Source organism: Fistularia commersonii, chromosome 30, assembly GCF_037954325.1.
Source record: "Fistularia commersonii isolate RoL2024-O1a breed Wild chromosome 30, RoL_Fcom_v1.0, whole genome shotgun sequence".
Classification (NCBI taxonomy): Eukaryota; Metazoa; Chordata; class Actinopteri; order Syngnathiformes; family Fistulariidae; genus Fistularia; species Fistularia commersonii.
The window spans coordinates 11,812,283-11,956,461 of record NC_141313.1 but is presented as its reverse complement, the minus strand read 5'-3'; the positions used below and the strand labels follow the sequence as shown (position 1 = coordinate 11,956,461).

Below are 144,179 nucleotides of genomic sequence, written 5' to 3'. Positions count from 1 at the left end.
TCTCTCTTTTTTTGCAGCGTGGCCGGCGTGGGCCGCTCGATGGAGGGGTCGCATGAAGATTCCTCGCCATTGATTAAAAGGAGAAACGCAGTCACACGGCAACAAGGCCGTTGTTCGGTGGCATCCAAGGGTATTTCTTTTTTCTTATTCTAAGGAAGGCGTCCTGTGACTGCAGTCAGTGCAACACCCAAATACATTTTCTGACTGATTTATAGCAAAGCTGTCCAATAATTTGGATTTCCAGCTTCAGTCTCCAAGGGGTTATATCGAACCCCTGTTGACTCTGCGACCATTAATGAATGAATGAGTCCTTTTTAGTTGTAGTCCAGGTGCCCTGTTGTGAATGGAGGGGCTGTTTTTACATTTTCTTTTCCATCCCCAATCCTGTATTTCAGCCAGATTGAGCCTGGGCATGTTGCACTAACAAAGGTACATCATTTTGTAGTTCAGGTAAGTGGCATCAGAATGGAGGTTACTGGTTTAGTTTTATTTGGCTGAAGTGACATACACACCACACCTGCTTATTTTCCCTCAGAACCTTATTTAATATGAAAAATTGATCTGTATGTATTGGCAGATCTGTGAAAGCATGTAATGGAATCACGTAAATGTGTCGCCAGCTTAAATTGCATCGGCTGTCTTCGCTTCTTCCCCCGGACCTGGTTGACCAAGCGGGGCATTTTGACTCCTACTGAACTGCTGAATGCCGCGCCACTCGCATCAGCACCTCGATAAAAATAACACGGCCATAAGTTCTCCGAAATACAATGAATAGCTCTGGCTTTTTAAAATGATTTATAGCTTGGTGTGTTTTCCTTTTGCCTCTGTCACCAAATCACTGGACCAACAATGTGCGTCAAAAAAAAATTACACATTTAAATAAAATGCTGTTTCATGCAAGTCCTCTTTATTTTACATATTTATAATTGATTTTTTTAATTAAAAAAAGGACTAGCAATTTTTTTACAAATTTGAATTAAATGGTGTTAAATGCAAGCCTTCTTTATTTGATTATACACATATATACTGGTAGATTTATATATATGCCTTTTGGTGTAGCCTGCCTTTATACCAAACAAATGATACAACAGGAAGATCTAATGCTTGTGTGTGTGCGTGTGCGCATGTGTGTGTGTGTGTGTGTGTGTGTGTGTGTGTGTGTGTGTGTGTGTGTGACTGAAGGTCAAATTTCCTTCAGATGGGCAGTCAGTTAGCTATCAGAATATATAATATAAAACAGGCCCACATTTATGTTGCTGCCGCCATCAGCGCACACGGCGAACAAAGATTGGAAATGAACGCATCCGGATGAATCGCTGAAAAGGCTTCATGCCACGATGAGGCCGGCATCACGCCGCTTTCGCCCACCGCTTCCCTAATGAATCCCATTGACAAATAAAGGGCACAGTCGGGAGATAGCAATTTTCCCAACTTAAGAATCAATAACACACTTGCCCACGTATATGCCGAGTGGACATGGGCAGGATCAGCTCTTTAGCCTTTCAGCCATGGATGTAGAGCGTCCCAGCCCCCCCTCATCCTCCGTCCTCCACCACCAGCCCTACAGCGTGAAATCCAGGGGCTGTAAGGCTGGATGTGACTTCTTGGTCTAAAGCCAAGGAGGGAATTGCCTTGGTGGCTGTGAGCCAAACACAGCACACTCCCCCCTTTTATCTGCCCCTCACCATCAAGCCGCTGCAGCCCCTTCCTCCTGGTGCATAAGCAATATTTCCACCGTCGTCCTCCCAAAGCCTCCCGAGAGATTTATCTGGCTGTTGAAGGAGAAAATGAATATTTTACAGTTCACTTGGCTGATCAATTACCTACAAGCTGTTGCTGTATTTTGTGGCTGGTCGGAGAGAGCGCTTGCCGGCACTGACAGAGAGGTCCATGGGGAGGCTTCCTCTCTCCCACAACAATACCCAAATTAAAGCACAAAGGAGCTCTCAATTGGCGGGTCTCTGCCGAGTCTCTTCACCTTAAATGCGTGCGGCCGGGAATTGTTGTTCATCAAACAAAGCATTAGGGTGGCAATTAGCGCTGGCTAATTCCTGGAATTTATAGAAACACAGGGTTGATTAGATGAAGAGGTGCTCCTTGATTCAAGGACAATGTGAATAATTGTGGAGTGATTTCATCAGTGTCCATTCTTTAAGGTGGAGTTAGAAGACTCACCTTTAAGAACGCAGTTAAGTGTGTTTCTGGATGTTTGTGGACCCACAGCTTCCACGGAAAATCCCCCTGGCCTCATTCATTCATTCATTTTGTCTAGTCCCAGATATAACATTGGGTGCCAGCTGAACCTCCTGCATGTGTTTGGATTGTGAGATGAACCTGGAGATTCCTGAGGAACCCCACGCAGACACAGAGAGAACATGGAGACTCCAACCAGGAAGGAGCACTATGGGAATCCAACCAGATCTTCTGGCTGGGAGGCAGAACCTCCAACCACTCTCTCTATATGCGGCCCTGGTCGATTCTTTTCTTTCTGTCATCCCTCTGTGTTAAGTAGTGCCAGTTCATGGCCGCTCACCAGTTCAGAAGATGAACTTCTTTGACGCCTAATGTGAGTGAATTAGCTGAGGTTTAAACGTTCACCCATCCAGGCACCAGAAGCAAACTGGGTTTCTCCCCATTAACCAGATGCTTAGTGGACATCAAATTGGTTGTCTTGTACTTCATGCTCATAGCGCAGATGTTTTTGGTTGTTTCGTTTTTTTTGTGCGCATCACGCTCAAGCAGCTTATTTCTTCTTCTTCTTCGGCCTGACCGTCTTCTGCGTGAACCTGGTTCCCCTGTGCACCTGGTGTGATGGCGTCACCCCTTGTTTTAGGATGTCATTGCAAGACCTCAGTTGAATATGTTGCTGGGAGTGACTCGTATCATAGCTTCTGTGTTGTAGGGGCAGCTATATTTGGTGTTCCAACCTGGAGGATCATATAAACAATTTTGATCAAACCTTTCTTACAAATTTCCAGCGGTTGTAGTCAAGTATATAGCTATTAAGTACAAATTTGTGTGTGCGTTGTGCAGTCTGATAGGTCCAGGAAAATCCCTTGGGGTAAAAGTGCCCAAAGGTGTTCTTGATAGCCCTGCAGTCCCAGCTGCCAGTGGTGGACACCACACTGTGGTGGGGTCCAAAATCTGGGATGTGAAGCAAGGGACCACACTCGTATGCTCCAGCTTGCACCTCCAGAGCAGACACTATGGAAAAGTAATCCTAATCCAACATCCTCCAGGTTGGACGGGGATCTGTGTCAGGGTGAAGATCACCACATCACCCTATCCAATGCAAGGTTGATTTGCTGAAGGGCAAAGGAGGGGCCAAATAAGGGTGGACTGGAAGTTCATATCTGATGGTGCAAGCTTCAGATCCTCTTCTGAGGAAGACATTTGCATGACAGACGTAGGGTGGAAGACCTTTGTTGATAATCCTCCTTGTTTCAGTCCAGGCCCTCTGCTTCTTTCACATCATCCTCGGGGATCTTTTGAAATGTAGACTCTCTGTCACCGAGCCCACAAACTAATAAAAGGAACGAGTGCTGAAACTTTAAAAGATAAGAGTGTTGGATATTCTTTACGGCTTTGGAAATTGCGCTCGGATTTGGACACCATTAACGGATGGCTGCTTCTGAGGAGGAAAGGCTGAGAGAGGATGCAGTTTTTTTTGTTTATTTTGTACCACCCGAGGAAAGTGGATGATTATCGGTCATTCGTCTCCGGTAGAGCAGCAGCTGCTTCCTAAAGATAAAAGAATAAACAAACATTATATTTGGTGTAAAGATTACCGTAATATTTATTGTGAAGCAGCAGAAGCAAAATAAAAGCAGCGACAAATGTCTTCCATCTAACGTTTGCGTCATAAAGCAGAGGACATGGATATGTTTACAGTATGAGTGTCCATTACACTAAATTAAATCTGCATTTCATGCACTCACTACTGAAATTTCCGGACTATTGAGAGCACACGAATACAAGCCACACCGGCTAAGAATAACAAAATAAATCTATGTGTGCATATATAGGCCGCATTTGTCTATAAGCCACAGGTGTAACATGAGATATTTACAGAGAAATATTTCTTTACTTTTAATTTGATACATACCCATAACATCCACAAATACGTACTTTGTACTGATCAGTGCCTGCCACACGGATGCTGAAAAAGATGAATAGTGAATGAGACAAGGAAAAGTCCATCCATCCATCCATCCATCCGTTTTTTTATCCCCACTTTGTCCTACTCCAGCTGATCGCTACCTTCATCTTCCTCCTGCACACTATTAGTGTCTTAAAGTCTTCGGTGTCAGAACTGAACAGCCACATAATTTCATTGTAATTTCATTGGTCTGATTTGACGAGGCTAAATATTTTGGCAGCGTGAAGCTCGTTAGCCTAAAAAAATCCATAAATAAGCCGCATCATTGTTCAAGCCACAATGTTCAAAGTGTGAGAAAAAAGTACCGTCTTACAGTCCAGAAATAACTGTATGTCTCATATTTATATTGTTTAGTATGCATGGTACTGCTGTACTTATGCTCCTGCATAGAGTCCAGATGGTAACCAGGATCTCTGTGTGGCCTTTGCAGGTCTTCTTCCTCCCATCGACCGAAGAAGCGTCTGACTGGACGACTTCAGGGTTGTGGATGAGAGCGTGAATAGTTGTGAATGAATGAAAATACTCTTATGTCTTTGTTCCCTCTGCATTCTGTAGTTACCATCCTGTTATTTCAAAATTATTCCATTAACAAAGATTACATTCTGGTATGAGCCAGAATGGAAGGAAAGGCAGAGGAGATGGAGGTGAAGAGCAGCCATAGTGTCTGTTTTGGAGATACTGAGGAGGAGGCAGAGCTGGGGGGAGCACAAGTGGAGACATGGAGGACGGAGAGGATCAGGAAGGAGTCCATCAGAGGGACAACATGTTAGATGTTCTTGAGATGGTTTGGACATGGACAGAGGAGGGATGGAGAAGATCAGGGTGAAGCTGGCAGGCAGGAGGTCAAGAGAGGGGGTTTATGGATGGTGGGGAAGAGGTGAGTTGGTATGAGCGGAGCAAGTTAGAAGGAGGCAGGTGATTGGCCGTGGAGACCCTCAAGGAAGCAGCTCAAAGGAGAAGAAGATGTACCAAAGTCATTTGCCTGTAAAACATCAAGACCTGTTTAGAAAGTGATGTTTTATTGTTGATATTCTGTTGGTTTGCTGTGATTGTGACGTAACAACAATCTGTACGTGGTGTTAAACTGTCTTCTCTTCAATGTACAATTGATATCCATCCGTTTCATGTCCTTCAAACATGAAACTTAAAGTCTTTGTTGGTTATAAAGGGACAGCACTTGATATCCAAATAGACCTCTATGCTTTTTCATCTCCTTTTTCTGGTGCGATTACCCTTTTACTGACGAGTCAATTCATGTTTTTTTCCTGACATGACATTGATTCCGGAAGTTGGTGGTTGTTTCAGAACAAGGTGTTTCATATAAGCTCCTTTATGACAAAATCCAAATGGGGTTCGGTGAAGTTACAAATATCATAATTACTTAAACAAGCCAGATTACGTCATGGCTGTTTTTGCTTTGGATGAATTCCAGACAGGAATTTTGTATTTTTACTAATATGACATACAGTCTATTCTCCATGTTTCGCCATCGGCCTTTTAAACCTGATATCAAACGCTTTATATGGACTCAAGACATTATTCAACTGACAGGGAACTATTCCCCCAATAGCAACATTTGAGAGATTTAATACAGGGGCAGAAGCTTCAAGAGGACCTCCTTCTGAGGTCTTGTGGGAGCGTTGCCCTGCGTTGGGATGATGATTGCCCTCCAAGGGCCAAATACACTGTGATTATGACCCAATCAAGGATATTTGTCCGGCCATCATGTCTCCTAATTACAGGAGAGACAGGAAACTTCCTCTCTTCAGCGCTGGACCACTACTCTTTGGGCAACTGCAGATGCGTAACTTGCCAAATCCACCCACTCCCTCATCCGCTGTGAGATCATTCACAAGATCCCATATATTTAGTCCAGAACACAGGAGACAATGTACAGGAAGATGCTGCTGGTGTCTCAGATATTCAGCTTCATCGCACCAATCTAAAGAGCTCCTTGGAAGAGTGGAACAACACCTTCAAGGCCTCTTTCCAGAGGGTTCCCATGTCTGTTGATTTGAAAAGAAGGGGATGGTCACCACACACCCAAGAGAGGGAAGAAATTGTACTGCCCAGCTTTTAAGAACACCGCTTATCGTCTTTACTTGTTTGTGTTTTATCCCCCTTGAAAATAGTTGCCATCGCCACGCCTCATCTTCAATTGGACACAAGCGGCACGGCCTCTGACGTGATGAAACGAACAAGTGTTGGAAAACGACCAATCAGTAGAATTGGGGAGGGCTCTGGAGGGATAATGGTCTTATCGCATAGATGAAGGAGGCAGCCGCCCGGGGATCATGTTATCACGGTCTCCGAAAAATGGGGGTAGCAGAAAAAGAGGGAATCAGTCAAGCGGAGCAAGTCTAAGTGGAGAAAATCCACCCAAACTGTCGATATGTTCAACTTTACAGGAAGGAAGGACATTAAAAAACCATGTTGGACTTTTTTTTATTTTTTTATCAAAAATTGCCTGTGTGCACCCCGGCATCACCAGATATATTTTCTGTCCCCATGACACAGCTGTCCATTGATGATAAGGTCAGCACTGAAATTCCACCTCTGCCGACCTCGCTGACAAAGGTGCCATTGAATACTTTATCTCCACACAAGAATTTGGATCTGAAGGATCCTCGGCACATTTCTGCTCCTAATTGCCGATGCAGATGGGGCTGACGTGACCAACGGAGCCACTGCAGGCCTCAGCAGGCCTCCGAGCATCGTTCTCAGTGTGAGGGGAGCCTTAAGATACATTGTCTATGGAGGTTCACAACCATCCAGGTCATGGTGAGTTCTTCTCCAATTCTTCTCGTTGTGACAACTGGACTTGAATTTCTTCACTTGAAGACGTTTCAGCCCTCATCCCAGAGACTTCTTCAGGTCTAATGACCTGTGGGAAGTTTCCAGAGTTGTGGGCGGGTCTGGGTTATGGTGCTTTGTTATTGAAGAGGTGATGTACAGAAAGTAGGCCTAATGCTATGCTAATGGGGGTGCCGTTCACTTGGGACAAATGAGCAACTTGTGGGGATTACCTGGATTGGAAAGTGAAAAGATAAAGCTAGACAAAGGGTTGAAACCTGTTGGATCACATGGACTAAGGACTAAGGTGGAAGTTACCGGGGGCTGAGTCTGCTGGTGGCTCTTTCCTGGTTGTTTGGAGGGTGCAGAAGCTCCTGCTCCGTCTTGTTGTTGATCCCAGTACAGCGTACCGGGATCAGGGGATGAGGGCTGACATGTCTTCAATTGAAGAAATTTGTGTCAACAAAAATTTAGAGATGGGCAGATTTTCCCAATTTTCAAAGCCATAGCAGACATATCAGGGACAGTGGTCCGAGAGATAAAGCTAAAGTGGAATTTTTGGACATTCTCTCAAAGTATCCAAAGATATATACTCCTTTTACTTCGATGGAAATCGGACCTCTCCCCACCATCTGCTTGGGTCTTGTCTGCCCACCGAGTACCCACGTATCAACGTCTTTCCGTATTCTCCATCTCAGCTCTGCTCCTGTCAGCTCCACTGTTGCTATCAGGTGAATTGAAGGTGTGGGCTTTGTCTATTTTGAGATGGCGGTATCTTTTCAAGCCTGCGAATCGCTCACTGTGGGGGAAAATGCAAGAGTGCTAAGAAGCTCATCTAGCTTCTACGGTGAGGCACAAGACACAGCTGGTTGTTCAAATAACACCAGTCCCTAGGACCCTTTCATGATCTGCCCCCCGATGGCAAAAGAATTTCCCCCTCTTTGTGAGTGGCCACACGATGGAAGGCTCATTATTACTTTGTTGGCTGTGCCGTTGAAGCGTGCTCCGGGAGCTGGTTCTGACTGCCTGTCTTAGCTCAATCCTGGCTGTCGGCTTGTCGTCAGGACGCAAGATCGCTAACCCTACACTTGTCCCTTTTTGGCCTTACTCTGCACCCAAGCATTGTATTTCTTTTGAATTTGAGTAAAGCAGTGTCGGTAGTTGGTGTGAGAGAGGAGGATACAGAGAATAGGTTTAGATGGAGAAAGTTGATTTGCTGTGGCGACCCCTGACGGAAAAAGCTGAAATGAGAAGAAGTGTTCCTCCAAGTGCAGGCAGATATAATGACTGTTTTCCAAATCTTCTTGTCGTGACAACTGGACTTGAATTTCTTCGCTTGAAGACGTTTCAGCCCTCATCCCAGAGGCTTTTTCAGAACTGAAGCCCACCATAGATGTAGTTCCTGCCCATCAATTCTGCCATTTGCATAACCAACCACTATAACCTGGACCCACCCAAAACCCTGGCAGCTATATTTGGAAACTCCCCATAGGTCATTGGGTCTGAAGAAACCTCAGGGATGAGGGCTGAAACGTCTCAAAGAGCAGAAATCCAAGTCCAGTCACCACAAGACCCAGACAGATGGTGGGGAGATATCTAATATCCATCAAAGTAAAAGGAGTATGTATGCTTGGATACTTTTGAGAAAATGTTCAAAAATACCACCCCAGAGTTAAGCTCTTGGCTCGGACCAGTGTCGGTCGTAATGAGACCCCTGATATGTCTTCTAAAATCAATGCTTCTCTAAATTCTAGTTGAAATCTTCTTGTTATGGCAAGTGGACTTGAATTTCTTCACTTGAAGACATTTCAAACCTCATCCCAGAGGCTTCTTCAGTTCCAATGACCTGTGGGGAGTTTGAGTTTGTGAACCCAGTTGTTCGCTGTATTGGAATCAACAAAAAGATGGACCATGACCTTCTGCACCCTCAAAACAAGCAGGAATGCTCCACCACCAGAACCAGCTTCCAGTAACTTCCACCTGAGCCTTAATCCATGTGATCCAGCAGGTTTCACTCCTTTGCCTCAACCTTTTAACATTCCAATCCAGGTAATCCCCAAAAGCTGCTCATTTGTCCCCAACAAACAACACCACTACTAGCATAGCATTAGCCCTAGTTCTGCTCATCAACTCTGCCATTTGCATAACAAGCCATCATAACCAAGACCTGCACACAACCCTGGCAATTACATTGGAAAACTCCCCACAGGTCATTAGAACTGAAGAAGCCTCTGGGATGAGGGCTGAAACGTCTTCTAGTTAAGAAATTCAAGTCCAGTGGCCACGATAAGAAGATTTTGACCAAACTCACCATGCCCTGGATGACTGAGAACATCCAGAGACAAGATACAATGACTCCTTTCACTTTGGAAAATGTAAAAGGCTGGTCGGTGGTGGAAGGATACTTTTGTTCAGTCTGCATGGAAGGGTGTGAGGTTGGTCATCAAAAACCTTTGGGAATCTTTGGTGGCGTGTTCAGAAGTTTCCACGAAGAGCCTTTTTTTTGCAAGAAGGGGATTTAAAGAGCCAACATATTTATTTGAAGATCGCCCTGAGGTTTTTTTTTTAAACAACACCAGAAAATTGCTTCTCCAACCCGTGATGCAGCTGTTTACCCTAGTGCAGTTTGCATCAGCATAAAGAGGATCAGGCCTTTGATGTCTGTGCTGTGTGAAAAATTATACCAATTTAGGGTGGTCCTAGGCTTCTCCAAGAACATCATCCAGAAGGACAAAGCTGTTTTGATCTGTCGGAAACAGCGCCGGCAGCAAAGTCAGGCGGCACTTTTTGTCTATCTCTTGTGTTTCAGCTGCGAAGAACAGAGAAGTCTCATGTACATCGTTCACACTATCACCCAGTGAGTCCATGCGCTTCCAACTGTTTTACCCTAAGAAAGGATATCTTGGGGGAGACAGGTTCAGGTGGTCCGAAATCCTAAAAAGGAAGAGGAAGACTCCCAAAGCAACCATTTATGTTCCCCTTATGATAACCGAGCGGACATGGTGATCGGACTTCAACTTATCCAGGTCCTAGTCTTGTGCAGTTCCTTGAAGGGAATTACGTGCCATTGATAGTGAAAGATAGCCTCTGAGTATCTCGCTGTTGAGCGCACCAAGATACTCAACAAATAATGCACCTCTTTGTTTCTCTGTATTGTTTTACATTTGCTGACTAGAGACATCTATGTTAAGCACCTCCAGGTGGACCTTTTGCAGGAGTGTTTGTAGTCATGGGGCAAAAGTACATGCTAGGTTTTAGAAGGGGTTGGCCTTTCGGTAATCATGGACAATCAGTTAATCCTTACGCCCCATAGCTGGGGGGTGACAGACGATTTTTCCCCGTAGATGTTACATGCATGTCATGGATATGCATGATGCCAACATAACTCTTATTTTGTCTATCAACCTGTGATACTGGAGTTCATCTCATCTGAAGGGTTTTAACCCGGCTCTTGGGTTTCCCAGGAGGGAGTACAACACTATCCTTTGCAGTCTGGCATGCCATAGGTGCAACTTCCTGAGTACATAATCGAGTTATTGCAAGCAAACCGTCACCATTTGCATGAGTGTTCGTGGGAGTAACAGTTTGCTCAAGAGTCTTTGACTTAGCAGTTGTTCTGGTTGGTAGAGGTGAATGAGAGGGGTTTGAAATTTTTTCTGAAGCAGAGTGAAGGCTTTCAGGTGAGCCTTTCCGAGTGAAACCATCAAATAAATCTGAATCTTTTGGACAAACCTCCCCGGACGCCAGTTGATCTCTAAAAGTCTTGATTTCCAATCCTTCAATAGCAGATCTCGTTCTGCGAGCTCCTGATCAGCAAGGATCCGATAGCATCACAGCCCTTGTCCTTGACAGTGAGGGAAATGCGATTTTACCTGTTTTTTTTCCCCTTTTTTCATTTTTAAAATTGTTGCATTGAACCCCTATTTGGACATTTGAGTACATGCCTCGGAGCAGGGAACGGTGAACGTGCATCTCATTTGTGTTCTGGACTCTCCGAGTCCGCTGCCGATGCTTGTATGGCTGGTTGCTCCTGTCTCTTCACACTCCTTCCAACCCTTTGAATGCTCGTTTCATGAAATTAGACACGTCTTCGGCAACAGCAAGCTTCCCCGTCCTGCACAGTGAGACTGAAAAACTCGGACCGAGCGTCATTTTTATTTGACTTCAAGCAGCAACAGCGGGCGGTGGGCTGGATGGAGGTCGAAGAGTTCGCCTTTTAGAGGATGAAAATAATTTTCTGTATCGAGATGGATTGGATTGCTGCTAAAGGAATTGGCCGCTGAGGAATTTTTCATCTGTGCTATGCCTCGACAACTTCTACCGGAACGGAGGGGTGGATTTGATTTAATTTGTCGGCAGCTTCCCGTAATTCTACCTGAACTGTATCACAAGGATTCACCCATGTAAAAATGTCACGCTTGTCCTTGCCTGGTCTGAGCTCCTCACTTCCTGTGACCTCTGACGAAAGGGCTCCTGCCGGCAGACACTCAGGCTGGAACCTCCAGCAGGATACACTCATGGGATGGTTAGGATCCTTTGCACATAACAGGAGGTTGAAGTATCTATCCATACATAGGCTAGGAGGAGGGGACATTATCAGAAGTTAGTAGTAGGGCTGGCAGCTGCTGGCAGCTCTCAAATCAGAGCTGGAGTAAAGGTGGAACTTCTATCTCCTCTTAGATGTTTAAAAATGGAGTCTCAAAGGTGGAAAGAGGCTGCTCCCTTCAGGGGTCTCCACAGCCAATCATCTGCCTCCATCACCCTCTCCTCTCACACCAAATGCCTTCCTGTGCTCTTTCCCTCCATCCATAAACTTCTCAGAACTTCCTTGAGAACCTTAGCATCCTTCTACCCAGATCTCCACCATCCCTCCTCTGCCCATGTCCAAACCATCTCACTTTATTTACAGAACATCTAGCATGTGCTGTCCCTCCTCATTCCCGGAGAGAAACCAACACATCGTCATCTCTGCCACCTCCAGCTCTGAAGGCTTCTCCAAGGGACCACTGAACCAGACAAGATAGCTGCTTTACCCCCCTCTCCACCAAGTTTCCTTTCATTCTTGCGATAAAGCAAAACAACATCAAACTAAAGGTATGAGTTCCTATTTGAAAACTTTCCAGTCAGCAATGTGAGGAGGACAACGGTGACATGCTGAAGGGGTTGGAACCTGGAAGTGTCACCATGTTGATGACGGATGAAGTCTCCTAAATACGTCTCTGTTGAGGGAGTCAATCCTTGTGTCCTGGATAGAATAAATTAAATCTGACTTTATTTTGGATATAATAACATAATCCGGATTGTGGAAATCGCCAGATTACATTGAAAATCATCGCTCGGCAGAGCGATTGAACCTTTCAGTCGTGCAAGAAGTTGACCGAACCAGAGATTATCACAACAGATATTGAAAAAAGTAATTTGGGCATTGTGAGTTTTCGACGCGTGGCACTGCAACAAAGGTTTCGTAATACTCAATCTTCATTCCAAACGGACTGCATCCATGATCGCAAAGATTAGGCAACAAGTATTTGATCAAAGCAGTCTGGAGGATCTCGCCGACTGTTTTGCTCTTGCGAAGGAGCAGCATTTTGTGCTCTCCAACGCGTCCCGCCGAGAAATTATCTCCATTATCGTCGGTCCTTTTATCCGTCCAAGCTAAGAGAATGCATCCCATCGAAAGCACATCAACTCATTTGTGGAATGTTGGAAAATTAATTTCAATCCAGTCCCGCTGACAGTGATGAAGCGCCTTCTCTAATTATACTGCTGCCAGGGTGGGGATGTGGGACAAAGCTTGGCATGACAGATTTAATTAATTCAGAAATATTTCCCATTTCAGCTATATCTTTTGTATCTTAAGGATTCAGTGTGCGGGCAGCTGTTGCCTTGATACTCCATGCTGACTCCGTCCTTACAAAGCAGTCTGCCGCTGTGAGGCAACACACTAAAACACAGGCATAGCATTTACAGTGCATCTTCTGTGCTCTATTAATTGTGCCTTCTTCAAACACCTCCCTCCCCTCCCCTCGCTTCTGCTACTCCTTTGTCCCGCTTCTAGCCACTTAAACAATGGCCCAATATGTGCCACTCCTTGTTAAGTCTAAATTAGATTAGAAGAGTGTATTATTGCTGAAATTATCTCATCTTTGTCTAAAATTGAAAGGCGGACGTTCATTTGGAGCCAGTATCTTTACGGCTGTCCCACCTGCAACACGGCTGATGTCTATGTTCTGTCCTGTGTCTTGAACAATGTCAGTCCTGCAAGCTTTTAATAGCCTACTTTGCGCAAACGTTTTCATTGGCAATGCAAGAAATCCTTCCTGCCTCATGTCTCCGTTGGAGAGCACTGTTAAAGTTTTCCACTGGGACTCAAGACGGAGGAGAAATGATCATTGGACAGCGGTTGCCATTAATGGTGAGGATGAGAGGTTAGAGGAGGTTGCAAAGTAAGACAAAAGCTGAATCCAAGACCCAAGACAAGTTCTCCAAACTTATTTCCAAGAATGGTCGAAATTCATCATCACAATAGAATCTCGGTTATAAATTCGGGACTGTCCACTTGCCGTTCACCATCTCTGTTGTTGCTTTCTTTTGTTTGTTCTCTCCCTGTCTGTCCTGCAAAACTGCCAAACAACCACTCAGTTACTCTATGCGCAAAGGTTCCTCTCTGCGGGCTCAGGTCCCATGTCCTTGCAGTATTTTATCTACAACTGGTCTTTAATTATGTGTCACCCTCCAGTAGAGGTCCTGTCTCATAGTCGCCCTGATTCCAACCCCATCAATGAGTAAGAGGACCGGGTATTCAGTCAAAATGTATGCTAAACATTCAACTTTTCCCTTTAAGAAAATGTTTGTGACATTTGGAGCCAATCCAGCCAGGTCCAGTCTGCAATGGACCGATCCTGTAATCGCAGGGCTGACATGTCCACACACAAGGAAGAAGAAGAAGAAGAAATTGTCACATTCAGGTCTACATAGAGCACAACATCAGCAAAATTTGATCACTGCATTTAACCCATCACGGATGAACCATGAGCAGAAGGCAGCTAAGGAACAGCAGCAGGGGAGCAGTTAGGGGTTCAGTGTCTTGCGCAACAATACTTCAGCAGGCTAGGAGGAACCAGCAAATAAACCAGGAATGTTCAGTTCCAAGGACGACCGCTCTAACCCCCTGTTGCATGTTTCTCAGCAGGAGTCAGTGGAGAGCACAAAATGCCGCTCCTTCACAGCTTTGGTCAAATGCCCTAACCCTTGCCTAACCTTTGCGATCATGAATGCAGTCCATGTGGAATGAAGATTGGGGATTACTTAACTTTTGTTGCAGATAAACACCCATCATTACTTCTCACATTCACACCTTTTGGCCAATGCAGTCTGGACAAAGTGCTTGATCTGGGTCCATAGGGTTGTTAGCTCCCTGTCTAGGGCTGTGAGACCAAACAAAAGGTTGGAACAAAAGTATGCAGACAAAAGTTGCAGAATTATCGGGTGTATTTATTAAGAGTAAAAACAAAGTTAAAAAGCGTAACATCTTTGGCTCCTAGAGTGGATCACTCCCAAGATCCCTGATGATTCCCCGGGAATTATGTCTCGGCCAGTATTAAGGGGCCAACATCCTGGCCGGGACCGTTAGGGGACTGCGGCCAATTACTAAAAATGTTCTCAGCTGCTTGGAACTACCTCCAACATATAAAAAGGGAAAACAGTGCCACAAAAGAAAACCCCAAAAAAACACACAATGACCCCTAGGGACAAAACAAGGGGAAAGACATGTGAGATATGTGGGTAGAGTCTGCACAGAAGGATCAGTCAATGCCAACCAGGAACCTTCTTGATGTTCTAACAAGCTGTCACTGACAGAGGCAGTCTGAGGTAGCAGGTGCTTCTTCTGACAAAGACGGGGTTACTAGTGGTTTGGATTTGGACGTCAATGGACATTCAAGAACAGGACAAGCTCTTTCCTCACAGTACTTCACTTTGCAGCAGCAGCATGACATGCATTCTGTAGAAAAGCTTCAGGAAATGATTTGATGTCGAATAGCAAAGAGCTGCATGCAAAGTCAAGGTCTTCGGACACCAAGGACCCAAACAACTTGCTGATGTTTGGTTTCAGAGGCCGGATGAAGAACAGCCTCTCTGCACATATAACAGGGAGATATGAAAATGCCGTGATCTCCCCTGCTTGACCTAGCTGAGTATAAGAGGCTTGGGACCCAAACATCTCACGTCTCATTAAGACAAATGAAGTGCACACAGTGTAAATTGCACTTTTCTCTCTTCTATTTTTTCTCACACACATGCTGGTCTTTCACAAAATGAACCGCAGACTTTGTTTCCTATATTTAGAATCACTATAAGTATCCAGTAGTTTATTAAAATGAAATAAATGAAAAGGTATCAACACCCATGTTTCACATTGTGTAGAAAATTTGATGTGTGATGATGTGTACTATGAGACCACACTGCCATCTATTGATTATGGGCAGCTTTGTCTGGCTGTGATTTCAGAGTAAGATCTGTATGAGAAGGGTCAGAGATGAAGATGTCGAGGTTCTCTTTGGGATTAACCAGGATGGATAGGATCGGGAATGCGTCCATCAGCGGGATAGCACATTCTATCCATTAGCATGATGTTCTATGTTCTGGACATAGACTGAGATGGTTGGGTCAATGGAATTAGAGTGCCAGGCAGGAGGTCAAGAGGAAGACCAAAAAGATGATTTATGGACATAGTGAGAGAGGATATGAAGTTAGTTGGTGTAAGAGAGGAGGATGAGGAGAATAGGGTTGGATGAAAAAGGTGGATTCACTGTGGAGACACCTTAAGGGAAAAGCCCAAAGGAGAAGAAGAAGGTCTGTTATTACATTATACTACATTACAGTCATTTGGCAGACGCTTTAATCCAAAGCGACTTACAAAAAGTGCAATTCAGTCACTGAAGATTCAAAGCACAAGTAGTCAGAAGTCAGAAGTGACCACTCAACCAAATAGCCATCTCAGAACCATATACATACATACATTTTTTTTTCGGGGGGTCTAGAGCCCAAGTGCAATTTGTAGGGTAGCGCTTGGTGAAGAGGTATGATTTCAGCTCACGGCAAAAGATAAGCAGCGACCCTGCTGTTCTGACCTTTTTCAGGAGTTCGTTCCACCACTGAGAAGCCAAGACCAAGAACAGTCGAGACCGGTTCAAATGGCAGCCAGGGGCTCTGAGTGATGGGGTGGACAGTCGCCCAGAGGTGGCAGATTGGAGGGGACAGGTAGGGACATGTGGCTTGACCATATCCTGGAGATAAGACGGGGCTGTCCCATTCACTGCCCGGTAGGCGAGCACTAGGGTCTTGAACTTGATGCGGGCGGCTACCTGGAAGGGGAGTTGTGTGGGAGAATTTGGGACGGTTGAAAACCAGGCGGGCTGCCGCTTTCTGAATAAGCTCCAGAGGCCTGATGATCACCCCTGGGGCACCCGCAAGGAGGGAGTTGCAGTGGTCCAAACAAGAGATTTCCAGAGCTGAGAATGACAGTTGTTTGTCTAGGACCACACTCAGGTTTCTCGCAGTTGTGGTTGGTCTTACCACGATGTTGTCGATGGGGATGGCCAGGTCTCTGTGCGGACAACCTTTCCCAGGGAGAAAGAGCAGCTCAGTCTTGTCTAGGTCTCTGTGAGAAGGTTGTGATTGTATTCGTGGATGCGATAACACAGGGTGCATCTTTTGTAGATGTGAAATCTGATGGTCGCTCTTCATCTGTTTCTGCTGTGCATCATCCATACCTCAGGGTGCCAAGCAAGTTTCACAAGTTCGGAGACCACTTTCACACTTTTGAAGACCAGGGTTGATGGTTGATGCCACTTGGTGAGATATGGTGTGCTCACATTGCGGCGGCTGTAGATGTAGCAGTCACACCGGAGTGCTTCTTGAAAAACATCTACTGCTTCCATACCGTGAATGGTCAGTGCATCCTGGCCGTGAAGGTTCTCAATCCTCTTCTTCTGGACACCTCTAAAGGTGGTGACGTAATTTGGTTTTGCGTCTTGAAGACCTTCTTCAACCAAACTTCTGCTCATTAAGAAAACCAACCCTTCCAGTTTGGACTGTCCCCAACCCAAGCAACTAGAGGTGGAACATCTTCAAGCAGAGGACCAGGTACCACCATAAGATTTGACCAGGACCCGGATGATTGAGAACCTTGAGAATCTTTCACCTCTCATCTGAGAGGCTCCTTCAATTCTAATCGACTGCATCTGGTATGGGACCTTGGCCTCATCTGAGGGAGTTGTTGTGCAGAAAGTCAGTTGAAAGAGGTCTTCAAGGAGAGCACGAAGTCCAGTTGCTGAGTTGATTTGACAACAATTATGATTGTTTTCCAAGTAGAAAACCTGACCGGCCAACAGCACAAAGATCTTCGGTTCCTTTAGGGAGTCTGCCTCCATCTGACCCGCTTCTCTCACACCCACCAACTTCATCCATCAATCTCCAGACCGAAGGACAAAGACTCTTGTGCTGAATTCTAGCTGTGGACCATGTTAAAGATGCAGATAAACACAGCAGCTGCAGGTGCAAGGAAATAACAGACTGCATCCTCCTCATGCAAAGATGACAACCTTTGCATCCAGGCTGCGTCTGCATCAAGGATTTGAGGGATTTCTCCTGACATGAACATCTTACACACGCTCCTGGTGTATATCCGCCGCACTTCATGTGATGTTCTTCTCAGACGCCAAATGGCCAAGTCAATGTGTTGGAGACAAATCTGATGCCGAGAGGGAAAAAAAAAAACTCCTCTCGCTTCTTTTTGGGCTCCAAGAAGTACCTTTAACATTTGAGGATAAGAGCGGTTTGATGTTTATTTATGTGACACATCATTGCCAGCTGAGCCTCAGCTATTGTCTAAGCGCAATTATTGAGCGTTGAAAGACACGTCTGCTGCCATTACAATGACAAATCTCCAAACTTAAGGAAAACGCAAAAATTTAAAGTGCCTTCATGAATAGGGCGGAGGAAAAAAAAGAAAAAAATCAAAGCAGTAAAACGAGAAATGTTACCACCATGCAGAAAATGTGCACATTTTATGTGTGCTAGTTAATTATGCCACTTCAGAGAAGCTTGTGAAAGGATAAGGAAAGCGGCATAAATTTAGCTGTAATCCAGGCAGGCAGAACTCATTTACAGGGATGGTCTTATCTGGCCACTGCAGCTTTCTCACAAAATTAACCTTGGATATTTGGTCCCAATTGAGCCAGCATTTGATTCTCTCCCCCCCTCTTTTCTCTCCCTCTCTCCCCTCCTGTTCTGCCACTCTCTTTACCCCCTCAACTCAAACACTGTCCATATATATATATATACATATATGCTTTCTCTTGCATGTTCTTGAGAAAATCTAATGAACACAGAAAATGATAATGATAATTATTATAATTAAACAATAACAATGCATTTTAACTGCAGTGGTAAAGCACTTGTGTGCACTTTTGGATCCTTTTTTGTTTCTGTCGCCTTTTCGTACTCTTCTAATCTTCCATTCAGATGTACCGCATGGATTAGCCTCCCTCCGCTGCTGACCAGCACACCTGAAACTGGGATCATCATTCATTCATTCATTCATTCATTCATTCATTCATTCATTCATTTATTCATTATCTGCGAGAGGGTCCCCAGCTGTCATTGGTCAAGAGGTTCACCCTGTACCAGCCAATCACAGGGCCACATATAGACCATATTGAGACCGTTCAGCCTCTCATTCACATATCTGTAAAATGTTGGGTCCCGACTGAAATCCTGCTTATGTTTGGACTGTGGGAGGAACCCGGAGAACCCCACGCGGACATGTGGAGAACATGGAGACTACCAGCTGGAAGGAATTGAACCAGGAACCTTCTCGCTGGGAGGAGGAAGCTGTAGCCACTGCACGGCCACTCCTGGTCTGAGCCTCAACCATACGGCTCTCGTCCCTCCATCTCTGTGGTGGATCGTCATTTCTCCCGTTCACCGTCGGATTGACATTACAGTGTCACATTTTGCAGATCCGTCCTTCAGCTCCCTCCCGGATCCCACGGTGAGACAGGGTGACTTATTAAACCCACCGTGATTCAAAAAAGCTGCTCCGTCTTTAACCACCGCAACAAGCCAGCAGTTGATTGTCCCCACAAAATCCCGTTCAGCGCATCCGACCCTCGGGTTCAACTCCCAGCCCAACTGGAACGCAGAATCAAATCCTTGAGGCATCTGTGGGACGTCAGCGTTGCAAACCAAATAAATAACAATAATGATTCCGATAAACCACGGTTATTACACCCTCCATTTCTGTCACGAAGACATTTCCCCATTGAACACCCCGCGTGGGTCAAGCAGAGCTGAGCTATAGAGTGTTTCCAGCAAAAACACTCGGACACTGGTACCTTTCATGATTTAAAGTGAGTGTTATAAGGGGAGGACGTTTGGACGAGAGTAAACGGTTGCATGTCACGATATGGAGGGTGAACGTAGCCCCAGTTGTGTATCTCTATCAGAATGTGACAGCAAATGTGTCCAAAGCCATCATGGAGCTTCAGCCAGCAAACGTTGGTTTGCAGAGACACTGAAGTAAAAGTTAAGTTCAAGTTAAAGTCAGATTTATTGTAAATGTTGCCACATGTCCTGGACTTACAGAGGAATGAAGAAGAAGCGTCTCACCATCCTACGGTGACATGAAATGAACAAAATAATAATAATAATAACAGAGTGCACATTAGCACTGTTACATTAAACTATGAGGTGTGAAGTATAAAGTACATGTAGATACACACTAATATTTAATGGCAGGAGAGAGTAGCAGCGGAGGGCCTATGTCGGGGCATCAGTAAAAAGTACCTTAATGGTATACGGTGCAAAAGCAGCATGATGTTTTTCTCAGTACAAAGTAGCAGCGCTGCAAAAAAATTTGATGCGTTTCGATATATTATTATCGGAATACTAAGGCTTGAAATCTCTGAAATCTCAGGACTCATATTTTTCAACGGCCATTCCAACGTGAAAGATTGAAGGTGCAGATGATCTTCATCTGCAAAGTTTGCTAGCTCATAACTGAATGTGAATTTCAATATCGTGATCAAAATGCAGTGTTTTGATCACATGGCTGCAGGAAAACTGTGGAAGCCATGTTTTTTTTTCATTCTCACACTTCAACACGCGTGCACATGTAAATGTGTGATCATTAAAATGCAGAATTTGCCATCCCTTGTGTTGATTCTCAGCAAAGGGTCATTGTTGTGACTGCTCCAATGGCCTCCTTGGAGCCAGAACTTCCAGATCCGGCAGAAATGACCATCTTTTTCTGAAACGGCTGGTCAAGTAACGACAGCCGTGCGTCTTGGTTCCGGAGCTGGCTGACGCGATCACACAGCATTCCTCATCTACACACACAAGCCCAGGTTGCAGGGAGGGTCAGTGGAGCGTCCATAAGCATTCAAGATAGTACCTGTCGTCTCGCCATCATTAGTGGCCTTTATCGCTATAATTGAGTCCTGCAAGAGACAGACGAAGCCGCCGCACTAAAAATTATTGAGCTGTCATTTATTCTGCGGTGAAGTGTTTTCCCTCCTGATTCCAAGGCGGTAATCTCCTATGAGGGGGCCCTGAATGCAGCAGCTAATGAGCCCCCCTCCTTTTTTTCCCATTCCTTCTTTTTTTTACCCCATTTCTTAATCCCGGCTGGCGGTCTCACATCATTTTGGCACAGAGTCACTCCAAGATGGATGCTCCTGACGGTGTCACCTGTCCCCATCTGTTACGCTAATGTGCCTGTCGCTTGAAGCCAGCAGAAAACATAAATCAGCCCCTTCTGCCGTTTGCTGAAGGGACACCTCCTAATGTATGTATATCCCTGCCTCAGATTCATTCAGTGCGCTGGGAACATATGCTAATCAAGTCTGCATGTCAATGAGGCATGATGTTTTAAAGTCAGACAAAAATATTAAAATACCCCCCTTTTTTTAAAAAAAAAGACTTCCTGCGCTCTCACAGGTGTGATTGCACCTGCAAAGTTTCGTTACTCTATCAGATAAACATAAATGTTCTTACTTTCCTTTCTTGTCATGCCGACAGGCTGCTGCAAAATGCCGACTGCGGATTTAACATCTGACACCTTTCAGTTCAGCAGCACAGTGATCCTAATACAACGCCTGAGAGGCAGATTTGAGAGAAGAAGCTAGCAGTTGCTGCAATTTAGACCATCACTTGGGCCAATCAGAGCCTCCAATGAACCTCCTGCATGGATTTGAAGTGGAACATGGAGACCCCGCACAGAAAGGCCTCCTTTCGGAATCCAACTGGCAACCTTCTTGCTATGAGACGGCAGTGCTAACAGCCTTTTATCAGAGTTTAGCATAACAGAAGATGTGATTGCCAAGAGAATCAGTGATTTATTGTTGTGCAAAGGATGTTCTCTCACGCACACGTACACACACAAATTTATTCCGATCTTTGCGCTCCGACCTGTAGAAGATATACGCTATATGGCCAAAAATATTCTCTCATCTGCCTTGACCCGCATATGAGCTTAAGTGACATCCCATTCCTAATCCACAGGGCTCAATAAGACAACCCTTTGCAGCTGTAACAGCTTCAGCTCTTCTGGGAAGGCTGTCTACAAGATTCAGGAGTGTGTTTATGGGCATTTTTGACCATTCCTTTAGACGCTTATTTGTGGGGTCACACACTGATGCTGGACGAGAAGGCCTGGCTCTCAGTCTCTGACCTGATTGATCCCAAAGGTGTTCTATGGGGTTGAGGTCAGGACTCTGTGCAGGCCGGTCATAATCATCCACACCACACACGCTTTATGGACCTTGCTGTCTGCACTGGTGCACATTCATGTTGGAATGGAAGCACCAAACTGTTCCCACAAAGTTGGGAGCATAGAATTCCAAAATGTCTTGGTATGCTGGCGCTTTCAGAAGTCCTTTCACTAGAACTAAGGGGCCAAGCCCAGATCCTGAACTCCCCCCTCCACCTAACTTCACACTTGGCATAAAGCCGTCAGACAGGTACCATTCTCCTGGTGACCACCAAACCCAGACTCATCCATCAAATTGACAGATGGAGAAGCGGGATTCGTGATTTGTCACTCCAGAAAACACGCCTTCACTGCTGTAGACTCCAGTGGTAGCATGCTTTACACCACTGCATCCAATGCTTTGCATTGTACTTGCTGATCTGTGGCTTGGATGCAGCTGCTCGGCCATGGAGGCCCATTCTATGAAGCTCTCTGCAGACTGTTCTTGAGATTAATATATAGGCCACATGGAGTTTGAAGGTCTGTAGAGATTGACTGCAGAAAGTTGATGACCTCTTCGCACTATGCGCCTCAGCATCTGCTGACCCCGTTTCTACAGTTTACACGGCCTACCATTTTGTGACTGAGTTGCTGCCATTCCCAAACACTTCCATGGTCTTAGAATACAGTGGACAGTTGACTGTGGAAGATTCAGGAGCAAGGAAATTTCACGACTGGATTTGTTGCACAGGATGCATCCTGTCACAGTTCCAAGCTGGAATACACTGAGTTCCTGAGAGTGATCCATTCCTTCACAAATGTTTATACAAACAATCTGCATGCCTAGGTGCTTGATTTAATACATCTGTGGCCATGGAAGTGATTGGAACACTTGATTCCCATTATTTGGATGGGTGAGCCATTACTTTTAGCCACATAGTCTTTCTGGCGGCTGGGATTTCTTCCATCTCTGCCTCTGATGGTTCCGACAAGGCTTCGATGGCCCGTCCCGCAGCAGATGATCAATACTGAGATGGCGTGAGACAGAGCAACAAAGTGGGAGGTTTTGATTCCATGTCACTAGTTCTCTGGAGGGAATTTTCCTCTCTCATCGGACCGAAATGACGTAAAAATAAATCGCGAGACAATTAAGTTTACTCTTGTTTTCCCCTGTTTTTATCAGGGTTGCACAGTCTGAGGGAAGTTCAGCAGCAGCACGCCTGTGCTGCCAGCCGCAGCTCTCCACAGCCTTTGTTTATCTCGCTTTTCAATTAACCTCCGCGATTTAACTCCCATCATAAAAGCGATGCATGTTTGCTCGAAAGAACAAATAAAATGCTCCTTTTTCCTCTCCAGTATGCTTTCCACGCCCCCGCTGCCCCTCGGCCCCCCTCTCTTCCCTGGGATGTGGTGCTCTTCAGGCCATGATGCTAAGCTTCATAGTGCCTTGCAGGGTTTTAGCCGGCATGAGACTGGATGTGTCAAATTAAAGAGGTGAAAATCTGTGGCATGCAGGGAAAGCTTTAGAGATATGGCAATTCGGTGATAACTTCTTCTTCCCTGCACTGTCCCTTTGCGGGGGTGGGGGCTGCGAGAGAGCATGGACTATCTTTCCTGTACATCTCATCCGCTGAGCAACTTATCGGGCCCGCAATGCATGTTTGCCTGTTCCAGTGTCCTCGTTGCTGCTGAAAAAGGTCCTTGGGAATGGCTTCACAGCCGGGCTGTTCCCTCTCTGAGTATAAAAAAATGCAAGCATACATAAGGCAGTGCATAAGTGCTGTACAAGGAACCTGGAGAACCCCAAGGAACTGTGGAGAAAAGCCTTCCCACCCCCTCCATGGAGCGGGGGAGCACTGCACATCATGAAGGACTCCATACAGCCCGCACAGACTGCTTCAAATGCCCTTGTCAGGCAGGCGGTTTAGGAGCATTCAGAGAAAAAACAGGCTCAGAAACAGCTGCTTCTCAGAAGCTGTAGGACTGCTGAATTCTCACACACACACACACACATACACACACACACACACACACACTCTATCGACTTGCACGACAGACACTTTAAACAATCAAAGTGTAATATTTGACTGTTGTAGCTGCAATTATAATACAAAGTACAGTGTAGACTTACTTTATTTGTAAATGCCATCAAAATTATCACATCTGTATTTTGCGGAAATTCACTTTTTAGTGGCTAGAAAAGTAGAAAGGTGATAATTTTTTGATGGTATTTAGAGATTTAGTAACCCTCAACAGACCTCACTCAACACTTTACAAACCTCCCTGCGCATACGCCAACGCATTCTGCTTTACTGCCATGATTTTTCTTCAGAAAAAGCCCTTCTTCAGAAAAAGCAACTGCTGCCTCTTGCAACATATTTTGCAGGGCTTTTGCAGCGTTTGCTGCAGCGTTTGCTTTAAGTCATTCAAGCATGAGACCAGTCTCTTCGATTTCTTCCTCTTCTTGTTCCTTCTCTATCTCTTCCTTTCCCTCTTCCTCTTCCTCTTCCTCTTCCTCTTCCTCTTCCTCTTCCTCTTCCTCTTCCTCTTCCTCTTCCTCTTCTTCTTCCTCTTCCTCTTCCTCTTCCTCTTCCTCTTCCTCTTCCTCTTCCTCTTCCTCTTCTTCTTCCTCTTCCTCTTCCTCTTCCTCTTCCTCGGTGGCAGACTTCTTCTTCTCGGTGAGGTCCTCGTCTGTCAACGGATCCGAATGAAAGTCTGTTAAGCCATTGATGTTGTCAGGAGTCAGAATTTTATAAAATGAATTTTTGTTTAATTTTTCTATATTTTTTACTGTTTTTTTCTTCTTAGAATAGAATATGGCCATTCATCGTGAAAAAAATTCAAATACAGCAAAAAAAAAACTCTAAAGGAAGGATAAATCGCGAGAACCAAATTACAAAAAAAATCTTTGAAGTAGCAAGGGCGTGAAAGCCGAAGCGCGAAATAGTGAGGGTCAGCCGTACCTCCTTGCTTCATGTGTGAATTTAGTGTTAACAGGGCTAATTCTTGTCCAAATCTTGTCGTGACAAATGAACTCAGAACTTCAGAACTGAAGAAGTCTCTTGAATCGGGGGGAAACATCTTCAAGTGAAGAAATTCAAGTCCAGTTGCCAAGACAAGAATATTTCGACGAGAATTTATTTCACCATGACCTGGATGACTGTGAACCTCCACAGAAATCTAACAGGGCTAATTTCAGCCTTCACTACACTGTCATTCTTACTTATTTATATTTTTTTGAAGTGAAGAAACAGGTTTAAGCAGGTTTGAAGGGGTGGAGAAAAGTGTCGGGGGTACGTTGAGATAGAAGACTATCAGCCAGAATGAAAGGAAAGGTGGAGGAGACAGTGGTGAGACCAGCAATGCTGTATGGTCTACAATTAGTGACAATGACCAAAGACAAGAAGCAGAGCTGGCGATCACAGAGCTATAGATGTCGAGGTTCTCTTTAGGAGTAACCGGGATGGATTGGATCAGGAATGAGTCCATCAGAGACACAGAACATGCTCGATGTTCTGGACATAGACATCGATGGGTTATATACAGAGGAGGAATATTGAATTTATTGGACAGATGCTGGAATTGGAGGTCTAGAAGAAGACCAAAGAGCTGATTTGTGCGCGTAGTGAGAAAGGATATGAAGGTAGTTAGAGTGAGAGAGAAGGATACAAAGATTAGGGTTAGATGGAGAAGGTGGATTTGCTGTGGAGACCCCTGGGAAAAGCCCAAAGGAGAAGAAGAAGTCTGTCACGTGCAAATCAGCGGCCAGTTTTGCAAATCAAATCCAGTATCATCTTCTGGCTGTGGCTCCTGACAATGAATGTATTATCCTAAGCCAAGACACACACAAACAACATTTGCCCCTCCCAGTCCGCTGCACTGAGGGGGAAGAGCGTTGATGAAAGCCGCGCCCCCGTGGTTATGGATAATCCAGGCACAATGTGGCGAATGGTGTCCCGCCCCAAGAAGCCCAGCTGTTGCTTATTTCAGCAAAAATGGTTGGCGGGCGGCCGAGCGGAGCCGACCCACTGAAAGGGCCCCGCTCGTGCACATTGATCTGACCCCAGCGTGATAAATCTGGTGGTTGGTGATGGAGAGCGGGAAGACTCCGGCTCCATGCTGGGAGGATTAAACGCCGGGATCCGCTCAAATCGGGACTGCAGCTCCGGCAGCTTTTAACCCTTCTCTTGGTCACGTGACCACGGTCCTGACCTCCAGCCGCTCCTCCGGGGGACAAGCAGTGTGAAAAAATGATTTCAAAACTTTTTGTATACATGTATAAATGTGTGTGTGTGTATGTGTGTGTGTGTGTGTGTTTCTGTGTATGATCATATACCATTTTATATACCATAAAGTAACATCTTCTGGGTCATTTATTTTTTAATATAACCTGAACAACATACCTGTGTTTTAGTGTGTTTTTTGGAGTTACACACACTGATATACACATGTATGTACTTAATATACGTGTGTTCACATGTGTGTATCTGTGCATACACGCACATTAATGTAAGTAAATAGACATTAATGCCCATTTGAAGTTTTCATTTATATTTAAGTAATTTAAGCCAGTTATATGATGTTTTCATGTTTTCTAACATTCTATCGTTTACTTAATATCATAAAGTCACATTTTATCAAAGGTATATAGATACTGTATATGCATATATATGTATATGTGTATTTGTGTATGAATGTGTGTATATGTACATGTCTGAATGAGTAAGATAAGATAAGATAAGATAAGATAAGATAAGATAAGATAAGATAAGATAAGATAAGATAAGATAAGATAAGGTTCAAACCCTTGCTTTAGCATCTTGCTCTCCTTTAGACCTCAATCCCGTAACCTGGCGCCAGCAGAAATATCTACTGCTGGCTTCGAACCATCTCGCGAGTGTGAACCTTCTACTGCATCAAACCGACATGTGTGCTGGAAGCAGATGTTGTGTGTGGCAAGTGCGGTGAGTGTGCATGTGTTTGCTGTCCCTGCTTAGTGTGAATGGTAGCGGGTGAACCTGCCGCTGCTTTATGGGAACCTGCTACTGGGTGTTAACCAGCACCGCAGTGCCAGCCTGCAGCTGAGTGTGAGCCCGCTGCTTCTGAATGCCAACCTGCTGTGTGTGTGTGTGTGTGTGTGTGTGTGTGTGTGTGTGTGTGTGTGTGTGTGTGTGTGTGTGTGTGTGTGTGTGCTTGCTGCCTCCGAAGAGTGTACACCTGCTGCTGTTGTACGTGAACCTACTACCATGCACTGCAAACCTGCTGTTTGGTGCTGATCTGCTGTGTAGGATCAACTTGCTGAAAGAAATCAGGAGAACCTGGAAGCAATCTGTGTAGATGTAAGAGACGAGGGAAGAAGGTTCTGTCCATGAGTAAGTTCAACCTTGAAATACCTAAGGAGGCCGTAAAGTGTCCGGGCAGAGGGCATGATCTAAACTCTACCCTTCAAAGAGTTGTTCTGAATATACATGTTGGAAACATTAACCCCACAAGGATTGAATGAGGAATTTGATATTACAAATGGTCTATAGTTGTGTCCGCTGAGTGTCCATCTGGGATGTCCATTCCATTTATATTTATTTACATATTTTCTGTCCGTATTAGTTTGCTCTGTTCGTCTAATTCCGCTTCCCATATATATATACTCTATATTTTATATTTTATGCTGAAGCCCTGCATTCAACGATGATTTTAGTCCCCGTATCTGTACATATGTGTAAAAAGTAGTTTTTTCAGGTCAGCTCTCAAAAATGGTGAAGACAATGCTGTAATGTTAAATTGCCAATATGACATGACATATCGAGCAAGGGAAAAAAAAAAGCAGGGAATCAATCACATGATCGTTCTCTCTATAAATGGCAGCACAATAACATGATTGTTAACACACATCTCCCGTAGGAATCTGAGGAAGACCCTGTGTTTGCTCGAAATGAGATGCAAGAATAAGTTTTTTGTTTTACATAATTATATTTCTTTTTGGAGCATTTTTGGTGTACAGATTTTTTTCTAACTCTGCTCTGTCATGAATGACCAAGACTGAGGTCCAGGGGGAAACCAAGGTTACTCAAATGAATAGATCCCAGCTGAAGTCCCGCATACACAGCAGGGTTTATGGGGTGAAAACCTCAGTTACTTTCTGTTACATTTGCCTAAAGCATCTCGACCTTTGTTTCCATGGAAACCAGGGAAACACACAAAGGCGGCAGTTGATCGCCATGTGTGGGCAGGTGGACCATGACAACAACGGTTGACTCCGGTGTACGGCTCCCAGTCTACATTCTCTCTGAGTTTTCCCGCATTGTAGCTCAGGATCAGGATTGTTGCAGGTCCACAAAAATGGTGTGAAAGTTCTGTTGTATTTTTCATTTGACATGTTGAAATCGACATGGTTGTCAATGGATGTGGTTCAGTCGACGGAGCAGGTTTCCATCCAATCAGAGGGTCGGTGGCTCCATCCCCGGATTCGTTGTTCCCGACAGCCTGGTTAGCCACTCTGCGGCCTCGGTGTGTGAGTGTGTGAAAGCTCTCTGCTTGCATCAGGTCATGGTTCATAATGTCTCAAAATCCACCATCAAGTTTGACATCCACATGGACACTGCTGAGTGTGAAGTGCCATTAAAAGACACTGGGACACACCAAGGCCACCTGGTGGCAAAGTGTGCTTGTTCTGGACTCATCCATGAAGAGATGGAGAAGTTGTGTGTGAGATATGGTGACGAAGATCGTCGTCTGTGAGAAGGCAGGAGACGTTTACTTGGATTTGGTGCGGCGGACGGCTGGAATGAGCATGGACGAGGCGTCCGAAGAGTCATTCAAAGCCAGTCGGGGACGGTTTGGTGCTTTGAAAAAAGAGGAGTGGCTTCACTCCGTCCAAACATGGAGTCAGTCAAGGTTACACTGAACGTGTCAAAATCTTCTTTTCTTGACAACTGGATTTGAATGTCTTGAAGACGTTTCACCCCTCATCCAAGAGGCTTATGATGACCTATCGGGAGTTTCCAAATATGGTTGCCAGGTTTTTGGGTGGGTCTAGGTTATGGCAGGTTGTAGTGTAAGAGGAAGAGTTGATCTGCAAAAACGGGGGGGGGGGTTATGCTAATGGGGCTGTCATCCATTGGGGGCTGGTTCTGGTGGCGGGTCTTTCCTGACCAGCCCCCGGCAACGTCCACATGACCCTACGCTCATGTGATCCAATAGGTTTCACTTGTTTATTTGGGGTTACCAAGGTAATCCCACTAAATTGTTCTTTGTTCCAACAAACAACACCTCCATTAGCACCTCTTACACCAAGTTTCTGCAGATCAACTCTTCCACTTACACGACAAGCCACCATAACCTAGACCTGCCCAAAAACCTGGCAGCTATATTAGGAAACTCCCCATAGGTCATTAGAACTGAAGAAGCCTCTCAGATGAGGAGTGAAATGTCTTCAGATGAAGAAATTCAAGTCTAGTTGCCAAGACAAGAAGATTTTGACAAGAATGTACCATGACATGGATGACTGAGAACCTCCACAGACATTCCACTGAATGTATTTGATATCTATGCCTCCAGTACCGGGCCAAGACCAGCGTGGAGTTGCAGTACAGCACTGTTGTCCTCTGCGCTTCTGACACGCTAAACCGAAACGCAAACCGCCATTTCACGTTGGATTGTGTTCCTTTGCGCTGGCAGGAAGTCAAATGCCCTCAATGACAGTGGCTTTGGGGGGGAGGGGGGACCTTTGCTGTTTGGCATAAAAAGAAGGAAGAACCCTGTCTGATATGTGGTCACGCTTCCACAACATCCGGTCAAGATGCACACACGGACCGGTTATGTCTGTGCAAGCATGTAGAGGCTGAGTGACACTCTCCAACAATATATTCTTATTCTTATTAACTGCATGGGAGCAATTTATTTTTCTCTGAGGCGACGGAGTTGGCTGCAAGGGCAGCAATTCTGTCCAGTGCTGATAAGCCGCTGCTCATAATCAGCGCTGCTAGAGGAACCAGATTCTACAGAAAGACAATGTCCGCGAGGTCAAACACACACATACACGACCGCAAAGCCACACATACACATTCATTTAAAACTCACTTGTGAAAACATCAGCTAGTTTTCCACCAAACTTTACCCTTTACATTATATGATTATTAATATAATTATATAATGCTTTGATTATGTCTTATTATTGATAATGGCCAGGAGTTTGTAACTTTTCATTGCAACTCCAGTGAGTTCCGTGGCTTGAAAAGGAACACAAGCTGAAGTAGATTTAATTAAAAACTACAAAAAGAAATTGAAGACAAAAAACAATTGCATCGAAGTCCATCTTGAAATAAGAAGTCTTCCTTGCACAAATATTACGAGGCGAGTCTTTTGGTCTCAACAGCAGTGGTGTACACCAGAATTCTTGCCTCTCAGAGGCTTCTTTACTTCTAATCACCTGTGGGAGCCACTTATCCTTGACATGCCAAAACCCTGGTGGTAATATTTGGAAACTCCCTCCAGGTTCTTAGAGCTGAAGAAGCCTCTGGGAGTAGGGCTGAAACATCTTCAAGTGAAGAAATTCAAGTCCAGTTGCCACAACAAGAAGATTTTGACAAGAATTCACCATGACCTGGGTGACTGAGAACCACCACAGATGTTGCTCTACCAAAATACTGACAAGACGCTTTCAGACCGTCCTACCTGGATCTACCTTACTGTGTTGGAGGAGCTGGCAGGTCCTCATGACCAGGGAACCATGTTGTCTCCCACGGCCAAGTGGTCCAGACTAAGAACAATTTGAAAAACACCCAATGATGGACAACAACTTGGGGCTACAAGACACATGTCACGGAGTAGGGAGATCAGTACACCCTGTGGACCAGACCCTGGAGTGAATCTCATCACGTTTGTTTCTACTTAAATGCCACTCTAATCAACAGTAGAACAGAGGAGGAGCATCTTCAGAACTTGTGCTGAAGAGTTGCAGAAGCCGAGTTCGTCCGAACTGCTACTGATTATTGAACAAAGCTCAGGATGTGGTGTTTCAATGAGTAAAAGACCTGCAACACTTCCAGACAAAGATGTTATTGTGTCCTGTGATGCCCAGCCCCCAGGTCTGGAGCAGAGGGATGGATCCTGGAAGCCAATCGTACATTTTGGTCAAATTCAATCCTGATGGTAAAAATCAATTGGCTATCAGGCAGAGAGGCCAGGAGCTCAAGCCCATCCAGAGTGATGGTACCTCCTCCGGGTCAAATAGGGGAGATGGATACATATGAAAAGCCTCTCCATGTCATTTGTGGGGTGGCCTACAAGAGGTAGTGGCTAAGAAGATAGGGTGAAGACTTGTACACAGGTGAACCAGAACCTCAGCCATGGGAGAGGCCCACCTCTGGGCTATGTATGGTTTCTCCTGAGCCTCCTGCATGTATTGGACAGTGAGAGGAACCGGGAGAACCTCGAGGAACCCCAGGGAGACACAGGGAGAACATGGAGACTCCACAAAGAAAGAACCCTGTGGAAATTCAACCAGAGATCTTCTTGCCATCAGGAGGAAGCCCTGACCACTGCACCACCATGCCACGTGTAGGCAAGTTTATCTGACATATATCTTTTTCTTTTAATTTCAGCAGATTTTTCAGACACACAAATGCACATTTTATTTGAACACCCTAAACCTAAATTCAATTACGTAGTTGGTTTTTTTTTTACGCTTTGATTTTAAGGGATGCCCTTGCTTTTCATGTAATTTCTTGCTCCATCTTCTAATTGCAATCCTTTCATGATTTATCAGTTAATAAAAGGAAGTTACTGGGGGCAGGACTGGTTGGCAAATTTTATTTAAAAAGAAAAAAACGAGGAAATGAATAGAAACTGAAAAAAAAAAGAAAAAATTGTACTTTAGCCCGGAGCTAATGGTGCTCGGGATGATTGTCCCTGAGGCTTTTCAAAACCGCAGACGTCCTAAAGGACCATCACTTAATTTAATACTCAAAGTAAAAGAAAGGAGGACAAATTCAAACAGAATCATCAATTTCCAGCAGAGGCTGAAAATAACACTTGCTTAAAAGTCATTTGAGGCAGCACAGTGGAGCAACAGTTGGAGCCTCCTCCTCTCAGACAGGAGGTTCCTGGTTGGATTCCTGAAGGGGTTCCTCCACAGGGGTCCCTGTAGAGTCTCCATGCACTCTCCATGTCTCCTTGGGGTTCCTCAGGGTTCCTCACATAGTCCAACGGAGGTTCACTGGAGCCTCTACATCGTATGTGTCAAACTCAAGGCCCACGGGCCAAATGTGGCCCACCACATCATTTTATGTGGCCCACGAGATAGTCTTAAAATAAAAGTCAAATGTGTGTATTGACCATAAACTACATTTCCCACCATTCATGTCACGCATGTTACCTGTGAAGTGACAGCATTCGGCCATTAGATTGCAGTATATCCACATCAATGCCATTTTCAACAAGTGGAATTGAGAAATACAAATGATTCCAAAATGTCCTGGAAGATAAAAGTTGATGGAAGGCTGTTGCAAGGAAGATGGGAAGGCAAATACATTTTTACGCTTCATGGAGAAAATCAGAACATCTTTTGTGTTATGAGGCAGTCTCGGCCTCAAAGAGTACAATTTTCGTCTCCATTTTGACCCCAAACATGGAGCAAAGTATGCCAAAACTAGCCTTCCAGAAAAACAACAAATTGTCCAAGAATTAAAAGCTAAACACCGATGACAGCAGAATGTGGTCACAAAAGCCGCATCCAAAAACACTGCAGCAGTGAAAGCTAGCTTTATTGTGGCTAAAGAGTGGCTGGTACATGTGCCCCTTTGAGGGCAAACATTATGCTGATGTGACCGCCTGTAAAAATCAGTTTGACACCCCTGATCTTCATTGTCCAGAGGGGATTGATGGTTGTATGTCTCTATATGCAGAGTAACCTGCTCCAATCATGTCAGTCCACCGAGACGCCTCTTCAGGCTGGGATTTAGTCACTTCCTCCAGATCTGCATCCACACAATGCCACCTTTTCTGCAGGAAACCTAGAGAGTGTGCTGCTGTATGGCTGGCACTCCTGTTCAAATGAGCTTGTAAATCCTCCCGTCACACTGCATCTCTCCGGTAATGTTTGTATCACCTAAACTCTGCTTTCCATGTCATGCTCTTATCCCGCGGCCCATCTGGCTGACTGATAGCCCTCAGGAAGCTCTTTCCTCAGCTGTACTCCACCTCCTCAGACCAGTCAATCAAACCGCAAATTCAAATAAGTGCACGTGCCATCCAGGACTGGATTACATTTTTGCATTTTCTCTACCTTGATAAATAGATGATATTAAACAAAATGTAAAATCCATCTGTCCATCCATCTTCTGCTGGGTTTGTGTCCCAGGGGCAGCAGCTCAGCAGAGAGACCTGGACTTCCCTCTCCTCCATCCACATCCACTCTTCTAGGGGAATCGTGAGGTATTGCAAGTCTAGCCCAGAGATGTCATCCCTCTGATGCGTCCTAGGTCTTCTTGTCCCCAGAACACCTCACCGGAGAGGTGTCAGGAGGCTCCTGGTTCCTCTGGATGAGGAACATACTCATATATTTCTACAAAAACACAAAATCTCTGATTCTCTCATCATGGAGGAATGAAAAAATACATCCCATTATGACTTCGCCTATAAAGTGACATGAAGAATTGATCTGAAGAACTGTCCATATTGATGAACACTAAATGTTCTTCACTTGGGATACTCGTGTTATCAAGGTTTGCCAGTTGACAAACACATAAAGAAGACCTTCCTCTTCAGTATCTTCCTTTCCTCAACCTAGCAGCTGAGTCCATAACCCTCCGGCATCACCACCTGTGTAATGTTCAAGGCCTGACCTCCACCATAAAGAGAGGGACACCTGGGACTGACCAATAGCATTACAAAATTGACATTTTCTGCATCCAAGAAACAAGAGACTCTTCAAACCAGCCACAAATTGATCCTCATGGAACAGAAGGAGTACAGTCGTCATGGATTGGGCTTTGTAACAGGGCTAAGGTCACTGGATGATGTTATCAACTACGGAGGCACCAGAGACCACCACGGACCAACCCTTCCACTGAGGAATGGGAGAAATGTCTGAAAACACTTTACATACACACACAAACACACACAGTCAGACACCAATGGCAGCAGAGCAGCCATGCAAGGCACTAACCACACCACAGGGAGAACCTTGGGGGTTCAGTGTCTTGTGCAAGGACACTTCTGCATGCAGACAAGAGGAGCTGGGAAGCAAAGTCGAATGAAACTCCAGGGGCTAACAGTCACTATGGGGTCTGGAACTGATAATAATAATAATTCATTCATTCATTAGTTATACTTTTTATCCTCCAGGTGGGAGGCGGAGCCTATTCCTGGACCTCCATTCCTCCTCCATGTTCTTGTATGGACTGTAAGAGGAAACTGGAGGAACCCAACATAGACGGAATCCATCCAGAGACCTTCTTGCTGCGCGGTGTGCTAACCGCTACGAAACCATGAATATTATTCAATCTCATTTGACAATAACATCACCATCATCACTTTTGAACACAACAGAGGGACATTTATCATCAGACTGGGACTTTGTAATCACCCTTCCTGCTCAATCGCCCAATCAATCTTCTCCTAACTAAGTATCCAAATCAATTTGAGCTCATTTGTTTCAATTGTTTCTTATTTGCTAAACCAGCAAAGTCAGCGGAGGACGATCACAAACAAGCCCAAGGAGATATTTATTCAACTTCATTAAAAGGGACTAAGCGGTTTCCACATTACTTAATTACATGGGGTCTTGTGAGGAGTCTGCTTTTGCAGCAGGCAGCTGCAGAGGATTGGAAATGCCCACATTGATCCAATGAGCGGTTGTTTTCATGGGTTAAGGGAGTCTATCATAAACCTGATCTGGAACTCGATTTAATTCCATTAGAAATAAATAAATGAGTGAATTAAAGGGAGGTATTCAGCACTTCTTTGAGGTTTATTTAGTCAGGTGTAGACAAGGGTGTGGACAAAAAAAAACAGGCCGCCAGAAAGCATTGAGCAATTGGGACCAGATGGCTCCTGCGACTGGCGGACCATGTGGTATCACAATGTCCAGCAGCCACAATGCTGTATTTAATCACATCTGATTAATTATGAGATGTTCTCTGTTCTTTGTTCAGCACTCACAAATGACTATCAAAGCTGAAGTATGCCGAAGGAGCATCCCCACTTTGCAAAAGACTACTTCATAGTAGCAGAGGCCATATTGAGCTGCAGCACCATTCTGTTTACTCAGTAGTATTATTTTATTTGCTCTATTTATTAACTTCTCCTTTTCATTAAGGCTGCTGCACAGTCAATCATCTGCCTCCATCTCATCCTCTCCTGTCACACCAACTACCCTCCTGTCCTCTTCCCCTCCATCCATAAACCTCCTCTCTGATCTTCCTCCAGATCTCCAACCTCAGCAACCTTCCAACCAGATCCATTGCTCCTCTGTCCATGTTCAAACCATCTCAGCCTGGCTTTATCTCCAGAACATGTGCTGATGGACTCACTCTTTAATGCTTTATGTATTTTATGCGTGCAAAATATTCAAAAAATACTCTCTCTCTCTCTCTCTCTCTCTCTCTCTCTCTCTCTCTCTCTCTCTCTCTCTCTCTCTCTCTCTCTCTCGTTCTCTTTTTATATCAATATCTATATAGATATAGATATAGATATAGATATAGATAAGATAAGATAAGATAAGATAAGATAAGATAAGATAAGATAAGATAAGATCAACTTTAAGAGTAGCGTAACAGTTGTGCGTAACATAAGTGTTATAAGTGTCAATAAATGAATATAAATCTATGTATAATGAAATATATAAATAATAAATATAAATAGAGAGACAATTAGAAGACATTTAGAAATAGACAGCAGAGAGAGCAACAACATCAAAGATAAGAATGGACAACAGAATGGAAAAAGATAAATATATATATATATATATATATATATATATATTACAATGAGAGGATGGGAGGATGATAAACCCTCTTTCTAACACCAAGTAAAAGACCAGCTTGCAAAAGTTTGAGAAAAAGCATAGTATTCACTTTTCCAAAATACAAATTGCATCTTTTGAAAGATAAGGGTAATCCAAAGTAAAAGAAATCTTTAATTATAGCGTATATGGTCTATAAATACATTAAGAGCCTATCAGCATATTTGGATAAAACTCCATGGCAAAATATTTATAATCCCATCAGTCAAAAAGTAGCTGAAATTTGTAGAGAAAAAAAGAAAAAAACAAATCAAAAGTTATCAAAAGGTGCTGAGGACAGATAATTTAATTTAATAAATATGTCTTTCAGGAACAACTTTAGGGCACTGAAAAATGCAATTAAATAAATCATGAAGCATTGGCAGAACTCAACTTCATAATCCTTGCACTGGGATAGGGAACTATTTAATGAGTACATGTACGTACGTTACATAGAGTAACCCTATAAAACAGAATATCCATCCTATAACTCTGTTAGCATTGACTTTTAAGAATTTTACAATTCAGGAAGCAGAGAGTAAAATATTGAATGTCGCTCCTGGACACCAAATCACCCCTTGGTCTTCGAACCAGTGACAAATGTGCAACCGGGCACACATGGCTCTGCATTATTAACCACTTTCATCAATTAAAACGAGAGATTATTCATCACTCATGATAGTAATTTGGCCAAATCCACAAAATGCACTCCACACAGTTTGCAGTGGTGAGGAAGACGTCCTTGCATGTCACGATTAATGCGTCAGAAAGGCCGTTGACAGTCGCAGAGCAGCCGGCCAATACAGAGAGCCTCAGTGACACCTGAGACATCACCTGGTGAGGACACAAGCACGGCCGCTAATTTGAACAGGACTCTGGATAGATAATGAGGGATTTCAAAAGGACCATTTTATTCATATTAGCTGTTAAATAGAGTCTTAATTACCTCCAGTTGTTATAAAACAATTTGCTCTCTTTCCTGACCATCTTACAACTGGATTCAGTAGACGGGAAAGTAAATTTCAATCACCCCTTAAAAGGAGGAATTGTCTCTCGTTCAATGCATCAAAATTTGAGCTAAAAGTCACCATTTTGGACGCAGTCAGCCTGAGTATGAAATGGTTGCAAGGGTGAAGCTACTTTGTAATGCAAAAATGTTACAGTTAAGACAGAGTTTTGCTTCTGAGATCATTTCCATGCCATTACAAATATTATTACAAAAAATATAGGATCATCTTTGTTTTATTCTCCTTTGTAGCAGTTCATTCTCTTCTGTAAATCAGGCGATGATATCTTTATTTATGAATACTTGCACACATTTTTTAAAGTTGAGTTCAACAAATGTTCTATATTTTTGATGTAGGAATTTGTGGTTTATTCTGTTTTCTTTATTATATATCATGAAATCCAGGTGCACTGCATGATTCATATCAACGTACAGTTTTCCAGAGTCAGGATTCAAAAGTGTCACAAAAAAGAAAATGTAAGCAATATAATGTAAAAAAATAGAAATAAAAATTCCATCTTTAAATACAAGGGAAGCTATATCTCTAATTGTATCCTTACAACTCCTGTCCCCATGGCAACAACATCCAGTCCTACTACGTCACTGCTGTGTTTTCCATTGTCCACAGAACATGGTGCTAACAGAAGGTCTGCTTGGCTCCATGTAGTATAAACAAACTGCTAAGTAAGTGCCGTTCCGCACAGATAGTGTGTCTTTATTTGTGCTTTGTCTGTCTGCTGTGTTCTTTTCCATTTCACGCGAGTTCGTCAGTAAGACGTTTACTGATATCTTCTACGCTGGGTAATGTTGCTCCAGGAGTTAGCCGTTAGCCGGCCATGCTAGCCCGGCTATGCTTTGTGACAGCTAATGTTGTTTCGAGCTGTTTTCCTCTCGTTTGGCGCATTCTTGGGGGGTTTGTGTGACTGGTCGTCATTTCCTACTCAACGAACCTCCTCCTTTAAACCGGTAAAACGCATTTTAGTGTAACTTTAATATTCTCTCAGCACGGTTGCAAACGCAAGTTAGTTGCTGGTTAGCTTAAGGGAAGCCTCTCTGGCACTAAGCTAATGGGACACCGTGGACGTTAGTAAGAGCCAACAGAGATGTAAACATGTAGAATGTAAATTATCCCCAAGCTTTGAATGACTTTCACAAAGTCTACTCATCTGTATCTTAGTCGTCTGTTTGCCAATAGTAATGTCACCGTAGACGTTGCGTCGAATGAGACACCTCTTTCCCACACATTTTAGCTGCCCAATAAGTTGTGGCTCTGAATTTAGTGAAAATGTTCGGGATGTGTTGGTTTCAAAAATAATTTGTAAACAGTAAAAAACAGGGCTTCCTCCAGTGGAGGTAAGAAACAGGCATTTGAAAGTGGGTCAAGTTGTGTGTAACAAAGTTAATGCACGTCTCAAATATGTCTTGGTTTTGGATAATGTATTTTTACATGGATCATTATCTACACTTAGGTATGAAAAACAAATATTGGGCAATAACAGAGTGCATCCAGGGGCTTTTCTTCTTGTTGCATTCAGGTCAGCTTGAATAATACAGCTACATAGTGTATGCAGGCATTGATTATTTTTCCAGCTCTATGAGCCATTATTATAGTACAATGATCCAGTAACATTTATTTTCAACATAGTTCAGATACATTACTGACTGCTTGTGTACTGAATTTCACATAGTATACATGAATGATTATGATTATGAATTTTCACACCTAGGTTTTAGATTTTACTCCAGTTCACAGCCGTGTTGTTTTTCTTTTTAGTGGACCGTGGTCTGAAGCGCCGGCAGGTGAAGCCTCTTGCTGCCTCTCTGCTCGATGCCTTGGATTATGACAGCTCAGATGATAGTGATTTTGAAGTGGAAGATGCCTCAGGTAAGAATTCTTAATCAAGAATGAAGGATTTCATTGGCAATGATTTAGTATTTATTTTCAGGTTTTGTATTGACACATAAGCCTGGATTTAATCGAACTTTGGGATTACTGTGGGGTCCTGCAGCTAGTATCACTGGTCTGAAAGGATGTTTTTCAGGTTACATTTCAGCTCAGGGCTGCAGTTGAGAGACAAACACTACCTTTCACAAATTTCAGTCAGGATTAGGGAAGCAGAATTCTATGAAATTTGCCTCAGTAATATCCTGATTGGGTAATTATATTTTTGAGCAAATTTATTCAGCATAGAACTAAGATTTTCTTTTCTTGATCGCCATGTGACAGGTCTTTCACTGTCTCTTTTGGAGTGTCATATTCCTATCCTCACTTGTTGCGTCATGTAAACTTAATCCAGGAATATCTCTGATATACATTCACTGTTTCCGTGGCAGAGTTCATACGTTGTTTTCACACGATGAATTTAAACCAAGCAAGATGTATAAATCTTCTAATCTTGTTTGAAGACAGAACTGCATTTTTCATCTGATGCAGATGAGACCAAGCTCACATCTGCTGCTACCAATACCTATCCCTTTGAGCCTGTTAACTACAGTCACTTTCATCCTGAGTAACTAGATATTGGATTGGATAAATTCATAAAATTTAAGAATCCACGACAAGGAGTAGACAGATTTTATGCCTTTGAGTGTTTACCTGGATCCAAAATGAATAATCACCCCATGGAATCCTGCATTTATGCTCAGATCTTTTTTGTAGGCTACATATTCAACTGCTACCCTACAGGCTTACCTCAAGACCTGTGGTGATTTTCTGTCTGGCGATTTTTGGCTGCTTTTCTGTTTGGACACTATTTGTATTTGCATGGTACGGAAATGGACGTCACCGGTTACACATTTGCCTGCTTCATCTATTCACTTCAATTCCTGCTTGCACAGGATCGGATGCCACTGGCAATGGCAGCGACGACGAAGAGTCCAAAGCAAGCGCCGTACGATCTGAAATTGACTCAGACAATGCTGGTTCGGCAGATGACGGCATAGATGAAGGGGAGGCCAAAGACCCGGCTGTTGAGGAGAACCCCAATGAGGATGAGGAGAAAAGCAAACCTTCCTCAGATAGCTCCACCAAAGATGCCCTTGTTGACACTTGCCCCAAAAGCAGGCGCAAAAAGCCAGATGCCAAGCCAGCGGCTGAAGCCACCGCAGGGACCGACGGCGGATCCGTTTCAGCGCCCAGCTCCGGTAGCGTCAACACAGAGGAGTTGCAGGCCGAGCCCAAGAAGTGGAACTTTCGCAGGAATCGCCCGTTGTTAGACTTCACGACCATGGAGGAGCTGAACGAGATTGATGATTACGACAGCGAAGACGACAACGACTGGAGACCCACTGCAGGCAAGAAGAAGAGCAAAACCACTGCTCAGAAAGGAGGCCCGGAGGAAGAGGGCGCGGGCGGAGCGAGCGACGATGATGATGACGACGACGATGATAACGACGAGGACGAGGACGACGACGATGATGATGACGAAGACGATGACAAGGAAGACGGCGATCGCAATAGCAGCAGTGACAGTGACAAGGAAGTGAAGAAGCCCAAGAAGAAGGCGAAGACATCCAGTGCTTTTGATGAAGAATTGACCAATGACAGCATGTCCCAGGCAAAAGGCAATGAGGTAAGAGGGGTTCTTTTCCATGTCCATTGGAAACATTATGCTTCTGCTTCTGAACTTTAAATAAAGACAATTTGCTACTAAATGAATAAATAAACAAATAAATGTAATAATAAATAGTATTAATTACATGTATTTATTATTACGTTTATTTATCAAATAAAGAAAGGCAATTTGAAACTTATTTATATGTCAGTTTTATCATTCATGATTATTTGGAAACATGTGAATTTTATTTACAGATGTACTGATATTGATATGTATGCAGTGACATGTGAGTCAAATCAAATCTTTGTTTTTTAAAATTATTATTCTATTTCTGTATTGATTGATTATCATTCACAGACAGGCAGACACTTCACCATCACCATTGGCCAAAGTGGGTCAGTTACAAAACATTTTGACCCGGTTTATATGCTTTAGACATTATACTTTATATACAAATTGAAGGTATCTGTTTGAAGATTGGATACAACACTTCAGAGCATGGTTCTGGAATTCTGTAGATGATTCTTATGTTGAAAAAACCGCCTCCTTTTTCCAAATTGGCTAAAACAAACTCTTCATTGCGGGCTGTATTTTTAATGTACGATTGTTTTTAACTCTCTGAATTTCTATATCAGCATCAATTGCTAACAAACAGCACAAGTGTAACAATTCCAAAATGATTCATAATCTCACAAAACTATAAGAGCCACAACGTTTTGTAGTTTTAAGCTTGAAACGGTGTTAGTAATCCCTGTCGAATGCCTTTGTTTCACAAATCTTATTTACTGTCTGGCTGCTGCCGGGTCTCTGGTTCAATCAGACAAGGTGGCGTTTAAATGTGTGAAATCCGTGCCTGTGTGTCTCAGGATCCCTTGCTGGATCGCACCCAGACCTGGAACACTCAACACATCCTCATCTGCTGTGTCTGTCTTGGAGACAACAGCGAGGACGCGGATGAGATCATCCAGTGCGACAACTGTGGTGTGACCGTGCATGAAGGTGAGCTGCAGCCGCGCGTCCATAAGACCCTGGTCTAAAAAGGGAAAAACCAATCCTTCAATAAACTATCTCCCCACAACAAGAACAATTAGGTTTCTCGTCAATAGATGGCCAGATTAAACAAATTATGTGCTTGTTTTCACACAGGGTGCGAATGTTCCCTCCCCGGGTTGCTGTTGGTCTCATGCATCTAATATTCTCACATCACGCGCACCCAATTCTACACGAGCAGCTTTGAGAATCATCCAATCCCTCCTTGCAATGTAATTGTGTTATTGTTGATTTGGTGTCGTTCAGCCATCACTTAATAAGAGAAGTAACGACGGGTGCGCGTCAGATGAAAGCCAGATGGGCGGTAACTACATCTGAGCTCTAATTACTTTTTATGATGACAGGGCTGAGATGATGAATTATGTTTAGTTGAAACTTCCTTATGATATCAGTTGATTTAAATTCTCTATTGGGGAATTAAATGCCAACCGTTGAGAAATGGTTGCCATCGGAAATGTTAATGGATACTCACTGTGGCATTTTAGCATACAATGTCCAGCGTTTCTGAGGAATTTAAATCTTCAGTCAAACTCTACAACAAACTTTTAGCTGAAACAAGCCTGTTCCTTTTATCTAATCAACAACTTGCTTTTATTGAACTGGCATTTTTCTAAATACAAACCGATGCTCACTGCAGCTGGCTGATAAACATCACCATGTGTGGAAAAATGCTCCACTGTCACATTTAAGCAATTTATCTCGGTAGATATTTTGAACTTTTCACGTCAAAAAAAAATCAGGAAAAAGAATGGGTTCCCCAAAATCCACAGCGAATCAACCTCCGGTTGACATCTGTGATTCACATCCTTGTCGCCACTCCGACATCTGCTAGAGGCATTTTAAAAATTGAAGCGATGACATTCACGCAATTGTATTGTTGTGCTCTGTGATGCTACAAAACACCCCTGATCCTGTCTGTATACAAATAAGACAGTGAGATAACACAAATCTCTCCACTACAACTCAGGTTGACTTAATTTTGACAAAATTATGTTGGCTGATTAGAGACTTTATGAATGAGTCCATTGGTACGGATTCATAAATTTGCAAAAGTCATGGATAAAGCACAGAGGTGAGCCATTTACTTATCAAAGCTCCGTGGGTTGGAAATTTCCTTCTCTTGGTCTCTGTGGCACTGTGGCACTCATTTGTGCTGCAGGTATCAAATGCGTTGATTTAGATTGTCAGCATCTCATTATGGCAATTTAAATGAACTGTAAGCTCTGTTTGCATTCAATTTTCTCCAGATTCACATATGGAACAGCTCTTCTTGTTTTATTGCCGAAATAATGACAGCCAAAAGCCATTTATATGTTGAAATACTAATAAATAATCACTGAATAAAAATACATGCACATAGTGATTGTGGCCAGGGGCACCTGACATCTTCTGGTGCTTTTCCATTACGCACTTCCACCATAACTCTACTCAGCTCTTCATGCGTTTCCATAGTACCTGGTACTTTTTTGCGTACCTGCTTTGGCAAGGTAATTTATTGTCACTGAGCACGCACAACAAAACAATCAGACCATGGTGAAAAGAAAACAAACTTGAAAGAGCACTACATGTTAGCTTGGTCACTGGCTTTCTGGCGTAGCCATTGTCTCATACCATCATTACCTCATTAAGTCTATGCTGTTCTTACAAGCACAGATTCGTAAAGCGGATAGCTGTCCAGTTTCTTTGCGCTTGGATAATCTCCCCAAAAACACATTGTTATGGATCCTCAAATGACATGGCTTAAAGTCATTTCCATAATCAGACCCGAAGCCTCAACCGTTGATTTTGTCTCAATAGCTCCAGAGCTACTTAGCAAAGCATGCTAACCTTTTTTTCAGCTGTAAAGACAATCACAAAGTTTACCATTGCCTGGACTAATATTGTTTTTGACAGCCATGTTCTAGCTATAATTGACAAATGTTGCTTTGTTGTGTTGTATTGGACTGCTTCGACACCCGGACCTGTGCAAAAATTGAATTTCTCCTAAAAGGCGTTTCAAGACCAATTATCTGTGACGAAACTGCACAACGGGGAAATGTTAGATTTACTAATTCATGTATTAGATTTCAGTATTCTGGAGTTTACTAACTTGTTCACATTGCCTTTAGCAAGGCCAAAATTGTCTGGTAAATGGGACAAAGCATGGAATAACTGGTGGCCACTCCTCAACACATTCAGTCCAAGTGGTTTGTGACAGAGGGATTTACACATCAAATGTAATGGATTTTCATTGGGAAGTGTGATTTGATTTTCCCAAACAAATTAACCTGACCTCTCTTTAAGTTTTCCATCAAAAATGTAACAGGGAGATAAATGGAGCGTTCAAAGCAGCCTGGTTTTCAAATATCGAAGTAATTTTTACTTTTAATCAGCAAATGAGACTAACGTTTATCCTGTCAATGGCATTGGCTACTTGTAATGCCACTGTATTTGATTGTTATCTGAAAATGGGGCCTCCCGCTAGAATAATCAAATAAAACAGCGTGCGATCTCTTGAGTTCATGTTAGATACTCAGCCTGCCTCGTTTCTACTTCTGATGCTGTTACAACATAGTTGCCTGTGTCTTAAACAGTATGAAATGTACATCAAGACACCCAGTGGTCTCAGATGACAGGAATCCCCAATCACACCATCACAAATCCATTATTCCATCGCTATCGCAATTGGATCATTTTTTTTGTTTCGCCCACCGGCACTCATTAGATAACAGTTTATTTAGCCGAGAATTCATATCATGTCTCGAAGCCGAACCACAGCCGGTCGTATCAGCTCAGGTCCACGTCTAGACCCAAGCAATGACTAACCGCTCCTTATCTGCAATTCTGGGTGGTTTTCACATTTTTGGGGCTCACCCCTCGAGTGCCATGATATGTTTTTATAGAGTTTGGCCTCGGACGCAGATTTGACATGGACCTTTGAGTATTACATCAATATTCAGATGCTGAAAATAACTCACTGCCTTTGCTGAAATCCATCACCATCTGTCTGAGGCTCTCTTTCTTTCTTTCTTTGGAGATTCAAAAAGCTTGTTTGAAAAAAATGTTTTCTGTGAATTCAAAATACTCCTCTTGATTTAGTCAATATACTGCCTGGATTTATTTGGTCTCAAGCTCATAATTTCTGACACTATAGCACTTATTAGCCAGCAACCAGTGGCCTCACACTTTGGTATTCCAGTCATACTGTTTTGGAGGTAAATAAATGATGAGTGTATATCATAAGTACTTCTGTCCTCGTCCCATACCATTGAGGAAATGAAGTTAAAGTGTGTGCTTAAGTTCACATGTGCAGTGGTTTGAGCCTCAGGTCTATCCATTTTGAAGGTCAGCGCAGACTCCAACTGGGACTTAATTATCCAGTCAGATTTCTTGCCTAAAGCCTTTGAGTTTATCTCACAGAAGTTTGAAGAAAAGGTTCCTTCAAGGCACTTAAATATAAAAATGGCACACAACATCAATGGTCTGACATTTAAATATTTGATTTTACAAGTTAGAAATCATTTCAAAGCACTCCTCAAAATATATTTTTCTTGTAATTGTTTGTTTTAGAGATTTTGAAGGCCACCAATGCCACTTACTGGGCTACACTTTTTTTTTTTAATTAGAAAAGTACTGTTAATGAAGAGGTGAGGGAAAGTAATTCACAAATTTCCTATTGTGTTACCGCATAGGTGAAACAGTCTAACAACAGGGATCTCTATGTATGTGTGTGTGTAAAATATACATCACGACTTTTGCTGTCTTCAACTACACCAACCAAACAAAGAGTGGAACTGACTTCCTACCTCAGCCCCAGTTTGCTTTCCACAGGCTGACTGATGCTCGGGGTAGACGGCAGTGAGGGGCAAACACAACACCCGCCTTTTGATTTGTTTGTGATTCTTAGTTCTCAAAGAGCCTGCGGGCTGGTTAAAGGAATCAGGAGTTAAAGTGTTATCTCCTGAGCCGAGGCAGAATGCTGATTGCTGCCCTTGTTGGTAGTGATGAGCATGCTCGCTTGGTGTAATAGCTTCCATAGAAACCGCATTGGCCAAGTAATTGTTTAGGTGACCTGAGAAAATTAAGAGGGGAGGAGGAGGAAACATTCAAATCCCTTCGCTGTGGCTCTTACTTCTCCCAGGCTACAATTTTAAATGGAATGTTCAGTTTGCGGGGCAGCAACTTATGACCGGAGAATACGAAGATGAGGTTTACGGATAGACCAGCAAATGGATATATTCCTGAACACAGATGTCATATCTGAATGCTTATTGTCCCTTAACCTTGCCTAAAATGTGGCAAAAAAGAAGTTCCCAAAGTTTCAAGCAATGAAACAGCTGTTCATGCCACAAAACAAAGATGGTGTTATAAAGATTATTCTAATTTAACTTGTGACAACTGTTCAGCAATATATAATGACATTATTCACATTTTTTTATGTTACTGTGAGGACATTTCAAACACCAAGCTAAAAGGCTTTTAAGATAGTAAACATTTACATCACAGCATCACTCCCAAAAGTGGCCTTGCATCTTATTATGCAAAATTGTGAAAATAATATCGAAAAATGTTCTTTAAACTGGGATGTTTCTTCTCCCCAGTGGTAGGTTGCCGTTTGTTTGATATTCAACATTTGTTAACTAGGAAAAAGTGTTTGATGCTAAAATTAACAAGACTGATGTGTTCAGCCAATGACTCCGAGGTGACTCTGTTGATGGAAATGTATTGATGCGTTTAGCCATGACATTGCACCAAAGATTTCTTGAATCAGATGCAAATACACAACTTTGTTTATTTCCACAGACTTATTGCCAATGTATTGATGAAGACATTTTGATAGAGCTGTATTTACAAACTCATAAAGTTGGTGTACTGTTTGGACAGTCAGGTCCAGCATCTATAGACTAGCTGTACATCTGGAATTGACAGTTCTGTTGAGCGATTTAGTATCTAATATTTGACTGTTAGAGCAGTTTGTCTTAATTTAACCGTTCATATTTGGTTAATCGTCCTTGTTCATCTCCTAATAGTATCTGGGTGTATTTGTGCCACTTTGATGAATGCTTTTCCACTCTGTCCGTGGAAAGGGTTTTCTGTGTCACCCTCCTAACTTTGGAAAAAGTAACCAAGCTTTCGTCTAGTAATGTTTTTTGTTTTCCTACTATACAGACAGAAATGAAGGTTTTCCTTGTTTTTTTGAATTGCTGGCATTTGCTGACCAAGTTAATTTAAGGCGGAGAACAGTCCATTTTTTCCAGCGCTGTAAGAAGTCAGGTTCGTGAGAGGATGCTTTCCTCTTGGCAGCTCCAAGATCTTGTTTGTTCCACAACAGTCCTCCTCTGTGCATAACAGAAAGAACAGGTTGACAAGCAGCATGTCAACAGAATCTTCTTCTTCTTCCTTACGGTTTTTCCCTTCAGGGGTTTCCATAGCAAATCCACCTTCTCTATCTAACCCTATTCTCTGTATGCTCCTCTCTCACACCAACTAACTTCATATTCCCTCTCATTATGTCCATAAATCTTCTCTTTGGTCTTCCTCTAGACTTCCAAATCCAGCATCTGTCTACCGATATATTCACTATCCCTCCTCTGTACATCGCCTAACCATCTCAGTTTATGTCCAGAACATCCAATATGTGCTGTCCCTCTGATGGACTTATTCCTGAGCCTGTCCACCCTGTTCACTCTCAAAGAGAACCTCAACATCTTCATCCCTGCGACCCCCAGTTCTGCCTCTTGTCTTTTGGTCATTGTCACTGTTTCTAGAGCACACATTATCGCTTGTCTCACCACTGTCTTGTCCACCTTTCCTTTCATTCTGGCTCATAGTCCTCTGCTTGTTTAAAATAAGTGTATAATCTTGGTAAACAGCCCATCACCATCTTAGCACCACCATTGACCAAAGAACCTGCAAGGAAAGGGAGCGGTTTACTAAATCAACTTCCAGAACCACTGAAGGTCAGGCACAAGTTCTTTCATGTGAAAATCTACAACGATTCCACATGTCGTAGTCTGCTTTGGGAGGTTGCCTGCCACATTTCCAGGGGGAGAAAAATCCCTGGGATGAACGTATATGCATTGGCTTATGGTCAGTTTCTGCTATGTGCCCAAACACCTGTCTGTTGACTTCAAGAAGATCGATTTCTCAAGCGCACGGTTAGGATTAGTTGTTACTGCACCCTTTAGGCCAGGACTTTGTGATAATATCAAATAAATTCTCTGCCCCTGCCCGGGAGACTTCTAGGAGAGATTTAGGGTGAATTTTTAAGAAGACCAATCTTTGTTGATTCCTTGGTTAATTCCTCAGGAAGGTTTGGTCCAAGTTCAATGAAGGGTTCACCCAATCTGCTGCATCTGGCCTTCGCTGGACATCGGCATTGGGTAGGGGTCGGCAACTGCGGCTCCCTGTGGCTTTTGAAAATAATGAACGAGTATTCACTTAAAATGTATTGTAGTTTAGCTTGTTCTTTTTTAAAATAGAATTTTAAATTTGTAACATCTAAGAAAAACATGTTGAAATATTTTTGGCCTTTTAATAAGTGACGGCACGCACCAGTAAAAGGATAGGAGACGCCATTTTTGGTTTGCTGCTGATGGATTCTGACTTTTTTTTTTTTTTTTTCATAAATAGAGGAAGAACTCAAATAGACATTGAGTATTTTACTTAAAAGTAGCCCTCAACCCAGTGTTTTGTTGCATGCAGAAATGTGATTTCATTTTCTCTGTAGTTCATTGATTTAAAAAAAAAATGCAAACGCATTTTGTTTATACATAGCATAAAGACCAAAAAAATAATGTTATCTGCTGTGTTAATTCATTTTAAATTTGAAAAGGGTTGTGTGGCTTCCAATGTTTTCTTTACTGTGGAGAATGGCTCCAAATGGCTCTTAAAGTGGTAGAGGTTGCCGAACCCTGGCATATGTGACCACGTATTTAGCAAGAGGTGGCGCTGTCCTTGTGTGATAGGTGCTTCGTGTTCCCATAAAGATATACACTGGAAATGGAACATTATATCATATATTCTGTATATATATTATCATTCCAAGGAAAACGAATGGTAGAAGTGGCCTTTGAACTCCTTGAGCCATTATTGACGTGGCAGGATTTACCACGTAGTGTAAGTGTACCTCTGGCTCCTCAAGGGTCGTTCCCTTGTTAATAAAACCAAAACACCCTTCCATTTGTATTTGGAAAAATGGTAAAAATAAGAATTAAAGAATTGCACAGAATTATAATTGAACTTGTGATCTCTTTATGCACAACCCATGTTTAATCAGACGCGTAAAGATTTTTTCTCTTCATTTGCCGTAATCAGTATAAAGCAATCCCTCCTATTTACTGCAATCAATGATACTCAACAAAGAACCACTAACACACATGAAACAAACAAAGACATTCAATCCAACGTGACAGTTTTATCCAGTCTTTCAGTACAAGAAATTGGGATTATGGTATAAATTATGGTTTAATCCAAATTCATAGTCATACACAACACAACGTTGCAACAGTGGCATCCTGCTGTGCCTGTGCGCATGTGTGCATGTGCGTGAGAGAGGGCAGGTTGAATTAGAATTTAGTCGATGTGGCTGATTTCTCCATCTAATGCGGGAAGAAGACTGTGATTACCGCTGAGTGCAATCCCTCAGGCAACAAAATGAAGACAACAAAATTATGAAGATACCATTATATCCGGACAATTTAGTGCACCTGAATGTAAGCCCCACCGGCTAAAAGTAACTCTTGTCTAAAAACGCACTTGTCTATAAACCACAGGTGTCCACGTTGTAACTTGAGATATTTACACAGAAGCACTTTTTTAAACTTTTAATTAAATATTTGATTATATATATACATATATATATATATATATGTTTATGTCCCTATATGTAGGCACTATATGTCCCTATATAGCCTTCAAACCCAGCTATTGTGTAAATGACCTTCATCCCCATGCCTTCAAAACCTTTCCCTGGGCCAAGTCTGCATGGTTTCATTTTTTAAGTGTGTGTGAAAAAAGTAGCCCCTTGTAGTCCAGAAATGACAGTACTTGTAACTGTGTGTTGAAGGTATAACCCTTATGCTGCTGTAATATATCATTCCCTGCAAAGGATTAATGCAGTATTTATCTGTCTAGCTCAAAGTTCCTCAACAAAGATTTATCCAAACGCAGCCTTCAGTGGTTTTTGTCCTGAAGTTAGTCTGATTGACAGCTATTTCTTAATTTTCATCTGAACAAACAAGTACATGCATCTGTTGCATTCCTCTTGAGAACGTTCTGGAACCTTCAGAGGTGTTTCTGGGCCCTGGAAAGGGCATCCAATATGAGGGACATTAATGACTGGCTGATATTACGATGAATTAAAATGGAAGTTGATACGGCTCTGTGTCCAGGCTGCTACGGTGTCGACGGTGAGAGTGACTCCATCATGAGCTCGGCGTCGGAGAACTCTACAGAACCGTGGTTCTGCGATGCTTGCAAGAACGGCGTCATGCCTAGCTGCGAGCTCTGCCCAAACCAGGACGGCATCTTCAAGGAGACTGACGCCGGGAGGTGGGAGACTTTTTTTAAATGCCTGCATAGCGGTTAGGGAAGTCGGGGCTTGGAAACCAATAATACCCGGTGACCTTTTTGAAAGCGCCTCGTATGGCAGAAGACTATCCGAATTCTAAATTTATTCAGAGTGGCAGAAATGCATGCTAGGGAGCCAGCGAGTTTGTGGCTGTATAAGAGTGAGAAATGCAGGGTAGGAGAGATAGAGGAAGAAAAGGAGTGTGTTATGTGAAGCGTAGAGACTTGAGACACGTTATCGCAGATAGCGCTCCTCATCTGGCTTCGCCTGAATTTACTACTTCACTAGAGCATGAAAAACACAGCAAATTAAACTTTGAAGCGCTTGCTTGCTAGAGATGGATATCTTTATATTGGACTTCGGATTCTCTTCCCTACAGCCTGCATTTGGAATGACGTCGCACCAAACACTGGCCAGCGCCCGAGGCTAGATAAATCTGCAAATCAATTCCTCTTAAAGGTGTCAAAGAAATACACTGCTGCTAATTTCATGATTATCTTCGGTTAATGGAAAACTAACAACCATTTTAAATCTAGTGCTGTAGCATAAAATTAGCCGTTAGCCGGTGGCTCACAAACACTTAACGCCAGTCATTTTGGGTTCCAAGCTGCTGATGCTGTCTGACAAACCAGCTCATCGACTCCCCCTGTTTTTTGTCTTCATTTTCAGATGGGTCCATGTGGTCTGTGCGCTTTACGTCCCGGGAGTGGCTTTCGGAGACATCGATAAGCTGCGGCCAGTAACACTCACCGAGATGAATTATTCAAAGTACGGGGCAAAGGCAAGTGTGCTTGTTTCCCTCCAAGAGTTGGTCCATGCTTGTAGCAGGTTGTTGTAGGTCTTTAATGAATGGCATTGCATACCAAACTTTGAATGTCTCTGACTGCATTCTCCCCTCTCTTCTGTCTGAAAGCAGCTAACTTCATGTAGAAAACGAAATGTATTAAAGCCTGAAGAAAGCATGGTTAGAGCTCGAAATGTCAAGTTGTAAATTACAAAATACCAGACGCCCTATCATTTGTGTGCGGGAAGAAGTAGATGTTCTGCAGGTGGTGGTGATGGTGATGGTGATTAAATGGCTAAAACGTGTCATTGACAGAAGTTGGTATTCCAGGATAAGCTTCCTTTGCTATTTGTGAGAGAATAAGGACTTTTTTTTCTTTTGATTTTTTGGTAATTGACCTTTCTCTAACCAAGGGAAATCATAAAGAGAGAAATATTTTTTCCGCCTTTTCTTGGGGGCCTGTTGTTTTTGATAATGTCGAGGAGGACAAGATATACAGAAATACAAAGGGACGCTGTTAAATTAACGCTGAATTAAATTACCGGACGCCCTATTCAATAAGTCTGAAGTAAATTCTCAGCAGCCAAAGCCCATGGAGGACAGCCGTTGTTTATTTTGCTCTAGCAGTAGTATTATCCATGTTTTGCAGCAGTAGAAGTTTCATTCTTTTGCAGACTCATGGTAATCTTCTGCAGACGTCCTGTCGAGTCGTACTTAACACTGCGTCGCTACTCCTAGGAGTGTAGCTTCTGTGAGGATACCCGCTTTGCACGGACCGGTGTCTGCATCAGCTGTGACGCAGGGATGTGTCGCTCCTACTTTCATGTGACCTGCGCTCAGAGGGAGGGGCTACTATCTGAAGCCGCGGCCGAGGAGGTTGGGACATTGCTGAATATTCGAACCTTACATACCTCTGACCTGCACACAGTTTAAAATTGTACCTAGTTGTTCACAATTTGTACAATTTTTAAGTGCCGAGACTTGCTTTGATTCTATTGTTTTTTTTGCTAATAATAGTAATGAACCTTATAACGGTGTTGTGAGTGCTGGTGGAATTCTTGTTAGTAATGATAATAATTGTGATAGGGGTTTTAGAGCAAAGGGGAATTTTACCCGTAATACGTGCGCCTTTCACCCGTGCAGGACATTGCCGACCCATTCTTTGCCTACTGCAAACAACATGCCGACAGATTTGACAGGAAGTGGAAACGGAAGAACTATCTTGCGTTGCAGTCCAACTGCAAAGTGTCCCTGCAGGAGCGGGAAAAACACCTCACTCCTGAGGCCCAGGTATGAGGGGAAATAAAACCGGAGCAGAGCTGGGATTTGCACGAGCAGCCTTCGCCTCTTGGTGAAGACAAAGCTAAAATTGCGTCCATATATTTACAGGCAAGGATCACGACCCGCCTGCAGCAGTACCGGGCTAAAGCCGAGCTGTCAAGGAATACTCGGCCCCAAGCCTGGGTGCCCCGGGAAAAGCTACCGCGACCTCTGACCTCTAGTGCCTCAGCCATCAGAAAGTTGTTGAGGAAGGCCGAGCTGATGGGCATCAGTACTGACATTTTCCCCGTGGATACCTCGGACACCAACGCCAGCATGGATGGACGCAGAAAACACAAGCAGCCTGCTCTCACAGCTGACTTTGTCAACTACTACTTGGGTGAGAAAGGGATTTATCTCATTGCTTAGTGTTCTGTTGCGCAAAAAGAAGAAGGAAGCTATTCCTTCGTTAATCATATTGGGAAACAGGAGGTCACACTCAAGCAGGCGATGGCAGTCACACACCAAGAGCAAAATAGGTAAAAGATGAATATCGATGTTTGTTAGTTCGTGATAGGGAAGTTAGAAAACTATCTGATACCAAGGAGGCATCGAAAGCAAAAGCATCAGGGCTGGATCTAAGCAGAACAGAAATATGATACCATTATCCATCAATTTCATCAAAATATAGATATATGGGGGGGTGTTACGTTTGTCCTTTTTGTTTAACCAACTAAAGATAGCCTTTCCTAATACCTTGAACGTCACATGTGCTTTCGGCCTTCAGATTTTGTTTTTCTAATCTATGCTAATATCCATAACTCTTTAAGAAAGTGGAATCTGATTAAAGTTCAGTCTCAAATGTAAAAGAAAAGCATACTTTCCAAACCACAGCACACTTTCAAAGTAAATATACTGGTATAATGGCTGTAGGTCTGTGAGCTTGGAGCCCTGCGTACAAACTCAAGGACTCAGCTGTCTGTTATTTCCACCTTTAGCCTCTGATTGGAGGTCACTAACAAGAACATGTAGCATCATTGAAACGTACACTAGCACGACTGCCTCCACCGCTTCAGGGAGAATGGGCTGCGTAAAAACCAGGACATCCCCAAGGATGAGCCGGGATGTCAAAATAGGCAGTTCCTTACAGTATCACCTACGGCAGGTCACCGCTGCTGCAACTTTGCATGGCTTGTTTGAAATTGTAAATAAGACGTGTCATTTAGAATGTGATGTGCATTTTTCACTGACCACGTGGATTTGTGGATTTGTGACGTTTAGAGCGGAACATGCGCATGATCCAGATCCAGGACAACATCTCTGAGCAGAAGAGCCTCAAGGACAAGCTGGAGAGTGAGCAGGACAAGCTGCATATAGAGTACAACAAGGTCAGTATGGGCCCATCCAGAAGCACTGAGCAACCTCTCAGTGGGAAAGGGGCAAATTATAACAGGATATTAAAATGCCGCTGCTTATTTCAGCATTTAAATGCCGCCGACAAATTAATTAGATTTAACCTTACAAAACATAAGCTGATTAAAACACTCAGACTCCACCGATTTAAAAATAAATAAATAAATAGATAAATAACTAAAATAATAGTTCTTCATCTTTGTGATTTTCAGTTGCTACTTGCAATTAGTGACCTTTCTAGTCATTTTTATATTAATCATTGCATTTTGTTTCATCAACCCGTGATTAGCCCACACCCGCCGATCTCAGGTTGATGCTGTGGAGTTTGCAATGTTCAGGAGGTCCTTTTAGGGAACAAGTGTGAGCCAAGGAGGGACGCAAAATTAGGACATAATCGTATTTTGTAAGTAGTCTAAAACATAACTTTCTGAACAGTCATGTTAGTTTGGTGATGCATTGTCTTTTTCTATTTGCAGTGCATTCACTGTCTAAGACAGATGACCAATGTCAGGGCTGCCTATCATATTTGAGTGGAAATCAGTATATGGAATTTAGATATGAAAAATTGCAAAAGAAATAGATTTAATCAGAAAGTATTCAAATGTGCAGTTGGGTCAGCCATCCAATGTGATCTAAAATTAGATTATACCCCATATTATAATTGTTATATTTCTGATGTTTATTATGGCTAGCAATATTTTTTAAACAGTCATCTACTGTACATATAATGGGAGACTCCATTAATGAAGGGCCACGATGCAGCTAGAAATAAGAGGTGCCTTTTGACTTCAAGCAGACTTTACATAGCGGATTTTCCGGACTATTAACGACACCTGAATATAAGCTACACTGGCTAAAAACGACAAAATAAATATATGTGTACTTGTCTATAAGCTGCAGGTGTCCACGTTATAACATGAGGTATTTACACAAACCTTTTTTTTAACTTTTAATTAAATACATACTGGTAACATCCAGAAATACGTACTGGAAATGTTTGGTTTTTTTCTGAACAGTGCCTGTAACACGGCTGATGGAAAAGATAAATGATATATAAGACATGGAAAAGTCCATTCATTTTCTATCCCCACTTTGTCCTACTCCAGCTGATCGCTATCTTCGTCTTCCTCCTGCGCACTAAAACCGTTAAAATCTTCGGTGTCGGAACTCAACAGCCTCAGAATTTCACTGTCATTTCATTGGTCCAATGTGACGAGGTTACATGTTTTGGCAGTACGAGGCTCATTAGCCCAAAAATATCCATAAATTAGCTGCATCATTGCCGCAGTGTTCAAAACGTGAAAGCTGTAAAGTAGCGGCTTATAGTCTTGAAATGACGGTGCATCCTCCTGAAAATTATTGTCCATGCTATGATCCAGTTTGAATCTTCTTACATTGAAGAGGTAATAGCAATTACTCAAATCATCTACATTGGTTATGCATTTCAGAATAAGAACAATTTGACTTTTTAGTGACCGAATGAACGCCGGCTCTGTTTCTGAGCGGGAGTTTCACCCTGTCTCCTTTGTGCTGCTGCAGCTGTGCCACTCTTTGGAGGAGCTGCTGAACATGAACGGGGAGTTGCGAACTGAAGGCCAGGCCATGTGGACTCTGATGGGGGACATCCTGGGCCAGGTACCTCCTTGTTCTCCATCACTCCCCCAGGTCCCCGCACACATATGTTATACACACTACGGTGTAAAAACGCAACCAATAGCGACTGTGCTGTCCCTTCACAGAAGACTTCAGTATGAGTTAACTTGAAGTTTGCAATGGAAGTTGACTTTATCACTGTTGTTTCTCCCACATTTACAAGTAATGCATAATACCCAGCAATGACACACTGCTAATAAAGTGGACATTTTAATTTTCCTGAATCTCCTAAACTGATCATAAACCAATAGCTAGTTTAATTAAGATTAGCTGTTAATGAATGGTTGCTTAAGCTTTTAAGAAGGGTTTAATCTTAACATATACAATTAGAAATGCAAAGAAAGGCAAGGAGGACTGTGATCCACACAAGTAATCATCTTTGCACCTTTAGCTGCCACCCGTGACGCACAGTAAACTTCAGATACCAGGCATTATTTCAGAATTTATGTCATTAGAGGGGCTTCCCTCCAACACCGTACTTACTTTCTGTGTTCCATCTCCCTCCTGGGCTTTCTCTTCTCCCATGGGTTTCCAGGTTTATGTCTCGTATCTTCAGCTTGAAGTAGGTCCACCCGAACTCCTGTGCTATAAGCATCATTTCTGAAAAGCATTTTCAAAATTAGTTTCACTTATGTTGAGCTCCACAAGAGGGGTCGCATTGTACAGGAGAGAGGAGGGGGAACTCTCAGCGGCTGCAGAAGGAAACCTGCAGTGAGATAAGATATCTGCTGGCAGCGGCCCCTAGCATGACAATTGTGCAAAATGCATTCTTGTTCAGTGCCTTGTATACTAACCAGACACTTTATCTGTTATTTTTGGTTGCTTTGTTTGTTCATCAATGTGTTTGCTATCAATTCTCGTTTGTTTAATAATATTTTTGGAGGAGGCTTGACTGAATGCTCTCACTCTTTGAATACCTCCAAATCCTCTTTGACGTAACATGTTCACGCCACAGACACCCGCCTCTATCAGCAGCAGATGAAAGGATGTGGTCGACATTGGAGATTACCCCCGTGGCACTGATTTCTGTTCCCAGCACGCAGAGCTGCATCTCAGATTAAAAAAAAAAAAAAAACTTCCTTGGGAGTAAATCCTGCCTGTTTCATGACAGCATCAGTGGCGCCAGATAAGTTTTCTAATTAACCTCAGTGACCGTGGTGTACGTCAGACGCGGTGCGCAGCTACGTCCGGTCGGTTTAGCAGGGTCCGGCTCCTCAAATGACAAAATATTGGTCTTCATTCACCTTCTGTGTCTGGCGTAATGAAGATTTTTTGCAGTGACTGACCTGTGATTGATATGTCCTGAATGACTGCGCTATGACACGAGTCACGCCCTAACTCTGTTGTCTCTTTTTATCCTTGTTGGTCTCAGCCCATTTGCATCCTGCTTATTTTTATTTACTTATTTTATTTTTGTCTTTGCTATTGTCACTCTGTTTATGTCCCCCCCATTCTGTTGTCCATTCTTATCTTTGATGTTGTTGTTCTCTCTGCTGTCTATTTATTTGTGGATGTCTTTTGCTATTTTTTAACTGTCTTCTATAAGTCTCACTATTTATATTTATATCTACATATTTATATTTATTGACACTTGTAACTATTACACTGTTGCGAGAAAAGAATTTCCCCTATAGTGATCAGTAAAGTTTATCTTATCTTAAAAGCACAGGTGTAAAATGTTAACTTAGTTGATATTTTCTTGTTTTTTTTTTGTTTTTTTTCACCACTTTTTCACTTTTATTGTTTTTTATTTTCATTGTCTCTTGTAAACCTGTCTTCTTCTTCTTCTCCTCCCTTAGGCTTTAACTTTCAAGGGTATCCACAGCGAATCCACCTTCTCCATTTAACCATATTCTCTGTATCCTCTTCTTTCAAACAACTAACCTCATATCCTCTTACTATGCCCATAAATCTTCTCTTTGGTCTTCCTCTAGACCTCCAATTCCCTACCAATATATTCACTATGCCTCCACTGTGCACGACCCAACCATTCCTCTTGACCTCCTGCCTGGCACTCCAATTCCATTGCCCAACAACCTCAGTCTATGCCCAAAACATCTAACATGTTTTGTCCCTCTGATGGACTCATTCCTGATCCTATCTATCCTGGTCCCAAAGAGAACCTCAGTATCTTCATCTCTGCAACCTGTCTTTTGGTCAATGTCACCTTCCCAAACCCATTAAGCATGGCTGGTCTCACTCCTGTCTTCTCCATCTTTCCTGTCATTCTGGCTGATAGTCTTCTATCTCATAGTACCTTTGACACTTTTCTCCACACATTCCAACCTGCTTAAACCCGTTTCTTTACCTCTTTTCCACACTCTCCTAAGCTCTGGACTGTTGACCCTGAGTACTTGAAATCCTCCACCTTCTTGATCTCCACTCCCCATGGCCTCACCCTTCAACCTGGGTTTCTCTAATTCACACGCATATGTTGTTCTTGTAAATCTGTATTTTGTGTATATGTCTATATGGGGTCCTTGACTGTTGACTAAGGCGCCTTAAATACAATATATTATAATTACTATTAAGTATAATATAATGTTGGCACACCTCAAAGAGCTCTCAGACATTTCCAGTTGTGTAATTATGCCAATGTCATGTTCCTTATTGGGGAAAAAAGCAGCGGTTTTCCCGAAAACAAAACGATTATCATGCATGCATAATGCACACGTTTGTGAAACTGTGATTTCATTCTGTTCAATTTGTCAGAAACTAAACACCCCAGCTGTCCTGAAAGCCCCTAAAGAGAGGAAGTCCAGCAAGAAGGAGGGTGGCACCCCGGGGAAATCCTCCAGCCTGCCAGCAATCCTCTACAGGTGGAGAACATACAGTCTAAATCAAAATTAGGAAAGAGTAGGTTGTGCTACTTATACAGAGGAGCAGTGCAATAAATGTTATCCGCTGCCGGGGGCGACGCATTAGGTGGGCCTGCCTGTTGTTTCAGTCTATTGCTGTTCATTTTTTAAGTGTGTGTGTTGTGTATGGAACAGGAAGTATTTCTCCTGTCTTTTCTTTTGATCGCATATCCTGCTCCACACTAAAGGTCTGGAAAAAATGATCTGTGTCTTTCGCCTTTTCTTTCCAGCTGCGGAATTTGTAAGAAGAACCAGGACCAGCACCTGCTCGTCCTGTGTGATACCTGCAAGCTCTACTATCACCTTGGCTGCCTTGAGCCACCGCTAACACGCATGCCCAAGAAGACCAAGAACAGCTACTGGTGAGGAATACGGAGCGTCGGGAAAACTTCTCCGCAAAATCTCTGTTTGATTACAGTCAGGGCAGGGACATAAAATAAATCCGATGACTTCGTGTGCAAGGAATTTGTTGTAGTGTAGTTGTGCCAAGCGGAATAATTTAATTTAAAAAAAAGGCTAGAATTAAAAATAAATAAAAAGCAGCGAGTTTAAAAATACTGAAAAAAAGTTTTATTTCAACACATTGATAGCACTGCACATTATATTCCAAATTATAACAACAATCAAAAATATATCTATTTTTTAATTACTTTTACAGAAATTGAAGGCAAATTAATATTGGGCTGTTCAAAAACAAATAGAGTCCACATTTGTTTTCAGACTCAAATGTTTAATGGTTAAGCTTAAATATCTTTGAGATTTAGCATTCTGGTGAATCACTAAAGTTGCTTAACCAGTGTTTCTGAGAACTGCTTCACATCTGTGTTGCATGGAGTTGACCAACGTCTGGCCCCTGTCAACAGATTGTGAGGTAGTTCTTTCTCGCCTCATCTCACAGGCATGAATCACCTACTGTCACCTTCTCACGCCCTCCGAATGTCTACTTCTGCTCCACTGTTTTTGCATATTTTAGTCTAGAAAGCTTGTTTTCTCTACGCAAAGCCCACAATGGAGCAAATGTCGTGTTGTGTCACTGCTCCTTAGGCAGTGCTCTGAGTGCGACCAGGCAAGCAGCGACGAGGCCGACATAGCCATGGAGACGCTGCCCGATGGCACCAAGAGATCCAGGAGGCAGATCAAAGGCCCCATCAAATTTATTCCCCAGGAGATGTCGCCGGAGCCCAAGAAGCATCCGATGAGGGGCACGGTGTGTATCCACTCTGTAACTGATTTCAGTCCCACGACAACTTGTGCATGCATTGATTCAATACGAGACAAGTTTTTGCAGGTGTTTGTTTTTTTTTTGGTTTTTTTTTCAGAATGGAAATAAAGATAATATTAGTCATCTTCTTCTTCTTCTTTCGGATTTTCCCTTCAGGGGTCACCACAGCGATCAACCTTCTCCATCTAACATCATTCTCTGTATTCTTCTTTGGTCTTCCTCGAGACCATCTGCCTGACAGCTCCAATTCTAGCATCCGTTTAGCAATAAATCCACTATCCCTGTACATGACCAAAACATCTCAGTCTGGCTTCTCAGACCTTCTCTGAAAAACATCTAACATGTGCTGTTCCTCTGACAGACTCATTCCTGATCCTATCCATCCTCGTCACTCCCAAAGAGAACCTTAGCATCTTCACCTCTGCAACCTCTAGCTCTGCCTCATCTCTTTTTGTCTTTCGAGCACATACAGCATTGTTGGTCTCACCACAGTCTTGTACATCTTTCCTCATAGTCTCATAGTACCTTTGACACTTTTCTCCACCCATTCCAACCTGCTTGAACCCGTCTCTTTACCTCTTTTCCACACTTTCCGTTGCTCTGGACTGTTGACCCTAAGTACCTGAAATCCTCCAACTTCTTTATCTCCACTCCTTGTAGCCTCATCGTTCCACCTGAGTTCCTCTTCTTCACACACATATATTCTGTCTTGCTGCTGCCAACTTTCATTTATCTCCTTTCCAGCGCATACCTCCACTGTTCTAGGTTTTCCTCAACTTGTTCTCTGCTCTCACTACAGATCCCAATGTCATCTGCAAACATCATGGTCCATGGAGATTCCTGTCTTTGTTTGCCCTTTATTTTGCCTTTGCTACCTCTATCTTTACCTTTCGTTTCTTCTCCCTGTTCTCCTGTCTGTTCTCTTCAATCCTCTCAGTGTCACACTTCGTCTTTGCTCACCACTTTCTCTGTATATACTCCTGCACTTCCTCATTCCACACCAAGTACTCTCCTACCTGTCTCCCTGATAGCACTAACTGTAGTTGTCCAATCATTTGGAAGCTCTCCCTGACCACCCAGAGCCTTTCTCAACTCCTCCCTGAAAACCATGCAACACTCCTCCCCTTTTCAGCTTCCACCACCTATTCCTCTGACTTTGTCCTCTTGACCTTCCTTGTCACCAGAGTCATCCTACAAACCACATCCTATGTTGTGTGGCTACTTTCTCACCTACACCTTCTTTGCGGTCCTTGATCTCTTTCAGGTTACCTCGTCTATACAAGATGTAGTCTACCTGCGTGGTCCTACCTCCGCCCTTAAAAGTTACCCTATGATCCTGTCTTTTCTGGAAAAAAGTGTTCACTACAGCCATTTCCATCCTTTTTGCAAAATCTACCACCATCTGTCCCTCTGTCAATCCCTTCTTCATCCCCTCTATTGCCTCCACCAACATGCCCATTGAAGTCTGCTCCAGTTACCACTCTCTCATGTCTGGGGAGATTTTGCATCATTTCATCTAGCTCATTCCTGAACTTTTCCTTCTCCTCTAACTCACATCCCACCTGCGGGGCATAGCCACTAACAACATTGAACATCACACTTCAGTTTCCAGTTTCAGACTCATAAGCCTATCTGACATTCTTCCCACCTCCAAAACATTCCTAATAAACTCCTCCCTCAAGATAACTCATACTCCATTTCACTTCTTGTCAGTATCATGATAGTACAACTTAAAGCCTGCTCCAAGCTTGTAGCCTTACTACCTTTCCACCTGGTCTCCTGGACACATAGTATATGCACTTTCCCTCTCTGCATCATGTCGACCACCTCTCTTATCTTTTCCTGTCATAGTCCCAATATTCAAAGTTCTTACTCTCAGTCTCAGACTTTTGCCTTTCCTCTTCTCTCTCAGCTTCCGAACACACCTTCCTCCTCTCCTTCTTTGACCCACAGTAGTCCAGTTTCCATTTGTTCCCTGTAGGTCATCGGTACCAATGACGGTCGTTGTTAACCCGGGCCTCGACAGATCCGGTATCATCTGGTTATTATGTTTGATTCGCATGTTTGGTTTTGGCAAAAGTTTTACACCGGATGTCCTTCCCGGTGCAACCTTCTGCATTTATCCGGGCTTTGGACCGGCTAAGGGAGACATTGGCCTGTGCCCCTCCGAGGCTGGCTCAGGGAGACCCGGCCCGTGCCGCCCTGAGGCTGCATTAAATAAAGATAATATTAGTGTTTGACATAAATAAGATGTCTGTTTCAGGATGGCGAGCAGCCAAAACTCTTTGTAATGTCAGTCAGGGAAAGCCAAGATAGCTAGAAAGTGGCCACTAGCTTGTTGGAAGCTGATTGATAATGTGGAATCACAAGACGTTATATTAAAATTATACTGATAAATAATGATCTCAGCTTTGGATTTGTTTCCTCTTTGGAGACTTGAAAAAACAAAATTGAATTCATTCATATCGGAATTCAATCGCTAGCGTTGAAATTCAGATTGAAAAGAACTTCAGCGTAATGGAGAAAGCATTGAATTTGAGGTTGTTTTACAGCCCAGCAGTAAGCAATGCAACGGCTGGAATTTTCTCAGATCGAACGGTCACGCCTCAGTTCAAACCCGGTACTGATAGATTGATTTTAAAAGATCTTGAGCAGTATGCAGCTACTGAGACTTTGCTATTTAGCGACTTGACTCTTAGGATTGAGCAAAGTTTTTTGTAGATTGAGGCATTTGGATTTTGCGTGACCCATTTTTCTATTTCAATATTCATATGAAGAATGAGAATTGGTGCACATCTGGTTTCAAACCACTTTCAGGTTCTCCAAATCAGTCTTTACAGACGTAACTTGGATTGGCAAAGGGGAAGGATGATTAATAAACACCGGAACAGGTCATTACAATACACCGCACCACAATAGAATTTGCGTCCCTCACAAGTTCATCTAGCCTGAGAGCATCTTCATGCCCCGCCTTGTATTGTTGGATTTGCTTTTTTCCTCCGTGGTGTGTGGATTCTTTGCAGCCTGCATGACATCTGATCTTCATCGAACCCCTGCAGAGCATTTTGCTCCCATGGCAAGTGGCCTAAGTGTTTGTTTTTCATTTGTCTTGTTCCCTTTTTGAGGCTGTTCTCCTGTGTTCTGACACAGATGCTTAACATCAGTTAATTCCTAAATATAATTTTGGTTACCATAGGGACCCTGCAGCCTTAGGGCTCAATCTGGAAAAGAATTATTTACTTCATCATATAAGTCCATAACTTTTAACGCTTTTAAAGTGTTCAAGATTCTTTTGCCGGGGAATGACATCGCCCAAAAAGGTTTATTTTTACATCATACATTTGAAGCGATCGCCATAGGTTGACACCGCTGTCCTCATTTAGCTGTTCAACAACTGGATTATTTGTTGTTGAATGAGGAACTGACAGTGTAGTAAATATTTTACTTCATATCTTGAAACCATGGAAGGAAAAATAGAGTACAAGGAAGTTGCTGGTTTCATAAATAAGCACTAATAAGGGCACCTAGCACACTACAGGGAGTTGGATCTGGTTTGTTGGTGCGAGCAGCAGGGCTAGTGCAGATGGTTCTCGTCCTGCTTCCTTCCCAGCCGCCTGCGCCATCTTTGCTTCTTCTGTTAAGCAGCAGCCGTCAAGGCCTGCAATTTGATGGGCTTTCAGAATAACCCCCCAAAATATCCACGCGGGAGGAGAATCTATCGTATCGGGATCATCCACTTTGTGACAATCGGAAAAGTTTGGCAATGAACTGTGTATTTTTCCCCCCGCAGATGATTGATAGATATTATTCTTGCGTTATTGTTTCTGACAGTAAGGTGTAAGGTTGGGGTGTGTCTGACAAGCTTCCGCCGTTGGTGACACCGTCTCTCAATATCAGAATAAGACCCTCCACTGCTCTCCTGTGACGGTTGGGCGTTAGCAAAACAACCCATTCTGCTGCCAGCGACTCTGACTTTGAATTTCTTTTATGAATTTGGGGGGGGTTGAAAATAAGGATGAGTGCCTCGGTGATATAGGCATTCCCTGCTCTTTGTCTCCAAGTTGAAGTAGCAGAAAGCAAAGCCAGTCTGGTTAATGTTTTATTTTTTATTTTTTTTGCTCCGGGATAGAAAGCACTGGGTTCCAAGGACCCTGCTGGAGCTCAGGGATTAAGAAGCTTTCTGATTTTTCTCACACCCACAGCCACTCGCGTGTCATTTCAGTGCAGCATTTATCTTCAAATGTGAGGTCTGCAATGGCAGGCGCTAAAAGGGCTCTGCTTTGCATTTTTAATGTTTTTTTTTTTTACCAGGGTGCTGGAGTGCTGGCACTTCTCAAAAGCCATGTTTCACTTTACCAGTCTCTTCGACCTGCCACCAGCCACTGACACTTTCCTACGTATGTGTTGTATGTGACAAAGGAGAGTGTGCACACACACTTTTAGCTCACTGACTGGGATCATTGTTTTTATGATGTGCAACAGGTTGTGAACACGAGACAAGAGCCCTTCACTTAGCTTGTAAACGTGCTTTTAATTAGCCCAGTGTGACATTTAATGCTGTTAATGCTCCACGCCATCCGATCACATAGAGCACAGAATATTTCTTTTAGCAAGTCTCACCCTGAGTGTAGGAGTTCATTAAAAGTGGGCATTCCTCCATGTAGAGGTGAAAGAGAGACAGAGAGCAACTCATGCTATGAACCCTTGCAGTCCATCTGCAGTCTTGTTGTCACATCTTAACATGGAACTGGACCTGGAATCAGACCTTCTCCGCACAGAAAACCTTGTCCGTTTTTAACGAGGAACCGAAAAAAAAACTTTTCTCCTCTCAAGTAACCAAAGAGTAAATGTTCATTCGACAAGCAGGATCTCGGAGAAAGGCCAAATCTATAGGATAAATCCTATTCAAAGTGGATTTAAGGCTCTGAGATTTTGATTATTTTTGCTCTGGCTCACAGTCAGGGACGGAACTGCAGATCAGTGACGTGCAAGAATGTTCACGGCTTGCGAGGCACTGTATTCTGCAGCCAAGGAGACAAGAAGAATCCCTGGAATCACAACCCACCCCCCTCCCGCCCCCCGACATGAGGCAGGAGAACTGCATGCCTCAATTAGTGGCTCCTGGCAGCCGTTTTATGATTGCTCAGCACAAGAAATTAGCAACACACATACAGATGTTGACAAAATATATTGTACGATGGAAATGTAGTTCATGTGGCAAAAGTGTTTAAACAATTTAATAGCGACATTCAGAAAGACAGTTATACAGTCTTAGTTAATAGCGTTCCAGCAGTCAGCCATCATTGCGCAATCTACGTTAGTATTTGAGCAGTATATGTGAAAATCTAGTCATTTGGAATAATCTTATACTCGTGAAGTTAAACAAAAAATACCTTAATAGTGCAAATAACTGATAATTATAACCATTTAATTCTTTTTTTATTTGACATCCTTTTCTTTACAAGATGGGCAAATGAGGCACGGCCTCTGCTGTCTTGCCTGACTCCCCATCACTGCTGGAGTCGGATTTCAATGAACTTAGATGTATAAAATGTCTCATATACTTCTCCTATTGCCCATATGTAAAATATACACTGGCACTAACAGGTTTCAACACATTCACAGATGCACCCTTGCAGTCACATACAATCACACGCATTGTTAATGACATAAAACTCGATAATGTGCCAACAGCAACTACTTGCCTTTGGAAGCATTAAGGGTAATGACAAAAGGAGTGCTGTGACACACACACACACACACACACACACGCGCGCACAATAAATTAATATATCTTTATGACGGTCTCATATTCTCTAATACTACCAGTCTCACCCAGGAGGACGATGAGCCGGTTTCAACATTTTCCAGATGATGCTGGTGCCTAATGGAACCTTGTATAATTCTTTGTGAGGCTTTACTTTAACAGCAAAATGGTCTTATCATTTTAATTCTGTTATTTTCAACTATCACTATTGTCCCCTTTTCACAAATCTTATAAATGTTAGTTTTCCTTTGTACGTACACAATCCCTAAACTGTCTACGAGTGAAGGAGCTTCTATTTGCACAACAATCTTCCCTTCCATGGTTGAATAATCCAAATTCCAAAGCAACACTAAAGAACAAGTCCCATCTTTATTATTTATATGTCAGCACTTTGATTAAGCTTGAACTATTTTGAGAAAGAGTCTTCCATTTAGTTATCCTTCAAGAGAATTCTAGTTTAACATCAATCATGGTTTTAACATCAACGGGCTTCTAATAACCCAATAGGAGCACCTTTGGACCTTTTTTTTTTGTCATTGTTCTCCAGAATGTGTTTTTGAAGTGCAACTGTTTGTGTTGGACAGAGAACCAGGGGGCAGAAGAGGAAGAGAGTGCCCATCGGTGAAGACCTAGAAGACAAAATTGAGGTTTGTCATTCTCCTGCTTTCCCTGTCGATGACGTATCGCCCCTGTCACTTTAATGACGTTTGCATAACCCTCTGCCATTTCGCACTGTTGGAGGAGCGGAAACATTTATTATGTTGTTCACACAGAATGTGTGACTAATCGAGGGATAGGTGTATTAAATTAGATATTCATTATCGTCACCTCTGTAACAATAAAAGATTAGATATGCCGGACAGCGAAAGCCGTAAAAGAACATTTTACCCATGAGTTTGCAGATAAACAGGAATCAGGATTCCCTTCAAGGGCCAGAGTCTGAGCCTGGGTGAGGCTGGTAGTATTACTCTGGGAAAACATGGGAAATAAAAACAGTTGTCTCAACCGTGGCTGGACCCCCCCCCCCCATCTAGTGAGGTTCACGCCAAACTTGGAACAGATAGCAGGATGGCCGTTTTTTTTACTCGGCTTACGGTTCCTGGTCGCTGTTTTTCTGGCATGTTTGATGAACTGTATTTAATCATCAGCAAATATTTGCATTCGCCACGGACACAATCACATGGATCAGACAGAAGATATGCTTCCAGACATATGCGCTATCTGGGTGAAACCTAAACAATTATGAATGCTTTTTTAACACCTATCATGCAGACAATTGGACAAACTAAACCAAACCAATCCAAACAGCTGTGAACAAGCAACTGGAACAGAAGCCGATGTTTCTCCTCTTTAATTCCTTCATACGCCTTGATTAGCGGATTCTAATCAGCCATGTTTCCATAGGAACCACTGCCACGGGAACGGAGACAGCGGCAGACCGCTTTGCTGAAGAAACCCAAAGCAGACGACACGAGGACCGAGTGCACAGCCTGCAAAGGGCCAGGCGACAACGAGAACCTCGTCAGGTGTGTTAGTGTGTGCGTGTGTGTGTGTGCGTGTGTGTCTCCACCTCCGTAGCCTCTGGAGACACGGTATCTTTCTGATGATTAAAGATGAGTCTTCATTAGGCCGTTACAGCCCCTCTGCAGAGACAGGGCTTTACGTTATTGACCCGCCAAATGCATTTGCGCTCCCACTTCAGAAATAATGAAAAGCGCAATTCATTTTTCTCCTGTCGGAGGACTGCAAGTGCCAGGCTTAAAAGGAAGGGGCCGTTGTGCAATTCCTTCAAAATTCTGATGATAAAGATAAAATAGCAGGAATGTCCAAGGCGTGTTTCACGCCTCAGGACTGTGACTATTAAATTAAAATAACATCTCATTTTCCTGAGGGACCGGGATCCCAGGGGTTCAGTTTCACTTCAGCTTAGATGAAGGAAATATTGATTACTAATAGGAGGACAACCTTGTGTTCTGGAATATCTCTTGCAAGCGTCTCAGCCTCTATGAAGAGGGGCTTCCAAGGCAGGGAGGTTGAGGGACATGGTGACACCTGCCAACATCAGGAACCAAATAATAATAAATAAGGGTATTTTTGATGTTTCTTTGCCATCAGCTGCTGACAAGCAGATATGACCAGTGATTCTGGTCAAAAACATGGCAGCATTGAGCTCTTGAGCCTTGGTCCTGCATACAGATGTAGAAATCCTGACATTAAGCACAGGCATTTACAACCCCTTGAAACAGGTTTGCTGTGGGAAGCTGGCAGAAATACACCCAGCGCATAAAGAAATACATCAGATGTGTATTTAAAAACATAAATGTCACATGTCAGGCCCAACATGTTACTCCCTCCATGACTTTTAAAGATGAGATGAAGTGAGAATTTGATTTTGGACCATTTTGAAACGTCTCAATGGGTCGTCTTGTGAAAATAAATTCAACCGCTTTTCATTTCTGCCCTTGATTCTGTCAAATCAGCCATGAGCAAGTCAGCTGCAAGTCATTAGCTCAAAGGCCTTCATATACAGTGGACCCTGTCTACTTTACAGTTCGACTTTCACGCCCTCGCTACTTCACAATTTATACTTATTTTTTGTAATTCTATTACTCGCGATTTATCGTTCTTTAACATTTTTTTGCAGTATTTGAATATTTTTGTGATGAAATAGCCATATTCTAGCCTTAGAAGAAAAAAAATCAGTAAAAAATAAAGTAAAATTGAACTAAAATTCATTTTAAAAAGTAATTAAAAAATAAAATATAACATCTCCTTCGCTAAACCCAGCATCACAAACTCCCACTCCTACCATTGTACCCACACGAGATCTCATACGGAATAACATTGGCTAAGAAGATCCGTACTTGGCATGCTATTGGCTGATTGAGCATGTTGTTCCGTTCTTCATGTTAATTGGTTCGTGGAGAGAAGCAGCTGATCTCCTTGTCAGTTGTGTCCAGCATACAATGTCCTGGTCAACTTCCCTGCTGTTAGAGTAAGCTTGAGTACTGTGCACTTTGTGCTATTTAGTTGTGAAAGTGTCTTATTTTTTGTGATACCCCGCGCTCTACGATGCGCTCTACAATCCCAGCTTCTACCCAAAAGACTGTTATAGACCCCAAGCATCGCAGAAAGATTTACTGATAATTGCTGAAAAGATAAAACTTCTTACTAAGTTAAAGGAAGGCAGAGGATTTGCTGAAGTTGGCCACCATTACAGCATCAAATTCACAGTTCCTTACATTAAGAAAGACGAAGCTAACATTAGGAAGACGGTGACCTTAAGCTTCAGTAAAATGGCAAAAAGGGTGATGACGTGACAAAATAAATTAATTGTAAAAATGGAAAATGCTTTGGCCATGTGGATCGTTGATTGCAGGAAGAAACATGACCTTAGACTCCCAACATCTTGAGGACAAAGGCAAGTTTGTTTATTGTACGTTACAATTATCCAAAAGTGTTTAGTGTACTGTAAAAGAGTGTGGGAAGCATAATACAGTCGATGGTGAGTTTATAACAGTTTGCGGGAAGTTAGTAACGGTTGAGTGAGGTTCGTGGAGGGTTAATATAACTGTAAATAGTATCAAACTTTTAACGTCTCTACTTCGTGGAAATTAACAGACATCGAGTCAAGCACTCAGGCTTTCCAATGAGGCCATCTTCACCGGAGCTAAAGACAAACAATCAACTCGTAGGAATAAGCTTTATCTCCTCCTTGCATGAAATGCTTCTTTGCATGCATTATCTGTGGCCTTTATTAGACCGCTAACAGTTTTCCAGCCAACTGAGCCGATGCTGGATCGCGCTGACCTGCCAGTAGCGGCTTTGAAAAAGAAATACTCAACACTTGCGTGCGGAGCGTTGTGTTTGTGTATTTTGATGGTGCTGGTTTGAGGTGTGAGGTGTGCGGCCTTGACTCTTTCTATCTTTGCATTGCACAGGTTGTGAGAGCCGGGGCCGCCACCTCACCTTCACATACACTGGCAGAGAGACAGAGAGGCTAATAGAGGCCGAGGGTCGGACCGTGACGGACCATGCCACCACTCTGGCCTGCGACCACCCGTGCTGGATCGACACCAGTCCGCGCACACGTGCATCTTTCCTAACCGTTCATAACGTCGACATTGATTGGTCGCCGAAGAGGCTCGAAAAGGAAGAACGGTCTTTTTTTGTTTGTTTTTGTTTAAAGAAACAATCGTATTAAAGCTGTCAAAGGCCGGTTTGGCTGCAAAGCAGCTCGGCAGACACTGTATAAATGTATCGTTGATCTCGTCCCGCCCTCTCGTCCCGTCAACTCAGATCCCTGTCACATTAATTCACCCGTGCAGAGCCAACACATCACGCTCAGCAAAAGCTTTTTTTTCCCCCATGGAACAATTGCTGTATCTAGGCATCCCGAAACGAAGTGAGGTTTGTCACGTGCATCTCCTAACAAGTATTTCAGTTTTATTTTAGTGCTAGCTAAATGTTTTTACACTTAAAATGATGTATGTTTAAAAAAAAAAAAAAAAAGGAAACGTGTTGCAACTCCTGATGATGATGATGAGATTACTTTCTGTATTTCCCTGCTTTTTCTGCTCACAACAGCGTCTGGGTTCACTGCTGCCTCGCTGTTGCTGTTTGTGTTGTATGTAGAGAAGTGATACCACATTATTATTAGCAGACTCCCCAATGTGGTTGTTGTTAGCGCTAAATCTTTCTCAAAATATTCAGATTTTTTCCTTATCTGACAGCAGAAGTCCAAAGTGACTGCTCAGTCTCCTTCCCAGTGCTCCTTCAGTCAGCTGTCGGAGAGCCGCTCTCTGCTCCGTCGGACCGCGTGACGATTGTCACTTTTTGCCCTTTATCAACTCTTTGCTGGCTGTCCGGGACATGCGGCAGCCGTCTTTGCGCTCTCCGGAGTCCCACAGAGAGCACAAATCCAGAGCCATCCCTTTTTCATCACTCACAGCTTGTCAGTCAGACAAAACTGCTTGCCTGTTGTTTATTGCATGGCTGTATCCGGCCCCATTCCTATACATAGTTTATACATAAATAAGACCTCGCTCAGACCTGCCGGGTGCATTTCCCACTCACAGTAAACAGCAAAAAGGGGTGTATAGAATGATTAGGGTATCAGATGTTTTTATATCCAATTTATTTAGCAATAAGTCACAAAAAAAAAAAAAAAAAAAAAAAAAAATATTGAAAAGGCCAAACTTTTGGTGTGTTTTTCCTCAAGGCTCCCGCGGCCCCCGTCCCCATGGCAGACCGGGATGGCGGTGTCTGACGAGGACCGTTTGTTTACATATCTTTACTGACTTGCCTTTTACGGGAGTGTTTCTGACGTATTGTTGTGAATATTACTGTGATACTGTACGGCTTAAGAATGTGAATGTGAAGTGTCTCGGCCTCCGTTTTTTTTTTTAATGAAGAAGCATTAATAAACTCTTGAACTTTCCACCTTATTGCTGCGGTAACTTTATGAGTGTCGAGGAAATTATTAATTCACCTAAATCCCCTCTAAAGCAGCGCTGCCTTTGATTTGGTAATGGTCATCTGTAATTCATCACAAGTGCTCCGGCCTCCTGCCGGATGGTGCGTTCAGCCGAACGCCGTATAAAAATGATTTGTTCAGTGTCAGACATTTGGAGGAAAACAAATGCAATAATTCACAGGAAAAAGCGCAGACCCGTACAAACCCCAGCCCGCTCGCCGACACCAGCCGTGGATATTTGGATTAAAGTCCAAAATCAATTGCTTTGCAGACTGCTCTTAAATTCTGCACGTAACTGATATCAGTTGGTCATAAAAAAAAAAAAAATAATGAAAAAATGGCATTGTTGTAAACGCCTTGAGAAATAATAAGGTCATGCCATGAATAACAGCACAAAGGTAGCTGGAAGAAATCCTGGATATTCATAAATAAATGTTTTTTTTCCATACTTCCCAATAGATCTTTGCAATTTTACTTTATTATTACAAAGCTTAAGTAAAAAGGTAATTGGAATTGAAACAGGAAGGGTAGTAAATGGGCGACACAGGGGTGCAGGAGCCTCTCAGCCAGAAGGTCCCTGCTTGGATTCCCTCAGGAGGTCTTCCTGTGTGGAGTCTCCATGTTTTCCCTCTGTCCGTGTGGTGTACCTCAGGGTCCTCCCACAGTCCAAGAACAAGGCTCAGTGGAGACCCTGCATTGTCTAGATGTGTGAATGGTTGCGTGTCTCCACCGTATGTCTCTGTGATGGACAAACCCGCCTCTTGCCCGATGAGAGCTGGAAGTGCTGCATCAGCGGTGTAGATAATGAATGAATGAATGAAGATAAGGATATCTCCTGCCTCACTATGAAGTCATCATCAAGTGTTTTAGCTGTTGAAATCCCGAACTTTTATGATATAAAAAAAAATCCCTCCGGATTAATCCTTCCCCTTTAACGCACATTCTCCATCAGGGATATTTGGTCACTTTGAATTATATTAACATTTTAAAACACAATTAAGACACTCAGACTGCAGGAGAAAATAATTTGAAACGATGACACACACACACACACACACACACACACACACACACACACACACACACACACACACACAAGTATTTTCACAGCACATAAAGAAGTGAACTTTTATTTAATATACAAATCTACAACTGAAGATATTCCATGTGGAGTAAAAATCTATTACCTCTAAATAATTAGAATTGCTTGTTTAAATTAATGGTCAGTCACTAAGAAAAGAGCAGAAATGTCCCGGTGCCTGCAGTGAAACCCAGACTCTGGAATACGAACCATGTGTGTGTGCGTGCGTGCACATTTACACACACTCAGGAGATGCCACAAAGATGATAATGCAGTCTAGTTGCAGAAGACTCACGAGTTTTACCACCTCGTGAATTGTTATTATTTTTCTTTTTTAACTCTTTTTAATTGTAATTTTCCTGTATAATCTTGTTTTTATTCTTCGATGGCAAATTAACCAATCAATTACCAAGTTGGCCCTCGTGTTTCTGCCCTGATAGAGGATCAACACGCATGACTTAATAGTGGCACCTATGTTCCTACCGACTTCAGCCTCTTCTTGGCACCAAACTGAAAATAGCATTTCCAAAGCTATTACTCCATCTCCTCCTCCTCCTTCTCCTCCTCTTCCTCCTCTTCATGGTAAGCTCTCCTGTCTGCAGTCCATCTAATCCTCTCTAACCCCTCCCAGCTCCCTCTCCCACTCTCTTAATCGTGACATGCCGGCGATGCACCAGAAGATACATATTTCCATATTGGTCACGTCGTGGTGGGCATTTCCTGGAGGAACCCAGCCTTGTCATGATCAGGTCATGGATTGTTCACCAGGGCCCCCTGGTGGAGAAGAGGGCGCACCGCGGACCACCCGTCCAGAAGAGCAGGTAGAGGCCTGAGATCTGGCTGTTGTAGAACGCTGAAGAGACCCAGGCACTACAATGGAAAGTAGAGTGCCGGGAGGGTCCCAGTAATGTGTCCCTTTTGGTGATGGGCGTGGGGGACAACTGGTGCAAGGGGTCCACGGCTCTGTGGACCACATTATGAAAGGACTGTGACAATCCCACAGGATCAATGCAACGCCTGCATTCAGACAAAGGCAGCTGGGTTAGGGTTAAGGCTTAGGGTCAGGGTTAGGGCTCTGGTTACTATGGGCTTTCCATCGGCACGGATACCAGGTTTGTGCTCCATTAACTAGATGAAGTATACTAGTTTTGAAGGATTTAACAAAAGATAAAAATGTTGTTTTTTCGGGTTAGATCTTATAACCACATCTCAAAGCAGCAATACACAATCATCTATCTGAAGAGCCGTATGAGGTAGAGCGATGGAAATTGAACTTACACCAGCATTGTCTTGGATGGGCTTTCCAACAGTACCGCTGCCAAAGTTGTCTGACTTTCGGTTTGAGAGTTAGATTTTGTGTCAATGTAAGGCTTAAAGCTGGGGCTAGGGTTAGAGTTAGAGTCAGGGCACTGGTTAATGTTGGCATTGGTGCCGGTACCAGGTTTGTGCTCAGATAACTAGATGATCGACACTAGTTTCGAAGGACTTAACAGAAAATATAAAATCATGGTCTTTAGGGTTAAGGTCAAGCAAGGGGTTTATAACCACCATCGCAAGTTGCGATATTTATAATCGTCTATCTGAAGAACCGTACAAGATGCAGTCTTGGAAATTTGACCCACCCCCAACCTGTCTTGTTTGGGCTTTCCAACACCACCAAGGCCGAATTGTCTGACTTCCGGTTGGAGAGTTAGGTTTTGCGTTCAAGTTAGAGTTAAGGTAGGTTTCCAGGGTTACAGGTATATAGTGATGGAACTCGGACCTACCACCACATTGTCTGGGTGGGCTTTTCAACAGCACCACTGCCAAACTTGTCCCACTTTTGGTCAGAGTTATGATCAGTGTTAGGGTTAGGGTTTCGGTTTTTTGGTTTAGGGGTGCGGGGCAGGGTAAGGCGTTCAGGTTCAGGGTTAGTGGGTTAGAGTTGAGGGTTGGCGGTTTAGATCCACCGCCAGGCAGAGAAAATGTTTTAGGCTGCGAACTCATATACCAGCACGTCCTCCATCATGGGAGAACCTTCCAGTTTCGTTGTCTACATGACAATGAAAATAAAGATCTACCATGACCATGTCACTCCACTTGCGTTCACTTGTCACGCGTTTAGATGTGAAAAGCTCCCCTTCGCATCATTGCTGACCAGACGGAGGCTCTTCGTGCTGAGCCCGAGCTCAGCTCAACGCCTAGATCTTGTTGTGGACAGTGCAGTCGATATAATAAGTTAAAACACAGTTGCATGTAAAGTATCAATCTGAAAATATAGAAAATGTAAAAAAATTGAAACCATAGAAACACTATTTGCAAAAATAATGACTGAGGGAATGAATGAATGATTTATTGATTTATTGTTTCTGACTGCCTTTTGTTTTGTTTCTTTTATTTCCCAGGAACATTTTGGATGGTATGTTTATTATATTTGAATTAGCAAAATTACAAATGATGACAACTTTATGTTTTTTTAACTCAGGGGGATCAAACCTTCTTTTTCAGCAGATGCAAAGTTCACCCCCAAGATTAAAACAGCTGATGAAATTGGCCACAAACAGCAGGAACACATGTAGCAGACAAAAGCAATCAGTCGTGTCCCTTCCACAACCTCACCTCCAATGAGATTACATCAATCAATACCTGCTCTTATGAGTGATTGGATTTGTTTGTGTGTGTGTGTGTGTGTGTGTGTGTGTGTGTGTGTGTTAGGCTTGTGGGCTGCTGCTCAATTTCTCCAATGATTAAAGCAGGGCCAAATTGCTTTGATAACATCAAGGACTTTGCTGTGCAGAGTGTCTGCGCAGAGGCCGGGGGGGTCGAGTGTGTGTGTGTGTGTGTGTGTGTGTGTGTGTGTGTGTGTGTGTGTGTGTGTGTGTGTGTGTGTGTGTGTGTGTCGGGGGGGCGGGGGGTGACTTGCCTGGAGATGGAGTTTTGAACACTCGTTTTTGGGCCGTGCACCAAGTATATTAGTAGGTGAGGATGAACTGTGATCTCACTGTGCAACCCGTCTCTTATCCACGCGTTTTTATTGGCTGGCCCAGCCGGTGCTTCTTCTCTGCACAGCTGGCCGGAGTATATCCCAGCTGTCAAAGGGCCAGAGGCGGGGTTCACCCCGGGGCGCTCACCGGTCTTTCTCAGGGCCACAACTAGAGACGTGCGACCATTCACTCTCTTATTCATATCATATTGACCATGTGTCAGCAACCCGCAGCTCCGGAGCCGCATGCAGCTCTTTGATTGCTCTGATTGCGGCTCCCATAGGCTTTTGAAAATAACATTTAATTAATATGTATTTTATTTTAGTTTGATCATTTTTCAAAAATTTGAAGATAATGGTGATCTTGGAACATCTAAATAAAATGGATTAAAATATTTGTGTCGCTCTTAATAAGTGACTGCAGGCACCAGTAAAAGGATGACAGCACATAGAGAGGGAATGGCATTGTTGGTTTTCTGCCGCTGGATAATTAAGTTTGGCTTTTTTTTTTTTTCATGAATACAAGATGGACTCAAATAGAAAGGGAGTATTTTGCTTAAAAGTATCCTTCTACCCAGCATCTTTTTTAGGAGTTTAAAATGTTTCGTTGCATGCAGAAATGTAATTTCATTTTTTCTGCAGTTGTTCATTGATTTAAAAAAATGGAACACATATTTTGTTTATAGACACTATAAGAGGCAAAAAATAATGTTATATGCCGTGTTAATTCATTTTAAATTTCAAATGGGTTGTGTGGCTCCCAGTATTTTCTTTACTGTGAGGCAATGGGACAAAATGGCTCTTTGAATTGTAAAGCTTGCCGATTCCTGATATAAACACGTCATATAGATGTACATCATGATGTATTTCAATTACCCCATGCTTGGAAAACTGATTAGCAGCAGCATGTCTGTGGAGGTTCTCAGTCATCCAGGTCATGGTGAATTCTTGTCGAAATCTTCTCGTCCTGGCAACTAGACTTGAGTTTACCCCCCTCATCCGAGAGGCCTCTTCAGTTCTGAGGAACTGAACTGAACTTAATAATTAAAATAAGATAAGACACGATAAGATAAGATTAAAAGTTCCATAGGGGAAATTCTTTTGCCACCGCAGCGCAACAGTTGTAAGTGTCTAATAAGTATGAATAGGAACATAACTAGAGAGACAGATAGAAGACAATTAGAAAGACCAAAAGACATCCACAATAAGCACAGAACAGCTGCAACAACATCAAGGATCAGAATGGACAACAGAATTGATTATACTAGGGGTGGGCAAACTACGGCCCGCCAAAGATTGGTACAGAATTCATACTTGATGTGAATGATTAAATGATTGGATCAATGAATGTGGGAGCTCAAACAGGAGATTATTTCATTTTTGAAGCTACAGGAGAACACTTGAGAATTTTCCTGAACTGAATGACACTGATTGGCTTTGTGATTTAGCCTTTACTGTGGACATACTGACACATGAATGAGCTGGACATGAAGCTACAAGGGAAAAACCGGTTTGTGCATGAAATGCAAGAAAATGTCAGAGACTTCAAAACCAAGCTGGTTTTATTTTCAAAGACAATGTTCAGGCAAATGTCAGACGAATCTGATATGTACTGTTAACAAATGCATTTTTCTTTTTTATATGTATCGTATCTTGTGCTGACCCGGCCCGTCTGTCAAATTTTAAAAGTCAATGCGGCCCCTGAGCCAAAAAGTTTGCCCACCCCTGGATTTTACTTTTACCCTGAAGTGTAAAAGTTCTCCATCCTGAGACCGATTACAGAGCCATCTCTCCTGATGACCCTGTCTAGAGTCTCTGGCTCTGAAGCTGCTCCCCCAACACACAGCTGCAAACAGACTGATTAAAGATCTCCAACATCTTGCTGCATACATGAAATGATCTGAGCTTCCTGAGGAAGTAGAGTCTACTTGTTCTTTTATACAGACTTTACAGACTTTACAGAAAATAATCTGTAAAGATTACTGAATCTCCAGTCCAATCTGCTGTCAATCATGACACCCAGAAATCTTAAGTTCTCAACCATCTCCACTTGCTCACCCCTGATCTGTAGAAGCCGAAGTAAATTACCATAATTAATCTTTTAACGTTTTTAACAGCATTCCCTCAAATCAGCTTGCTTTTTTATTTTGTTATCTGGGTGAATTGTAAAAGTACTTATCTGAGTGCAAGCAAACGTTGCATTTTAACACACTTTCTGCTTCATTTTGTTTCTCTGAAAAGTTTCTCACAGGTACAATCCAATTGATTGAAGCAGGCATTGACGTTTTCTCAGTCTCAGACTGAGTTTCTGGTTTCCCGGTGTGTCCTCCAGGCCCCTTAGGGAGAACATAAGATGTTTTCATGCAATAAAAGTTGACTAAGAAATCTCTTTTATATCCAATCGGGCCCCCACGTCAGCTATCACACTTTAATTGTATGATATCCCCACTTCTTCACGGCAAACACGGAGTGGAGTTAGTGAAGGTGAAGTCATTATGAAAGCTGTCAAAGTCATTCTGAATAAAAGAGACCCCGCGGTTCTTCGGCAAGGGTTCCTAAGAGCCTCCCCTCGTGAAAATAAAGACTTCGGTCTTTCTTTTTTCCACTTTGTCTGAAATTCATGTGAAATCAATGGCAACAATGGAAGACTTCTCTTGAGCCGAGAGCTCGCGGTGTGATCGTTTGTCTTCTATTCATGAGGCGGCCAGAGGCCACTTTACATCCCCGCTGTCTCGCTCGCACTCTTGCTCCGAGGCATATGTGCCTGCTCAGCTTATCCGCAAGCCTGTACTGTGTAAATAAGTGTGTGTGTGTGTGTGTGTCTGTGTGTGTGTGAGTGTGTGTGTGTGTGTGTGTGTGTGAGAGAGAGAGCGAGAGAGCCACCTGCTTTTGCGTATTTGTGCAGAGGCTGTTGGCTAATGGCCCAATGAATGATAAGATGCCAATTATTTGCACATTAAATCTCAGCTGCAGTTTGAGTAAATCTGCCACGTTTAAAAAAAGAAAAAATGCAGAAGTGTGCGGGCAAATTACTGGCAACATCTCGGCAAGATCAGCTCTACAGGGTTAAAAAAAAAGTCTGTTGCCTATTGTTTTATTTGCAGCAGAATTAATTCCCTACAGCTAATCATGCTTTTATTTTATTCTGTTTTTTTTTTTTGTTGTTTCCAGTAAGCCAGGAGTGTCCAAAGTTTTTACAAAGAGGGTCATATTTGTTGAGGTGAATATGTGTGAGAGCCGACTATTCAGCCTGACATTCTTTGAACAATTAACATTAAATGCAAATGAACTATTTCATGATTTTTTTATTGCGAACAGCATGCTTTTCACGTCTTAACACAGAATATAAATCAAAAGTTTTTACCAAAATCACTCTGTAATTCATATTTGAATACCAGATAAAATGAGTAAAAGTCTGTCTGGAAAAAAAAAAAAAAACTTTAAGAAAGATTAAAAATATCTATGTTCATTTGAAACATTACATATTATTCTCTATTAAATGATCACTATGAACTTCTAAATTCAAAACATGTAAAGAGGAAAATAACACCAACAGTGATATTATTCATTGAGGGCCATATGAATCCTTATAACTCCTTATCAAAAAGGAGAAATACAGTGCTTTTCATTATTTCAATTTCAGACTCAGATCTAAAATTCAAAATAGAAACCGGACCAAATTAGATTTTATTATTGATTTTATGACAGAGGCTATGAACAACGGCTAGATTTGGCCGGGGGCCGGACTTTGGACATGCCTACATGAAGTTATCGCCAACTACCAGCGCTTTTCCCTACAATTGCCTCATTCAAAGTCAGTGAGTCTCTTGTGAAAAATCTGCCACATATTAACTTTAATGCTCCAAGATCTCCTTTTTTTCTCAAAAATAAATTTCCAAGAGCTCTTTGAAATATTTGTGCATTGCCGATTCACACATCTCTTATTCCAAAGTGCGGTTTTGGGCTGCATTGTATCTTGCAGGTATGACTAATATGGGATAATTACATGAACTGAGTTACAAAAGTCAGAAGCAACTGACCTCACAGACTTGTATCACCCTGAGGTCATATGTATATATCAACAAACAACTGGTCGAAAAAGGAGAAAAATTAACAATGTGAACAATACCCCAAATTGACAAACGAAACTGTACCTTCTGAATTATTATCGATTTAAATAAAAGATGTTTGAATTTCCTGTGGCACAGCTTCAAGTCCAAATTAATTCTTTCACACTATTTGTGAGATTAACCGCTGTAAAGTCGAAACACCGCAGGTAGTGGAGGACCCCCCCCTTTGGATGGATTCAATAAAAGCAATAAAATAAGCACCAAACACACTCACGTGTTATAATTTGACGAGGAAGATTCACGTCCTGGGGAAAGAAAAGTTGTGATTCCGCCAGAGACAACCAGAGGGGCTGCAGGAATCCCTGTTTAAGGATAAGGATATACTTTATTGATCCCCATAGGGTAAATTATTCTGTCACAGCAGCGCAACAGTTATAGTGTTAATAAATATGATTATAAATATTAAGAGAGACAATTAAATGACAATTAAAAGATAGCAAAAGACATCCACAAATAAATAGAGAGCAGAGCAAACAACAACATCAAGGATAAGATTAGACAACAGAATGGAAAAAAAAGGCAGCAAGGGTGAGAATAGACAACCAAAACGACAACAAGGCTAAGGACATAAACAGAGTGACAAGAACAATGACAAAAATAAACAGTTTCTCTTGTGTTCGTCCTCATCGTCTGCAAAACAGTTCAGTCATTAGTATAACTACAGTAAACAACCAGACAGGCAGAGCTCAGAGCGCTCCTGCGGTATTCCAAGAGCTGAGTGGTGAAGCATGGCGGTCTGCAGGACAGACACGGTAATGCCGGCAGTTGTTGCACCTGCAAAGATATTCCAGGAGACAGGGTTCTCCACGCTCAGGGCCTGTACGCCACTCTCTTGTTGAATTCAGAGCAGCCTGCTGGACACAAGTAGGGGATTCATTGGAAGGGGCGCTGGGAGCTTTATGTTTGACTTCAGAAGAACAACACCTGAGGGAATACGTTCTCCTCAATGCTCCCAGTGAATTTCACCCCAGCTTCGGGGATTTGCCTTATCTGACTTTTTAAAGATCCACTAATTTATTGATGACGTGCATGAATGTCAGGGGTTCTTCTTAATCCAATGGTGTTTTGCTCCTGATGATTTGCTGTAGTGCACCAAACAATATGGATAAGGTGCTGTGTATCCTCCATGATGCCTAGGAAGCCAGCAGCCATTGACCTGAGCATCCGGACCGCGAGTGACTTGTACCTCCTGTGTGTCTCAGGTGTGATGAGTGTCGCCTCTGCTACCACTTTGGCTGCCTGGACCCCCCGCTGAAGAAATCCCCCAAGCAGACAGGATACGGCTGGATCTGCCAGGAATGTGACACATCCTCCTCCAAGGTGTGTGTGTGTGGTTTGTTTCTGTGCGTCTGCGGGTTCTCCACAATAACTCCAGCTCGACCAAAAGCACGCAATCAGGTAAATTGAGGTTAGTGCTCCTCCAGCATGCCTGTTGGTCTGAACGCGACATTTAACGCATTCAGTCCAAAACAGGGAATCGTGAATATCTTCTGAATCATGTGGAAGATGAATTATCTTGAAGTAGTGGGGGAAAATGGCCTATTTTTATCTTCATGACAACATGAAGGAGGATGATGGATTAAACTTTACTGTCATTGCATATGTACAGATACAGGACAACAAAGTACATCTAACCAGACTTGCAAAGAAGCTGCAGGTGCAGATGCGATAAATAGATTAGCTGTGTGTAACTGATATATTATGTCAATAATTTACAGCAGAGCATATTATAAATGTAGTGGACTATAGATTGGGACTATACAAATAGATATGTACATGTGATAAGTTGAACTATACTCAAATAAAGTTGTAATGGATGTTAAAATTCATTACACCGAGATCAGAGGCTGTCAGTCCCTCTCCCTGGTTTCCTCCCACCGACTGTCCTTGTACTCTCGTGGAAACATTGGTACAAGCAAAGAGGTCAGGAAGCAGAGCTGTTGAAGCAAAGTCAGTGACTGCAGTGCTGCACTTTCAGGCAGCTCTGAGAGGACAATTGCTCACTCATAGTGGGATCAGAAACCAAGAAGCTGCCTTCTTCTCTGAGGGGTTTGCCAGGATCATGTTATCCAGACGGCCCCTTTCTGTGGGCCAGTTTGAGGTTGTGAGGTTGAACGGCGTTGGACCTTACGATCCTCAAAAGGCCTCATGTATGGTCACGTAGAGCATTTCATTCCAACACCACAGAGTAAATCCCAATAGTAAATAGGTCAATTTGGAGAGTACGAGTACAAGAAGGACATGACCAGTATAAAGTCTAGTTCAAGTGTCAAGAAGGTGTGAAGAAGCTGCTCCTGTGTCTGGTAGGGCTGTGGTACCAGAGAGGAGAAGGAGAGGTGGTGTTCAGGTCCTGACGGGTCACCGGTGATGTCTACTGCCCGGTTCCTGACTCAGGTCCAGGATAGAGGAGACGTTTGGCACTTTTGATTCTCCTTTCCAATCCATTCCTGTTCTCAATTGGTGGCCGGACCAAACCAGAACCATCACGGAGGTGCAGAGAGAAGACTGGAACTGCATCAGCAGGTTAAACTTGTCGAGGCAGTGCAGAAACCACAGTAGTACCTTGAATGAGGAGTGGCATTGGTTCTGTAACCAAGCTCCCTGTATATCCAATCAAATTCCCCCATTAAAATGAATTGAAAGGCTTCTTGTCGGAATCTTCGTGTCTTGGCAACTGGACAGGAATTTCTTCACTTGAAGACGTTTCACCCCTCACCGGAGAGGCTTCTTCAGTTCTAATGACCTATGGGGAGTTTCCGAATATACTGTAGCTGCCAGGTTTTTGGGTGGGTCTAGGTTGTGGTAGCTTGTTGTGTAAATGGAAGAGTTGATCTGCAGAAACTAGGTGTTAGGGGGGCTGTGGAAACTCCACATAAGTCACTAGAACTGAAGAAGCCTCTTGGATGAGGGTTGAAACGTCTTCAAGTGAAGAAATTCCGGTCCAGTTGCCAAGACAAGAAGATTCCGACAAGAATTCACGATGACTGGGAACCTTCACTGTGGTTTAAATAAAGTGGTTTTATTGCACTACTTATCTTAAAGATGAGATGAAGATGGTAGCAGCGCTTGAGAAAGAGGTTGGGGTAGTTTTTCATTTGTTGCTATATCTTTAGCTTAGCTTACTGGCTCCACTTTTAATGCTACAATGCAATGCTGAATGTTACTTTGCTTCACTTTATGTCTAAACTCCAGAGTGAAGCAGCTCCTCTTTCTAAAAACCATCAAACTGTCCCCGGACAGCTTCCAATGACTCTTCCGATACTTCATCTGTTCACGTTCCTGCCCCACCGAATCCCCATAAATGTCTCCAGCCTTCTCACAGACGATGCTCTCCATCACCGTATCTCACCCACAACAATTTCTCCGTCTTCGCGGACGAGTCCACGACACAAACACTTAGCTCATGTTTTACATGATTCTCTCTGGGTGGTGCGTTACAATGTCTTTAAACACCACTTCACAGACAGGGGCGTCCACGTTGGCATCAAACACTCATTCCGCTTGCTGTCAAAACAAAACATACGCCGAGAGACAGCTTGGATCTTGGATATATCCAAAGCTGATGCACTCAGAAATCAAGGTCCCACTGTATATTCTCCATGGGGCCTTTTGATAACACCATAAAGGACAGATCAATAATCAGTGTTTAAATCTAGATCCCAAATTGAGCCGTCCCTTAAAGTTAAACAACCACATGTTGAACAACATCCAGCCAAAACCTCTCATCTGAATCAAAATAACATTTCACCGAGGGAAAAGTAGGACACGGTTGTCTTCACTGAGGGTTTGAAGTAAATGCACCACCTGCTGTGCGTCAAATAATGACACGCCGTCTGTGTTAAGTGGAGGCTTCAAATGTTTCATTCCTGCCATGCCACATTTCTCTGCAAAGTTGAATGCCCATTAAAGTACGAGCCAATGGAAAGTCTTATTCAGCTCGTCTCATTCGTCAGTCATGGAGGGGTTCCTTTTTTTTTTTTTTTTTTTCACCACTCGGTTTCATCCAAATGCAGAATAGCCATGTTTAAGCAACAGACGGATGAAGGACGGTGACATGCGTGCGCTGCTTCCACGTAAAGAACCTGACATTTTTAAGAAAACGTGTTCTGCAGACCTTTTACAGCCCAGGCTCTCCGGAGTGTCTCGGTAATGGCGAGTGCGGGGAGATAATTGATTCCACTAAGGGCGTCGAAAAAGCTCTCCGAGATGTGAGCTGTTTTTTTTTTTTAAGGCAAGTTTTAAAATGCCAAAGCACACTCAGATGCTGCTTATAGATACAGAGTGTGTCTTAAATGCCACCCTTAAGTGCAGGATATTATCTGATGGTTGCAAGTCAGATCCACTTGCCGCCAGTCAACGCAGGGCCGCAAGGAATGATGCGGGAATGGATTAGATGGAAATCGTATTTTACTGTATAGAGAGATGCTTGGCCTCCGAACCAGGCCTGCAGTAATCAGAGTACAAAGTAGTTACATTGTCGGTTTTGAAAAAAATGCACTGACTAGGTTTAGTCCCCCTACCATCCAGACATCTACGAAAATATTCAGAAATCAGCAGCAGGGGTTAAAAGTTTGTTTCCTTTCCTTCCAGGACGGTCTTGTGGTTGGTTTCTGTCTCCTTTTTGTATTTTAAATGGTGAAATCTCTCAGCGGAGCGCCTTTGGGTCTCCGCTTGTTACCCGTGGCTCGACTCATTCGTCGCCATTATTCTCAAACCAACTTTTTCAAAAAAGGAAATTCAACCCCTGGACTGAATGCTGTCAAATGAAAGAAAACCCTCCTCAGTCTGGTTGTCACGTGTTTGAACACTAAGATCTCCGTGGCTGCCAGTCGGAATAGACCAGTTTTGGCTCGTAAATTTAAACCACATTTACGGCCCGAACACAGGACTCACCTACGTTGATATGGACAGGCCTTTGTGTAGCTTCTTTTTTTTATTAATAAAGTCATTTTTGATGGTGATTTGTTCTTGTGAATTGTAGCTATTGTCAGGCCACTTGTTGTAATTACAGGGAAGCTGCTGTTTTACAGCAGCCCGACGCTGGACTAGATCAGCTCTCGCACTTTCATACATTTTTTTTTTTTTTGCATTTGGTAATGGTCCAGTAAAACTCTTAACTAGCCCGGCCCCGAGTTCATTATGGACGCTGTGTTTCTCTCAGCCTGCACAGCCAAGATAAACCTCCATCTGACCGGGGCCGTATTTCTTGTGCTGTCGCCCGGGGAGCCCCTGTGAATTGATTCCCGCAATAAAGTGACAGTCTTACCGTAATATACAGATGGCCTTTAATTCAGGTCTGATGCTGTGCCAATGGGTGCTTGTTTAAGGCTTTATTTACATTCTGCAGCACGTTGTGACACACTGGATTTCATGCTAGATTACACCCAAAGATTTTGATAAAAGCTTTGAAATGCCAGCAGCTCTTAAACTCGTTCAGCCGGCAATTAAGCTGTGAACTTGTGTGGGATGCGCCGTTTTAGCCGCACTTGGGTGTTTTGTTACGAAAGGTATCGCAACTGTTGAAATTACTGCATGTAAAAGTTAAAATTTTTTTCTGTGTTCTCCTCAGCTTCAGGGCTCCGCACTTTGAATTCTAAGTTGTTTTTTGTTTGTTTTTTTTTACTTTTGCCAGCTAGCTGTTTGCCTGCCGAGCTGTTAGCGCCATGCTTCCACAGCAGTTATCGTTTACTTTGAGGAGATCAGCTTTACAAGTTGTACCGTCGGTCAGCTTGACCTGCCAGCACCTGAAATGGAATTTACCTCATGAATGTGATTTGTGTCAGTGCTGGCTAACGGGGAAAGCAGGTGAAAAAAAAAGGGGTGTCGCTGCTTATTAGATGTGGATGTTGGCGGGACTCTCCAAAGTGTTGAAAAAGAAAAACACATGCACGTCAGCTACCCAGTTAGGGATGGGTGCTGGATCAAAAAAAGTTGACTAAGTAGAGTTTGAAAAAATACACACAACAAAAATGCTCCAAAAAGAAAGATGATTTAGTTTACATATAGCACGCATGACATTTCGAGCAATCACAAGCTCTTTCTCAGATGCTTACTGGAGATGTGTGTTAAGAAACATGTCATTGTGTCACCATTTTTAAAGAGAATGATTGATGATTGATTACTTCCTCTTTTTTTGTACGCCTTAAATATTTTAAAATTTTAACTTTATCTTCACCATTTTTTGATCGTCGAGAAAACAATACTTTTTTCACATATGTACAGACGTTAGTCCCCGTATCTGTATTGGTGTGAAAAAAGTATTATTTTCTCAGGTCAGCTCTCGAAAAATGGTGACGATAATGTTAGGCAATGTTGGTAATAAGACATGATATATCGAACAAAATGACTTAGAAAATGGCGACACATAAATATGTTCGTTAACACACATCTCCAGTAAGCATCTGAGGAAGAGCCTATGTGTGCTCAAAACGTCATGTGAGAAAGGTGTGCAGACTTTTTCAAACGCTATTTCGGGACATTCCAAAGTGCCGAAGGGTTAGAAGGTGTCCGACTCATACCGGAAAGCTGGAGGTCGGCTTTTACTCGAGTATACACAGTCTCACGGCACGATAAGATTGTCAGCGATGGTGGTCTCATCAATGGTGACCCCGGTGTGATGATAACCAAGGACAAAACAAGGCCGCTCAGAGTGAAGGTTCTAGCTTAGGGCCGCCAGTGTGACAAGTAGTCATTTCGGTTGTGGGGTAATTCTGATTGTTCAGCCGCCATCGGGAACCCACTGGCCCCGGCCGCTCCTTCTTCTGGCCCTGATCCCAGTCCAGCAAACCCCTTAGCAGAGATTACCCACTTTTAAGACCCCCCTGTTCACAGACATAAACAATGCATCTGCGATGAGAAAGAGGGCTGTGAGCCAACGTTGCCTTCTGTGCGGCTGATCGTGCGTTAACTAAAAGCTATCTATTTTAATTTGAGCATTATGCACCCTTAATGGGCACAAAAAATGTAGCTTGGCTATGACACAATAGCTTTGGCTGGGTGCGGGGAACTCATTTTCAAGATGTTCCCACCACTGAATTAAATCCATTTACCTGGAATAAAAACGGAAATGCAAATAGTGGACGAGTATTTGCTTACAGTTGGATGAGGCTCCACTGTTTGCTGCATCATGGAAGTTTGCACGCCGCCAGGCAAAGTGCACACTAGCGGTGTACAGATGAGATGTGATGGGTTTTAGCAGAATTATCCATTCATCCATCCATCTTCCCCCACTCATCCAGAGTAGGGTCGCTCGGGCAGTTGCCGGACCAGTGAAGCCTATACCCCCCTCTCCCCTGCCGCCACATGGTCCAGCTCCTCTGGGGGGACAGACATAAACTCCTAGCTCCTCCCGCATAACCGAACTTCTCACCCTATCTCTAAGTGAGAATTCGGCCACCCAGAAGGGGATGCTCATTTCAGCCACTTGTATCCGCGATCTCTTTCTTTTGGTCACCACCCTCCGCTCATGGCCATAGTTGAAGGTGGGAACATAGATCGACCGGTCCCTTTCGCCTCAGCTCCCCCTTTACCATGACAGACTGGCACAGAGTTCGCATCGCTGCAGACACCGCACCAATCCGCCTGTCGATCTCCATCCTTCCCTCCCTCGTGAACAAGACCCCGAGATACTTGAACTCCTCCACTTGGGGCAAAACCTCTTCCCTGACCCGGAGTAGGCATTCTACCTTTCTTCTCCAGCACCAATGAATAAAGCTTACCAGGGAGGCTGACCACAAGGTCAATCAAAGAACCGTGGCTTAAGGTGTGTTGGTGCTAAGTGCGCATATGGACACCTTTATGTCTGAACATGGTGTTCATTATTGACAATCTGTGACGAGCACTGAAGTCCAACAACAAACACCGCTCAGGTTCAGATTGGGGGGGCGTTCCTCCCAATCAAGCCCTACCAAGTCGCAGTGTCGTTGCCCATATGAACGTTGAAGTGTCCCAGTATAGGGAGGTAGTCCCTGGTAGGAGTACTCTCTAGCAGCCCATCTAGGGACCCCAAGAAGGGTTGGTAAACTGAACTGTTGTTGGGTGCATAGCCACAAACAACAGTAAGACCCCGTCCCCCCACCTGAAGGCAGAGGGATACTACCCTCCTTTCCCCCCGGTTGAACCCCAACATGCAGGCACCGTGACGAGGGGCAATCACTATGCCCACACCTGCCCGACTCCTCTCACCAGGGGCAACTCCAGAATAAAGAGTCCAGCCCCTCTCAAGAGGCCTTGTTCCAGACCCCATGCTGTGCGTCAAGGTGAGTCCGACTTATTTCTAGTCGGAATCTCTCTCGGAACCAACTTGGGCTCCTTCCTCACCAGAGAGGTAACATTCTACGTTCCAAGAGCCAGCTCCTGCAGCAGAAGATCTGACCGCCAAGGTCCCCCACTCCAGCTACCGCCCGGCTCACACCCTTCACCCTTCCTGTGTGTGGTGAGCCCAGCGGAAGAGGGACCCATGTTGTTCCATCGGGCTGTGTCCAGCCGAGCCCCATGGGTAAACACCCGGCCACCGGACACTCACCGCCGAACCCCGTCCCCAGGCCCTGGCTCCGGGGGAGTTGTGACCCGCGTCCAGGCAAGGGAAAACTGGGTCCAATTATTGTCGTATTCATGGAAGGTCTACTGAGCCACACTTTGTCTCGGTCCCTCACCTGGGACCTGTTTGCCTTGGGTAAAGCACCCGACAACATAGCTCCCAGGATCACCGGGACAGGCAAACCGCTACACCACGGCTAGGTGGCAGCTCATGGAGGGGTTAGCGGAATTCGAAAGGCTGAACTTCAAGATCAACCCCTTTAGTCATCAGATGAGTGAAATTATATTTAGATTGGATTTTCACACAGCTGGATTAAATGCAGTGAAATGCTGGTGCTTATATTTACCTCTAGACTCAGTTGTGCACCACGCTGCAAGTCTCACCCAGTGTCAGGTCCCCTCCAGTACATGAAATGGAAAATACAAGTAGGAGCTGTCCTGAACTTCTGGTGGTGATGTGTGGGTGTAGAGGACCAGCAGTGCGGGAGGGGAGTGGAGGCGAGTGCCGCACACAAGGCTAATGGTCTTTCAGTTAAGCTGCAACATGAAGGCAAAGCGAGGAAGAAGAAATCCATTAGAATGATTTGTTATTTACATGTTCTTATTTGGCAGGGATGTCATCAGGAGAAAAAAAGAATGATTTCCCAATCCAACATCAGAAAATGTAATTTCAGTCTCAGTCCTGCACGTCATGGGCAATCGTGGACTGGATTTCTTCAAGAAATCAAGTCCGATTATAATGAGAAGATTTGACAAGGATTAGATTAGATTAAACTTTTTTTTCATGTCTCTGAAGGTTCTCAGTCATCCAGTCATGGTGAATTCCTGTCGAAATCTTCTTGTCTTGGCATTTTCTGCCGATCAACTCTTCCATTTACACAACAAGCTACCATCACTTAAAGGCCCCCAAAACCCAGGCAGTTATAATATTGGGAAACTCCACAGGTCATCAGAAGTGAAGAAGCCCCTGGGATGAGGGCTGAAACGTCTTCAAGTAAATATATTAAAGTCCAATTTCCATGACAAGAAGGTTTGGACAAGAACTTTTTTGGGCCGTTACACATGTACAAGAACAGGACAACAAAATGCAGTTTAGCATCAAATCAGAAGTGCAAAAAATGAGATGGTGCAGCTATAATAAATAAATTAACAGTATGTACGTGGTATACCAGTCTATAACTTACAGGTGACTTACAGATAGAGTACTATGAACATACTATGAACAGTGTACAAATGGATATGTGTTTTCAGTGGAGTGGACTATAGACAGGAACTATGGACGACATTTACAAGTACAAGTGTGCAAATAAATTATGCTGTACACAACTCCAGTTGAAATGGATGTGAAAAATGTAATAATAATAATTTATCCTTTATTAACCCTTGTGGGGAAATTCGTTCTCTGCAATTAACCCATCGCAGATGAACCATGAGCACTAGGCTGGCATCCATCAGCACCAGGGAAGTAGTTAGAGGTTCAGTGTTTTGCTCAACAACACTTCGACACACCAAGAGGAGCCAGAAATCGAACCAGGAATGCACCGTTCTAAGGAAGATGCTCTGCCTCCTGCACCATGCCGCTTACTGAGCTTACAGCACCTGGTATTCCTAGGGAGTCTCCCATCCAAGAACTGACCAGGCCCGATCCTTATTATACCAAGATCAGCCACCAATTTAGTCCAGGGTATTGACACTTGGTACGTTAACCAGGTGGCAGAGGCCCTCAGTTGCTCTCTCTGGTTTCCTCCCACTGACTGTCCTCCTTCTCACCAGAAAACATCATTACAAGCAAAGAGGTCAGGAAACAGAGCTCTATATGTAATGTTAGCGGATGCAGTGTTACGCATCCAGGCGGCTATGAAAGGACGATCGCTTAATCTTAGCGGGATCAGAAACCAAAAAGCTGCTCGCTTCCCAAACCAAAAATCTTCTCCTGGGGTCAGTCAGGATCATCTAATCCAGACAGTCTCTTAATGTGGGCCAGTTCGAAGCTGTTCTCTGAAGTCATCGTGAGTCATGGTGTAATGATGATGGGCTTCACGATCCTCAAATGTATGGTAAGGTAGAGCATTTCATTCAAAAGCAAATTAATCCCAATGTTTATGCAAGCAGGGATACCCTCAATCTAGTGATCTGCTCTTGATGGCCCCTTTATATGTTGTGATTGGTGGTCTTTGCAAAGTTAAATGAATCCCCCGTCCCTTGCCTCTCAACATCGGACTTGATGTTTTGGTCTTGTGCCATGGCAGTAGACTCAGTTTAAAAGACAGCTGAATCCAAGAACCACTTTTTGCCATCAAGGTGTTTATATGAGACTTTGCAGTGTTGTGCAGAGGCTCCCGTCCCCCTGGTACCAGGCTTTCCAAAATCTCTGTGAGACTTTTGCCCGTCTGAGCCATCTTTAATCTTGGAGGCTGCAGCCAGCCCTGCTGTGTCTTTGGATGGATCTGATCCCAGTAGAACAGGCAGTATCCACTACCCCTTCCGGATTCTTGGGCTATTCGGAATACCTGAACGCCATTGGTTTTTTTTTGTTTGTTTTTTTGTTTTTTAATCATATTTGATTACATTGGTGAACCCGTCTTTTTCTTGTTCAACCCGTCCATTACAATGGTACACAGGTTAGGCAGGGGTTGGATTTGAAACCAACACATTTATGGACGATTGAAAAACAGCCTTGTTCCGGGTCCGATCTTTCGTAGATTTGCATCTGCAGCCTCGTCTTTGAACACCATCCTAACGGAAGAGCAATTCCACAGCATTGCTTCTAATAAGACATGAAAAACCTTACCGTCTGTTTGTGATCGTGTTCCCTATTTGTTTCTGAAATCACAAACCAAGGAGTCGTGCTTGTTTTTGTTGAATTTGTGATCCGGCAGAAGCAACCTGAGCTGCATTTGAGGATGAAGCTGTCACTTCTAATAGGCACTGACCCCTTTGAACCTGAACCCCTCTGAAAAAAACAAATTTGAATGATCAAGAAGTAGCTTATTAGTGTCACAGCTCATAAAGTTCCCATGAAGTGCATGAAGTGCAAGATGTACCTCACCTTTAGGAATCCAGGATCATGATCCTCCTGCGCGCAGTTATTAGAATTCTATTTAGTGAAAGGATGAAATGACGAGATTTTACAATGAACTGAACCAGTTTGGCTACAAATGAGTGAACGTATGAACCGGAAAATCAAAATTGACCTCATTATTTTAGGATCAGCTTAATGAGCTGCTCTTATTTTTCGCATTAAGCATTGCGGCGGTTGCGATTTTGTCAGCTGTGCTACTGACCATGTGACCTCCTGGTAATCCATCAGTGCACACACGCGCACGCACATACAAGATGCAATGTCATAATTAGATAAATGAGGTGGAAATGTGTTAAAAAGATGGGTCCAATTAAGGAATTGCTTTTTGTTGCTTTGGAATTTACAAAGATAATAAAAGATAACACTGGAAAGGGTGTGTTTGCATATTGAGAGTAACTGACAGCGTTGTTTACAGGGGATTCGTTAGCGGATCTTTTTGTGTGGCTCCGTCGCCTCCTGCAGATTATTCCGACCTCTGCTCCAGTTTGTCTCATGTGACAGAAGAAGCTCTCTCCTGCTTCCCACAAACACTTCAACGCAGAAGAGCAGCGTGGCATTTCATTACCATACATGTATATGTTATCACCTGAGGGCGTCCTCCGCTCTGCTTCCCCCTGCGCCCCGTGGGGGAAGCGATGGAGATAACACACAATGCCGCAGCCCTTCAGCTCATGAATGCCAGTCAGGAGGGAGCATCTCCTCACCAACAAAGCCGTGGTCTTGCAGAGCCGTCCAAAGATTTCTGCTGTCAGCACAAATGGACATAAGGCCCCTCATATCCTTGCCTCGGTGGAGTTTTCTGTCAATTTGAAAATGAGTCAGTTGGAGACATTTATCTATTGGCCTTCATCGTGAACAAAAAGCCATTTGAAGCCGTTCGTTTCGTATATTCATTGCAGGAAATGTAAAAATGACGCGTGGAAATGGCTTAGTTTTACCGATTGCATATGTGGCCCAGGAAAGCAAAAAAAAGGCAACCTTGACTGCCACTAATCATGAGTTTCTTCTGGGACTGTCACAGGCTCTCCACGCCCTGTGAGCTACCCTCCCGAATCAACTCTCCAATGAATCACCTCCAGTGCAGCGTTTCATTTAAAATGGGAAGAAACATGAAAAAGAAATTCCCCAGAGACAGATGCTAAATCACTGATGGGGGAGGTATGGATGGTACGGTGAGGAGATAGCTACCATGCAGTGGCCCCTCCTCCCTTCTCGCTTCATATTTAAGAGCCGACTAGTCATCTGATAATGAATGGTGATTGCAAGTTGGCAGGCTTGTCAGGGAAATGCGGTGGATGACATTCATGGTGGCGTGTCGCCCCACGTCTAGATTTATATCTACCCTTTCGAGCAGCACTTGAAAGTTCAGGACAGAGTTCAGGATAAAGTGTCAGAGACTCTGAAAAGATTCTTCCTGGCAAAAGATATGACTTGCATGCTGTCCTTGACATTCGCTGATACCATATTTTTCGATCTATAAGGTGCATTTAAAATCCTTAAATTTTCTCAAAAATTGGCCGTGCGCCTTATAATATGTTGCCTTATGTATGAATTCTTCTTGTGCTCACTGACCTCCAACCAATTTTATGTGGTACACTACACTCAAAAATTGTGCGATGAAGCCGCTCTGCTTGATTGATGGTTGACCATTCCCGCCTGACACAGGAACGTTGTTTTAAAGTTGGTCCTTGGTTGGATATGGGTTGCACCATCAGACAACATTAGATAACTAATTATGTATTGCGGGAATAGTTTAAATCTCATACTAATTACAGGTGTCCATTACCGCTGGCAACCATAAACCGATCAGAGACCAGTACGTAGTACCCTGACCTCCACTACTTTTTTAATACTGATACATACTATGCTTTAACAGAAAATTTCTGTACATTTGTGTGTATGAGGACCCCCAAAAATGGCACCTGTTAAGAGACATGCTTACAAAGCAGAATTCAAACTCAAAGCTGCCAGTAACACAGTAGATAATAGGAATAGAGCAACTGAGACAAAATTCAACATTAATGAATCAATGAAACCGAAGCGGGGGAAGCAAGCAGATGAACTGCGCCAAGTAAAGAAGACCAAACAGAGTTTCCAAGTGAACAAAGCAAATACACAGTTGGCCAAAATTCAGAACTTGGACAAAGTTGCAGACCAACATTGAAATTTTTGGAAAAATATTGATCATATAGTTTGGTGGCAAGTTCACACGTGCTACTCTCTCCCTGCTTACGTTCACATTTGAAAGTACTTGCTTTTTCTCCGGGCACACAAGCTCAAACTTTCATCCTACACTATTTCACAAACTCTCCCTCATTGAAGGGCTGGGCTGATTTTGCAATGTCTGCTGGCACAATAAAACGAGCCTATACAGTTGCCTTACTTTGTCATATGGCTTTTTTGAACATAGTCTGTTGTGAAACCAAACCTCTTTTCATTTCTTCTACTTTCTGCTGCCTTTGAGTCATGTCCAAGACCTTGTACTTGTCTTGGTGTTGGGTTTCATAATGTCGTTTAATGTTCTATTGTTTGTCTAACTCCTTGGTTAGAGCCACATTGGCTCCACATACAAGACAAACAGGTCTGGGATTCTGGGATTTGTAATATTACCAGTACAGTGGGGCAAAAAGTATTTAGTCAGCCACCAATTGTGCAAGTTCTCCCACTTAAAAAGATGAGAGGCCTGTAATTTTCCTCATAGGTACACTTCAGCTATGAGAGACAGAATGCGAAAAATAAATCCAGAAAAATCACATTATCTGATATTTAAAGAATTCATTTGCAAATTATGGTGGAAAATAAAGTATTTGGTCACCTGCAAACAAGCAAGATTTCTGGCTCTTACAGACCTGTAATTTCTTTTGTAAGAGGAGCCTTAGTCCTCCACACATTAACTGTATTAATGGCACCTGTTTGAACTGGTTATCAGAATAAAAGACACCTGTCCACAACCTCAAACAGTCACACTCCAAACTCCACTATGGCCAAGACAGAAGAGCTGTCAAAGGAATCTAGAAACAAAATTGTAGACCATCTGGGAAGACTGAATTTGCAATAGGTAAGCAGCTTGGTGTGAAGAAATCAACTGTGGGAGCAATTATTAGAAAATGGAAGACATACCAGACCACTGATAATCTCCCTTGATCTGGGGGACCTTGTGAATGACCTGCAGAGAGCTGGGACCAAAGTAACAAAGGCTGCCATCAGTAACACACTACGCAGCCAGGGACTCAGATCCTGCAGTGCCAGACGTGTCCCCCTGCTTAAGCCAGTACATGTCCAGGCCAGTCTGAAGTTTGCTAGAGTACATTTGGATGATCCAGAAGGGGATTAGGAGAATGTCCTGAGGTCAGATGAAACCAAAGTAGAACTTTTTAGTAAAAACTCAACTTGTCGGGTTTGGAGGAGAGAGAATGCTGAGTTGCATCTAAATAACACCATGCCTGCCGTGGAGCGTGGCGGTGGAAATATCATGCTTTGGCCTGTTTTTCTACAAAGGGACCAGGACAACTGATCTGCAAAAAGGAAAGAGTGAACAGGGCCATTAATTGTGAGTTTTTGAGTGAAAGCCTCCCATCAGCAAGGGCATTGAAGATGAAACTTGCCTGGGTGTTTCAGCATGATAATAATCCCAAACACATTGCCAGGGTAACAGAGGAGTGACTTGGTAAGAAGCATTTCAAGGTCCTGGAGTTGCCTAGCCAGTCTCCAGATCTCAACCCCATGGAAAACCTTTGAAAATCTGTGTTGCCCGGCAACAGCCCCAAAACATTTTGCATTCTGTCTCTCATAGTTGAAATTAAAATTGCAGGTCTCTCTCATCTTTTTAAGTTGGAGAGATTGCACAATTGGTGGCTGAATAAATACCTTTTTACCCTACTGTACGTGCACTGTAGACTTGAATACCATTGGACCATCTAATAGTTATTTAGTATGGCTTTGCAGGCCAAATATAATAACAGGCTAGAGTTTGACGCCTATGCTGTAGTCTATAAACCACGAGATAAGCAGTAAATGAGCGCATGCATCACACAGCTGTACACAGTACATTTGGGGCGCTACCTGGTGACTCTGTATCCGGGAGAGGTTTCTGTGCTCATGTAGGCAGAGGAAGGAGGAAGGCCTGTTTAAGCTCAACCCAAGGGGGTGGCATGGCACAGGGGGTTAGAGCACTTCTCCTTGGAACTGAACATTTCTTATTCAATTCCTGGTTCCCCCTATCCTGTCAAAGTTTTGTTGAACAAGACGCTGTACCCCCTAACTGCTCCCCTGGCACTGTTCCCACCTTCTGCTCATGGTGCATCCATGATGGGTTAAATGCAGTGATCAAAATTGAACTGATGTTTTGCTCTATGTAGTGACAATAAAGGCATTTCTTCTTCATGTTGGACTTATGTGCAAGGAAGGCATGGACCATGACCGTTTCAAGGTTCCTCAGAGGTGTACTTGGCACCAGATGATCATTGATTGATTTTCTCCTTGTATCGTCAGACTTGTGGCCGCACAGGTACCCAATCGCTTGGACACCTGGTGATGATTTGGGTCAAATTGAGAGCAAGTCAGTCGGTCTGACGCATGAAACCTAAAACAATTAGTTTGGAGAACTGTGTCCATAAGGCTTTGAATTCGTAGACTTCACCAGCGGGGGACGGGAAACCCAAGCATTCCACATCTAGGGTTATAAGTGTGGAGCAGCTTCCTGGAGATATGTTGAGAAGGTTATCTGTGCTTGTCAGGGCAGCAACATGAGATCCCATCGGTGGACCCTCGGGGTGCAGAAGTCCGTTCAGCTCAGAAGTCTGTCAGCGTTTATCAGAGCCGACAGGATAGAAAGGTTGCAGCCTCAAAGATAACAGAAGCAAAAACCTAGCTGTAAGAGGCAGCATTCACATTCTTGACACAATGTCAAACATGCTTCTGGTGGCTGCTGTGCTCCACCAGGGCTGCCCTCTGGCACTGACTCTGGGTTTGCAGGTGCAGAGGAAGGTGACGCCTCCAAGAAATGAGGCAGCATCAACCCTCAGGGAAAGAAGCCGGCCGGTAATAACAGCATAGATAACAGTGACTTTGCATGGTACCATCCCCCCTTGGAAACTGGCTCAGATCAGTATACATTCCCCTGACAGTCTTCTCAAGAATGCGTGGCTTTCAGGTTTATGATTTCAAAACATCACATAGAAGGACGTCAAGAACCTTTAATCCTTGCTGTTCTTTCAGATGTGTTCTCCCTGAAAAGCAATTACTATATGAAACCAAACAATTCTGTTTAATGCAGTCGACTTGCTAACTGGCCCACCTGCTGTCTTGGAGTGCTGCTTCCTGTCAGGCAGGCGCACACAGTTGTTGCCAATTATCCATTATCTGAAGTCTTTTATTAGTGTTTTGATGAAACACTAATGAGACAGGCAACATTCGGTCAAGGTCGTCCCTCTTTCTCGGAAAATTATGAGCAAATACTTACCTCCTCTCCATCTAACGGTGATATATTTCCAACCGCCGCGTGTAAATTATTAGTCATGTGTTTCCAGGAGGAAGAGGGGCTCACGGAGAACGACGGCATCGAAGAAGAAAGAGCCGAGCAAGAGGATCCGAACTGAGTCTGGGAACGAAAGAACACGAACACTGATAGGTGGTTTCGCCTGCCACATTATCCTCGGACAATATAGCAGATGCAACCTTCTACTTGCCTCACAAAGTTTCCAGACTGCAGTCACCTTTCACTTCAGGTATTTGAGCAACCAGAGCTATTTTAGAAAACATTATTTAGAGAGGTATGCCTTTACATTCAAGGGCAGACTTTTTCATTTTGTAACATCAGCACCAGAAAGACAGCTAGATAAAGCAGCACATCATCTGCATAGATTAATGTGAGGTTGCTTGTCTGACGCTTAAAGACCAGCAGCCTTGTTGTGATGACCAGAAATCCCGTGAATTTACGAGCTAAAAGCAGCAGAACAGGGTGATGGGGGAGCAATGGAGGGGCGGAGGGGTGATGGTGGGGTTGGATCTACTCTGGGCCAACACAGCGCTTCTTTCCACAGTCCGTTAGTCCCTTTCTCTGATCAGGCTAACCACATCTCGTCAGGCATTTTACACACACACACACACACACACACACACACACACACACACACACACACACACACACACACACACACACACACACACACACACACACACACACACAGTGGTAAAAAAGTATTTAGTCAGCCACCAATTGCGCAAGTTTTCCCACTTAAAATGATGAGTGGTCTGTAATTTTCATCATAGGTACACTTCAACTATGAGGGACAGAATGTGAAAAAAATTCCAGAAAACTACATTGTCTGATTTTTAAAGAATTTACACCAAGAATCACACCAAGCTGCTTACCTTTTGCAGCTTCAGTCATCCCAGCCTGGTGCAGGTCTACAGTTTTGTTTCTGGTGTCCTTTGACAGCTCTATGGTCTTGGCCATCGTGGATTATGGAGTGTGACTGAGGTCGTCGATAGGTGACTTTTATTCTAATAACCAGCTCAAACAGGTGCCATTAATACAGGTAACGTGTGAAAGACCTCTTACAAAAGACATTACAGGTCTGTGAGAGCCAGAAATCTTTCTTGATTGTAGGTGACCAAATACTTTTTTTCCATGATAATTTGCACAAAATATTTTAAGACTCAGATAACGTGATTTTCTGGATTTTTTTTTTGCATTCTGCCTCTAATAGTTGAAGTGTACCTGTGAGCAAAATTACAGGCCTCTCATCTTTTTAAGTGGGAGAACTCCCACAATTGGTAGCTGACTAAATTCTTCTTGCCCATACTCACACAGTTGGGAATATACATTTATATATATAAATATATATATATATATATATATATATATACACAGACACATACACACACAGTCGCTTGTTTTAAGTTCTTGTTTATTTTGTCGTTTTCTTTCTGCTGTGATGTCCTTTAAATTACACCAGCTTCACAATAAATAGTGTGTGTGTGTTTGGGGGGGTAGATTATAACACCTGCTATCCATTTTTTTTTGTTTGATAGCTGTAATTCCATGCTGTAGCCAAACAGCATGCTGCACACTGAGACTGGTTTCTTTCCATATTCATACAAAAAGCCACCTAAATCCACAGGATGGTCATTTTTTAATTTATTTAGTTTTTCCCAATCAAGCATAAGACAGGAGAAAACCCTGTTAGTTAGTTTGTAGCCTGTAAGCAGATGTCTTTTGCCAGCATATCTTTGAAATCCAATGCAATTTTTATTTTTAATCGCATACAAATAACAGATAATATAAAGGTTAATATAAAGGATTTAAAACAGGTTTTAAATCAGGGGGAAGGTTCCAGAAGGGTCCATTCCGCACAAAGCTACATGTAAACAAGGTTCAAGTCGTTCATGCCTCTGTAATTGTGTTTCAGCTAACATAAGAAATGGGAGCAAAAACCAAAAAAACACATAATTATGAATATATTTCTCAGTTGCCACTCATTCAAAGCTGCTTTTTTTTTCTTGAAGCATTTAAATGATGATTGCGTTCAGTAAATAATATTGAAAATGAAAGGCGGCTGTCTGGAATTTGCACCCTCTGACTATCACAGTGACACAGGAATAAACCCACAAAGTGCCAATAAACCTGAACTGTGAAAGAAAAGCTTCTCTCTCCCAGACTCTAAATGCAAATTAAATGTCGAATTGAATTCCTCTGTATCCTCAGTGCCTTTATTGTTATGGCTGAAACCTTGTACAGCTCCCAGTGCAACATGGGCAGCCTTCAGCCTCGACCAGTAAGATAATAAAAAGGAGAGATAGAAAGCAGGAGTGTGATGAGGACGGAAGGGGTGTGAAGGGCATGATCTGTTATTGCTCATACAGGAAGTGTGAACAGTTATGTTCTTATAGCTGAAAAGATCAAACAATATCTTTAATATCCATAAAAGAAATAATCATGTGCTAAGGTTCAACAGTTCAAAGCATAGTGTGTAAAAGAGGGAAAGAAACAGGTTCAAGCAGGCTGGAATGGGTGGAGAACAGTGTCAGGGGTACTATGAGATAGAAGACTATCAGCCAGAATGAGAGAAAAGGTGGAGGAGACAGTGGTGAGACCAGCTATGCTGTATGGTCTACAAACAGTGACAATGACCAAATGGCAGGAGACAGAACAGGGGGTTGCAGAGATGAAGATGTTAAGATTCTCTTTGGGAGTGAACAGGACGGATAGGATCAGGAATGAGTCCATTGGCACTTGTGAGATGTTCTGGACATAGACTGAGATGTTTGGATCATGTACAGAGGAGGGATAGTGAATGTATTGGTAGAAGGATGCTGGAATTGGAGATCTAGAGGAACACCAAAGAGAAAATTTATGGATGTTGTAAGAGAGGATATGAAGTGAATAGGTGTGAAAGAGGAGGATACTGTTAAAAGGGTTAGATTGAGAAGGTGGACTCACATGGAGAGGAAACAGCCCAAAGGAAAAGAAGAAGATCCATGAAAGAAATAATGTTTGATGCACATGGCGAGACGTTGCAGCACCAGACCAGCACAATGACGGAGCACAAGAACTCGGACAAGGACTAGCCAATGCATGTGAGGTGCAGTCAAAAATTCAAAATGGCTAGATTTTCACATTTACTGTTCAAATACTGAGAAGAGATGTGCAGCTAAGCTGCCGACTGTTGTGCCTCAATATGGATTGTGCAATGATGGCTTACTGCTGGCATGCTCTGCACTGAGACTGTTTTGCTAGCTCACTGTATGTCACTATTACATTTTTTAAAGACTTTTGCAAGATTAACAACATTTCCAATGTACAGTGTTTTTTGTCAACAACTGTATGTGTGTTACTAGTTTCTTGTGCTGAGCGATCTTAAAACAGGTGTGGTGGGCGCATGGTAGGGGGCGCTCGTGATTCCAGGGATTGTTCTTGCAATTCCTCAGCTTATTCGGTGCATAAGCTCCCCTGTAGGGTTCATATGTTTGTGTATGATTCTGATGAAGTCAATGCCTCACCAGCCGTCAACCTCACTGCACGTCACTGCGATGGGGCTGGGCTAGTGCTAACTATAAGATTTCTCAACAAGCAAGGTCTGAAGCCAATTCTTGAGCAAAAAGATGGAGATCAGAAGATTTTTCCATGGGAGGGGAGCTCGAACTGAATACTGCAGCTGGAGAGGAGTTGTTGAGAGTTTCGCTAGTGTGTTTTTCCAGAGTGCTGCCATTCCGCAACGAATCTGCAAAGCGATTTTAGAAGATCATGGAAATCATGAAAGGGTCGAATAGTTTTCTGCTCAACCTCCTGTTGATTTCCACCTGTGGAACGTTACACTTAAATAATCTGCATCTGAATTTGGCCAAATAAGTCACACATTGTACGCTGTTTTCTGAGAAAAGCAGGGACTTTAACAACAAAACAAGATGATTTATGTGTGGCAGCCATTTGAATATCAGGCTGATGGTGACAGACCTACTATTCTGAAAGCGGTAACTGTGAGACAGAGGCACGTTCTTTCATATTTTTTCATGCTCCGTATTTTTCAAACGTATCTCCAGCATCAGGGCGAAGCACACTTTCCGTGTGCAGGTTCAAATTGTGGTGCAGGAAAGTGTTGCAAAAAAAAATATTAAAAAAAAAAAAAAAGTTTATACTTTATTAAACCCTCATTGAGAAATTAATTCTCTGCATTTAACCCATCATGGGTGAACCATGAGGAGTAGGCTGCCATCATCAACGCCAGGGGTTCAGTGTCAACAACACTTTGACACGCAAGGGGGAGCAAGGAATTGAACCCGGAATGGTCAGTTTCAAAGACGATTGCTATACCTCCTGAGCTAAGCTGCCCCAAAGCACCTTGTCGAGACTATTTCCCAAAGAGCTTCACACCAGCTAGCATTCATAAACCACACCATGAGGGCCCCGTCTACATGCGGAGCCGGGGATTAAAACCGCCAACCTCCTGCTTGGAGTGGAGGTTCTCTTGAGGTGAACTCATGTCGAAATCTACTTGTCAGGGTAACTGGACTTTCTTCGCTTGAAGATGTTTCAGCCCTTTTGTCTGAAGAAGCTGAAGACGTGAAGAAATTCAAGTCCAGTTGCCACAAAAGAAGATTTTGACAAGAATTCTACTGATTGGAGGCAGCTCTGAGTAAAATACGATCCAACTTGATAATGAGAACTTAAGACTCATAGGTGTGTATATGCACGCACGCACACTCATGCATGCATGCACGTGGTCTCGTCGTTTCTCTCGGCACGTCTCTCCCTTCCTTCTATGTTCATATTCACAAACAGTGGGACGCTGATGCCCCTCATCCGAACGTCAGAGCAGCAAGGGGTGCCATTGTGATATTTCCCTGCAGAAAGGGAACGCCGTTAGACGGCGGGAGCAGAAAAGACATTATCCGGAGGCCCCATTTTGGACGTGGTAATATGCGGCACTGATGACACGAGCCGTAGGTGCCCGCCGACGTTGGGCGCGGGTTCCCTGCTGTCGAGCTCCGAGCTCCCCATCTTAGACCGAGCCATTAGAGCTCCGATGGCCCATTAATGACACAATGGATTGATTTGCTACCAGTTGCCCTGCCAACCGCATGCCATAATCCGCAGTGCACCAAATAGATACCGACCAGGCATGTCTTCGTGCCTTCTACGCCGCACCTTCAGCAGTCAGATTTAATGCTTCACAGAGTAATGTACAACTGCCAGCGCTTTGTGTGCATATGTGAGTCACGACTTTTCAAATGTAAGTAATCATATTTTTACCAAACGCAGTGAGACAGTGAAATATAACAGCTCAAATGCAACTGCTGGTGTTTACCAGCCCACAGTCAAAATATGCAATTGGTTTCAAGACAGTTGTCAAAATAGCGTTGAGAAAAAATAAGTGCCACTGTTTGGCAGGCAATGGACATTTCAACTTAAATGAAGAGTGATTGTTTTGTGAAAAATACATTTTGATGGGGGTTTTCTGGATTAATGGCTCTTGCGCCTTCATATTTCATCGGTATGTTTCAAACCAAACACGAAACTCTGAACGCCCCCTTAGAAAAAAGGCTAAATCATCACTTTGGAGATGTTGACTGTGTAAGAAGAGATGCAATTCCAAGTAGTTTGAAGTGCAGACTTTACCTGTTTTGGTGGAGTCCAGCTGACAGCTGAGATGATCTAAACATAAGATAATACTTCATTGATCTAAATAGGGGAAATTTGTTTGTCACAGCAGTGCAAATATATGTAATAATAAATAGATATGAATATAAATATAATAGAAGAGACATAAGTAGAAGAAACAAGGAACAAAAACAGCAGAAAGGATAAAAAAAGATTGCAGAATGAAAAAAAACAAAGGGAAAATTGAATGACCAGGGTAGGAATGGAATGACAACAAGGATACATTTTCTCTTTTTTACACTAAAGTACCAGATTCAAAATGAAGGGATGCTTAAACCTCTGGTGACCAAGTTTGAGGAACAGCTGAGGAGCACCAGAGGCCATGGGAGGGCTTCCAGTGATTGAGTACCATTTGGAGCAAGGTCATGGATGTTTTTTGTAAGCAGAAGACATTCACTGTGTGACCTTTGCATGGTCCACTGCCAACTCCTACCAATTGTTATTCTCAACATTTCTCCTTCAGATCATCCTCTGCGGCTGAAGTCTGCCCGATGAATTCAGGACAACAAATAAAAAGCAAAAAGTGCATCTGCAACTCGAAATGTGCCGCCTGCAGTTCTGAGTAAGCCTCTGAAGCTGATAAGAAAGAAGTATTTAAACACCAGCAGCCTGCTCAATCAGATTGCCAGGAGACGGTGACAATGCACCAAAGGTATCTGTAAATATGGTTGTGCAGACGTGCCCTTGACCTCAGCGTATGTCCCTTGACACTGCGACGTATCAGAGTCACAACAATTGCCAAAATGAAGAGCCTGAGCAGCAGGGTTTGAATGAAACCAGAACTAGTAGAGGCTCTAATGCCAAGGAGGATTTAATGACAGAAAAACTTAATTTGTCCCCAAGGGGCAATTGAGGGACACATGGGGTAGCAGCATCAAAATTGTGAACATCAAGAAGAATAATTTGAAAAAAAAAATTCAAGCGACAGACTTATATATATATATATATATATAGATATATACACACACACACACACACACACACACACACACACACACACGGGCTTAAATTATTTGCTCACCTCCCTTGACCCGCATATGAACTTAAGTGACATCCCATTCCTAATCCATAGGGTTAAATATGACATGGGTCCACCCTTTGCAGCTTTAACAGCTTCAACTCATCTGGGAAGGCTGTCCGCAAGGTTCAGGACTGTGTTTATGGGAATTTTTGACCATTCTTCCAGAAGAGCATTTGTGAGGTTACACAACGATGTTAAATGAGAAGGCCTGGCTCTCAGTCTCCACCTGATTTCATCCCAAAGGTGTTCTGTGGGGTTGAAGTAAGGACCCTGCGCAGGCCAGCCAAGTTCATCCACACCAGACTGTCATCCATGTCTTTATGTACCTTGCTGTGTGCACTGGTGCACAGTCATGTTGGAAAAGGAAGGGTCCAGCTCCAAACTGTTCCCACAAAGTTGGAAGCATGGAATTATCTACAATATCTTGGTATGCTGAAGCTTTCAGAGTTCCTTTCACTGGGACAAAGGAGCCAAGCCCAGCTCCTCAAAAACAACCCCACACCAAAAACCCCCTCCACCAAACATCACACTTGGCACAATGCGGTCAGACAAGTACCGTTCTCCTGGCAACCACCAAACACAGACTCATCTATCAGATTGCCCAAAGGAGCAGCTCAGTTCGTTACTCCAGAGAACACCCCACTTTACACTACTGTATCCCACACTTTGTATTGCACATAGCGATGTGTGGCTTGGATGCAGCTGTTCAGCCATGGAGACCCATCCTATGAAGCTCTCTGTGCTCTGTTCTTGAGCTAATCTGTTCTTGAGCTAATCTGAAGGCCACGTGAAGTTTGAAGGTCTGTAGTAAGTGACTGCAGAAAGTTGACGACCTCTCTGCACTATGCGCCTCAGCATCCACTGACCCCGCTCCATCAGTTTATACGGCCTGCCACTTAGTGGCTGATTTACTGTAGTTCCCAAACACTTCTATGTTCTTATAATATAGCTGACAGTTGACCGGAATATTTAGGAGCAAGGTAATTTCACAGCTGGACTTGTTGTACAGGTGGCATCCTATCCCAGTCCCATGCTGGAATTAACTGAGATCCTGTGAACAACCCATTCTTTCACAAATGTTTGTAAAAACAGTCTGCATGCCTAGGTGCTTGATTTCATACGCCTGCAGCCTGGGAAGTGATTGGAACGCCTGATTCCCTTTATTTGGATGGGTTAGCCAATACTTTAAGCCACATAGTGTATATATATGGTGAGATATGGGCCCAGGGCTCTGGTTGCAGCTCTCGTCACCAGTGAGCCTGATTGAGCAGGTGAATGATTCCACTGCAGCTGATCAGCCCTTGTCAAGCGGAGGATAAGAGGAGCCTGCCACCAGCCCTTTGGGCGTAGATTGTGGGTTGTTCCTGGTGGTTGACGCCTCTCCTTGCCAGCCCTTGGTTCCTGAGACCCCTGTGACATTGCCCAGGCAGCAACCACGCCCCAGCACAGCTCCCCATTTACTTTTCCTCATCAATTAACCCTTTAAGTTCCTGAATATCCTTGCGTTTTGGTCAAGCACCACCTTCCTTAAAACATGACAGAACAATCTGGCCATTCTGACCCAGCGGACACTCTCCTGAGAGCCATTGCTGAACAAGGTTCTCTTGTTCACTCTCCCGACGCTGTTCTTAGGTCCCTCAGCCTAAGACAAGAACACTAACCAGCGTTTGGATCAGCTGACTCAGCTGCTCCTGAGCCCTCAGCCTAGTCCATCTCCTCCTCCTACAGAGGCCTCCACTGCCCCACCAGTCTCCCAGGCCCTTGTCACTTCACAAGATGTTAGCTCACCCATGCGAAATAAATTCTCGGAAGAGGCAGGCTGTTGTGGAGGATTTCTTCTACATCGCACCCGGGTCTTTAATTGTTCCCCACATTGCTTCCCCCACAACAACGCAAAGATTTAGTTTATCCTGGACCTCCTTTCCGACAAGGCTCTAAGATTGGCCGGGGCCCGATTCCGGGACCCTTCCAGCTTTGGTTACACCTTCAAGGAGTTCAGAGATCTTGAAATGCTCACACAGGTCCGCGAACTATTTCTGACTTTGCCATTGAGGTTAGGACATTTGCTGCTGCATCTGGGCGGAACTCTCACACCCTAAAGAGCACCCCTTTCATGCCTTCAATGAGACCTTGAAGGATGAATTAGCCCCCTTGGATGAGCCTGAGGGGCTGATATCCTTGGCTACCGGCCTCAGTAACCAGCTGAGGGAGAGGAACAAGCAAAGAGGAAAACAGCGGGTCGAGCATAGAACTGACTATCCACCTTCCAGCTCTTCCATCCATCTAGGACCCAGCTTCACCACTGAAGCCAATGCAGGTGGGTCATGCCCACCTGTCTCTGGAGGAACGTCAGCAGCATTTGCGATCTTATCATTGCCTCTACTGCAGCTCCGCTGGCCAAGTCTGCCTCCTGCTAACCCTGAGGTGGCTGACCCAGCTGACTTGTCCCCGAAGAATATCAAGTTCAGGCAAGTCTTTAGCAAACATAAGGCTCTCTCACGTCCTCTTCACCACCCCTACAATTGCACAATAAATCTTCTCCCTGGGGTGCCGCTACCTGCCAGTTGACTATTTAATATTTCCCGTCTGGAAGAGAAGCCATGGAGAGATACATCCACGAATCACTCACGGCAGGTATTATCCGTCACTCATCATCCCCCCTGGAGGCTTTTTTTTTCTTTGTCGATAAGAAGGATGGCTCTCTCTGGCATTGTATTGACTACAGAGAACTGAATCAGATCACCATCAAGAATAAGTATCCCTTACACCTCCTATTGTCAGCGTTTGAACCAGCTCAGGGTGCGACTGATTTTTACAAGTTCGACCTCTGCAACGCGTACCTCCTCATTTGGATCTGCCAGGGAGACGGATGGAAGACCACCTTTAAGATCCCCATTGGGCACTTTGAATACCTAGTCATGCCCTTAGACCTTTGCAATGCCCCCGCTGTGTTTCAAGCCCTGGTCGACGATCTACTCCGTGACTTTCGGAACACTTTTGTTTGAAAAGACGAAAATGTCATCCAGATAGACAAAGTCTCTCTTGGACCACGGGCAGCAAGTATGAATGGTCCTGCAGCGATTGCTGGAGAACCACCTCTACGTCAAGGCTGAGAAATGAGTTTCATGTTCCCCTTTCATGTTCCTCATGTGTGCTTGAGGTCGACTCTTCTGAAACACTGGTCGGTGCAGTACTTTCCCAATGCTCGGACTCTAATGGAAGGCTTCACTCTTGTGCCTTTTACTCCCCCAGCCAAGATGAACTTTGATGTGGGAAATTGGGAACTTCTTGCCATCAAGGAGTTGCGACATTGGTTGGAGGGTGCTGAGCATCCAGTGCTAATCTGGCCTGATCACAAAAACCTAGCTTACCTACATTCAGCCAAATGTTCTAACTCTCATCAGTCCTGTTGGTGTCTTTTTTTTTCCCTTCTCCCCGGTTCAACCTTTCCATCTCATATCTTTCAGGTGGTCAAAACACAAAGTCTGATGCTCTTTTGCATCAGTTCTCCTCAGATGACACCGACAAGACCCCAGCTTCCATCCCACCACCCAACTGCACCGTTTGGGCTCTCTCTTGGGCTATTGAAGATGTCATCAACCAGGGGATCCAGACGGAACCGGGCCCTGGCACTCGTGCACCTGGGAAGATATACATCTTGCCGTTGACTTCGCCGCTGCAGGCACATCTGGTCCACCGTGCTGCAGCGCACTTCTGAGCAAAACCGCCACTTTGCTGACCGGAAGCGGACTCCTACTCCTGTCTATTCACCTGAGCAGAGTCTGGCACTCTTCCTGTGACGTTCCCTTAAAATCTACCTCCCGGAAGTTGACCCCTAGGTTCATCAGCCCTTTGAGGTAGAGTCTGTAATCACCCCCTCTGCAATTCACTGCCTCCTAGCCTCCACATTCACAGGACCTTCCACGTGTCCCGGGTCAAGCCTGTCCATGCGAGTGCCTTGTGCCCTCCTCCGGAGCCCCTGCGCCCGCCCTGGTGATGAGGGTGTTACTGGAAATTGAGTTGGACGGTTCTGGGGACGAAGATTGCCTTTCTCTGGGTTTTGCCGGCAGAGCAGAGGGGAGCCACTGGAAGTACGGGTGTACCATGTAGGACTGACGTGCGAGGATCTTTTTTGGCTGCTCTCAATATTTGACTTTCATTGAAGCAGGGGAGAGGGGTGTGAGGGGTTGACCATTTATTTTGGAGCAGACCAAGGTAGTGTGCTCCAGGCGACTCCATCGTGTTGGGTGGTGGAGTGGAACCAGCAGGTGAAGGAGAAGGTCATTGCATTCTCAATGTAATCATAATAGAATCTGGTAAAATGTTGCTGCTACTAGGTACTGCCGTTGGGTAACGGTGACATTTGATGATCTCCTCAGTGTTAGAGAACTTTAGGAGGTTGTTGAAGAGAGTGCCCAGATATCTGTACTCCTTCACTGTTTCTACTGGCTCCCCTTATATGGTGGAGGTGATTGCCTCTCACCCACGGCTCTCCCTCCTCCATCCCACTCCGGTGTATCTGAATTTTGGAGCCAACTCTGGACACAGTGGGGTCGTTTGTACTCATTACCGAGCTGATGGCGAACACATGTCGCCAACAGCCAATGACAAAGAGGAGGCGGAAATCAGAAAATGGTGTCTGAAGATGAAGACAACAGGAATGAGCAGGACTATCAGAACTACGATGGTAATGAAACAAAACTGGACTACATTAATGGAATAAAAGGGCAGATAGCTACGCTAATGACTTAGCAATTAGATATTTTTCTTCCATGTTTATTCACATGGACAACATGGTTGCTCTGGCCAGAGGGGTCTGAGCTGTACAGTCGACGTCCGTTGGTTTGACAAGTGGTCTAGTCTATCGTCTTAAAGGAAGCTGACAGAGCCGGTCGATTGGCATGAGCTTAAAGTCGGTAAAGACAGTGAAAGTAGTGTTTCCCCCGATGACAGCAACAGAACAGATGACTAACGTAAACTCCTACGCTTCGTAGGTTGGCAGGCAGGTCACCTCTCTGGATGCCTCAGAACAGTGTGTCCCATCCACTGCGCCGTTGGAAAATGCGCACTTTCACCTGATTGGTCCAAACATTATTTATTCAGCACACTAATTATGTCCTGGTACGTCTATCTATGTGGGCAGCATGCAGTGACAGGCAGAAAAATGAAATAGAAGGCCACAGGTGGTGAATGAACCTGTGGATCTACCTGCTTCTGAGTCATTCTAGATCAGGGGTGTCAAACGTACAGCCTGTGGGCCGATATTGGCCCAGCAGGGAGGTCCAATCCAGCCCGTGGAATAAATCTACAATTTGAAAAAATACATCAAAATCAAAAACTATTTTTTCGTTTTAAATAAAAATGCAGTTCCTATACTGTCTGCTAGGGGTGCACTGTAGTCAGTGTTAGCAACATGGCACAACTCTATTGACTCAGAACTTACAGCAGATTGCATCAATGCAGCTTCCGGTTCTGTCAATAGCATTTTTACTTATTGTTAGAAATGTGCCTGCCCCGACACCCTTATCAGCAAGATGATGTTGTCAAAAAAGAGAAATGTGGACATGGAGTGTAGGGTTTTTAAAGAAAATGGACCACTTCTTATTTGTAATTTCAGGTTAATAAGAAACCTATGCTCGGTGTGGATGCAGTATGTTTCTGTGCCACTATGAGACTTGCCATTGACAAAAAAAATCAACAAAATGCACAAAGAACTGAGAAGACAGAAATGAGGCATAGTGTTGTTGAAATTGTTCTAACTTTTCTTCATCAATCTCAGGTTGTTCGTCATGTATTTTTTAATGGAATAGTGCATTACATATGAAAATTGTTATAATTTCCCTGTTCTTCTGTACACTAAAACAAAGGAAAAATTTGGTAATACTTCTAGGTAACTACGCTTTATTGGTCTGGGCCCATTGACATCAAATTAGGCTATATCTGGACCCCAGACCAAAATAAGTTTGATAGCCCTCAAGCCAATACAGCGAAAGTTAGAATGCGTTTAAATTCACTTTTACTGGCGAACCCACCAAGTAGACTTGGGGAAAAGCTGTCAAACAGAGCCACGGTTCCAAGCAAACTTAAACTCCATCTCCAACTACACAGACTTCAAGACTAGAACACGGACTATTTGGTTCATCTGCATAAACAGACTGAGAAATAGGAAGTTGTTGAAGAAAACCACCAAGACAGGTGAGAAAGCTCTGAAAGCCAACGAAAAAGTTGCTGAATTCATAGCTAAATCCATCCAGCCACACACCATGGCAGAGACATTAATACTGCCTGCCTGCAAAATCATCGGAGAAGAAATACTGCGGCTCTGGCGCCGTTAAAGAAATAGCCCAAGACTGCAGTTTCATTTGATTTCATTAAAAACGTCTTGGACATATTTATTTAGCGCCGTGCCATGTGATTTTTCTAATGTAAAACACTGCCTTACAAGACCAAGAATGCTGGCAGGGAGATCTTGTAACATCCCAGCCTGTCACCATCCTGCAACCATCACTTCCAAGACACAGAGAGCATCAAAGAATCACCTCCACAGCTGAGAGTCTGATCTGAAAGCAGGGTGCGATCACAAGTGGAAAAAGAGGCTGGTGCCATGTCATCTCTTGCAAAGAAGACAAAAAAGATCATGTGCTCTGCAGACACCCGGCTCAGCTGCTGTCGGCTGCAAGCTGATTTATAGAGATATAGGATATCTCGGAGTGGGTGAGCACTCACTGATTCAAAACTGGTATTGGCCTCCATGTTGAGATTGTATGCAAGGGAGACGTGGATTTTATATGACCGAAAACTAAGCGTCCTAAGCAGCAAACTGGAGCGAGGCTGGTAAACATAGTAGCCGCGCACCCTTTGGAGATTCTGTCAAAACCTCAAGGGATGACATGAACTATCCTGGTCTTCAGACAACTTTGGGTGATTCTTCTTGTGTATCTCTGAAACACAGGCAGCCACCCGTTGACCGCCATGGAAATGGAGGATGGCCGGCAAATATAGCACAGCAGTTTCAAAGAGCCAGTTTCATTCTCATTTTATATCAAATCCATCTTTTGCTTTGGGTCAGACTGGATGGCAATAAACATCCTGGGAAGGCCACACTGTTCTGATCTTCCAATCGTCATTTAGTTTCCTCTTAAACAGAGGTAAACTCCCAACACTTTGTCTGACAGCTCCATCAGAACCAGGGCAATGAATTCCTAAAAAACATACGGCGGTTGAATAGCTGCTAACAATAAAAATGTGCTGAAACAAACCTATAAACAGTTTGTCTTCTAAAAATTCTCCCAGCATCACAGAGGAAATGAGATCCAATGGATCCAGGATGTTGTTGCAGATTTCATTTGTTGAGATTTAAAAAAAAATTTAAATCGAATAGCATTAAGTGGTCTACTATAAGTACCTGGGTGTTCAGCTGAACAATAAACTAGAAAGGTGTCACAGCATTGATGGAAAGGTCGGAGCAGACTGTTACCTGCTGAGGAGACGCAGGTCCTTTGGAGTGCAGGGGCTCTCCTCAGGACCTTCTTCCACACTGTAGAACAGATGGCAAACTCAAATACACAGTGGGCCAAAATTCAAAACTGGGCCAACATTGATATTTATGGAAAAAAAATGCAACAAAAAAAAATAAAATTTTTATATTTTAATATTGCACAAATGTAAAATAGAAATTCAAATAAAAAATGTACATTAATGACATTCATTTCTGAAATAAAAATAAAATAAAAAACACTTTTTTGTGAAGGCTTTTTTTTTACAGCCTTCTGAATTAAATTTCAACAGTAACCTTTTTCCGCAGGCCAATAATAAATGTAAATTAAAATAACAATTATAAACCAATTAACTAAGAATGATGTCCTTCAATGAACTTGAACCCATTCAAACCAATGTCATGAAGTGGGCAGAAAAAGCGCATAAAGAAAACTCAGTTTGATCTACTCTGATCTTCTGCCTTTTTTTTCGCCATTTTTCGGAGGGGTAGCTCTGTGCCAGTATTAGTGTGAGGTCGCTATGACTACTGCCAACTGTGGAGAGGGCGTTTATGGGTCCTGTCGTGATTTTCATGCCAAAAAAGCAGCAGAGCATTCTGGGACTTGTATTATTGGCGCACTGTAGGCTAGAATACCAGCTCTTAATAGTCATTTGGTATGGCTTTGCCAGCCATATATTATTACACTGCAGGCCAGAGTTCGAAACCTATGCTGTTGTGGCATCAGCCGTTATCTTTGGAGTAGTCTGCTGGAGCAGGAAGAAGATAGACAAACTGCAGAGAAAAACTAGCTCCATCCTGGGGGTCCCGTGGGTTCAGGACATGTGGTGGAAGAGAGGAGGGTGGTAGGTAAGCTGCCATCTCTGATGAAGAACACCTCCCACCACATGAGAGCATCATGACGGCACTGAGTAGCTCCTTCACCCAAAGTGTGAAGGAGAGATTATTCTAGAGGTCCTTCCTGCCAGCTGCTGTTCGACCATTTTACACTCAGCTCACTCTCAATAGACTTCCTTTTCATTCATTCGTCCACTCTTTTGTCCATCTACTCGTGTCCATTCATCTCTCAGACACTCAGGTATTACCACTGCAAGGATTGCCGTTGTTCGCTGCTTGTCGCTACTTTTGCACGTTTATACTGTTTATATATGGTTGACATGTTTTTTAGGTGCAACTCGTTAAAGAAGTCCTACCTGTTTATATATATTGTTAACACTGTTTATTGTTTATTCTTGGTTTTCTATTTTTGATAACTTTTCTTGCATCGTCCACTTTCATATGTGAGTGCTTGAAATTTCCCCACTGTGGGACAATTGAAGGAATATTGTATTCTAAATCCCCAAGCTAACTGTGTCTTTGCCTCTTTAATGCTGACTTCTTTTTCTGCAGTATCTGCCAATTTGCACCGAGCAGATTCCTATTTGTCTTCGATGTCGCCTCATTGTTTTGTCATAGGTTGGTGTAGTGTGCCCTAGAGTGTATTTGAAAGCGGCAAACAAGCAGGTGTGGTGAATAATCAATGAATTGTTGGGTCAGAAATAACTAGAGAAGTTGCATAGGAACAAATGCACAGTGAGCCCAAAGGAATGGCTAAGCTGTTTGAGTTCATCTGCTTGAAGGTAGAGTTGGGGAAATTTGGCACCACTGTTAAAAACACAGGAGTTGCACAATGTAAGAATTTTGAGTGACATGCCAAGCAGGTCGTGCAGCCGGGGAGGAGATCTGTCCGCCCTGGTCCAAGCCGTCATCCAGCGGCGAAAAGAGCATCCCAGTCGTATCCCCAGGAGGGGGAGCAGGGCTGGGAGGCTGTGGCGTCAACACACCAGGTGTGGATCCGTCCTGAGACACCACCTCGGTGCCTCTTGGAGGTTGGGGACAACGTCCGGGAAGTAGCAGAGCAGGGAGTTGTTCCTTGTTTCTAAACATAGGACAGGAGAGAGTGTGTCTACTACAGGTGGACGGTGCTGCCTGGTCACCCGGGGACAGATTATACCAGAACACTGGCCAGCTGTCCAACCCCAACAATGGGAACTCCATCTTGGTCAGGGAACTGCAGAGCAGCTCTTCACCGTCGTGGGAACACCGGCTGGTTTGTAGGAGCACACCCATCTTGTTTACATTTGCGGACTTTGAGAAGGTGTTTGGGGGATCTTTGGGAATATGGGGGCGCCTGAGGTTGTTGTTATGAAGCTCTGGATAAAACGGCTGTGCCTGAATACTTGGCACTACATCATACATACGTCCACAGAGTGCCGGGCTTTGCCAGGACTGCCCTTTGTCACTGCTTCTGTTTTCACGGAGAGGATCTGCGGAGGAAATCCTCGGGTACGACGACCTCTGCATCGCTCATCTGCTTCCCATGTACAATGTGGTCCTTTTGGTGTCATCACCACTGATCTCCACCAGGACCTGGGGGCAGTTTGATGTGGAACGTGAAGCAGTAAGAAAGAGTAAGCCTACAGCTCTGGGTCGGCCGGTCCCTCCAGGATAGGAGGAAGGTACCGCCTCTGGCAAAGGAGGTTCAGTATCCTGAAGTCTCCGTCACAGATGGCCTGGAGAGACAGGTTCATGTCATGTAGGCGCTTCATCAGTTGGGATCCCATTGATAAATCAGTCTGTTGATTATCGATCCCTCACCTGAGGTCAGACAAAGGGTTCCCTGTCGAAGAACGTGCACGTCAGAACAAATTCCTTTCCATCCTCGGACTCTGAGGAGGACCTCTGCCTGGGCTTCAGATGATGGTGATGTACTGCCACCTGCTGGAGTACGGAGTACCCCTGCATCCCAGCTCCTCTGCCGTATAGTGTCGTTCCCAGCATACGAGCCAACCTCCAGTCCGCAGGTAAAGCCCTCTTAGAAGAGCTTCAAATCTCACTGACTTTCACAAACATTGAAACAGAAGTATTTTTTCCACCAGATTGCCTTTGTGACCCCAGACAGGTAAACTATAAATCGGCAGTCTGTTCCGTGTCACAATTATAGCATTAACGGGAGACGGGAGAGACAACATTCATGGTTGCCATCCTTCATAGAAATTCAGTGCCCAGAGGAAATTACAAATAATTAAGTGCTTCCAAATATATTAACTGACACTTCTTTTTTTAATCAAGTCTGAACATTTGGTGACCTTTCATTTAATTGTCACTTGAAGTGAAAAAGTTAAAAATTATTTTGATAACAATGTCCTCTCATGGAAAACAGCATATTCTCTTAAGTGACAAACTGGGGGCATCTTCTGAATTATCGTGACTGTGAATTCACTCTGCTGGCAAATTATACTTTGATTAAGTCATTAAGTAATGAGTTTAATTCAAAGATTGAGTAAAATGTTAAATAGCCAGTGGAGTTATTGAATTGCTATCACCTTATCTAGTCATTTTGTGTTAAACAGGTGTTCGAGAATATCAAAAATAAAAATGTGAGTCTTACCTGGAGAACCCTGGGCAGGAGGCATCGGGATGACTTCTGGGAGACTTTCAGTCTCGCGATCATTTCAGCATTTTTAACGCCATCTAATGGGCAGTGAGCGTCAAAACACCGAGATGCCCATATTTTTTAAAAGGCCCGTGGAGGGATCTCAAACTTCTCCCTTGTGCAGTACCACAGGTACTGCAACATCTTCACGATGCAGGAAGCCAGAGGTGAACGGCAGCAGCTTGTTCACACCGCAAGGAGACATAAAATTCATAGAGTTTGGATTGTCGTCTATTTTGTTTTGATCTTCTCGTCCTGATATCGGTAGAGCAGTAACTCTAGGACACTTTACTCCCAGGAAGATGAATCTGTGGTTTGGCTCTGAAAGAATATTACTTCTAGATGTTTACTGAAGATGGCAAATATGTCCAGCCCTCAACGCGTCACAAAAGCGCCTTTGCTGGACACGTCTGGTGGCTGAGCTTGACAATCCACCTTCAAGATCATCCCAACTTCCATATGGATGGATACTTTCTTGTTCTGCGCCAGGGAGTTGATCATGGCTGAACTACCTCAAGCCATACGGTGGAGGCCCATGGGACCACCCACTGTGGGACGCTGGTCAGAGGAGGCTTCAGTTTTCCCTCGGAGCCAGAGACAAAACATAAGGATGGGGGTTGCCATGTTGTAGCTTCAAAGGTGCAGGTATATATATGCGGAGTGTGGTCCCCAGGCCTTCACCAAACCCTGGAATATCTGTGTAATTTTCTTTTTTTTGGTGATGCAACTCAAAAGCTGTTGCCGCTTACGATTTGGCCTTGGACCCAACTCCGTCAAACATGCCACAGAGGCTGCAAGCTGAATGTGGTGCTTCACTGAGGTTCAGACACATCAACCAATAGTTTTATTGCTATTGTTCATTCAGGTCCACATTGCAGTTACAGGTGGGGGGTGACCAGGAGCATCTGCCAGGCATGTGCGCGGCTCACTCGGGTCGACTTGCGGATTTGCTCAAACCAAAGAAATGCGGAACGTGACTGCGCCTCCTCCCTGTAAATTGCACAGGTCTGATCGCCTGGCCACAGGGGAGGAGCTCGCCGGGAAGCCATAGCTCTGTAAGGTGCTAACCATCTGAACAACAAAATATTGCATCAAACCGCTTTCGCCACATACATAGAAAGTAGGACTACAATGCAAGGATTCCATCGACACACAAAGTAAGAAGGTTGCGCGTGAAATGAGGGTTGTGCAGTAACGCCCACTGACCACTGGCAGAGAATGAGGCTCGTTGCAGGATCGGGGAGCCTTAGCAGGAGCACAGAGGCGAGGCCTGCCATCATTTGTACGTACAAGACATCTGGAAATCAAACCACTGGTCCTCAAGCAAGGCAGTATCAAAAGATGGATTCTTTTAGAAATCATGAATGTACGGGGCGCTAAAATCTCCTTAGAAATATAGAAACTTGAATCACTGGATGCAGACTGGAGGAAAAGTTGGGCATATATCTTTAATAAATAATTCATTCATTCATTGTCTAAACCGCTTGTCCCGCAGGGGGGCTGGAGCCCATCCCAGCTGTCATTGGTTCGCCTGTCAATCAAAGGGCCACATATAGAGACGTACAACCACCCATTCTCAGCCACACGTGCAGGTAATTTAGAGTCTTTCATGAACCCCCTGTGTGATTCTGGATTGGCGGAGGAGAACGGAGAACCTGGAGGAAACCCACGCAGACACGGGGAAAACGTGCAAACTCCACACCGAGAGGCTACTGTCAGAATCAAATCCAGGACATTCTTGCTGTGAGGCAGCAGTGCTAGCAACCGCCCCAACGTGCCAAATTTTTACTCTAAAAAAATAAAGATAATATTTCCAGTGGTGCAGTCTCCAACCGGATCTTGCTGTGTGGGAGTAACCATAGAGGCAGAACGACTTCCTGTTTCAAATCCACACTTCAGTATTACGGCCGAGCTTTGTCCCCTTGTTAGCATCTGAGATATCAACGTCAGTAGGCCAGGGGTGTCAGAACAGCCTGAGCAGAACCGGGTCCTTGCTCGTGGAAAGCAATGACTGTTGCTGTTCCGTTCAAACAATAACGTTCAGCTCTTTCGTGTTCGACAGGTGGCTCTAACATCAGCCGTGCTCTGATCTGCAACGGGTGAAATTTTGCACCTTGGATCAGTTTTATTGTTTGTTGAAGTGGGTCAAGTGGGTCCACTTGAACCTGCTAAAGAGAGTTTAAGACATGTAGAACATCCTCGTCAGCGGCTCGGATCAACTCAAGGAGTGTCTGCATGAGAATCTACCAATGGTTAACCCACCACAACAGGTTTGGAATCTCCAGTATCTCAGACCTATGGCCCGAGCCTTGGTGCTTCTGCGCTTGTGAAGCAGCAGATAATTGTATGCACGCGCTGTGAGTTACCTGAGTACCGACAAAATGAATTACCTGAAAAGGAGTCGTTCTAGCTGTAATTCTGATTCTTTCCTTGCCTCTTTTTAAAACGTATTTAGACTACCAGAGGTGCTGGGCAATGGATTCACATTTGATAAAAGTGGTCAGTCATTCTAGCAGACAACGGCGGATTCACACACACGTTACATTTTGGAATGAGTAAGATGCTGTGGATGAACATCGGGTATGAACCAACCCCAGCTTTAGTGCTAATAGTAGTCCCATGGCCAAAATCCCTTTACATTACATTAGAGACAGTGTCATCATTTGTACAAAATCATGAGCCACGTGCTTTTTTTTCCTGAAGTGGAAGAGAATATTGACTATAAATAATCGTTCATCCATTCTTTGTCAATCCCACCAAACCAGTGGACAGCATTACAGGGGGCTGGAGCCAATCCTAGCTTGCAGGTCAATCATAAGGCCACATGTAGAGACGCACAACCAATCCCTCACTCATTCACACCAACAGACAATGGAGTCTTCAATGGACCAACTGCATGTTTCTGCTCTGCGCTAGGAACCAAGCATGCAAAGGGGAGAAGATCACTAGCCCGGCTCCTGGAGCGGGACCACGAAGAAAGCACGCCCACTGGTTTATCGCAATTTTTGGCGTGAGTGTATCTTTTAAATGACGATGCTGAGCAAAGGGCGGCCATACAAATGATAACTGGTTTAGTTAAACGGTCAACGTTCATTCCTACATCTGATGGATCCTTTTATTGTTTGCCATTAGAGTCCCGGGCCCGATTCCACACGGTGATAACACCCTTTTTTGTCTGTGCTGAGTTTGTTTCTGGTCACTGATAGTTGAGATGCACTGAGCTTGAGCACAAATGCCACTACGGAGGGGACAAATGCAGCAAAGACAACCTGTCCACACCTTCTGGTGCAACAACAACAACATAGAGGAGCATTTCAGCCCAAACCAAGCCAGCTTTTACTTCTGCAGACACGGTCAGCTTGAATAATGTGCTGAGCTGTTTCTAAATAGCCATTTTTAGAAGTGCACCAGCCTACACCTGAAGAGGGAGCGGCAGAGGGCCAGAAGCTTGCTAACGGTAGCCTTGGCCCTTCCCAATTTCTGTCCGATCTTTCACTCGCAAACACTCGGGCGGCTGAGTTGAGAAACACCACTTGGACAATCCAACCCTGTAGTCGAAACCCTCAAAAACAGCAGAAATTCTGGGCTCCTTCTGCCAGCCACTCGATGTTTCAGAGTAAATCGACATATGTTGCAATGACTCAAAACAAATGTGGGGGTGCCCCGACATTTTCTGGCACACGGTCAGAAAATAAGACATTAAATCATTTCCCATATCGATCTATGGAGGAACTTCGGTTACGACGTTCCCCCGATTATCTAAAAACCAATGTCGATGTCACATCAAACTTGACCTTTTCGAATTACAAAAACAGTGTCCACAAACGGAGCCCTCAATTAGCGAGTATCACATCTATTTGGCTAAAGAACCAAAGCCTAAGCTGTACTTAACTGTTTCCAATACCATCAAGAGCCAAGGGCATTCAAACTGATTGGGAGTTACTCAGTTATTGATATAAACCACTTCTTTTATTTCTCGTTCTCGTGATTCATTCAAGCGGTGCTGCTGTACTGCTGCCGTCCAGGATAATCGGAACGCCCGACACCGCTCGGGGCAGCGACAAAGTTCACAGGGCTGGTCAGGAAAAGCCTTGGGGTGTGCCCTCTCACGTCAAAGAGAGGCAGCTTTCAACACGTCCACATTTGCACCGGAGCCGCAGACAAAAATATGCACTTATCAGGTGTGTCCAAAGGGAAAGGGTCACATGTGCGAGGCAAAGGCTTGATTGTAGCGTTGCATAAAGCAGTCAGGACACGCACCGGCCCAGGGTTTCTGCGTACCATAAGCAAAATGATGGCAAAGGCAGCCACTAAATCAAACTCTTTGGAACTATTTCTGGGCGTCTGCCTAGCTGAAGCGGTCTTTATATAGTACCGGGTGAGCGGCCGTTCCGCTGGCAAAATCAATCACTCAGACTTAAAACCGGATCGGGCTCCAATCGGACGGACAGCAACCACTGATCGGCACAGAACACGGGCCAAATGATTGCTTCTTCACACTCTGTAATGCAATGAGCGGAAACAGAAAGCTCAACACGACAACAAAAACTGGCGATAAACTAATCAATATGTCCCTCCAATTATTTAAACCCTGCTGGGCAGTATAAACATAACACAGCCAGAAACAAGCATTTTCTTCTCATAGAGATATATATATGTGTGTGTGTGTGTGTGTGTGGGCGTGTGTGCATGTGTGTGTGTATATATATATACATACACACACATAGTTAGATAGATGTTTTGAGAGCTTATTCATACTTTAAAACTAAATACAACACATAATTTAATCAGTAATATAATACAGGTTTAAAATGCATGCCCTTCTCTCATCCACTTTGCTCGTTTCCACCCTGCAACCTCTGCCTCTGATCAGGTCTGCTCAGACGTTACGCGGGACACGACATTCAGATGGCAAGTAATGGTGGTGGGTTATTCGGAAACATTTTGCTACGCCATGCAGAGATAGAAGGGGATGGAGCGGGTCGGCACAGAGAGACAACGCTCCCCCCCTCCGTAGAACGAAGGGAGGGTTTTTTTTTTTCTCGTTTTGTTTTTTTTCGATGGAACAGTCAGTGGTGATGCTCAGTGGTCGCTAAGGTGAATCCCGAAGCCAGAGACCAGCTCCGCTCGGGTCTAGCTTGTGGCAGGGCTGTCTGTCTGGGGCTCTGCGGTTTCCGAAAGGGTGTCGGGCTCCTCGGGGCGGTCGTCTGTGCTGGTGCTCGTTGAGACGTGGGTGGGGGTGCCGTAGAAGGAGGAGGCCCCCTGGGCGCCAGTCTCCGTTCTGTGCTGATCCTCGTCGGGCTCGGAGGCCGGGGTGAGCTGTAGGGAGCTGGGTAGTTTGACTGGGCAGAACGCTGAGCCGGTTGGGATGAAGTTGACCTTGTTCTTGTCCGGGCACGAAAACAGCGGGGCCGAGGCCGACGTGGACTGCCTGGAGCTGCCGAGGGAAACAGACCAACACGGGATCTGGGAATCAGGGAGGACGGCAGGATATAGCCGGAGTCCACGTGGCGGTCGGACAGTACCTCATCTCCTCGAAGGCCTTGATCTTCTCGCAGCCCTCTGGGGGTTCTCTCTTAAACATGTAGCTGTTGTTGGGTTTGGGTGAAGAGGCGAACTTGGGGAGCGGGGAGTTGCTTTCGCTGTCTGCTAACACAACAACCACCTTTATTTAGCTGATTCGGAGCCCCTGCACCAGCATGAACGCGCCGTTTATCACAGCTACGTTCTAACACGCTGCAACACTATAAAGAATGCAAAGAACATATTGTGTGATGTACAAAGGGATGACCGTTGCGTCGCCCACCTGCAGTTAGAATAACTGCTTTCTGGGTGGGTGAGCTGTGGAAATTTGGCTGATGCGGCTCAAAACTGTTCCTCTGGTATTTAACTTGTGTCAACAGCTGCAGCTGAAAGTGCATGATTACCGTCTGCTCCTGACCACCGTTTTTCCAACTGTCTGCTGGCTTTTAAGAAACCCCAGCCTGCATGCATTCTAAGATCCCAGCGATGGATTCTTCACTTGTCCACCATCTTAATTTGTTCTGCCGCAACTTACAAACTGATGAAATCTGCCTTCTCTGAAGCTGCGGCTCCAGCTAACATGTTATCACGGGAGTTGCAAATTAAAATGGCGGGACATCAGTGTTTGCATTTTACATGAAACAACCTTAAGACGCTTTTGTCCCTGTTCAATAAAAGGCCGGATAAATCAAGGTGGATACGACAGGACCTTCTGGTACAACTCACAGGATTACAGGAACAAGGACACTTCTCTGCCATGGACAGCTGAACTCTGCATCAGTTTTCCTTCTCGCGTTCCTTACAGTATCCATCACTCCTTCTTACCTCACCACTAGTCAATAGAAAAGTGAGAACGGGATGAGAATCCCCGCCCTGACCCTGCTGGTATCGATGTCGACAATTTGCATCTCTGCAACTCGTGACATCCGACGTCGGACAAAAAAAAAAAAAAAAAAAACGGAAACCACATCGGTTTCAACATCAGCTCGCACAATTTAATCCGAGAGCTTGTCAGCGCTCTGCTTCTCGCACGATCTTATCCCTTCATCTATTTATAATTCATGCGGGCCGAGTTCCACCACTGTCAACTGAGTCAGGCTGGAGTCACGTTCTGGCTGCAATTACTCTTTTTAGAAACCAAAGTCTTCCCTTCCAATCCGCAGGCGGCTCTTGAGCCAAGCTCTGGGCTTTGTGGTCCTCACCACTGCCACCAGCCCAAGCACACGTATTATCGGTTCCCCAGCTCTTCCTGTTTGGAGCCCATCGGTGCCCGTGCACTTCCTGCTGAGCCCTGGGAGCGGTGCCACGGTAACATGATATCCGCCATTCAGCACTGCCACACAAGGCGCTAACAAGGTCTCACCCATAAACATGCACGGTGAAGGAGCTAGGAATCGAACCAACAACCTTTCCATCAGGGTGAGTGGAGCATTCCTATACTTGCAAATGTGCTGTGCTTTGAAAAAAAAGACCTTTTCCAACCTTTGTCTGGGTCGTAGAGCATATCTTCCGTAGAGTAGGGGCTTCCATCGTGCGATCCTGATGGGCAGTTGGGTGAGGGGCACGGGGAAAGGCTGGAGCAGCTGCTGGACCGGCCAGGGGCTGAGGACGTCTGGGTGTCCATACTCCGGTAGGTGCCACTGCGCTGCTGGGGAGGGAATGGCGCCCGCCGTCCATCAGGAACCTCCAGAGACTGCAGAGTCCAAGAGGAGAAGGGCAGCAGGTGTGAGGAGGAGGGCAAAGTGTGAGAGGCAGACTACACCCAGGACCATCCGTTATGCTGATAATCATTAGCAATGCGCCACTTCCTGAAAAGACATCGCTGACATTACAAGGAGTATCACAGATTAATGAATCAACCAGGCTTCTGGTTTCTTCACCATCTTCTTCTAAGTCCATCACGGATGACGCTTGCTGAAGCGAGCACTAGCAACCATCACATGATCGTCATCCAGGATGTCATCAACCGAAAGCGGAAAAGGGTGCGCGGAGATTCAACATGGAAATGTTTGCGGCGAAAGGAGCCCACCTTCAGCTCCTCCTTCTCGCCGTTGTCCTTGATGAAGACCTTCTCCAGCTCGTGGTTGATGCCCTCCATGCTGCTGGGAACTCTGGAGATGGACGGCTTTGGTACTGTGATGTTAGACAGCGGCATTTGGGCTGACTTCGACATGGAACACTGGTGAAGACACACACACACACACACAAACACACATTTAGACAAGCCCTTGACCTCAGCCCAATGTAAGCTGCTGGGGAGGAGGAACTGAAGGTGCACCAGGTGACATCACAGGTTTGAAACAATTTTTGTCTTTATGAAAGATGCCCCTTGCTTATTCAGGTGGAAATACATAACATTGTACCATAATCTGCATCCATCTAAACAGCACTGCTTAGCAGTAAACGACAGGGTCTGCAGCAGTCCAGACCTGCTGCCACACGCGAAAAAGTAACATGCTGTGAGCTGCAGACCAACGTGGACCTCAAAGTCCGGAGATTCTAGAGTTAAAAAAAAAAGCAAAACAAATGGAGGAATGATTTGAAAGAAATAAACAAAAACGCTTTCAATTTAAATTGTAATTATGATTTCCTTTTCATTAAAGGGTTTTATTGAATATAGCAGTATAGTGGACCCTCACTACTTCGCGGTTCAGCTTTTGCACCCTGCTATTTCACGGATTTTTTAATTCAGTTCTCGTAATTCATTGTTCTTTAGCGTTTTTTGCGGTATTTGAATTTTTTTGTGATGGAATCACAATATTCTAGCTTAAGAAGAAAAAAACAATTGTATAAAATAATTAGGCACGCATTCTTGGAGGAATGTCCAATATAACTCTATGACTTAATAGACTGCCATTCAAATCTGTTGACGGACAAGGACCTCACCGAGATGATGAAGTCTGCCAGCGAGGAAGAAGAAGAGAAGCGACAAGAAGAGGTCTCGCGCTCAAACAACTTGCAGCTATGACAAACACCGCAAAAGCCCTGCAAAATATGTTGCAAGATTGGGACGACGATATGGTTCGGTCGGCCCACTTTTGTAACTTGATGGACGGGCCATGGCAGTTTACAAAGCCATTTTCAACCAGAAAAAAAGCAGAGGCAGCAACTACCTATAACAATGTTTCTGAAGAAAAAAAATGCCAGTAAAGCACACGCCTGCACCTTCTGCTGAATGCACAGGGAAATTCAAAACAGGTTGAGAGAGGTTCGTTGAGGGTTAAAATACCTGTAAATACCATCAATTTTATTACATCTCTACTTCATGGAAAATCACTTTTTGTGGGGGGTCTTGGAATGTTACTCTAAAGTGAGGGTCCACTCATCCCTTCATTGTCAATTGCACTTATCCTGCACACAGGGTTACAGCTTACGTCATCAGAATTGGAAATATTCAGGCAGGTGGAGGACATTCAATGTGATGGTACTTGGATAGGACTCAGTGAGCCTACACGACGCGCATGCACACACACACGCACGCGCGCGCGCACACACACACACACACACACACACACACACACACACACACACACACACACACATAACCTGAATGCTTAAACCAGCCATTTTACAGGGCTTTGGACCATCACAACATCCAAGCAGCATTTTATAGCAGCTTCTTTGGTTGACGCCATACTTGCACATTTAGTAGCTGGACATGAATCAACCTGCCGATCGGGAGGATCTCTGCCTGTGTTCGGAGGGGCAAGTCATCAGATGTGTTTACCTGTGGGAGTTAGCCTTTCATACACGAGCGGAATGTTGCGGCCGGGGGTCGCAAGGTCACTGCCCAGCAAGGAAGGGCCCTGTGACAGCACCCAGAGCAGCCTGCGAAGATGCTTATCCTTTAAACTGCAAAGGGAAAAGTCAAACAGGGAGACAAAAATTGCACATTAATGTATGGGATTTGTAATGCAGTTTATAACACAGAATGCAGTAGCAGAAATACCCATGCACGTTTTACTTCACTCATTCATTCATTCACTCATGTAGTCTGAACCAGACTTGACCATGAGCAAACATCTAGAACTTCTAATGGACGTGATAGCATTTACATCAGTTCAGCAAACAGTCTCCGGCATCCGTCGTCATACTGAGCTAGGTTTAAAAATAGGCTTCAACCGGAGTGGTTTGTGTCTAATAAAGAACGCTCCGGCTGCTGTTTGGATTCTGTCTGGTTTCAGTAATGCTGACAGAACAAAAGGAAATCAGTTGCAGGGAAAAAAAATAAAAATAAAGGTGCAAGAATAACAGCTGCTCAGTAATAGGAATTATAAATAATAGTCATATGACTTTGTATTAATTTCACTGAGCCCTACGTGTAAGTCCTTTTCAGCTCTTTCAAACACAACTAAGTGACAATGTAAAATAAAAGCACAGTCACTGAAAGACAAACAGGATGAAGGAGGACAGGAGGCAGCTCAGACCTCCTCCAAAAGCCCTCTCGGATTGTGCCGCGTAGAAACATTGTTTTCCTCCTCAAAACAAAAATCCCCAAAAGACAACAAAACAATTATCGGACGTCCATCTGCTGGAACGAATCCACCGCGAGAACATCACACATTAGGATGCTGAGGTTGGACCTCCCAGGCAGGAGGTCGAGAGGAAGACCAGAGAGAAGGTTGATGAACGGAGAGAGGACAGGTGGTTTGTTGGTGTGAAAGTAGATATGGAGGCAGGTAATTGGCTGAGGGGAACAGCCCAAAGGACAAGGAGGAGGGGGAGACATCAGACTGCAAACTGTATTCAACAGATGACTTTTGTACGAGCCGCAGAAAATGGATGGACGTGTCCAAAGACGTCAAACCTTCAGGCAGCAGTGGACCATCATTGTCCCTCCAGGGCTCCCCAATGACAACTAGAGCAGGAGTAACTCAAAATAGGTTTGTGGCAGATTACCAAGGCAACACATTTTACCCTAAATTTTACAACACGATACAACATTTTACCGTATCGTGCTACAGGAATGTGACGGTCCACATCGGGACCAAGACGACACAGAGTCAATGGCGCTGGCGTTCACCGTGATGCTCAGTGCATTTGAGGGGAAAGTCTTCTTTCGACTCAACTCAGTGATTGTATGTTGTAAAAATATGCAAAGGGGTCATTATCCAAAAATAAATCATGTTTATGTCATTTAAGAAATACCGCAAAATCAGGACGACAATCATAAAAGTGAAATTTCCTCTAAACTATACTGGAATTGGGTTCCAGGATGGGAGAGTTGACAAAGTGTAAGCAGAGACAGAAACCAGAAGGTCTTCAAAAGGTCACTTGGGCACAAATGAAAACCAATATCTCACTTTGTGTTCATCCCTCTGTCGTTCAATATATAGTGTTTGCTGTGAACCATCGAGTCTGAGTTCACCCATCTACTGAGTCCAGAACCTGCAGGGTCCACGACGGGGACATGTCCTTCTGCAGGTACGGGTAAGCTCCAAGAACCTGAGCGGACATTCGCAGTCATCCTCCAGCTATGTTAAGGAGCCGAATCGGGTTTCAAACGACCAATAACAGAGGGAAACCTCACTTCCCCGTGCAACCTGTCCTCGGGAGATCCACTTTCACACACCATTTACAAGCCATCACTTAAGCTAACGGGCAGAATGAGGCGTACTGTACAACCACACCATGGACAGGACCAGGAACGGAGGCTGCTAAGCATGTATTTGTCACTCATCGTGCTTGCTGCCTTACCAGCGCACCCTATTTTTGCATGTGCACTGAACATAAATACAAACATTAAATTCATCCGCAATTATTCATTTATTCATTATCAATTGCACTTATCCTGCAGTCAGGGTTTTGGGCGGTGGTAGGAATATTTAGCCCATGTTGTGGAGATGTTCCTACAGTGTAATTTGTTTGGTTTATCTTTATTTGATCCCAAGCAGGCGAAAACCTGGCATAACGGCTTGAATACATCACTCAGAGATTTTTTTATAGTTTTCTAAAGAGGCATTTGGATTTGTACTTGATCTATTCAAAGTTATCATGAAATTAACATTTTTCTGTCAATTGCTGGTTAGTATTCTTCAAATCTTGCAACAGTGAAACTTTGTCTTCAGCAATAGATACAGACATGGTCCATTACATGCTGTTATGTCGTTACTTGAGGAGTACTTTCTCAATAAGAGCAAGTCATAAAACCACATGGGGTGGAATATTATATTTGATGTCTATGTTAGATTGTCAGATACATTTGGCAGTGCCTGCATCACTTTATTTTTAAGCAATAGATGTACATGCACATTCATCTGACGTTGCAGTGGCCTGTGTTTTGTAACCTCGACCCTCTTGGGCCCTGCTTCAAGCAATATGTGATGCTGTGATCAATATCCCCAATTACATCATTGCCCTGAGGTTTCCCTGTTTATTATGATTTAAATAGCAAATTTCTGACAACATAAAGGTGCAGAAAATTACCAGATAGGTCAACAGGATATTAGAACATGCCGTTGTTGCACATGTTTACTTCTCTGTCTGGAAAGTTGCAGAATAAATGAAGAGCAGCAGATGAATGACATTTTGTGTAGATCTGTGTGTGTGTGTCTTGCTTGTTTGGAGGTTCTACATAGGCTTCATATCTCACCTGGGCTCCCAGCATACCACTGCTTGCAGTGAAAACATCCAAACACACACACACACACACAGCCTGCTATGTTATCTTTTACACAAGATTTGGAACTATGAGCTAAAGGCACCAGCTGAGTACAGAGGCCCTGACACACACACACACACACACACACACACACACACACACACACACACACACACACACACACACACACACACACACGCAGTGTTAGCCGGTCCATCACCCCGGTGCAGATATCTGAGGTTGTTTGGAGGAACACGGTGTTCCTTTGCACAAACATATCTCTCTCCATCCCGGTGCACCGGCCAGTGTTCTCTGTAGGCCTGCTTGTTTACGTCCCGCTCCGCCGGGCCTGCTGTTGTCACCGGGCTGAGCCGGTGGCTCCTCGGTGTGTCAACCAGTAAACAACCCCAGCACGGCTCCAGAACCCCAGGACCGGGCCCGATCGCGGGCATCAAGTGTTTACCCCTGACACAGCATCCCCGCCGCCATCTCCGTCCTGAGTCCCCTCCCCCCACCCTCCAGAACATCCCGACCGGGGTGGCGGAGGGGAACCGGGGCTTTAGCCGTGCGTTCGCCATTCTAGCAACCCGACACGGCACGACGTCGGTAATGGGTTCCCGTCGGCGCGTTGCTTTCGCGTCCGGGCGCATAGTGACCCGGTGCATACAGCTAACCTGGTAGCTTAGCATCCGCTCCGCCGGAGGAGGTCCGCCGGGCCGAGGGCAGCGCGGAGTCCGGTGCCCGACCGTCCGCACAGTCCCAGGTGATCCCGAGTGATCCGCTCCGCGGCCGCTACGGACCCAGTACATTAGCCAGAAAAAATACGCCGGCGGCTCCGACGTGCGTTCATCTAACACACTCACAACTGGGTTTATTCATTTATTATAAATATGATAGATATATAAATAAATAAACCCCTTGCTTTCGAGGCAGCTCGTCTGTTAATTCCCACCAGGAGTTTTCATCTCAACGCAACGTGGCGACTGATGGCGAAGGCTGACAACAAACCTCGCAGTTTAAATGTTTGTCCACCTCAAGCCGTGACTGCGGATCACACACACGCCGAATTGTAGAGTACCCGCATCTTATTCGGACTACCATCGATTTTTGTCTGTTTTTTATCGATTTAAACTTCCTCTTCGCCTGCGAATGTAGAATAGTCGCATTTCTGGAGCTGATTAGGCGACGCGTTTGCTTTGCGTGCGGAAGAGCGACGCCTATCGGAGCAGCAGGCGACTGGAACCAAGATGGGCGGATTACAAACTTAATCCGCGTTAAATGACCGAAATTACCTCCGAAGGTAGCGGCAGGAGGACAGCGGTCCGCGGGGGTCCGGGTCTCGGGATCAGGGGGGAGACGCTGTCCGGGGACCGGCCGCCTGCCTGAGCCGCTTCCACCCGAGTTAAGCGGTACTGGAGCGACGGGACGTCGTCGGTCCTGCGCTGCTCCCGGTGACTGAGGAGGAGGAGGAGGGGAGAGGACGGGGGCTGGTCGGGCTGGAGGGATCTCCACGCAGGAGCTGGAACGGCACCGGGAGGCGGACGGGCTGCGCCGCGGTGGTGGACGCTAGCATTGTGCTAAAGCTTTAGCTGCTAGCAAGAACAGCAGCTAGCTGTCCCGACCAGCCTGATTCTGGGCGCCCGCTTTAGTGTTTGTTAGATCGGAAAACAGCCGCCTGAGGCCTCACACTTTAACTTCTCAGTTCAGAGTCGAAGTGGACTCAAATAATATACACACACACACGACCCTCCGCCCCCCGAAACACATGAAGTTTACTAACTTGCATCACAACAAGGGGGGGCTGAGGTGGCCATCGCGATGTCAGCGATGCTGCTTCCTGGTTGGCTGTGCACCACTCCAGGTTTGCTTCTGCGGCCCGCCGATTGGACGAATGAAAGCTGTAAACAATGGCAGAAGGCGGAAGTCCAGCGTTCAGTGTGTCTCAGAAAAACATGCACGGGGGTTTTGCTTAACTCTGCCCTAAACGCACTCTGGCTCTCTCAGACTTTACTAACGTCAGAAAGCGAGATAGGGGTGTGTTGAAATAAGATGCTTTCAATTCACCACCACAACTAAACAGCACCCTAACATGTAGGAGGAAAAATCTGTGTGTTTTCAAAACAAAATGGGACAATAGAAACACACACTATTCAAGATATTTAAGTGACATTCACTGGAAATATCTTTCTATACCGCATTTTCTGCACTCAGGATCGCAAGGGTGCTTGTACCTATCCTACCTGTCATCGGGTGAGAGGAGGGGTTCACCCTGGACAGGGACACATATAGACAAAAGACCATCCACTTTCTCATTCACATATCTGGGCGATTTAGAGTCTTCAAAGAACCTCACGCATGTTTTTGGACTGTGGGAGGATAAAGGAGAACAGGGACGAAAAGAAGGGTCCCCTTTGGCAATCCAACCAGGGTTCTTCCTGCTGTGAGGCATACGCACGAGTCACCATGCCACTATGGCTTGGAATAAACACTAGAAGGTGTTTCAATTCATTTTGAGATAATTTATAATTTTCCTTGCATTCTTTGAGAGGAACCACACACATCCACTTTGAGGAACCCCTGAACCCAAAGGACATGCCCTCAGAGAAGGAGGCAGATCGAAAAGTCTGACGAGGCTTCATCGACTTCTGGGGTTGAGTCACTGAGGCAGTCAAGAAGAACCCCAGCTGCAAGACACCAGGTGTGAGTGACAATCATCTGGTGATGCTGAAGACACTGGACATTGTGGGACTGGCTCAGCTATCATGGGGCTCTTGATATACTATTTGACAACGAATGAATGAATTTCATTAAACGTAAGAGTAACATTAACATAACATTCAAACTCAATCATAAAGTCACTCATTAAATTTCAATAAAGAGGGGTCCATGTAGTTAGTAAACATGTGGGGTTGTCTTTTAATTACCAACATTAGAGTTGTAAGCTGGACAAATTCTATGAATAATTTCCATATAAACAAGAAAAAGCAGTTGTAAAAATATAGGATTCATTCCAAACACAATGTAGTGCATCTTAGGACACAAGATTCAAACATTTAGGTGAAGATGTTTCAGTGGCCAAGAATTACTGTTGCAATAATTTAACAACATTCATAACCCAATCAGTGTTGTTTCAAGATTACAATAGATTGAAGAGAATGTGGGGAGGAAAACAGAAGGTTTAGTTTGGGCTGTCCTATTCCTTTATTCCTAGAATCCTAGAATCCTGGAGGCCATGGTTGTAACCAGCGATCCAGATGTCACATCCTGAAATAACACACAGCTTTTCCAGTGAGACCTTGTTTAAAGCTGGAACTCCATGGCAGGATCTGGGACAGTTATTATTAGGATGCAGTGAACTATGTTTCAGTGTCAGCTGAACAAACCAAGTCCTCCTGATACACACTGAAACAAAACTCTAATACATCCAAAGTGCTGGCCATGGCCTGCTTACGTTAAACAAAAATTGGTTACCTGCATCAATTTCTTTTTTTTTTTTCTTGCATCTCACTTCAGCTTGTTTATCCTGATAGTGTAAAAAGATGAACTCCAAGAAATACATCCTTTTCCATTCAAAGTTTATACACGGTCACTTCATTTGCAATGTAACCTCTGTGTCAGGATTTAAACCTGGGTGAATGCAAATTATACGGTGAAATTTGTTACGATTCTACTTGAGGGTGAAAGGTATTTTGTGTTTACTCTTGTCACACTGCAAAAATGGTCTGTCCCAAACTGCGGAGCAGAGAGAGGCGAGGTGTTCAGCTTCATGAGTATTTGGGTGATGCTTTGTGGAAGTGGAACCCGATGGCTTCAGCTGCAACTGCTAAGAGTTTAAGCACCCGCCAGAAGCGTCCTCAGAGGGATTGCTGGAATGAAATTACTTCAATCTGTGATCTGATTCTGTAAAGAAACAAACTGCAGCAAAAAAAAAGATTGGATCTAAGGAACGAGTCAAAATGAGACATGCAGTGGGACAGAAGAAAAGTATCATAATGACAAACTGTCGTGAGGATGAAAACTATATAGATTGAATGTGTCGACGATCCTCAGCGCCTGGGTTAAACAAGGATTGCAGTCTCTTCACAACTTTCTCTTGCATAGATGATCCAGACGGCACATTCGGTCTCTGCCCAGGATCCATGATAAGAACACAAACAAACACACGGCTGTCCACCTCTACCTTTTGACACTGTCAGCAGAGAGACTGAGGGTGACCTTTGAAGGATGCCACAGATGGGTTATTTGTAGCTGAGAAGAAGTTAAACCTTTTCTTAAAAACAGTGTGGATTGATTACAAAAAATACAAATATGATTAGAATGACAGCAATAACTACCCACAAAAGGATCGGCCCTCTCTGATGAAATAAGCTTACCTTCGACACTTTATCAGCATTAAAGCCTGTCACAAAATGAGTCTTGTCCTGGGGCACTCACTTGTTCTGGTTGAGAGCCCCAGAGGAGCTCATCTCAGACGATCTGAATGTTTGGTGGGTGGATGACAGAGTGAGTAAGCGGCCCGACCAGAATTCTCACATCTGATTTCGATCACAGCAGTGTTGGGCTGAGTCGCAGTACTCCAGGGAATTCATGCATAGAATTAGCGAGCAGAGAAACCTACACACTTCAAACTCATCCCTGTAGTTTCTCCTCACACGTCAACATTTTCTACCGTTGTGTCCAGTGTTACTTTGACTTCTTAAAACCATCACTGAACAATTGCTCCTGAGTCTAGTGTGAATCAAAACCTTTACTGATTTCAGGGATTAATGTTAGATTTAGGATTATGTATGCAATTTGTAATAATTAATCCAAAGAGCAATGCTTGAAATCATATATGGATTCTCATCAAAGAACAAGGGCTCATTTAAAAGGCAACCTTTGCCCCCGACCTCCTTAAACCAGCCCATCCTGGGATGATAGGCAGCCCCGATCCTTCAAGCCAGACAGATCACACATTTTGAAGAATAGAGTTCTCTAATGTGAAGTCATACTGAAAACTGGCCAAGTTGTAGTTGATGTCCTGGGACAGCAGCATGTCAGGGTTGAGGATCAGCCTGGCCTGCATTGCTTGGACATCTGGAGACAAGGTGAAAGGGATGTCCCCAAGGAGATCTGGTAGAGAGGAGGCAGCCTCTGCTGGTACATTGGTCTCCACAGGCTCGGCAGGTCCTGGAGAGAAGGGCTGAAGAGGAAATGGGTCGGTATGGAAATCAGCAGCCAGTTGAGATACTTCTTTCACAGGCAGTTTCCGTCATTTCCGAACTATAAGCCACTACTTTTTTTCACACACTTGAACACTGCGGCATAAACAATGATACAGCTAATTTATGGATTTTTTTGGGCTGACGAGCTTCAAACATTTAGCCTCATCACATTGGACCAATTAAATTACCATGACATTGTGAGGCCGTTCAATTCCGACAGCAAAGAAAACTACTTTGATGGTGATAGTGTGCAGGAGGAAGCCAAGATAGCAATCAGCTAGAGTAGGATAAAGTGGGGATGGAAAATGGATGGATGGATGGACTTTTCCTTGTCTTATTTATTATTCATCTTTTTCATTAGCCGTGTTACAGGCACTGTTTAGAAAAAAAATCTTCTTTGATGTATTGATGAGCATTTAAACACATTTTTTTCAGAGGTGATCATGATAGGACAAACTGTTTGAGGCCATTTTCAGTGTTATCATCATCGGACGGTCTGTGTGGATGCTGAAGTGGCTGGATGAGCTTAGTTTGGTCAGTATGTGTTTGCTGTGCTGCGCCTTTTGCATAGGGTCTGTTCATACAGGAACTTTCCATTAGATCCTTTCAAACAAGAACTTGAAAACTGAATCTAATCTCAAAAAGAAAAGAACTATTGTTTTATTGACTTGAATTTCAAAGGTGAGCTTTCAATGATGAACTCCAGTCTTGAAGTTACCTTGGAAGGCAGCACGATGACATTAGTTGACGGCTGTGTGATGTGCATGGACTGCATCTTCCTCCTAGATTCCTCAACAGTTTCTCCTGCGAACAAGATTTTTCACTTAAGATGACTTGTTCACTGGATTTGAATTTGGTCTGACACAATGTAATGCACTTTTAAAGTTATTTCATATTTAAGGTCTGTTTTTACATTTGCGCTAAAGGCAGGAAAAAACTGAGAAACAACCAAATCGATGTATTATTCTTTTACACATTGTAATACAATGGAATCCTCAAACACTGGCTCTCATTATTATAGAGGGAGCTTGTCTGATTTTAGAAAGCCCTTTGTGAATGAAAAGGAGATTTACATTTTTCAAGATCAAGAATTAATAGGAATGAAGAATACTGTACTTGAGAAGAAAAAAAAACAGAGTCATGGAAAAAACAACAAGTTTTAGATTATAATTCTCACCAACAAAAACAAAGCCTCCATCAACTTCCTTGTCTGATGGGGACTTCTTTGAATCCTTCCGGGAACTTAAGAAGGCGAACATGGCTTCCTGTGAAACAAACATGGAGTTCGAATGATACTTATTGCATGTTGTTGATCGCAGTGTTCAAATCAAATGTTACTGTTTGAAATATCAAAAGCAACGTAACCCGATTCTTATCATTAGAAACAACCCGGATTAAACTGTGTATAAACACATTATATGAAACATGACCCAAGTACCTTGAGTACCTTCCAAGTTACAGAGAAAAAGGGACAATAAACATGACAATTACTGTTTCCCCCAGCCCCTAAGAAGTAGATAAGCTTGGATCATTTAAATAAATTATCTTTTTTTTTAATAGAAAAAAGCACTCAGAAACCTTTCAGATTGAACAAGAGCTTAGAGAGTAACACATAATTAACTCCAGAGGAAAATTAAATTAAGCAGTTCTGGATTGTTTTTAATAGCCGAACCCAAATGGAGTTTTTACTTTTGAGTTGTAATTCAAAACTTATACAAAATAAAAAGCGAATATAATTATTTGTCCGTTTAAACACATTGGGTCATCGATGGCTTTAAACCTCCGCGTCCGGAAAAAGGAGTCCGTCCGGAGCTATTGACTTGTAAACACCACGTCACCTTCTCAAGGGGCTCTCCACACAATCCACTTGCGGAAGTTACAGCAGATCAACTGTGATATAAAGATATAAAGATATACATATGTATATATATGTGTGTGTGTATCTATAGTTCCGCGGTGGACACTTTCAACTTTGTGTAATGTTGACATTTGCGTCCCGAGCTCAGTGTTCTCCTTTTCTACGTCCGGTTAGTTATCTATTAGCTATCAAACGTTCCGCCACCGTTCAATTGATAATGAAAGGCAAAGCGCGGCGAACCTTCGTTTGGTTTCTTTGAAGGTTCCGCGATGTTTGCAAGGGACTGATATGTCTGAGCACATCTACTGTTTCCGGTTTTAAACATGTGAGTGTTCGTTTTGTTTAAGCCCACCTCCCGGAGTGTCAGCAGAACCTGAGCTTGTCATGGTAATCTGTCGACCCCGCCCGTTTGCGCTGCCGCTGTGTTACTAAACTAACACCGCCGCATATTTTGCGCGCGAATCTTCACACTGCGCAGTCCAGTCAAAGACCAGCGGAGATGGCAGGGATACTCGATGTCGCTAAACCTCGAATCAACTGCTCAATGTTGTCTCAACACATTGGCACACCTGTTTGCTTCCTCGGCCGTATAGAGAAGGTCTGAGTTTTTCACAATGCGTGTAGTTCATACCGCTTTTACAGTTTTAATAACCTACGTTTCATTGTCAGGTCCATCCATCTGGGAAGACGTTCACTATCTCGGACGGAGAAGGCAAGATAGTGACGGTTGAGCTTAACGACCCCGTGAGTAGCGCGCAGGCAGCTTAAATTGGTTTTATCGTTTTAATTCGATTTCTCTAGCATCCAAGTTAGCACAGAACGTCCCCTGCCCCACAGGGTATATCGCATACTGGAGAGTCAACAATTCAAGTGTTTCTGTGAAAGAGGGCTGTCTGGCTCAACCTACCATTGCTTGTGCTCAGCTACTGGATAACTAGTAGGTTTGGTGCTAACTAGCTTGTGCTAACTAACTCGCAAAACTGTCTAGCTGCAGAGATGTTAATCATGTGATCAAAACTACTTGGACAAAACCCATTACTTCCCTGTTGAGTGATGGTTACTTGCATACTCATTTTAAACCAGAGGCCCAATGCAACCTTCTTCAGAAACCTATTCAAAAATGTGTCTTAAGGAAAACGAGTGTCTTTAGTTTTACTGCAGGATACTTGATGACTTAGTTTAAACTGAAAACATGTTATGTGTTTTTCCCCATAAATTTAGATGGTTCAAGAAGTATGATCCTCTTCACTAGCCAACACAGATCTGTGTTTTCATTACTTACACCAATGGCATACCATGGAGTTCATTTGGCATGTCAAAGTCTTCCAACTGTCCCACTCCCAGTGGGTTCTTCTTCTGTTTGTGCAAGAAATGTCACAGATTCATTTTGAAAGGTGTTTTTCTACCTGACTGACACCACCCACCCACCAGTGAATTGCAGTGTCAGCAATGGCTGCAGCGGAGTTTACCTTCAATGGTGTGTTTATTAGTTTTTGAGGAAGCAGTCCCTGAAGCACATTACTACATCAAAGCTTCAGCTGACCTCACTTTACCAGTTCATTTCTTAAAAGGAGCAAGTACATTTCACGTACTCTTCGAGATCTGGTGAAAGCTGTCAGGTAGCTGGTGTTTGGACTTGTAGTCACTGAGCCCACTTTGGCTCAATCTGCTTTCATAATGCGGTACATGCTGTTCCAGTGCGAATGAGAACAAGGACCCTAAAAAAGCCTGTTTTTTATCACACTTGACATGGTTTATTGTGAGAACTTATAAGTTAATAATTAGAATGATTTAATAATTTCATTTTTATTTAGTTGGGACAGTGCATGTTAATGAACACACATGAGACATGTGTGTAAACACACCACTCTAGATTGTAGCCATGGGCTAATTTGCATCTGTTGTCCCACAGTTGCGCTCACAAACACACTCTCATTCATCCTGACCTGTTGTACATGTTTGGTAGGGGTAGGGGAAACTGGAGTACCCGGAGGGAACCTATGCAGACTGGGGGAGAACATGCAAACTCCACACAGAAAGGCCCCATCAGGCCCGGGAATTGAACCCGCGACCTTCTAGCTGTTTGTTATTTATTTATATATATATATATATATATAGCCAAGACAATTATGAGAAATCATTAATATATTTTCAGGGGAGGTAAGGGCTGATCACATTTTTCACGTTTCAAATGATCAACAAAAAACACCTACAATGAGGACCCATTGCTCATTAGGAGTTGAAGCAGCTACAGAACCTCTAGTTTTAGTGATAGTCATGTTCTTTAAACTTCAAACACTTTGTTCTTGTGAAAATATTTTGGTGGCAACTAGACTTTATTTTCTTCTCATGAGGAAATTTCACCCCTCACCTCAGAGGCTTCTTCAGCTCTGAACTAAAATGTCTTCAAGACTGACAAGAATACACCATCACCTAGATGATTGAGAGCCTCCACAGACATTTCAAACCCTTGGGGTTTCAGTCATAGGGATTTTCATTTTGTGTGTGTGTGTGTGTGTGTGTGTGTGTGTGTGTGTGTGTGTGTGTGTGTGTTTTCAGCTGGAGGAGGAGCTGACCACCATCGTAGAAGTGATTGGGACGGTGTCCAACAAAGGTGGCATTATGGCTTCCACGTACAACCTACTGCGAGAGGACAAGGGCATCCCATTTGGTAAGCGTTGTAAATAGGACAGCTATGGCAGCCCTGGGCCCTGACCTGCACTGACCCACGCAATGTCCTTCACATCCGCAGACTTGGAGTTGTACAATGAAGCTCTGAAGGTTGTCCATGATTTCCCACAGCACTATCCCTTTAAAGTGGCAGCCAGTGGATGAACTCTTGTTTTTTCCTTTTTCCATTTAACGTCTGTAAGTTGTTGTTTTTTTTTAATTACTGTTTTCTGAAAATAAATTCTAAGTAATCAATATGCAAATGGAAAATAAACCTTTTTTTATTTAGTGGACAAATTCTGCCTGAAATTGGAACAACTTTGAAAGGAGGTAAGAGGGAAAAACGATCCAGAGAGGTTCGGGGTTTGTCAAGCCTAATTGAAATCCTTACGGTCATCCAGCCTGCTTATCCAGGGCCTGAAGTAGACTCAGTAGGTCAACCAAGACATCACCTTTTCCAGCAACGCACATAAGGTCTCCTTGGGGAACCTCAAGATGATCACAGGTCATACACAAATTATGTCTAGCTTGTTGTGGATCTGCCTCTTTCTTTCCGCCATGACCCAACGTTCATGCACGTGATGGAGGAGCACCATTCAGCTGTCCACCAGAATGAAGTCCAAGACCAATAAAGATGTGAGCATCTGTTTCCAGTTCTCCAGTGGTTTGCATCTTTTTGAAATGTGCATTTATATTCATGGAGACTGTTCCCTGGAGGTCCCTCGGCATTGCTGAGACATTTTATTTTGCTTTTTAAGAATGGAATTCACTGATGATTTGGTACTTCCTTAAGTCGTTTGCAGTATCTGACATCTTAAGATGATCATGGCCTCTCATTTACATTGGCTCCTCGGAACTTTTTTTAAACATTTTGATAACCGCTTGGAACTTCATTAATGGGTTGAAGAATTTACTTTTATGGAAACTGGTTGGGGAGGCCCATGCATTCCTTTTACCTTCTGGAGCTTTGATTTTTTTTTTTTTTTTTTTTTTTTTTTTTTTGAGTGTCCGTAGCCGCACAGAAGCCTCCTGGAACATGGAACAGGAACCCTTGCAATGAAGAATAACTAGCGTTTCAATGCCCTGTATCAAATACTGTAATACTTAAATCTTGCTGCAGGAAGGTCTTGGTATTAAATTCAATTTAATATAGCAATATAGTGCTAACTTGTATTTAAATATGGCTGTTTTGGACTGATGAGCTAACTTGTTCTCGAGAACCCTGAATACCTTTTAGCACATCAGTCTGGGAATGAGACTGATACAAATTCAAGATACAAAGTATTTATTGTCATGTGTACAGAGGAAATGTGTTTCCCTGTACAATGAAATTATTACTTTGCTGTCCACATTGCACTTCGGATTGTATTGTCAATAATTAGGTATCGTAAATGTTATTAACATGAATTGTGTTGGCAGTGCAAATAAAACATTGAGTGCAGCTTGTTGTTAAAATAATAAATTAAAAAAAACAGTAATAAACACGCTGCATTTTGAGATGATAAACATTTCTTATTTCCTAATTTGCTGGAAAGCATTTATAAATATGTTTATTATGATTAAATTAAATCTCACCCAGGTTTGCCTGCCCTGTCTGTCCTTTCTCCCCACTTGGACAGCGCTATCTTGGGTGATCTAATATGGACAACCAGTCGCTGAACGAATCAATGCTTCGGCATTTACTTCTGAGTGACAGGTGACAGCTGGGCTCCGACACACTTCAACCGATCGACACAAACAAAAATAGATGGATTACTTATCTTCCAAACATCTGTGATCTTATTTACAATAGAAAAGTGGGTTGATTTGAGTTGAGCATCACATGAACAATTGTTTAGACTAGCTGAATTTATTCAATCATCAATCATTAACCATCTTCCGTCTCTTTCATAAACTTAGATGATTAAATCTGATGCAATAATTCAGTGAATTTTTGTTTCCCTTTTTGCACATTAATGATTCATTTTAAAAATCCATTTGTTTGGGAACAATATAAAGACCAGCCAAAGGAGCAAGCACGATGTAAGGCAGCCTGCAGCAAACAAAAAACACAAAATAAAAATATAAATTCATATCTATAAAAAGAGGTATAGACTGTATTACACCTTAAAAACATTGCAAAAACATGAACAGATCAAGAAAAATGTGCAGAGGCACCATGTCTTACCGGGCAAACTTGGGGCCCCCCTTGACCCGGAGGGCCAACAAATTTTATTTTTTTAAACTGTTTGCCACAGTTGTATTTGATAATTTACTATTGTTATTTAATTTTTGAAATAAAAATAACATTTATATTTTTCACCTTTTTATGACTTATTTAGAACACGTCATATAATGATTTGACGGGGATTGTAGCTGCAATTCCCAATGAGGACGACTGGGGGGCGCTAAAGCACTGTTGCTGACGTTCAGTCCCTAAATGGAAGTACAAGAAGAAGGAGTCGAACCGTGTCCTCTTACGTGATAACAAGGGTTACATAAGTTTAACACACAAATATTACCGTGGCTACCTGAATTTCTGCTCCGGTTCCCAGCCCAGGAGCTGCCGCCGGACGTCTCTTCCCGGTAGAGGGACTAGCATTAGCCCACCTCAATGGCGGCCCACGCTTCCATCGTCCGGTCTCTCTACAAGCGTATCCTGGTTCTGCACCGCTTCCTGCCACTGGACTTGCGAGCATTGGGAGACCAATACGTTCGGGAGGAGTTCAAGAGACACAAGGGAGCCTCTCCGGAGGAGGCAAAGAGATTCATGCTCGAGTGGGAGGTAAATAACCTTCACCAAACCCCGCCGAGATTCGACACAGGTTAGCAAGCTAACTAGCTATCCCTAGCCTTTGCTAGCAAGGGATGGCTAACTCCTCTCAGTGCTTCGGTTCCAGCCTGCGCTTTGCACAAACACCGAACTCCTGACGGAAGAGCCTTTCTGTTAAATAGATAGCCGTTTACAAGAGAAGAATTTTATATATATCAAAAGATAAATTAGTTGCCTGGAAGGTTGCCAATCAATCAAGGTCACTCCGTAGGTTTTTTATGGTCTTATGCTCTAAACACTTGGCATCTGAGATATACAGGTGTTGCAGAGCAAAGGTATGTAAGTTCTGTAGATGCCACGCTTTTGCCTGGGATAGAAGGGGCTGAGATGGATACAGGTGATTGACCCCTGAAGTCGGCCTGTCACATGTCAGCCATGGCGATGAAGATGTTGTTTTGAATGAAAATGAGGATGCTGGATGTTCTCTACAGATAGAAGCCTGTAAGACTGTACCTCTGGGGGAGTCCTTTCTATTCCTGTCCGTTTTGACAATCCCATAGAGAACCTGAAAATCTGGCTAAGGATTATGTCACTGAAAGCGGGGCTGTTTAGAATATCTTCCTACTTGATTTTTATTGTTCTCTTACAATCTTTTTAGGTTTCAGCAGCGGTTCAGAGCCTCTCCATTGGTATTATATTAAAAAATACACAAACATACAACTTTATAATTGCGGAGGAATATTGTAAAGTTGGGGTTTGAGTCACACTTAACTTTTTTTTTTCCCACAGCTTTCCTCAGGCAGGAAAAAGCATTATTTAGTGTGTCAAAGCAGATTGACTAAATGCTTTAACTTAAGTTTATATTCTGAAGGCATTCACACAATTTAAATTTACAGTTTAAACTATTTTCCAATCATCAAAGTACATCTCCTCTCATTTGGACAACTACATAAATCTAATGAGATATTAGCCTCTGCGGAGTCTTTCAGCTCTGAATTATTTACTTTCATGTTTGAGACCTGTAAGGATACTTTTTCTTAATGAAAGCAGTAACATCAGCCCCAAAGTCTAATGTGACATTGCACATGAAGCCTTTATGTTCCATCTGGGAGAGGCTGAGCTCCCACAGGGGCCTCTGTGAAAGACAGCAATGAGGCGTTAGCAGTCGAAATTATAAATGTGACTACCAGATGGAAGCCTTCATAGTAATCGTAGGTCAGATATGGGGAAAAATCATGACCAGGCTTACGAATTCAAGCACAATAGGTCACCTTTGCACTGACTAATTTTTGTAATTCCACCTCTGGAAGGCAGATCAGAGACAAACAACTGTCTGGAAATAGCCCACAGGCTGGGCAGTGCCCTAGACAATCACGAGAACCCAATACAGTCCATCTCTGTGCTGGCGTTCATTTAAACCATGCATCACCAGGGTGATGTGGGAGTCCGACTTAAAATCGCATCGGTGAGAACCCACCTATACCTGTCTGAGGTGTCATATCTCTCCTCTGCCGCAGAATTACAAAGACAATCTCCAGCATCAAGTCCTGGAATCGGCAGGGGGCCATGGGGGCCTGGTGAATTTTGGGGTCGACCTGCCGGAGAGCAAGCTGAGCGACTTCAGGGACGAACAAATCGGGCAGCTGTACGAACTGCTCTTGGAGTCGACCAAACCAAACAGACAGTTTAACATCCAGGAGACAGAGTGATCCAGCCGGAGGTGCTCTGAAGGACAAGCCGTGATGAATAGTTCTCATTTGTCCTGATTTAGACTTCTTGAAGGCATTTCACCTCCAAAGGGGGCTTCCTCCTCAAAGTACCTCTCACACCATGGGGTGGCCAAACCTTCTGGCTCGAGGGCCACGCCTGGCTATTCCGTGAGTAGATGAGGTGGGCATTGATGGTGGGCTATTTTGATGGTGTTGGTTTACTAACATCCCTGAATTATCAGAACCCTCTCTGGAGTTGGTCTAGGCCACTTGGGGACTTTTTTCAGGGTCATTAGTGTTTGGAAAATCTACGAATCATTTTGTGTCAGAGAAAAAAAAAATCAATTTGTCCTGGAAGGCTTTCCTGTTTGAATACGCTTCATGTTCCAAACTAATCTTTCCATCGCAGCTTCATATTCTGCTGCTTCCTGAGTGCAAATGCCAAACCCCAAACCAGGTATACGTCTTTCAGCTCTGCAAAAATGGCCTATCTCGCCTCTGAGAACGAACAGACCAAAGAGGTTTTCCTGCTAAACCAGTCTTCCAAGTCCTCATCAGTCCACGGAACTGTTCTGCATGATAAACTGTTTTCAGATTTGTTTCTGCTAAACATGCATTTAGCAGCACTTTCTCCAGATTAAAAGTTGCTAGCATAGTTAGCATTGCTGGTGAACAAGTGCCTGATAATGTATGATTCACACAGCAAAGCTTTCCTGACAAAAAAGCCATCCAATTTTAATTCAGTCAATTATTTGCAGGCGGTTGTTGAAATCCATACTCATGGTTGAGAGAAAAGTGGCTCGACATGAGAAAAGGCCCAGTGTGGTTGCAATGCGCCATCTGCCGTTACCAGCTAACTAATGGAAATAAAACTGAAGCCAGCGTGACATCAGAATTAACCCACAGGCTCCCTTACATATGGTTCACACTGAGCAAGGTAGAGTTTGAAAAAATCTGTACACCAAAAGTGCTCCAAAAAGAAAGATGATTTATTTTACATACGACACAAAAAACTTTTCGAGCAAACAGGCTATTCCTCAGATGCTTACCAGAGATATGTGTTAACATGTTATTGTGGCGTCATTTTTAAAGAGAATGACTATGTGATGGATTCCCTGCGTTTTTTGTGTGCCTCTTCTTAGCTATGTCATGTCATATTAACATTTTCAAAATGTAACATTATCTTCACCATTTTTCAAGAGCCAACCCGAGAAACTGATACTTTTTTTGGATACTTGCAGATCTCAGCTTCTCGGATCGGTTCTCAAAAAATGGTGAGGATAATGTTAAAATGTAAGAATTAAAAAAGGAGGGAGTCAATCACATGATCATTCTCTGTAAAAATGGCGCCACACTAACATATTTGTTAACACACATCACCGGTAAGTATGTGAGGAAGAGTCTATGTTTGCTTGAAACGTCATGTGAGAAGTTCTTTGTGGTATGTATAATAAATCATCTTTCTTTTTGAAGCACTTTTGGTGTCAAGATTTATTCAAACTCTACTTAGTCGACCTTTTTGATCCAGTAGCCATCCCTAACTGGGTAGCAGATGTGCGCGTGTGTTTCTTTTTTACCACTTTGAGCAAAGGGCAGATCATCCCCCACCACCAGTGCCTACAGCCATAAACCCCCACACGGTCACGACCCTAAGAACGAGAGATGAAACGTCTTCAGGAGCCTAAACCCATGCCAGGACAAACTCCCACATCTGGACAAGGGTCTTTACTGACCGTTCCTGCATGGTATCTTAGAAGCATCGCTCAGGACATTTAATTATAAGGGAGTGCTGTGCAATATCTCTGGTCTTTGTCTTTCACACTGACTGAAAACTACCTCCAGGTTGCAGTCATTGTAGAAGTACCAGGCTGTAATTACTCTATTTTCATGAATGAAATGCCACATCGCTGCAGTTTTACAGAGAAGCTCTGGTTGTGAAAGAGCAAACAAACCGTGCGGTCTACGTCTCTGGAGCCGCAGCCCACCCTGCCAGGCGTGAACCCTCGTGACGGCTCTGCTTGCATTAAATGTTTCATTTTCCTTCCCAGCGCCTCTTTAATGAGAGGAGTGTGACTGATACGAATTTCACAGGCCAGGCCGCCCTGTTCGGTAGGAAATAGCTCCTTTACCCCAACCATTTTTAGCAGACTGGAATAAATAAAACACTGTAAATTGCCCAATTTTATCTGTGAAAGCGAACATCAAGTAGAAGGAAAAATACACTGACTGGGTGTCTTTGGTCACATCTTTGGTTCCACCAATCAGAGGAGTCTGTTTTCATTTTGCTCTTTTGCTCTGATGAAAATATGAGGATGAATCACCTGAAAATTAATAACAGATTACCTGTTAAGGATCAATGGTTGGCTTTTGGAGAAGACAAAAGCAAATAAAGTGCATGAAAATGAAAATTGTGTCATTTCCTGCATATCTTTTTATTCCTATGAAATCTGTGATGCACAGTCGGCTTAGTTAGAGTCAGTGGAGACACTTTCTATGACTTATAGAATAATTGTAATCATTTATTAGTTGTGTGTGCTGCACTGGGGTTGTCATTCACACACAATTCAGGGACACAACCATTCACTGTCCTTCACTGGTCCTAAAGAGACATCCAACTATTCACAGGCCGGCAACCTGAGAAGACAGACATTGTTTATCTAAGTCTACTGCAAATGGTGTATTATAATTTCAGTAAGTCATGGATTTATCTAAAGAGGTGCAGCTTTGTTACTGATAAATCAATCGGCGCCGACAAACTCGCTGTGAAATTACGGGTTGGGAGAGCAAACAAAGCTTGGCACAGTACATTCTGTGGAGAGACAAAGAGGGATTGGAGTGTGAAAAGGAATCAATTTGACTTCAAAATGATTTAAGCATGTATATGCAGGTATATAACTATGTATACATTCGAGGCCAGCGATTTCCAAAGTATTTGCAAAGAGGGCCATATTTGGTGAGGGCCTACCATTCAGTCTGACGTTCTTTAAACCATGAACATTAAATCATTGCTTCTCAAATAGTGAGGCGATGCCCGGGGGGGCGCATGTGACCCCATGGAACATGCTCATGGTGTTGTATTCGCGCAAGGTTTTTTTTCTGCACCGAGCTTGTGCGCACACACACAGAGCATGAAATGTGAAGTGCAGTGGACAAACACTCAAGAGACACCATGGAAAAATATTTAACAGGGATGACATGAAAGGCGGTGAGAGACAGAGATAATGAGACAAACGAAAGCTAAAACGAGGAAATATGATGAAGCGTATCTAGCACTTGGCTTCACTGTGACTACGGTGGGAAATGAGGAAAGGCAGAGGTGTTAACTGTCTAAAAGTGTCACCGGACAGTGTGAAGCCAAATTAGTTATATGCATTACACCCCTATTACACTGATAAGCTGCTTTGAGTCTTTTCATCAAAAACATGCTGAATATTAGCAACAATCATCCCGCTTTGTGAAAGCTACTTCAGTAAACCAGTGAGCACTGTTGTGCTAATAAGTGTTACTGAAGTTGTTGCAAATTGATCTATATTTCTTTCTTTTTTTCTTTTCTTCAATGTTAATAAGGATACAGTGTTGTGCAGAGGTCTACATAGAACTTTTATTGACCAATGATGCTATTTATAGTTGCGGTGGAATGTGGGGGGCGTGAAATGTTTTCTTCTTCCTTGGGGGGGGGGGGGGGGGGGGGGGGGGGTTAACAGAAAATAATTGAGCATTCGTGCATTAAATGCAAATGACAAATTTCATGAATTTTTTTTAAAGAAAATGGCTTACTTTAAACAAGTTTTTACCAAAATCTCTGTCATTTATATTTGAATCCCACATAGAATTAGGAAAAAGTCCGTCTGGAAAAAAAAAAAAACTTTGAGAAAGATTAAACATATCTAGATTCATTTGAAACATTATATATTATTCACTATTAAATGCTCACTATGAACTTCTAAATTCAAAACATGAAGAGGACAATAACACTAACAGTGATATTACTAAATTAAGGAAATATGAATCCTTGTGTTACTCCTGATCAAAAAGGAGAAATGCAGTGTTTTTCACGATTTCAATTTCAGACTCAGATCTAAATTCTTCTCCTTAGGGCTTTCTCTTCAGGGGTCTCCACGGCAAGTCCACCTTCTCCATATAACCCTGTTCTCTGAATCCTCCTCTCTCACACCAACTACCTTCATATCTACTCTCACCATGTCCATTAATCTTCTCTTTGGTCTTCCTCTAGACCTCCAATTCCAGTATCCTTCTTCCAATATATTCACTGTCCCTTCTCTGTACATGACCCAACCGCCTCAGTCTGGCTCCTCTGACCTTCTCTCAAAAACATCTGACATGTGCTGTTCCTCCGATAGACTCATTTCTGATCCTATCCATCCAGGTCACTCCAAAAGAGGACCTCAGCATCTTCATCTCTGCAACCTCCAGGCTCTGTCTCCTGTCTTTTGGTCACTGTTACTTTTTCTAGGTTATACAGCATCGCTGTATAGCCCAGATACTGGTTGACAAGGCAGTCACCCAGGACTTCAAGACCAGAGGTACCAACCCGTGCACCGGAAGGACTGTGACTTGATGCAAGTCGCCGAATCATCATGTAGCTTTGGAGACCGG

General features: G+C 43.7%; 5 protein-coding genes and 1 long non-coding RNA gene across 13 annotated transcripts; 3 read left to right on the top strand and 3 right to left on the bottom strand.

The window, feature by feature from the left end:
- The first annotated feature begins 37,308 nt into the window (after positions 1–37,308).
- On the top strand, positions 37,309–95,831 carry phf14 (PHD finger protein 14). 4 transcript variants are annotated; one of them, XM_086177967.1, is made up of 18 exons: positions 37,309–37,393; positions 38,484–38,594; positions 39,548–40,281; positions 41,133–41,265; positions 49,689–49,848; positions 50,537–50,648; positions 51,390–51,527; positions 51,795–51,941; positions 52,041–52,311; positions 53,193–53,299; positions 54,864–54,959; positions 57,690–57,796; positions 58,066–58,197; positions 58,880–59,042; positions 65,409–65,471; positions 66,229–66,350; positions 79,676–79,793; positions 95,622–95,831. In XM_086177967.1, coding segments are annotated over exons 1-18 (2,784 nt in total). In that variant the 5' UTR covers positions 37,309–37,392; the 3' UTR covers positions 95,691–95,831. The 4 variants fall into 4 exon arrangements, with proteins under 4 accessions (XP_086034093.1, XP_086034092.1, XP_086034094.1 ...); XM_086177966.1 differs by lacking the exon at positions 95,622–95,831 and adding an exon at positions 80,781–80,968; XM_086177968.1 differs by lacking the exons at positions 79,676–79,793; positions 95,622–95,831 and adding an exon at positions 68,766–70,262.
- A 14,082-nt stretch (positions 95,832–109,913) lies between these two features.
- LOC147216445 (uncharacterized) lies at positions 109,914–112,967 on the bottom strand. Its single transcript, XR_015109113.1, has 2 exons — positions 112,408–112,967; positions 109,914–112,322 (listed from the first exon to the last, which is right to left on the bottom strand). It is a non-coding gene; the product is annotated as an uncharacterized LOC147216445 (long non-coding RNA).
- A 5,051-nt stretch (positions 112,968–118,018) lies between these two features.
- glcci1a (glucocorticoid induced 1a) lies at positions 118,019–127,259 on the bottom strand. 4 transcript variants are annotated; one of them, XM_086177627.1, is made up of 6 exons: positions 127,150–127,259; positions 122,496–122,620; positions 120,798–120,947; positions 120,251–120,461; positions 118,771–118,894; positions 118,019–118,682 (listed from the first exon to the last, which is right to left on the bottom strand). In XM_086177627.1, exons 3-6 carry the CDS (start codon positions 120,939–120,941, stop codon positions 118,379–118,381), a joined length of 783 nt encoding a protein of 260 aa, XP_086033753.1. In that variant the 5' UTR covers positions 120,942–120,947; positions 122,496–122,620; positions 127,150–127,259; the 3' UTR covers positions 118,019–118,378. The 4 variants fall into 4 exon arrangements, with proteins under 4 accessions (XP_086033753.1, XP_086033752.1, XP_086033754.1 ...); XM_086177626.1 differs by having other exon boundaries at positions 126,662–127,193; XM_086177628.1 differs by having other exon boundaries at positions 118,771–118,891; positions 126,662–127,193.
- A 1,590-nt stretch (positions 127,260–128,849) lies between these two features.
- umad1 (UBAP1-MVB12-associated (UMA) domain containing 1) lies at positions 128,850–132,586 on the bottom strand. Its single transcript, XM_086177629.1, has 4 exons — positions 132,412–132,586; positions 131,751–131,838; positions 131,292–131,377; positions 128,850–130,551 (listed from the first exon to the last, which is right to left on the bottom strand). Exons 2-4 carry the CDS (start codon positions 131,830–131,832, stop codon positions 130,318–130,320), a joined length of 402 nt encoding a protein of 133 aa, XP_086033755.1. The 5' UTR covers positions 131,833–131,838; positions 132,412–132,586; the 3' UTR covers positions 128,850–130,317.
- Positions 132,587–132,874: 288 nt separating this feature from the next.
- Positions 132,875–136,692, top strand: rpa3 (replication protein A3). 2 transcript variants are annotated; one of them, XM_086178029.1, is made up of 5 exons: positions 132,875–133,029; positions 133,101–133,175; positions 134,991–135,102; positions 135,184–135,299; positions 135,391–136,692. In XM_086178029.1, the coding sequence occupies exons 1-4, from the start codon at positions 132,931–132,933 to the stop codon at positions 135,264–135,266; spliced, it is 369 nt and encodes a 122-aa protein (XP_086034155.1). In that variant the 5' UTR covers positions 132,875–132,930; the 3' UTR covers positions 135,267–135,299; positions 135,391–136,692. The 2 variants fall into 2 exon arrangements, with proteins under 2 accessions (XP_086034155.1, XP_086034154.1); XM_086178028.1 differs by lacking the exon at positions 135,391–136,692 and having other exon boundaries at positions 135,184–135,378.
- Positions 136,693–137,549: 857 nt separating this feature from the next.
- sdhaf3 (succinate dehydrogenase complex assembly factor 3) lies at positions 137,550–141,970 on the top strand. The gene is made up of 2 exons (XM_086178189.1): positions 137,550–137,865; positions 139,371–141,970. Exons 1-2 carry the CDS (start codon positions 137,695–137,697, stop codon positions 139,560–139,562), a joined length of 363 nt encoding a protein of 120 aa, XP_086034315.1. The 5' UTR covers positions 137,550–137,694; the 3' UTR covers positions 139,563–141,970.
- The last annotated feature ends 2,209 nt before the right edge of the window (positions 141,971–144,179 follow it).

What these genes read in the sequence shown, in the direction of transcription:
- phf14 (XM_086177966.1), top strand. An exon ending in CTGCCAGCAATCCTCTACAG is followed by an intron (nt 57,797 to 58,065) that starts GTGGAGAACATA and finishes TTTTCTTTCCAG; the next exon opens with CTGCGGAATTTGTAAGAAGA. An exon ending in GTGACACATCCTCCTCCAAG is followed by an intron (nt 79,794 to 80,780) that starts GTGTGTGTGTGT and finishes TGTGTCTGGTAG; the next exon opens with GGCTGTGGTACCAGAGAGGA.
- glcci1a (XM_086177627.1), bottom strand. Translation starts at nt 120,941, where the DNA reads ATGTCGAAGTCAGCCCAAATGCCGCTGTCTAACATCACAGTACCAAAG. An exon ending in GCGAGAAGGAGGAGCTGAAG is followed by an intron (nt 120,462 to 120,797) that starts GTGGGCTCCTTT and finishes TGGACTCTGCAG; the next exon opens with TCTCTGGAGGTTCCTGATGG. An exon ending in GCTCTACGACCCAGACAAAG is followed by an intron (nt 118,895 to 120,250) that starts GTTGGAAAAGGT and finishes TTGTTGTGTTAG; the next exon opens with CAGACAGCGAAAGCAACTCC.
- umad1 (XM_086177629.1), bottom strand. Translation starts at nt 131,832, where the DNA reads ATGTTCGCCTTCTTAAGTTCCCGGAAGGATTCAAAGAAGTCCCCATCA. An exon ending in TGGAGGCTTTGTTTTTGTTG is followed by an intron (nt 131,378 to 131,750) that starts GTGAGAATTATA and finishes TCTTGTTCGCAG; the next exon opens with GAGAAACTGTTGAGGAATCT. An exon ending in TCATCGTGCTGCCTTCCAAG is followed by an intron (nt 130,552 to 131,291) that starts GTAACTTCAAGA and finishes TTTCCTCTTCAG; the next exon opens with CCCTTCTCTCCAGGACCTGC.
- rpa3 (XM_086178029.1), top strand. Translation starts at nt 132,931, where the DNA reads ATGGCAGGGATACTCGATGTCGCTAAACCTCGAATCAACTGCTCAATG. An exon ending in CGGTTGAGCTTAACGACCCC is followed by an intron (nt 133,176 to 134,990) that starts GTGAGTAGCGCG and finishes GTGTGTTTTCAG; the next exon opens with CTGGAGGAGGAGCTGACCAC. An exon ending in GGACAAGGGCATCCCATTTG is followed by an intron (nt 135,103 to 135,183) that starts GTAAGCGTTGTA and finishes TCACATCCGCAG; the next exon opens with ACTTGGAGTTGTACAATGAA.
- sdhaf3 (XM_086178189.1), top strand. Translation starts at nt 137,695, where the DNA reads ATGGCGGCCCACGCTTCCATCGTCCGGTCTCTCTACAAGCGTATCCTG. An exon ending in GATTCATGCTCGAGTGGGAG is followed by an intron (nt 137,866 to 139,370) that starts GTAAATAACCTT and finishes CCTCTGCCGCAG; the next exon opens with AATTACAAAGACAATCTCCA.